Genomic DNA, 122,098 nt, shown 5'->3' on the forward strand with positions numbered 1-122,098 from the left:
TTACAGGGTTGGCTTACAGGGAATTAAAATCAACAAAGGAGGTGGCGCTGCATCAAGGAGAAACAGAATGGCCCCCTCAAAGATAGAACTCAGAACCCTGCGTTTAGCAGGCCGTTGATTGCATGGAGGGAGGGAGGGGGGGAGAAAATGAATACAAAACAAATCTGGTCTATTTCTTGTTTTGATCCACTTCATCTATCTTTATACATCTTGCTGGCAGCAGACGGTGCAGTACGACTGCAAGCCATCGTCGTCTCCTGGCTCCTCCTCAGACGATGGTGCAGTATGACTGCCGGCAGGACTGAATCACCATGAGATGAAACTTAAAAGGGAAATGACCTGGCTGAATCACTCCAATGTCTACCCAGGTGCCTGTGACCAACCTCACCGAGGTCGGCTAAAAGAGCACCCTGGAGTACGGCGATGATGGCTACCAGTCATACTGCACTGTCTGCTGCCAAAAGGCAATGAGCTGCTGCTGTGTAGCAATGCAGTATCACATCTGCCAGCACTCAGGGACATACGGTGACGGTGAGCTGAGCGGGCTCCATGCTTGCCGTGGTATGGCGTCTGCACTGGTAACCCAGGAAAAAAGGCGAGAAACGATTGTCTGTCATTGCTTTCACAGAGGGAGGGAGGGCCGGGGGGGGGCCTGACGATATGTACCCAGAACCACCTGCGACAATGTTTTTGCCCCATCAGGCATTGGGATTTCTACCCAGAATTCAAATGGGCGGCGGAGACTGCGGGAACTGTGGGATAGCTACCCACAGTGCAACGCTCCAGAAGTCGACGGTTGCCTCGGTACTGTGGGCACACTCCGCCGACTACATGCACTTAGAGCATTTGTGTGGGGGGACACGCAGTCGACTGTATAAACACACTTTCCACAAAACCAACTTCTATAAATTCGACCTAATTTCATAGTGTAGACATACCTTTAGTCTTACCCCTAAAGCCCCAGCATCTGGAGTCCCCTAAGAGATGGGCGAATCTCAGCTTTTACTCAAACATAATGACATTTCTAGCCCCCCAGGGGTGCAGAGAAGAGTTCTCGCACCCTGACCCCCAAGTCCTGGTAGGCGCCGAAGCCAGGCGGGAAATAGGCTGACCAGATGTTCTGATTTTATAGGGACAGTTCCGATTTTGGGGGCTTTTTCTTATCGAGGCGCCTATTACCCCTCCCACCCCCATCCCGAGTTTTTACACTGCCTACCCGGTCACCCCAGCGGGAAAGGACTGGGAGCTTAGCATTAAGAAAACCGAACAGCCCCGCAACCCCCCCGCCTGGGATTTTCAATCCGAGCTGGTTTCTGGGAGTCTGTGAACTCTTGGGATGGGTCAGACTGAAGGCTGCGCTAGGGCCTCGACCCGCGGGGTCCCAACCTGCCCCGGGGGGGGGGGGAGGGAGCCGGCCCCCACCCCCTCGGATCCCGCCCAAGCCGGCCCCCACCCCCTCGGATCCCGCCCAGCCTCCCCGCCCCTGAGGAGAGCCGGCCCCCAACCCGGGGTCCCGCCCCCGCCCCGCCGGCCGTGGGGGCGGGGGGGACAGAGGCGCCTGCCCCGCCTCAGCCTCCCGCGGGGCCCAGGCTCCTCTCCCCGCACCGCCAGTAGGTGGCCGGGGCAGGTCACATGACCCCCCCCAGTTGCTACCGCAGAAGCAGAAGCGGGGAGCCTCGGAGAGTCCCAGCCACCGACCGGCCCGGCAGCGGCAGCGGGGGAGGCACCGGCACCCTTGGCTCCGCCGCCGCCGCCGCCGTCGTCTCCAGCGCAGGGCACCGGCCGGGAGGCTCCCGGGGCTGCAGCTCCCCGCGCCCAGGTGAGGCGGGAAGGGGGGCGAGCGAGCCCGAGGCTGCGGGTGAGGGGGCTGGAGGAGGGCGCGCGCGCTCCTCGGCCGTTGGCCCAGCGCGCCAGCCCCCCCCGGCCGTTGGCCCAGCGCCCGGGCGGCACCTGTCCCCCAGCCGGGGGCTCTCGCCAGCCCTGGGCTCTGCAGCGGCGGGGCTGGGGCCGGGGCCGGGGCCGGTCTGCAAAAAGAAGGAAGGAAACGCTGCAGCGCTGGGAGCCTTTGACAGCTGCAGGCGCGGCCCGAGCGAGGCGGGGCGCGTGCAGCCGGAGCTCCCTGCGCTCGGGGTCAGGGCGGGCGAGCCGGGGAGCGGGTGCAGAGGTCTGGGTGTTCGGTCCTGGCCTTGCAGGGTTGTTCCTGGGGCTGCAGCGGGGCACTTGGGTAGAAAGGCCCTTTGGGGCTGCTTCTCCCTTCCCTTCTGGCCGGCCTGAAGCTGTCCGGAGGATAACTTCTGCTGAGAGCCCTGCCCAGTTGTGCTAGGCGCTGTACAAACCCAGCTCGAGGCGGTCCCTGCCCAAGCAGCGCTTGCGATCTAAATAGCTAAGACCAAGCAGGGTGGTGAATGCAGGTACTACTAACTCCTTTTACAAAAGGGGATTTAGGCCAAACAAATAGTGAGTGACCTGCCAGAGGTCAGAGAGCTCCAGATGCTGCTGCCACTCCATCCTTCCTGTCCCACCTAGGATCCCTGGAAAGTACCTTGCATATCATGTGTGCAACTACAAGAAATTATTATCATAACAAATGCTGCAGCATCACATGAGCCTACATTTGTTATAGTTTGCATTTAGTGCAGTTCTTTCTCTTCTCCCTGCTTCGCAGCAAAGATCTGTTAGCAGGTAGGTGTGGAGAGCTCTTGGAATACAAAGAAGTTGTCTTTACAAATTGTGAAGCACTATAATAGAGTAACTCAAGTTACCGTTGCCTGAATAAATAAAGGTAGTATATCTTCTGTTCGCATTGTAGTTGTTCTTAGTTATTTGAAATGTTTTTCTAGCCTTTAGTGCCAATTAATGAGATTATACAGTACATTCAGCGTTCCCAGTCCTGCAGTGTGACGTGTGCAAGACCCCCCCCATCAACTCAATTGTCTGCCCACATCAGACTGTGGGAGTAGGAAGGGATAATCTAGTTAATTGGGGACTAGATATGTGTTTAGAACTGTTACTGTGTTCAATTCCCAGCTCAGTCATAGACTTCTTTTGCACTGGTCATCTATTTTCCCCTCTACTCCAGGTCCTTATTTTTAAAAGAGGGATAACACTTCTGTTCCTCACAGTGGTACTGTGAGGCTGAAGTCCACTGACTGTGGCATGCTCAGTTACTGTGATAATAAATAAATACTTTGATGAATAGACAAAAATTCTGATAGGTCAAATAGTATATCTACACTGGTTAAAAAAAAACAAAACAAAACACGAGGAGTCCTTGTGACACCTTAGAGACTAACAAATGTATTTGGGCATAAGCTTTTGTAGGCTAGAACCCACTTCATCAGATGTCTGAAGTAAAAGATACAGGACCAGGTATAAATACATGAAAGGATGTGGGTTGCTTTACCAAGTGTTAGGTCAGTCTAAGGAGATAAATCAGTTAAGAGCAGGATACCAAGGGAGGGGAAATAACTTTTGAAGTGGTAAGAGAATGGACCATTACAGACAGTTGAGAAGAAGGTGTGAGTAACAGTAGGGAGAAATTAGTATTGGGGAAATTAAGTTTAGGTTTTGTAATGACCCAACCACTCCCAGTTTTTATTCAGGCCTAATCTGATGGTATCTAGTTTGCAAATTAATTCCAGTTCTGCAGCTTCATGTTGGAGTCTGTTTTTGACGTTTTTGTTGAAGAAATTGCCACTTTGAGATCTGTTATTGAGTGACCAGAGAGACTGAAATGTTCTCCTACTGGTTTTTGAATGTTATGATTCCTGATGTCAGATTTGTGTCCATTTATTCTTTTGCGTAGAGACTGTCCGGTTTGGTCAATGTACATGGCAGAGGGGCATTGCTGGCACATGATGGCATATATTACATTGGTAGATGTGCAGGTGAAGGAGCCCCGGATGGTGTGGCTGATGTGGTAAGGTGTCCCTTGAATAGATATGTGGACAGAGTTGGAACTGGGGTTTGTAGCAGGGTTTGGTCCCTGGGTTGGTGTTTTTGTTGTGTGGTGTGTAGTTGCTGGTGAGTATTTGCTTCAGGTTGGGGGGCTGTCTGTCAATTTAAGATTTTTAGTCCACCCAACAGATTTTTTTCCATGTCTGTTAAATGAAGTAGATATAATTAAATTTAGGATGATTTCAGAGTACAGCACAAACCTGACTACTGATATGTATCTTGAGATTTAGAAAAAATGATCAAATAACTAATGAAGATGAATACATCTTTAGGGGGGAAAAGATAATCTTTTATAATTCTCAGAAAATTTAGGAGCAGAAATTTATTAAAACCAATGTACCATATACATTGAAAAGTGTACAAAAGGCCACCCTCACTAGGCAACTTCCTGTGTTAAGAGACTGCCCAAAAGCATTCCTCAAATGAAATAAACGTAATTCTTTAATTTGTCAGGTTTCTCTTCACAGCTAGTGTTGGTCCCTATAAAAGACTGTTTTGTTAGATTATCAAGAAAATGTGATAAATTTAGTAGTCAGGCCCTCTACTGTATATAATTCAGTGGAGCATTAAAAAACCCGAACTTCTAAAAGTTATTTTTTGAAGACTCAGTGCTACAGATTTGAATTATGGTCTGATTGATGTTAATGCAATTCTTAATTTTGGGTCGTGTGCGGGGGGGGAGGAAGGAAGGAAAGAGTGAGAACAGTAGTGCATGTTTAAAAGTCAGATCAAGGATTTCCTTTGATTTTTTTTTTCCCCTCATGAATTGCCATTATATCCTGTTATTGGAAGGCATTGTAACAAGGGATTATGGATAGATCACTAGATATGAATACACTGTAATTTCATGAATGAATTATGTGATTAGTCCTATAGAGACAAAAGGGTCGATTGCACTTTCGGCTAAATCCTACCCACACAATGGCCCTGATAGGTAATTTGTCATCGTTCCCTGGGGATTGGCATATATAACTCCCATTAGAGTTAGTAGAAGAATTTAATATGAATAAATGGGTACAGAACACCATAAACCTCTGTAGTGCTTTGCAAAACATGGGCTAAGGCATGGTCCCTGCTCCAGATAGCTTAGAATCTAATATAAAATGAGATAACAGGGAAGGTAAGAGATCATTATCTTCTTCATCAGTGTACAGCAGGAAGGATTCAGTGAAGAAGTATTATTTAAGAAGGGATTTGAAAGAGAAGGGTGACTATAGCAGAGAACTTTGAGAAGTTTGGGAGAGTGGGCATTGTGAAAGGAGTGGATGATGAGATGGTGAAAAGAAAGTAAGTGTTGAGAGAGCGAGAGAGGAGGAGGGAGATCTGAAGAGAATAGTATTTAGTAAGGATCAGGCCGGGAGACGGTGATGAGGGGGAAGATAGGTTAAAGAAGGAGGTTACAAGGGAAACGAGAAGCAGCAGAGTCAGATTGGTTATCCACATGGAAACTGAAACTGCTCATGTTGAAGGGTAGTGGATTTAGGAGAGGAAGAGAACCAGAGGAGATTTTGGAGCTGGTAGTTGAAGCTGCTCTGAGGGGCTTTAAGCCCTTCCTACTACTGGCCTTGGTTGAGAGAGATGTCAAGAAAGCTGTGGTGACAGCCACTGCTTCTTGTGCAAAAATTAAACCACTTCCTCCTTTGCTTGTGGATGAAAGAGTAGGCTCCACAGTGTCCATTGTGTGCAGGATTCTGCACCAGGGTGAGGTGTACCCGCGACTGTAATTAGTTCACGGCTGCAGTGATGTGCAGGAGACTGAGACATGGAAGCCTTTTGATATTTATGAGAGTTGCAGCATGTGCATTGGGCCTCTTGTGTCTCTCAGCAGTGCTTAATTTGTGCCAGGTCTCTAGGCTTGCCAGTTCATAGTCCCGGCACCTCTGGGCTTGCTGCATTAGTTATGAATGTAAAAAAAATGGCTTGAGCCTCTGCACCTCTCTCATTACAAATCAAGCACTGTGTCGCAGCGGTCTCCTTGCTTGGTGGCTGTCAGGTACAGAAATATGTGCCATCTGTTACATAAATAAGAGATGAAGTGACCACGTGGAGATGTAAGTACCGTATGGTCATAAGGCTTTAAAAGTGCAAAGACTGACATTAAATACAATATTGTAATTTGTTTGTATTTTTCCCTGTGGTCTTTCTTGTCCTCTTCCGAGTCATGGGGTCATATCCTCAGCTGGTGTAAATTGTCATCACTCTACTAACTTCAGTGGAGCCTTGACAGTTTACACCAACTGAGGATCTGACCCAGGATGTAGCCTTTTCTTGCATTATCCCAAGTTTCAGTCACCATCCTTCCTGCAGCACTCTCAGCTCCTCTTGGTGTAGTGGCAGAGAGACAGCAACACTAATTTGGGTTCTTCCCGCCAACTTTCTGCCCAGACATCAAAGGCCCCCTCAAGTGTCAATTTAATACTTTCTTTATAGGACAGAGCAAGAGAAGAATTAGTTCTTTTTCCCTTCTCACCCCAATTAGAAATAATCCAGGCTTTCCCCCAAGCAGTTTATAAGCAGCATTTGCACCCTGGGAGAAGGCCAGACTCAGAGTTAGGGATAAATTATTTAAGAATGGTAAGTTTTTTGGCATACTTGAAAACTGTTGCAGAGCCTTATTCTCCCTTATTGATATCTAAGCCACTATGCTCTTAATACCCAGGATGTAAAGGGTTTCTAGAGATTTCTGACAGGAAGGGAAATCGTAATATCCGGCTTTCAGGCTCAAAGGGTATGTCTACATTGCAATTAAAAACCTGTGGCTGGCCTGTGCCAGGTCACTCAGGCTTGCGGGGCTCAGTCATGTAGATATCTGCAGATGGGAGGGTCCCAGACCTCGGGCTGCAGCCCAAGCTGGAATATCTAAACCACAATTAAACAGTATGTTAGTCCAAGCCCTGTGAGTCTAAGTCGCTGGCACGGGCCAGCCGCGGGTGTCTAAATGCAGTGTCAACGTGCCCTGAAAGTTTTAGTTTGCACATAGAACACTTGAAAAAAACTGATATAGAAGATAAATATGGTGGTATTCTAAAATGGGAAGACTTATAGGGAGAGAAAGTGAGCAGTGCTTTCACATTTGGAATAAAGCTGTTACCTTCTCTATATGTGTCTCTATTAAAGAGAATTGCTAAGAGTGACGGGTCAGTGGTCCCTCACTCCTTGTAAAACAATAATAATTTTAAAATAGAAAAAACCCTTTCTGACGGTTGTTGGAGAGCTGGGCCATGGGGTGGAAGGTACGTCATTTAACGTCTGCTGAGACTACCCAAAGAAGGCCAAATTCTGGACATTTGCCTGTGATTTAATCTTTGAATTCACCGGATCCAGACTGCATTGGCCCCTCTAGTGATACTACTGGGTCGCCATGTAAAAGAGAATTATTCGCTGATGGATTCAAAGCTTATTTTTTACCTTTTGGTGTCAATGGGGTGCACCTTAGTAAAAGAAAGACCCTGTAGACATTATTATGTGGTGTAAAAGGACCCAGGGCACACTTCTTATGGAAAAGTTTACTGACCACACAGAAATGGGTTCCAGTGGTTACAATACAATTTGGATCAATTTGTTAGGCCAAGTCTATGCTGGAAAAGGGTTGCCAGTCTAGATATACTGGTATAGCTATACTGGCAAACTCTCCTGTTGTTGACACAGTTTATACTGGTAAAAAACGTTATTTTGCTGGTATAGTTTATACTGGTTTGGTAAGCAAAATAAGGTATACTGACAAGTATTTTTGTGCCAGTGGAATCTGCATTATACTTGCTCTTTTGCTGCTTTAGAAATGTTGCAAACAAATCACACTTCTAACTGACGTTCCTATACCAGCAAAAGTTTCTAATGTAGACCTAGACTTAGAATTTGAACAAAATAATCCCTCACACTTATCTGGTTTCTTGATTATTTTTAGCGGCTTTCTTTGTTATAAGATAGGCACAGTCTTCTCTCATGTACACGTGCATCTCCTTTTAGTTTCAGAGGCTTTCTCCTCTTTGTCACAGCTATGCTTATAGTGAGCGTATCTCTTATGTCTCTTCTCATACTGTTTTCTCTCCCATGTCTTCTCTGTTGTTTCTGGGGAGAATCAAATCATCCACTGTATAAAATATAATTTTGAGCTTCCTGCATAATGTTGCAGATAATATTTGAAAGAGACAGACCACATTTGTAACTGTGTGTGCATGCAAATCAAGAGTCATGTGCATTTGTGCTACCTTTTCATGCTTGCAATCCCAGCTTTCCTGCATACACCAAAGAGATGGGGAGAGCATTTGTTCACATACTGTTACAAATTTGGGCCAGAATGACCTTAGCACGCCTTATGCTACTATGGAACGTTAGATAGTCATTATCGATGCATTGTTGATGAAACAGTGGAGTTCTTGTTTTGTTGTTTAGAATCTGAGATCATACTTCATTGGATGCTAACCCTGCTCCACCCAGCTGATTGTTCTGAATCCTGCTACACTGGGTCACTGATTCCCCAGTGAAACACTTTTCATAAAACCTCACAGACTAGGTAGGACTTTTGTCAAGGTTAACCGGATAGCTATAAGACAATATGCTTGCACCTGAAGTGCATGATTCATATTGATCTTTTTTTCAACACTGATGTGCTTTTCTTTTTTTTTTGGTAAATTGAAGGAATTAATACAAAGTAAAGTTATTTAAATATTAAATTTTGCTCCCTTCTCTCCTCCCCATTTTCAGCACATCAGGAACGTGTCAGTTTGATGAAATTTGATTTAAAAAAATGTCCAGGAAGAGCACAGACTATGGAGTGCTGCCGGAGTATGAGAAGAGCCAGATCAAAAGGGCTCTGGAGCTGGGAACAGTTATGACAGTGTTCAGTCTCAAGAAGTTTACTCCAGAAAGGAGAACCATCCAAGTCATAATGGAAACCAGGCAGGTGGCTTGGAGCAAGACAGCTGACAAGATTGAAGGTTTCTGTGAGTATTGGCAAGGCATGTCAGAACTTGGAATTTATTACTGATAAATGTAGTTGACAAAGGGTCATTGAAATCAGTATTTAACAGTTCGCTTCTTTTCACCCAAGAGCATAATTAAACTTTAAAAATTGCATTCTGCGAGCCCTGTTCGTTTACTGTAATGTAGACCAAATGTCTCCTACAGTTCACTAGTTAGGCAGCTAGCCCCGCTGAAGGCTAACTTATTGCTACTCAGGCTTTTCTTCCTAGAGGCCTTTTGTCAAAGGCTAAAGATTCAGATCCTGATTTTGCAACCTGACTTTCCATGAGTAAGGGATAACTTGCATAATTAAAAGTAGTAGGATCAGGCTGTAAATACTTACTAAAAAAACAAACACAACCAAATTTAAAACATGCTGGGAAGAAACTTAACACAAGGTCTTGGGCTGAGAATCTTTTTTTTTCCAGTGTGTTCAGTTTGAATGAACTAGGGAGGCTGGGTTGGGAAAGCTGACTTGCAAACTTTGTTGTTGGTTTTTCTTTACCTATAACTCATTAATGTTTTTAAAAATAAATGTTTGCAGATTATTAGTTTATACTAAGAGTCCGTGTCTTAGATTATTTTCAATTCTGAGCCATTTCATTACAAGAGGGGGAAAATATTCTGAGTATCGATGGCAAACTGGGATCATCCATTAATTGCAGTCTCATTGTAAGGGCACAGAGGTCTGAAATGCAACCCTACCTTAAATTTTACTAGATGTGCAAAGGTGTGTTTCCTTGGTACGAAAGCTTTGTTGCCATAGGCTCTGTGTTTAAAAAAAATAAAAATCATTTCTGTATACATGGATCTCTTAGTCTTCAAAATCAAATCACAATTAATTAAAAAATAAAACCAGACAACAAAAATAACACACAAAAATGAAACTATCCAACAAAAACTACATTGGGATCTGAAGGAAAAGGACAAAAGAATCATAGAAATATAGGACTGGAAGAGGCCTTGAGTAGTCATTAAGTCCAATCCCTGTGCTGAGGCAGGACTAAGTATACCTAGACCATCCTTGGCAGATGTTTGTGTAACCTATTCTTATCAACCTCCTTTGGAAACCTATTCCAGAACTTAACTACCCTTTCCTCGGTGGGTGGGATTGAACCGGGGACCTCTGGAGCTTAGTGCATGATCCTCTACCACCTGACCTAAAAGCCCGCTGGCTGAAGCGCAGACTCATTTAACTCTCTCTCTTTCTAAGTGGTCTTGGTGCCACTAGATGGGACAGAACACCACCCCCAGGAGATGTGTAGGTTACATACTTCCCCTAGCTGAGAAAGCACCTCCCGAGCTTCAGAGACTTCTTAGTTGAAGTCCCAGATGAGCCCCTACTTGTAATGCCAACAGACCCCAGTTGTCGGTGGGATTGAACCAGGGACCTCAGGAGCTTAGTGCATGAGCCTCTACCACATGAGCTAAAAGCCAACTGTCTGTTAGCTATGGCTGTAGAGCAGACTCATTTAACTCTCTTTAAGTGGTCTTGGTGCCACTAGATGGGACAGAACACCACACCCAGAAGGTGTGTGGGTTACGTAACCACATCACATTGTTGACTTTTATTCAATTTGTGATCCTCTGTCACTTCCAGATCCTTTTCAGCAGTACTACCACCTAGCCAGTTATTCCCATTTTGTAGCTGTGCATTTGATTTTTCTTTCCGAAGTGAAATACTTGTCTTTATTGAATTTCATCTTACTGATTTCAGACCAGTTCTCTAATTTGCCAAGGTGGTTTTGAATTCTAATTCTGTCCTCCAAAGTAATAGCAGCCCCTCCCAGCTTGGTGTCATCCATGGATTTTATAAGCATGCTCTTTACTCTATTATCCAAGTCATTAAGGAAAATGTTGGCAAGTACCAAACCCAAGACTGACCCCTGTGGGACTCGCTAAATACATCCTCTCAGTTTGACAGCAAACTATTGATAACTACTCTTTGAGTACGGTCTTTCAACCAGTTATCCACCCACTTTATAGTAATTTCATCTAGACCATATTTCCCTAGTTTGTTTATGAGAATGTCATGTGGTATTGTGTCAAAAGCCTTACTAACATCAAACTATATCATGTCTACTACTTCTTCTCATCCACTAAGCCAGTAACCCTATCAAAGATGGAAATTGTGTTGGTTTGGCACAATTTATTCTTGACAATGCCATGCTGGCTACTCCTTATAACCCTGTTGTCCTTTAATAATTTGTTCCAATATCTTTCCAAGTATCTAAGTTAGGGCTGCCTGGTTTATAATACCACGGGTCCTCCTTGTTTCTCTTTTTAAAGATATGTACTGTGTTTGCCCTTCTTCAGTACTCTTGGACTTCACCCGTCTTCCATGAGTTCTGGAAGATAATTGCTAATGGTTCTAAGATTGCATTAGCTGCTTAAACTGTCCTAGGATGAATTTCGTAAGCCCCTGCTGACATGAATACATTTAACTTATCTAAATAGACTTTAACCTGTTCTTTCCCTCTTTTAGCTTGCATTCCTTACTCCTTGTCAATGTTAATTATCTTGAGTATTTGGTCACCATTAACCGTTTTAGTGCAGACTGAAGCAAAATAGACATTGAACCGCAGCCTTCTTGTTGTCGTCATTTTTTAGCTCTCTTTTGCCATGAAGTAGAGGACCAATACTTTCCTTCATATTTCTGTTGCCCCTAATGTAGAAAGTAAATTTGAAGTACTCTAGTAGCTAGGCATTATGGACAACTACTAATTATTTTCTCGTTATGCCCAGGAAGTCCCTTTTGCCCGGATTCTGCAATGGAATCTATCTGGTTAGTCCAGTTGGCTTCAGTGGGACTCTAAACTGGTAGATCTAAATTTGCAGAATTAGGGAGATAATCTGGAATTTACAGGTTTGGGTAATTTTCCCCTGGTCCTCTCCCTTAACCCAGTGGTGTGTGTGTATGTATGTATGTATATATATATAATTATATAATAAGCATATGTGTATGTATGTATTACCATAGGAGATGTCTGATTGCAGAATATCAGGTGCAAATACTTTGTCAATGTGGTGCAAGTTTCTGTAAAAGTGAAATCCACAATTTTTGACCTGAAAGGGATTGAATTAGCCTCTGTTTCTATATAGCATAAAATCTGGTTTAATATCTGAGGCTGATCCCATACTTCAAGGACCTTTTATTTTATCACTGTACGGTTTTTGTCTGCCTATTTCCATTATAATATTGTACTATGTAAGAAAGCAAATTAAAATAGTTAAAAGAACTATAGTGGTGTGTGAGAGAGAGACAGGAATTAGACAGTAATTTTACCAGTATACATTTACTGACAACATTTTCCTTTCTTTTTAGAAAGTTGCATTTAAAATGAAAATGATATATAAATGTGTCAGTCCTGTTCAAGACATTAAAATAATGAATTCTTGTCCATGTTTCCAGTAGAAATAAGTATGTTGACATTTTAAAATGTATATGTATTTAATTTTTTTGTTTTAATTTTCTTCCTGTCCCTGTATACGGAAAAAGTTCTCCTTTCCTCTCTGTGGTAGTGGCAAGCTTGCTTTTCCATGACCCGCCCTTATTCTTTCAATAAAGAAATTGAAGATGAAAGGGATGCTGTTAAGTATTTTAGGTCCAGAATGTGAGGTTTAATTATATTTAATTAAAAAGTAAAATTGAAAACATATTTTCCATGCAAAGTTGGACACTTTAACACTAACAGTATTCTGATAATGGTAAAGAGCCAGAAAGTGAGAGTGATCATAAACAATCAAACTGACAAGTTCAGCTTCATTGTCCAATTTAAGTGTCAAGTATATAGTAGTAAAAAAAAAAATTATAAATTGTAAAATGTAAATTTTAAACTTCCACAGTTTAAAAAAAAATTAAGATATTATGAATAAAACAGATAAGGAAACACTTTTTTAACATCTAAGATTTTGGAGTCTCATTCACCATTCTGTTACTCTAGTTGTACACTAGTATGACAGTAATATTATGGCAGTAAAAATGGCGTATTGTAGTGATCGTCGGAGATGCTTTCTGAAGCTTAATCAATAAATATTTAAACAGTGCTCTGAGATTCTTGGATGAAAGAAACTGTATTGTGGGTGGGGCTGGTAGTGCTACCTATTCAGGTTATTTGATACTCCCCATTACAAGACCCTGTTTTTAGTTGCTTATAACTTTGTCAAACTTTAACTATTTGAGCTGAAATGTTCCATGCTGGATGTCTGCCTCAGGTGGAATTATTATTATTATTGTTTTATTTTAATTTCAGACACAAGAGTGAAGCTAGATATGTTGTTTTACCCTTGTTAAGTTCTGATGACCTTTTATTTGAAAAGCTCTAACGCCCCCATGCTTTGGAGCAGGGACTTGAAATTTAACAGGTGGGCTAAAGATGTGTCTGGGATGTGCCTTTTGCATCCCTGTGAAAATCCACTTAAGTTTGGCCAAGGCCTTTGAAAAATGACAGTTTGCACATGCTCAGCAGACATGACTTAGACTTTAGCAGCTAAATTCCACAAAGATTCTGTCCTCAGTGAGCATGCTCCAGCACAGGGCTGAGCAGGACTTTACTTGCAATTGCAGTTCTGGACTGCAGTGGACCATCCTGGGTCTGGGCATCTGAACTGAGATCAGGGAGCCTATATGTCCTGTGCTCTCAATGACCTGCCTACTGGGCCCAGGCAGCATAGAGGGGAAAACTGCTTGCTTCAGATGCAGAGGGGACAAGTGCTAGACCTGTGCGAGGGGAAGGTGGCAGGGGAAATGTATTGGGACAGGGAGCCTGGGAGTGGGGCAGAAATTGGTACTGGAGGCTGATAGTGGGTAGGGAAGAGGGAAACTGGGATTGGGAGGGTAGGGTAGATTGGGATTGACTGGGTAAAGAGACTGGAACTGGGAGCCAAGAAGCAAAACGGGTGAGTGTGCTGGGAGCCAGAGAGTGGGCGGATGAAAGCCCGGGACAAATAGTATGTGATAATGCAATTAAAGACTGTATCATGATGCATACACAGAAGGGGGCATTTCCTAACTTTTGAGTGATTGACTTTGCAACCTTCTTTTAATGTAGCTTTGGTGGTTTGTGTAATAATAATCCTTGTTATTTATGTAGTTCTTTACATTCATAAAAATGTGCCAAAGCAATTTGCAAAGGTAGATGAGCAACGTTATCTCCATTTTACACTTGGGAAAACCAAGGCCCAGAGAAGCCTAGCAACTTGTTTATGGATATGCAGTGATTCAGTAGCAGAGCTGGGAATATAATCCATGTGTCTTGATTCTTAGTCCTGTGATTCTCTCCCTGTAAGTGCAAGTATTAATGTAATTCGACTTCACAGTTATGTAATTACCCTTTTTAACGATGGAATTTTGCGAATATGAAGTGTCCCTAGGCATGAAAATCAAAAGATTCCATTGTAAAATACTATTTTGCAGGATCTTTTCTTTAGGACATGCTGTAACTCATGTTAATGACAAATCACAGCTGATCTGCTTGAAAGTAAAGTTACTGTAACTTTGACTGATTGACAGTGTTTCTGCTTAAGAGGAAGAAAACCTGTTTTAAATTAAAGCTTGTTTTTGCCTTTTTTCACAAATATGAACCCAGACTTCCACTTTGTTGAGGCAGTAGAGGTAGTTTATGAATCTAAAGTTTATGTAGCACAGTGGTTAAATGTCAGTGGAACTCAAAAGAATTAAAAAAAATCTCCATCCAAAAGAATTATAACTCTTATTTCTACAGAGCTATAACATAGAGATATCAAGCTTATCGTAGTTTTAAAAAAATGAAAATCCCTGTCAAACTGTGTAAAATATAAGAGAGAAAATATTCAGCTACAAATTATGGTAACATTGTAAAAACCACATCTGGAATGTTTTAATGGTCAAGAAAATGAGTCCTTACTCAGTTTTCTATTACACAGTTAAAAAAAAAAAAAAATGAAGTTGCACTAATAAAAGGGTTTTTTGAATATAGTTTAATAATTTTCAATATATCAGGCAACATGGCACGGTATGGTGAAACCTGGAGCTTCTGAAAGATAATCCTGGTAATAAAATATACACTGAAGACAGCAAATATGTAAGTGATTTTATTATTTAAATAGCACACACAGAAAAAGTTTTCTTACTGTTAAAAATGTAGAAAATTTGCAAACAAAATCTTCATTTAACATTAGTTAAGTTTGCTCTCATCCATAAATTAAACCATAATATATTAGGAAATACAAAGTTAAGGATTAAAAGGTTGTGAATTCAAGCACTCTCAAATTGGTACCAGAATTAATGTTCTCATGCAGTCTTAATTTGGCCCCCTGATTCTTTCAGCGTACAAGATGGATCTGCTCTGGGGATGAATCAGGGTTGTGTAATGAAGGAATCTGTTGTCTGTAGAATCCCTGCTTCTTCATGTCTGCATGTTGTTAAAGGCTGTATCATAATGCATGCTCACGGGGGGACCAAATTAAGGTTGCATGGGCAGTGTTCATTTTGGCTTTTCCTGTCCTGAGAGTTCTTGACTTTGTAATCTTTTACAGTAGAACCTCAGAGTTACAAACACTTTAGGAATGGAGGCTGCTCATAACTATGAAATGTTTGTAACTCTGAACAAAATGTTATGGCTGTTCTTTCAAAAGTTTACAACTGAACATAGACTTAATACAGCTTTGAAACTTTACCATGCAGAAGAAAAATGCTGATTTCCGTGTATTTTTTTTAGTAGTTTGTTTAACACAGTACTGTACTATATTTGCTTTTTTTTTTTGGTCTTTGCTGCTGTCTGGTAGTATACTTCTGATTCCAGATGAGGGGTGCGGTTGACTGATCAGTTCGTAACTCTGGTGTTCATAACTCTGAGGTTCTTTTTTAATCCTTAACTTTGTATTTTCTAACTTTTCATAGCTTTGCTCATTGATGAGAGCAAACATAATTAATGTTAAATGAAGTTTTTTGTTTGTGAATACCAGTATAATTCCCTGTATATACATTCTGTTATATAAGAGGGTCTTTTTCTGATTTAGTTTGTCATTTTGGAAGTGGTTAAAGTTAAGATTAATAAAAAAGCCACTTTTTTATTCTGAAATAAGTGTGTCCATGCAGAAGGGATATATGGGTATAATTACAGCTGTTTATTTCTAAGGTATAACTCGAAGAATCTCCTGTATAGATGATTCCTGAGTCGCAGGGCATGACAGTACTTGTATGGTTGAAATCCTGTTTCCTCTTGGAGAGAGTTGTGATTGTGGTCATTTCTGTATAATAGCCTGTCTGTCTTTAATGGGATGGTGGAATTTCTAAAACTGCACTTCATTTCCAGCCCAATGCAAGCGATTGTTGCTGGACAAAGAATTTTGGATGGAGATACTTCCCTGATTCCAGAAGAGGTGATCCGTTAAAGCCTAGAGACCTGGGCCTTACAGGTGATAGCAAATGAGGATGCCCAGGGGCTAGCCAATCTCCATTTTCACAGTCCTCAACTCCACTATGGTATTTTATGTTCTGTTTTAAACTTGAAACTCCCCTCTGCCAGCTTGACTGGACGAGCATTTCATTATAGAGAGTATCAACAATTTAAACATCACTGTGTACAAAGGAGATTTTTTTGACAAAAGTAGTCTTGTGTGAAACCGTTTTGTGTTTCTTTCACTCAGTTACATATTACTCATGTTCTCTTGGAAGGAAGTGCTGTGTCAATGAAATATCACTGGGCCAGATTTACAGCTGAAATAAATCAAGTAAATCCCTTGACTTCAACAGAGCTACACTGATTTAGAGCTGCTAAGAATCTGGCCCCTATGTGTTTGGCCTATGCATTACTCCAATGGAAATGAGACTGCTGCTTCTAATATCTTTGGGACTAAGAATACTTATTTATTTAGGGAGGAGGGGTCTGACTTTACAATCCAGCCTGAATAAGGGATAGCAGGTTGCAATCTTGTTCCTGCTTCCCCTGGCTCTGTGGGGGAGGAAGAGGAAGTAATGTGCCCCAGCACTTCTGGCACAACTTACTTCCCACTCTGCCCGTCAGCAATAATATTGCTAAGTGCCTTGTTGACAGAAGAACCAGACGTCAGCCCCTGATGTGTTTGTTATCAATCTCCTTTGTGACCTGGAGAATGTCTAGCTTTAGTGCTGTGGCATCTGAGGTGAATCTAAGGAAATCTAAGTTGGGCAAGAGGATTAAAATAGATTTTACTAGGTGCACTAGAAATTCCAAAGCCTTTAGGAAATGCACTGTGGCTGGCGTGTACAGATTCCTAGCTCTGCTGAAATTGAGATACCAGATCAGTTGCTTTCCTTTGTGGCTGCATCTTCTGTTGCAAAGGAGTAAGACTTGCCTTCTAGTTGGAGGGTGAGAGGTTGCCAATAAGTAATCAAGCATCTGCATGTCCCAGGCTGCTTGACTAGATTTAATGTGTCCCTTAAAGGTTCTTGGTGCCAGTATTCTTTTTCTTTCCACTCCCAATATTTTACTACTGCAGAATAGCCTATGTAGCCCTCCTGCTAGCTATGCTGTGTAAAAATCAAATGTAGCCTGTTGTGCAGTTTAAAAGCCAGACAGACTGAAGAAAATAACATACCTTTGTGAGAGAGCTTTTCCCAGCAGGTGCTGGGCACAGAGGATTTTGTGAACTTATTAAAATTAAAACCAACAACATGTGTATCCTTATGTGGCAATGCAAAGTATTATGCAAATAGCTGTCTGTGAAAAAACAGATCTGAGCTTGCACTGGCCATGTTCACTCATGCGTGAGGTGTTTTTGGCCATCTTGATATTTTTCTGCACAAAAAGACATTTTTTATGTTTGTGCAGCACTGAATTCCCCAAGATACAAAACAGTGAGATAAATTCAACTGCAGAAATTGGCTGCAAATAATGGGCTTCTTCCCAAACCCCCAGTTATTATATACTGTTTCTTATAGCACCTCAGATAGTCCTCCTGACACCTTAGAAACTGTCATACATATAAGATATTTTAGAGGGGCGAAGGTATTGGTGATCAGCTACCAAACCTCTAAGTCACTAGCTCAAAACCATCCTATATTAGCAGTAACCAAAAATTATTTAACCTCAGATGGCTGAAACTTTGCCCGTAAACTGGTTCCATTGTGCTTAAATACCACACCCTCCCATTTGTAGTACATGGGATTACCCAGTATTCAGAAACCTTCATTTTATTTTTATTTCAAATTTTTGGTAATGCTGTGCACTTTGGGCTCCATCTTGCGTCCACCAAAGTCAGTGGGAATCTTATCATTGATTTCAATAGGAATATTGGTCCCATATTACTTCAGTGGATTTGCACTGCTGAGCTTTGCAGAAGAAGTGTGCTTTAAGGATAGATTTGAGTGATTACCATGTGGTCATTTTGGTGTAAGAGCACTGGACTGTTCATCAAGAGGCTTGGGTTATATTTCTGTCTCTGCCTCTGTGACTCTTGGCATATTACTTAACCTCTGTGTCTCAGTTTCTCCATCTGTAAAATAGAGATAATGCTACTGTTGTAAAGCATTTTGAGAGTTAAAAAACAAGTGTTATCTTAGGATAGGGCAAGAAATTCTGGATGGAGGTGATAGCATGTGAGAAAGTGCAAAGAAAGATTTTTGTGACAAAGACGCACCGTCCCACTGGAATTTTTACTGGAGGTGCTCACAGGCCCTGAACTTTGACACGCTGCTGGTATCTAACACGTCTTCAAGATAAGGAAGCTGATCTCATAAAGGACAGGTCTACGCTACCGCTTAAGTTGATCTAACTTATGTTACTCAGGGGTGGGAAAAAGACACTTCCTGACTCTGAGCCAGGGATGCCAGAACAGGGTGGGCCAGGGGGCCGTGCCCCTCCAACTTTTTACCAGCCGTAAAGGCGAGCAACAGGGAGAGGTGGTGGAGAGGAGCAAACGGGGGGCAGGGCCTCTGGGGAAGAGGCGGCGCGGGGGAGGGGCCTCGGAGGAAGAGGCAGTGCGGGGGAGGGGCCTCGGAAGAGGTGGCATGAAGGCAGGGGCTCAGGGAGAAGGGGAGGTGTGAGGGCAGATCGTGGGGGAAGGGCCATGGTTCAGGTGCCTGTGGCCCTCCGACTTTCAGGACGCTTCCACTGCTCCTACCTTGAGTGATGCAAGTTACAGCAACCTAAGCGCTGTCCACGCTGGCGCTGTGTCGGCTGGAGATGCTCTTCCACCAACATCGTTTCCACCTCTCACGGAGGTGGAGTATTTATGCTGACAGGAGAGCACTCTCCTGTTGGCATAGAGCGTCTTCACCAGAGGTGTTATAGCGGCGCAGGTGTGCTGATGTAGGACTTAGACCTGCCCAAAGTCTAGATCCTTTAATCACTGTAGCAAAGCTGAAATAATGGTGGTATCATGGTCTAATCCAGAGAGGAAGGCTTGGAGTGTCTGACATTGGGTGCATTAATTTGTTCTTTTAATTTGCAGCAATTGTTTCTGTTTTGCCGATACCATCTTAGAGATGTTGGGGATGCATTTGCAAGGTTCTAACTCATACTGACCTTGGTTAACAGTGCCTTGTTCGTTATGTGGTTTCCTTACAGTTCTGCTGTATATTTTCAGTGCCTAGGTGGTCTTTAATTTAAGACTAAGTATGTGTCTGGCTACTTTTGGACTGTATGAAAGGTTGAAGATCTCTTCCCCCATGAGTTTGCTAGTGAAAGTGTATTTTCTGCTCCAACCTCTTCTGTTAGTGTAATATGAGAACAGTCAGCGAGAGTAGCAGGCAGTTGTTGTTGGTCTTTTCTAGCCAAGCCAGGATTTCCTATAAAAATAATAATTAATAATTAGAATATTTTCATCTAAGCCTATCTAATTTAGTCTCACAAATCTCCTGGTATTATGATGTCCCTTTTACAGATGAGTAAACTGAGACCTAGAGAAGTTATGACTTGCTAGGATCATGCAGCAAGCAGTTGACAAGATCAGGGTTCCAAAAGACCAATCCATAACAACCATTTCATCCTTTAACGACATTGAGCTGCTTCGTGGAAAGCCTCTGAGGGGAAGTTTGTGGTGACTAGGTTCTGCTGGAGTCAGTGGAAGATTTGCAATTTTCTGCAAACTTTTTCCTGGATTCCCACTGCTTAACTTCCAGCTGGATGGTTCACAGCTATGCGAACTTACACTCAGATGAGTTAATGGTGTCGCAGTTGAATGTGAAAAAGGTGTGTGCATGCATGCAAAGATTTTGAAAAGAAGCTTTTTGCTGAAGGTAACAGAGTGGATTATCTTGACATTTCTTTATCTACTGGGCCATTTTGAGAGCATCTCCAATCCTCTGTAAAATGACTTCTGCAATCTTTTTTTAAGAAAAAGGACGCTGACCTAGATTGTCAATATTTTTGATTTCTTCCATTGTGGTAAAATCAAGTTAACTTTCAGATATGTGGGAATGTTTATAAAACTGGGACAGGTCACATCTACTAGTCAGGAAGTGGGGGAAAATTTCCTCTTTTCGCTAGCTCTTGGCAATAAATGCCAGTAGTTTGATTCTACAGTTTGAAATAAACATATTATGGGCTAGCTCTTTCCCAGGTGTATATTTCCCTCTCCCACTTGTCAAATTTAAAAAAGACTTTGATTTTAAAGATATCCAAACTAGAGTGGTAAATTTTATTTTAAAAAAACCAATTAATTGATTTAAAAAGAAATTAAATTAACTACAGGGTTATTTCTTAAAAATAAATAATTTCTTAAAATTAAATTTGAAATTAACCATGTATGTTAAGGCCTACATTTATTATAATCTATTAACATAATTTAAATACAAAAATATTAAACAGTACCTGTTTGCCACCAAGTTAAAAATTTTTTTAAAAAACCCACTGAACTGGCGGAAGTCACTAGCTAAGCACCTAGAAGGGGCTAACCCAGTTTTTGACAACAACAGCCTTTTCTGCAGGTGCAGAGAGAATATTTTTTTCAGTTTATTCATCCAGTTCAGTTCCATTGATTAGTTCATTCAAAGTTAGGAGACCAGCTGGGAGTTGAAAAATAGGGAAAGCTTGTCTTCATTTTCCAATCTCTGAATGAAAATGAGGTGTGAGAGTATGAGACCTACTAGTTTTTAAAATCTTAAAGGACATGGTGACGAGAAACAATCGGTTTAATTAATTAATTACAGGTAATATTTCCTTTGTTTAAGACATTGAAAAACATGTTTTGATAAAGTTTTTTTTTCTTATGTATCCAGCACATTGAAGGGAATTTTATTTAATAATAAAATTAAAATGCTGTTTTTATGCATTTTAAATTAAATTTGGATTTCCATCCAAACAGAGCTTGACTCAAATTGCAAATAAAAAAGAAATAAGAAATGGATTAGTCACCATATCCTGACACAATAAAAAATATAAAAATTAAGAGTATAAAGTTAAGCTATGTAATTGCTTAAATAAATGTGTATAGGTGTAGTATATTCTATTGGTTAGCAAAAAGAAACACCAAATTTACTGTAAAGGCTATATTTAATTGCAAATCAACATGTTTTAAACCAATGACAATCAACCTTTCCTTAGGAAAATAACTAAAAAGTAAAAATGTAAAACACATTTAAAACTGATAAATTAAAATCAAGGTTTCCTTCTTGCTGAATTAAAATCAGTGATTTAAATCACTTTGATTTAAATCAGTCCACCTTGATCCAAATCAGTCCACCCTGATCCAAAACCATTAAGCTTCTGTTTAGAAGCTGGTATGTCAGTAGATACTAACTAGGTAATCATAGCATCCCATCAGACTACTGATATAGTCGTCCGTAGGGCGCATAGTTCTCATCCTCTGAGAACTCTAAACTTCTGTTGGATTGGTTTAGGCAGGGAGTGAGGTAACAGGAAGGCTGGTTAAAATAGTCAAGGCAAGCGGTGACCAAGGCACAGACAAGGATTTTAGCTGGTAGAATGGAGAGGAAAGGATGAAGTTTAAAGGAAGAAGTGACAGGATTTGGTGATGGTCTGGTTGTGGGAGAAGTGGGCAGAGATACATCTGACGTGCAGATTGTGAGCATCACTAGGCTGTAGGGAGGGCGATGGAATTATTGACATTGATGGAGGGGGGACGTTTTGCAAGGAAGCTGAGAAGTTCAGTTTTCAGTTGGAAGTGGGATATACAGAAAAAAATGGTCAGTCATGTGTGGCTGCACAGAAGGTAAAGGTAGATTTTGAGAGTCAGCAGGGTAAAGGTGGGAATTGTAGCCATGAGAATGGACTATGCCACCCAGGGATAAGTTGGAGAGGCAGAAGAGGAGGGAGGTCAAGGACGGAGGTAGGCTGACAGTTTGGGAGGAGAAAAATGCGTGTAGATGTGGTCTCCTCTTCTTATTACTTATAATTGTTAAATTGTCTGTTCTCTGTCTCCCTCTGCACACTTCTGCCACAGTATGGCTGCTAGTCCCACATCGAGCCCCTGTCAGCTCTCTTTGAGTTTGCAACAAACATGGGGTTTTGCTGTTGTGCAAATCCAAGCTCTTCATGAGCTGTCTGTGATCTGCATGAGAACTGGACTGACAGTAAAGCTCACAAAATTTCATTTGGAATGGAGTCTCCAAATCTTCTTCCTCTTTCTCATCATCATTCTCTTTATAGTATTGTAGTAGCTGCTTGGAATCTGAATCGGGGCCCATTGGGCTAGGTACTTTACAAACACTTTCTAGAAAGACGGTTCTTGTCCCAAGAGCTTACAATTGAAGTATAAGATGGGAGACAACAGTTAGATCCAACAAATGGATGTGGGGAGTCAAGACAGCAGTGGGATGGTTATGAAGAGTCATCAACTATGGTTGTAGCATATCAGCTGTCAGACCTTTATCTGATGTGTTTTTTGGTAGGCCTCACATCAGCGGGGAGTTTCAAGGAGAACAATCAGGAGGTTTTTCTAACGGTCTATATTTTTTCTGCAATTGTTGTTTTTCTTAGAAGGTTAAACAGCTGTGTTTGTGAGTGACAGACATGGACACCCAGAGTCTTTGCACAGATAATGGGCTAACCGTTGCTAAACACTGGAATATAAGCTATCCGAATTAAGGCTTTTAATGCTAATGATATGCATCAGAGTAGAGCATAATAACGATTTCTTCTTTCTTAAGCCCAGTGCTAGCTGGATGCAGTGTAAGAATATTGTGCTTGCTGCTGTCTGCTACTTCCTTCATTTCTAGTGGAAAGATGTGAAAAGCTCCATAGTGCAGCATATTTTATTTTAGTATAAACTAAAATAAAATACTTATTATTTAACATAACCTCTCGCTGCCTCAGTTTCTTAATTTGTAAAAAGAACATAATTTTTGTATTCTAGCTAAAAAATAAATCTGGCTATGGAGAACTTTTTCCTCTTAGTTCTCCCCTTTCCAGTATTGGCATGTAAATATGTCTTTATAACATATGGCCTGTGTTTTCTGATTGCAGCTACCCTTCTTGCACATGCAAATATTAAAGATTTGGGGAAGCATTGTGGCCTAGCAGATAGAGAACTGCACTAGGGTCAGAAGATTTGGGGTCTATTTCTGGCTCTGTCACCGGCCTGCTGGGTGACTTCAGCAGGTCACTTCCCCTTTCTATGCCTCAGTTTCCCTGTCTGTAAGAGGGGATAATGATACTGACCTCTTTGTAAAGCGCTTTGTCATCTACTGATGGAAAGCTTTATAAAAGGGCTTGGTATTATTATTTCTGCTTGTAAATTGGGTGGTTAAGTTCCCAACTATCCGATGTACAATCCGATGTACAATCTTGAACCATATGGGTTTTTGTGAGAGACTGCATTGTGGAAAGTGTGGGCTTAAGAGCTTTGTAACAGTCCTGTGAAATATGTGAATAGGCACTATTCTACCCATGCAGTCCAGGAGCCTTGAGAGTCCCCCTGCCTGACAAAGGGAATTCCACTGAATTCGTGTTTAAAACAATCAACCAACCAACCCATCCCCCCCTCCCCCACTTCCTTTCTGGAGGATAGGTGGGATTTTCATGCTCCAGTACTGTATTTACAGTGGATGAATTTAAGACAGAGAATTAATCTGGCAAGTCAGTGGCAGACAGAAATAGAATCTAGGAGTCCTATTTTCTGGGTCTGCTCATGAGATTGCACTGCTTTTGTTCTCATTCTCAGATTGGATTACTCTGTAGATAGGAAACTCTGCCTGTGAAATGTGTCTCTTGCAGTATTTCACCCTTTTAAGAGGATATCTGATTATCAAGGTTTGTCAGAGCTGCACTACACAGAAGCATAGTGTGATTATCTGGATACCAGCTGGCAGACCGGGCAGCCATCAGGATTGGACAAGAGGAGTTTGATGTAGATGTTGATACAGTCATATCTATCATGCCAAAGATATCGCCACTCTGATTACTAAGGTGGTATTTCTTTTAAATTAAATTCTGATCTGTATAACTCTTGAACTGTATACTGTTGTGCAAAGTTTGTGTCTGAAAACAACTGTTAATTTTAGTTTGAGAATCTTAGTTAATGGCCTTCCAATGAAAGAACAATTCAATTGTGCACAACTCCGCAGCCTTCAGAGACAAGGGTAAACATTTTTTAAAACACCTGTGAGTGCTATTTTAAAAGTGATTTAGGTGCTTAAATCTCATTGAAAGTCACTGGGATTTTGCCTCCTCAGCATGTGAGTTGCTTTTGAAAATGTAACTTAGGCACCTAAGTCACTTAGTTGCTTTTGAAAGTTTTACTCAAGATCATCTTGCTGAAGGGAACATGCTGTGTTGTGGAAAACCCTCGTCTCTTTCCCCTTCATGTGAACTGATCTAAAAACCAAAAATAAATATTCACGCCACCTACACCTTATGGGAAAAGTGGTGAATATTTTGCATATTTTCCTATTGAGAAGTGAAGGTTTTTACTGTGTGTAAAACAATAGGAGTGCTTCTGTTGGCTGAATTTTAGGGTTGATTATGTCAATTTCTAGGAGTAAGTTTTATTTTCTTGGTTGTCAGAGCCTTGTCACTCTTCCTTTTACCTGTCTGAATTTCCTTAATTAGCAGTGTACGTATACATGTAAAGTTTTACCACACCAATCTCTTTAAAATTGCATTCCATCACTTCCTTTTTCTTGCATATCGTAAATGCCAGCTATCTGTTTTATTAGCTCATCTTAAAAATGTAATTTACTTTTTGATTTGTATGAAGTTACTTTTCAAAGAGACATTAAAATTCACCATTTTTTTTTTCCCTTTTGAAGCTGATCTATTTCAGTTCTTACCCAAGGGACTTTCAAGTACTTTGATGTTAGTGTATATGTGTTTTTTTTTTTTTCTGCTGGGTATTTAGAGCTTGGTTTCTGTGGTAAAATGAACAGATGAACATGTGTAGCTTTTAACTGCTATGTGATCACTTCTTCCCTTCAGCAGCTCATGCACTTTGTGTTTACATGCTAATTTACAAAGGCCAGACTTCCTGTTACGGCCAATCAGTGAAACAGGGACAGCGTTAAATGAACTTCATAGCACTTCTGCACCATAAATGTCCATAAATGCGCCAAGCATCCACAGCTCCCATTGACTTCAGTCAGTATTTTATTCTTCAAAGCCCAGGACTCCATTTCCATTAAATGTACATTTTATTTATTTTTATTTCACTTCTTGGGATTTAATCCTCCTCTCCCCCCACCTAACGGCCGACTTTTTTTGTGTGCAAGTAAATCAGGGGTGGGCAAACTTTTTGGCCCAAGGGCCACATTTGAGTATGGAAATTGTATGGTGGGCCATGAACGCTCATGAAATGGGAGATTGAGGTGTGGGAGGGGGTAAGGGCTCCAGCTGGGGTTGCGGGCTCTGGGGTGGGGTGGGGGATGAGGCGTTGAGGTTGCAGTAGGGTGCTCCGGGCTGGGACTGAGGGGTTCGGAGGGCAGGAGGGGATCAGGGCTGGGGCAGGGGGTTGGGGCATGGTAGGGGTGAAGGCTCCGGGTGGCGCTTACCTCAGGCAGCTCCCAGAAGCGGTGACATGTCTCCCCTCCAGCTCCTACGTGGAGGCGTGGCCAGGCAGCTCTGCGCGCTGCCCCGTCTGCAGGTGCTGCCCCTGGAGCTCCCATTCACCGTAGTTCCTGGCCAATGGGAACTGCAGGGCAGTGCTTGAGGTGGGTGCAGGTGCGGAGCCTCCTAGCTGCCCCTATGCGTAGGAGCTGGAGGGGGGGACATGCTGCTGTTTCCAGGAGCTGCGTGGAGCGGGGCAAGCCCCTGACCCCGTTCCCTGGCTGGAACACCGGAGCGGGGCAAGCCCAGGCCCCAGATCCCGCTCCCCAGCGGGAGCTCGAGGGCTGGATGTGGCCCCCCAGGCTGTAGTTTGCCTACCCCGATGTAAATGTTACAAAGTGGGATAGAAATAGTTACATGATTAGGGTGACTTTGCCTTACAATTTCAAGCCCTAGCCTTTTCACATTGACTGCTGCCTAATCTAAAAGATCCCAAACTAGAGAGAACTGTAAAAAGTTCCGTGAAGTTTTGTGAGCTGCCTAGTGAGAAGTCTTCTATTTAAAATGTAGTTATAGTCAGGAAAATGGTACTTGTGTGGCCTGAATTTGTTAAACTGTGGGTGTTAGCTGTGCACCTCCCACTAGTTCAGTCTGTCACATGGCTAAATTCCCTGTCGTTTGGAACTTTAGCACTGTGTGTCTTCTGCGTTGTATCAAATCCTTAGGCTTTTTAACTGTGTTTCAAATAGTTTTGTGGTTTATAATCTTTGCTCAGTCCACTACAGTATAGTACTTCTCATTAAATTTTACTATCCTTGGATCAGGGCTTAATTTCTCAGAGTATTTCCTGGAGTGCCAGGGTTCGGGGCTTATGCCCCATGAGGGGCACTGGGGCTCAGGACTTGTGTCCCATGGTGAGGGGGGCGAGGCTTGGGGCTTCTGCCCCACGGGTTTGAAAATATTTACCAGAGCTCTTCCCTGGACAGCTTCGGCTGAACTGAAGCGCTGCCTTGAGTCAAGTTGTTTTCCAAACTGTATGTACACCAAGGTGTGTGAGTTTTCTGGGGTGTGTACTGTCTGTAGATGGCCAGGCCATCTTACTCTCTGATGGAAAAACATTGCTTTGCACTCACAGCCCCACACCATATTCATGTTTTGACTAAAACAACAGGTGTACAGTGGCACACCTTGTCAGTGGCAATTTGATAGTTAATTCTTGGGTTATGTGGAAGTGAGAATGGAGCCATTGTCTCTGCTAACCACAGCAAGGTGCATTTGCAAAGTGAAACTAAAAAAGCTTTTTTACATTCGCTGGGTGCTCATTTGCACACTTTCCTACACTGCAGAGTTCTGTGTGTCTGTCGGATCAAGTCAGGTTTCTGCCCCTCCAAAGAAGAAACCTTCTCATTTTGCAAATGGCTGATTATATTTTCGGAAATCCATTTTTCAAATGCTTGAGCAAAATTTTGGCTACAGGCAAAATCATCCTCTGTTCCTGTGTTTTAAGTATGTATGTGTACTCCTATCTATACTTACGTATATATTTCTCTCTGACCATACCACTAAAGTTTTCGAAGCTTCTTATCTTTTCACATCTTATAATCTGTCACCGTCTTCTCTCTCGTCTTCCTGAGACCCTACTTATTCCATCAGGTCCATTCAAAGCACTGCTCCTAAATTACGCTTCCTGACATGTTGTTCTGACCATGTTGCCCACTCTTTGAGTCCCTTCACGGACTCCCCCTTCTCCAGCACATCAAAAACTGACTTTTGGGTCTGATCCTTAACCTGTTGATGTCCTTAGAAAGACTCTGATGGACTTCACTAGGGTTTGGATAAGGTTCCTGGTCCTTACCTGTAAGGCAGTTCATAGCTCAATTTTTCCCTCCCTACTTACTTGTCCTTATGTATTATCACTTCAGCCCGGCCCCAGTAATGAAGTCAGCCTCCATTGTCTGTTTGTCCATGTCTTACACAGGCATCTTTATACGTTCTTTTATGCCTACATCTCATGCACACAAGACCCTCTGTGGAGTTGTCCATCAAACCACTACTCTTCCTTCCTTCAAATCCTTTCTCAAGACCCTCTTCAAGATCCTTACAGACCAGTCAGTTTAACTTCTGACCCTGGAAGAAAATGGAGCAAATAATTAAGCAATCCATTTGCAAACACCTAGAAGATAATAATGTGATAAGTAACAGTCAGGAACAGATCGTGTCAAGCCAACCTGATAGCTTTCTTTGACAGGTTAACAAGCCTTGTGGATGGGGGGGAAGCAGTACACATGGTATATCTTTCAGAGTAGCAGCTGTGTTAGTCTGTATTTGCAAAAAGAAAAGGAGTACTTGTGGCATCTTAGAGACTAAGAAATTTATTTGAGCATAAGCTTTCGTGAGCTACAGCTCACTTCATCGGATGCATTCAGACTAACAAATTTATTTGAGCACAAGCTTTCGTGTAGCTCACGAAAGCTTATGCTCAAATAAATTTGTTAGTCTCTAAGGTGCCAAAAGTACTCATTTTCTTTTTTTGGTATATTTTGACTTTAGTGAAGCTTTCGATACAGTCTCACATGACCTTCTCATAAACAAACTAGGGAAATACAACCTAGATGAGCTACTATGAGGTGGGTGCAAAACCGTTCCCAGAGAGTAGTTATCAATGATTCACAGCCATGCTGGAAGGTGCGTAACGAGTGGGTCCTGCAGGCATCTGTTCTGGGTCTGGTTCTGTTCAATATCTTCATCAGTGATTTAGATAGTGACCTAGAGAGTACACTTATAAAGTTTGCGGACGATACCAAGCTGGGAGGGATTGCAAGTGCTTTGGAGGATAGGATTAAAATTAAAAATGATCTGGACAAACTGGAGAAATGGTCTGAAGTAAATAGAATGAAATTCAATAAGGACAAATGCAAAGTACTCCACTTAGGAAGGAACAATGAGTTGCACACATATAAAATGGGAAATGACTGCTTAGCAAGGAGAACTGCGGAAAGGGATCTTGGGGTCATAGTGGACCATAAGCTAAATATGAGTCACCAGTGTAACACTGTTGCAAAAAAAGCGAACATGATTCTGGGATGTATTAGGAGGAGTATTGTAAGCAAGACACGAGAAGTTACAGTTGGTAACAGCTAGGTAGATGGCTTGTAGGGATTTCTGAGGTTTATTTTATTTATAGGTTACAATGAATAAATATATATCGGATTTGGAACCATCTAGCTGGGGTGAAGCTGGCCTATGCATATGCATTTTCTTAGAGAAACTTTCTGTTTCCAATTGTTTGTTACATCCAGAGGGTTAATTTTGTCATTTATTCTGAGTTTGTACAGCACAATGCATAAGTGTCCCAGTCCTGATTAGTCCTTGCCTCTAGGCACTACTGTATTAAAAATAATAGTAGTCAGATTGTTCAAAATAGGCATTATTTAAATAAGTATTTCTCTTGGTAACTTATTTGAATAGAGAAAAATAAAGATTTCTTGGGTCAAAAGTTGTCGGGCAAAAAACTTGAGCCCTGCTGCAATGGGAGCTCCTGGAGGTATGGTGCATATAATCCATGCAACATCTGTGTTATAATACTATTTATCTACTTCCCAATCCATAGAAATTAAGACTTGCCTAAGGCCATTCATCTCATTGGCAGAGCTGGAAATGGAGTTTGAGCCACATGCTTAGGCCACTATACTATGCACATGCACAGGCCACTATACCACGAGTCCACTTGAATAAGTTGTCAAAATCGAGAAGATGACTGACTAGCCTCCCAAGGAAATCCTTTTAAACTCCACAGAAATAGCCACATAATGGAATGGATGAAATGTAAACTAGAAGCCTGACATTTTGAAACCGGTTTAGCGGGTTTTGGCTGTCCAAACTGGCATGAGATTTACTAGAATAAATGTGAGGTTTTTCTCTTTCTCACGTTGCTGGGTTTGAGTCTGTTGCTTTATTTGATTTGTTTTATGGTTCTATATTTCCTTGGGATGTGTGCCAGTTGTGTTGTTCTGAGTACTCTTTTATGGACTAACAGGGAGTTTCAGAGTAACAGCCGTGTTAGTCTGTATTCGCAAAAAGAAAAGGAGTACTTGTGGCACTTAGAGACTAACCAATTTATTTGAGCATAAGCTTTCGTGAGCTACTGCTCACTTCCTCGGGAGTTGAAACTCTAAGTACTACTTTTCGGGCCCTGTGTGATTTCCATTGTCTGGTGGGAGCACGATCAGGCCATTGGTGTCAAAATTTACCCTTGGACATACTGATGTAATGGGAGTCCTTGTGCATATCAGGGGGTGGAACTTGGCTTTATATTTTGAGCACACAATTGGGAAGATGAAAGGGTCTAATGCTTCAAGACAGCAAGAGAGTGTCGAATGATAGAATTTCTGGTGCATTCTACGAGTATTGCTGGGGCAGGAGTTATTTTCTGTTTGTATTTCCCGATAAAAGACCATTCTGTTCAACTGCCAGTGCATTATAGATGTTTGATTATAAGATCTTGTCAGTATAGCAAACTTATCAGACTGAATTTGCGACATTTTTAATAAAATCTTTCTCCAGGGTATGGATTTCCCTGGCTATACCCTTTTCTCATTCAGTCAGGGGCAGCCAGATTGGATAGTGGAGTTGTAGAGTTTGATCCTACGGTGAGCTCTATGCCTGTGAAGTCAGCGGAGCTCTGCACAACAGCAGGGACATGTCTGTTGTGGCTCTTCCTCTCTCTCTCTCTGAGGGTCTAGCCCACGATTTTCACCATGACAGTGCCCTAGAGAGAGCACTTGTTCCCAGTGTGTTGTCCCCCCTCACAATACACAATATAGGCCGTATGGAGAGGCCCTAGAGTACTTAATACAAAAGGATAGCCCTTCTATAGGGTGGCTTAGTTTTAGTCATATAAAATTCAACACACAATTATGTATCTTTATATAAAATTCAACAAAGGTGGTTAAAAAACAGCCTTATAGAATGGTTATCCTTTTCTATTCTAGAGTTTATTTAGGATAGTTTCTACAGCAACCTATTGATTTCATCCCTATAAAGTTCTATAGAATGTTTTTTCTAAGGGAAATAAAGTATAATAATTTCAGGAACATAAAAGATACTGAATTTGAACTCTTGAAAGGGAAGTTGACCTATGTCACACTCATTTTTTCTGTTCTCCCTCCCTCGTAACCTCCTTCCCTCATGGTTGAGCTTAGTCACATAGGTCCAGTTTTTTAAAGGTATTTAGGTGTTTTTGTGTTCACTTGGTGCCTAAATCCCTTTTGAAAATGAGATCTAGACACCTAAATCTGTTAGGCATTGCAACACTGAGCAGAACAATGCCTAAATATCTTTTAAAAATCTGATCCTAACCATTCAGCTACCTGTTCTAACTGGGTAATAAGTTTACTACCTTATTTGTCCTCCAATTAAATGAATTCTAAAGCACATCTGAGCAGAGCCTGGGGCGCAGTGTGGCTCTTCTCATCCACACACAAAACTTGTTCCACTTTAACTATGCCGATATAGTTAAAACTGTATAACCCCTGCTAGTATAAAAGTGCTTATAACTGGTATAGCTTATTCCTGTAAGGAAAGGGGAATGAGCTGTACCTTATATCAGTATAACTGCGTCCATGCTAGGGGTTGTACCAGTATAACTATATTGATTAAAAAAAAAAAATCACATCCCTAACCAAAATAACACATACACACCAGAGAGGGTGAGAGCACGAGAGTGAGGTATCAGGGTTATAATGCAGAGAAAAGAAGGTGTGTGTGTGTGTGTGTGTGTGTGTCTGTGTGCGTGTCTGTGTGCGTGCGCGCAATAGAGGGAAGAAATTAAGCAAGCTTGACTCTTTCTATGTTAGAGGTCAGTATGGAGAAATAGTAACTCAAAATGGAAACAACAATTAGGATTGGGAAATCTTAGTTTTTATCTCTGGGTTTTGTGTATGGTGTTCAGTAGAGTTACAGTGAAGTCAAATTTCAGAGTAGCAGCTGTGTTAGTCTGTATTCGCAAAAAGAAAAGGAGTATTTGTGGCACCTTAGAGACCAACAAAGTGAGCTGTAGCTCACGAAAGCTTATGCTCAAATAAATTTGTTAGTCTCTAAGGTGCCACAAGTCCTCCTTTTCTTTTAGTGAAGTCAAAGTTTCCCCAAGCCAATGGCTCATTGGGCTGACCTGGTTAAAGCATGTCAGTTTCATAGCTCACAGTACACAAGGGAGGGATGAGGCCAGTATCATGTCAGACTGCCTTTGACTGCCCTAACCCCATGGATCAGGTACCCATTTTCCATGTGTGAACTGAAGGTGGCCTTTCATTTTGAGATCCATCAAGACAAAACCCATAACCTTCAAGACTGGAGGTCTGGAGTGGTGGCTGAGTGGTTAAGGCACTCAAGTAGAGTTACAGGGAATCTGATAATGTTTCCCTGTTGGTTTACTTTGAATTGAAATCTGCTATCTGCACCCTGATGTGTCTTTGTCAAACTCCTTTTGACATGCTTGAGAAGTAACACCAACATTTTCAAATGTGGACGCTGTGACACTACCGTAACCTGTCACAGACACCTTAAGATAGGCTGAGATCCATTTTAGGTACCTAAGTAAGAATTTCAGAGGGGCTGAACATTCAGTGGGAGCTCTTCGTTGCTCAACATCTCTGATATTCAGGCTACATATTTCAATACCTAAATGTATATTTAGGAGCCTACTCTATGCAGCCACATTTGAAAAATTTGGATGGAGATTTTTTCCACACTATTCTTACTGGGAGTTGTTGGGTGGAGTCTGGGAGAAGGAGTGGTCACTTTATCTTGCAAATAAATATCTGGGGGACATAAAGCTCCTTGGGGCAGGGACTGTCTCTTTGTTCCATGTTTCTACAGAACCTGGTCAAAGGCTGCAGCTTATAAGGGCTACCTCAATACAAAATAATAATAATTTTCTTCCCCTTTCCTAGCAGTAATGTCATCTCTGGGATAAACAACTCCAAATGGAGAAGTAAGTTTGGCCTGGGATAGTCTCACTCACAATAAGAACTTCCCAGGTGTATGACTATTCTACCATCCAGGCTTTGCTGATCAACCCTCTCCACCACCTCACACCAAACTACATCACATAAAAATTAATCATCCCACAGAGCTTTAGAAACAGGTGGTCAGCCCTTCCCCTCTTTATTTCACTACATTTGATATGTTGTGATCTAGTAGCAAGGAGATGCTCTTTTAAAATACGTTGTCTGTATCCCTGAATTGTAAACACACACAAACAGAAACCCCCAGTCAATTTCCTCTGACACTGTATAGTTTGATAAACACATTTCAAGAGCAGCTGTGCAACTTTATTTATTTATTTATTTATTTATGGTTCAGTCCTCATCCTGTAAGCAGTAACTCTTGACTTGTCAAAAGTAGGAAGAGCCGTGTGTACTTCTGTCCAGTCTACGGGCAGAACGAAACCACTTCCTCAGTTTTCTAATAAATATCTTATCGTAAGAGTGCACATATTCTATTTCAGTGCTGCCTCACAAATATTATGCAGACCCAGGCCTCCGACTATGATAAGCAGAGGACTGACTCTAGGCCACATATCAGCACAGTGTTCTCCTTTCATGATTTTTTTAAAAGTGTAGCTATGCTCTATGGGAAGGCATAGGTCACTCAGCAGTGCTAAAAGCTGTATTAAAAGACAGAGACCTGTTCGGATCTGAGCAGAGGAAGGTTCATAGATAGCTTAATGGTTACATTGAGGCTTAGCCAAAAAAAGTTCTAAAACATAAGTGTAAAGTGTAGATTGCCCCACAAAAACTGCTCAAGTGCTGTAGACCAGAAAAGGTTTGAGTTGGTTTCGTGGTGGAAATAAAGTAACATCAGTTGGTGATGGTGGTGTGTTGTCTCTTTAGAGTACCCTCAAACAGTTTGCCAGTCAAAAAGGGAACTCCAGCGTCAAAGTAAATGACACCTGCAAAAGTGTGTGGACAACTCTTCCTTGCAAGCCTATTGATTTTATACATAACTTGGTCAGTGGAGAGAGTGTCACAGTCCCAGGAATGTTGTCACTGCATTATTTTAAGTTTCTACAAAAAAGCTACCCTCTTCTTCCTCTCCCACTCTCCTCTGTCCCAGCCTTGAGGGCAGAAACACATTTAAGCAGTCACCACCGTAGCAAGTCCCAATACAATAATAATAATAAATAAATGTTTTGACATGTTTGTCTTCCTGCATTGGTCTCTGCTGGAATTATGTAAGCACAGTTTGTACTGACACATGTTATTTTCTTTCAGTGGATCTGAGGGAAATAAAGGAAATTCGCCCTGGGAAAAATGCAAAGGATTTTGAGCGCGGGAAAGCAACACAGCATAAAGAGCATTGCTTCACTATTTTTTACGGTACCCAGTTTGTTCTCAACACCTTAAGCTTAGCAGGTACTTTTTTTTTGTCTGTCTTCTTTAAACCTCAAATAGTAAACCCTTTAGACTAGAGACCTATAGCATTGACAGAGCAGTAATGCAAAGATTAGGCTGTTTTTCTTTTTCCCTGGCCTTCCTAAAACATACCAAACATTTAAAATTGAGGAGAGTGTGAGAGAGCACCCTTTCCCACTTACTGCTTTTAATGCCCTTGAATTGTGGCATTTGTAATTTTTGTGTAAAATAATGTAATTTTTATGTAAAAATAATTTATCAGGTGAGATTTTTTTCCATGTGCTGTTTAAAAGAATCATTTTCATGGCTTATGAGTGGGTCATTTTAGGTGTCTGAATTGTTGCAAGCAGTCTTGTACCCTCCTTGACACCAGCTCTGTATGTTTTAGGAAGATGAAATGACTATCACTCACTGCAAGGCACAAGTATAAGTGAGGTATAAGCAGCAAATATATAGTAAATCCCTATGTGTGTGTTTCTGTTGATTCATTTCAGATTAACAGCCGTGTTAGTCTGTATTCGCAAAAAGAAAAGGAGTACTTGTGGCACCTTAGAGACTAACCAATTTATTTGAGCATGAGCTGTAGCTCACGAAAGCTCATGCTCAAATAAATTGGTTAGTCTCTAAGATGCCACAAGTACTCCTTTTCTTTTTCTGTTGATTCAGTTCTTTATACCCTGCAGCTCCCTGATGTCCCTTTAGAAGGAACATTATAGAGAGGCTTTTTTATGAAGTACTTATCTTTTATTCATTCACTCATGTTTAGCAGTGTAGATCCTTTCCGGTTAAATATCTCAGGTGAGATTTTTTTTTTTAACACTGGAGACCTGTGTGAAATCCTGGCCCTATTGAAGGCAATGGAGATTTTGCCATTGGCTTTACTGCGGCCAGAGTCTTGCCCCTGAGTCTGAAACCTGCCTGGGGTCACAAATAAAAGTGAATTTAGGATCCATAGCCTACTTCTTAGTGACCACATCAGAAAAAACTACCACACAACTGGCAGGGTCTGTTTACTTAGGCCATGTTTATACTGCAAAATTAAGTCAACCTAACTTATGTTGGCATATGGCTGTGGCAGTAATTACATTGCTTGTGTGTGTCTACACTTTGCTTCTTGTGTCAGCAGTGTGCTTCCTTACCAGGAGCACTTGTATCAATTGTACTGTCAGTGTGGGACGGCTTGTGAAAGCCAGCAACAGTCGATGTAAACAATGCAGTGTGTACGCTGACGTTGTGTTGACCTAACTATATGACTGTGACTTTACACTCCTAATGGAGGTGGAGTTATTAAGTCGGCATAGCAGGGCAGTTACATCAGTGGGAGCGAAATTTAAGTGTAGACACTTCCATGGTTATGTCAACCTAAGATGGCTTGCCTCGACCTAACTAGGTAGTGTTGACCAGACCCTACAAGAGGGCAAGGACTGGAATAGGAGGTGAATTGCATGCTCAAGTGCACCGTAAGGGCTGTGCATGTCTATATGAGGAGAAGGGATGTTAATCAAATTGAAAGACAGGGAATCGAAAACTAATACAAGGAAATGCTTTTTATGTGCAACACAATATTATGCTATGAATCTCTTTGTCACAAGATATCATTGGACACACAAGCTTAGAAAGATTCAAAAATGGATTGGATATTTTTATGGAAAATGAGATCATCGAATTACATTAAAAAGGGTGTTTTTAAAAAGAGCAAAAACTAGAGTTTTGGATGTGATATAAACCCTTATACTTCAGGGCATAAGACAGTTCCTAATCAATGGAGATTAGGAAGAAATTTCTCTTTAAGACGGGGATAACTACCTACTGAAGGGGTCTTGAATCTTCTTTGTTATAGGAATATATGGACTGCTGGTTTCATTGCTTATGGGAATTCCCTTGGTCCTATGCTAGATCAGCATTGTCAGTTTCATGAGCATTAAATTCATTTGCAAAATTGTAATAAAAACTGAAGTAATTTTTAAGATGTTCCTAGTAGAGTAGAGAAGTGATCAGTGTGTTGTAAGTGTTATAATCCTAACAGTCATAGAGATTTTTTTTAAATGTGGAAGTGATGCTCTCCCTAGTTGAGGTACTTTCCCATGTGTGTAAGTAAACCCTATATTTATGCTTGTAAAATAATGTACAGTTAATTGCACAGAGGATTGGTGTACTAAATGTGGGTTTGCATGTGAAGGAGCATGCTCAAATTTTGTGTGTTGAAAATTAATGGCTGCTTGTGAAAATTCGGCTCTACATACCAGATTTGAATTTAGATTAAGCCCATAATATCCCTGAAATTTCAGAATGTGCAGCATCATTTTAAATATAATTGTGCACTGAGCACTATTGGGCTGTATTTTCCCCTTGTTTTTTTTCTCAGAATCTAGTCTCTGCAAGTAGTTTGAGAACAATCAGTACCAGGAGGTCTGTTGCCATAACACAGATTCTTAGAACAACATGACTGATATTTTCAATATCAGGAAAATCCTTTTCTTTGTTAAAGCACTTTGTCTTGGTTTCTGAGAACAATACAAGGTAACTGTTACTTAACGGGGAATGGCAGCTTTCTTTACACACAGAATAACTTTGGGACAGTTAGACTAGCAGTGGGTGGTGTCTGTCCTTTCCAGAAACGTAACTAATTGAAAAAGATTTCCACAGGGATCTGAAGCTGGGCTCTGCTTCAGTTTTGGAGAATACAGCATTGTTTGAAAGTATAATTTTAAAAACAATGTGTATCTTTTGAGAGACTGTTTTTGTTTTAAAGGATATTGCAGAAATTGCTCAAGTTGGAGATATTGGCAGGAAATAATTCTTCGGGAGGACTGTTTTGGTGGAGGGAAGCTTTGATGAATTTCTGAACTGGAATGCTATAATGCAGGGCTGTCCAAATTCTGCCCAACTGAGGGCTGCAAAGGCTGCACCTAATCTGCAGCATGAAAGGGAAATTGCAGCCCACCTGCACCTTTAATAATACAAATTTGTGTCCCTCAGGGCCTGTAGCTCCCAGAATGCAACGCATGAACTTTGATCTGACTAGTAGGTACTCAGATCAAGTTGGATCATCACCAGCAAGCCCTTCTGGTTTGCATCTGGTACTAGAAGTGTAGATGCAAACTCATTTTGGAACAAAATAAAATTTCTAGCCATTTTCCTTCTGAAAATAGACTTGAAAATGTAAAGCTAAGGATGAACGGAACAAGCATCTGAGCTCTAATTCTGCTGCAGGAGTCTGAGGGAACTTAAAGACTCTTCTCCCAAATACACCTTTTGTGCTCCCACAAACCATAGTCTGGCATAGACTGTGCATAGTGGTGTGATTATGGCAGTCAGGATGAAGGATTTGTTTTGCAGGCCACTCAGAAATGTTAAGGGTTAGAATTAGAGCATTGCATGCTGGAATCTGTAGTATCCACAGATCACATGTTAATTTTAAAGGAGAGGGTGGCTCTGGGCTACATTCAGCCCACGGCATGTACTTTGGCTACCTTAAGAACAGAAGATGGAAAAAGCAAAAATTCTGCTGTTGTCACAGTGAGAGTTGTAGGTTGGCAGTAATTCTGCTGCAGCTTTGGAACGTCTTATGTTCTGATTAACAAAGTTTTAAAAGGAGATGTTTTTGATAGGTCTAGCAGGGTTTTTTTTTTAATCCTTAAAAACTAACATAGATTCTTTCACTGGGATGTGTCGGATTGACAGCGTAAAGCTCTATAGTGAGATTATCACAGAGAATGGGTAGCCAACCCACGTTATACACTAGGGTTTATCTAAACATCACAGATTATGTCTTTGTTATGTATTAATGTTTCTCACAGTGTATTAATCTTTGCAGCTGATTCCAAAGATGATGCTGATAAATGGCTGTGTGGCTTGAATATCTTGCATCAAGAGGTTATGAATGCTTCCACACCTGCAATCACAGAGAGGTACATGGAATTTTCCCCCTTTGTTTATGAGAGACTCTTCAACAGCTTGACACTTCTTTGCAATTTGATAGTGAAAAACTGAAAAGACATTTTCAAGGATGAAACCAGTGTGGTCTGTAAGTTACATTAAGAGCAATACTCTACAGACAACATGCTATGCTTAGAAAGTGTGGTCCAAATTCAGGTCTTGTAAAAGCATATGCCACTTGATAGTCTTCTGTGGAGTTATGGCTACTTACACTGTGATGGATTTGGCTCTCTGGTTGGTTGGTTTGTTATATAAATTCGCCTGGTTCCAGGTTTGGATGCCAAAGAAAGTCTTTAAGAAGTTCATGGGAATGTCTGGTCTATGTGTGTGGGCATCTCCATTTCAGGTGACTCAGAGTTTCTCAGGATCTCACAACTAGACCCTCTCCCCCTTCCCACCACCCAGCCATGGGCAGAGAATCCCCCTCTTCTCAACAGGCCCTGAGCCCCCTCCCAGACTTGATCTTTTCTCACCCCATTCACCTTTCGTTCACAGTGGGGAAAAGTCATGGCCTGTCTTTCTTCATTGGTTGTTTGTCCAAATTACAGCTCAGGTGTTGATGCCCTGCCCATCTAAATCCAATTTCAACTGGGAAAAAGTATTCCTTGCTTCCTGTCTTTAACTTTTGTGTGGTATTGCTCTGTACTGTTATACAGTTGCTGTGCATCACTCTCGAGGTGGCTGCATTTCAGCAACAACAAAGTGATTCCTGTATAGACAGAGTATATGAGTTTTTTAGTGAAATGCTATGATTATCCTTTGGGGTGAAACCTGTCTATATGAACAGATCTTCCCGGTCAGTATTGCCAATATCATTAAAGGGATGCTGGTCCTAAAATTGACACTTCTGTCTGATTTATGGTTTTTTAACCTAAGATAGGTAAAAGATTACTACAGCTGAAAGAGATTAAGCGGATTTTCTTTTTCATTTTTACTTCATGCATTTGATGATATTTGGGACCACATCCCCAGCTAGAGCCAATCAGTGTAGCTCCATTAAAGTTATGCCAGTTTATACCAGCTGCAGATCTGGCTCTTTTGTGCCCAGTTATTTTCACTGTTTCCCATTTGTATGGTTAGTCGTTACCCTTGTTTACATGGGCTTGTCACACACAACAAGAGGACAAAAACATTTTGTTTAGAAATAGGAAAATATTATTGTAAAGCCACAAAAATGAACCAGGGCAGATGCAGCATCTGAAAATGCTTGTGACTCGTTTTTCAGAATGTGCTAGATTTCCAGTTTAAATATCTCTGCTTACTTTCATCACTGAAATTGCAATATTGAACAGGCTCTGTTTGTTTTTAATTCTTAAAATAACTTTTCTGTTTTGTTTTGTTTTTTAAGCTGGCTGAGAAAGCAGATCTACTCTGTTGACCAGACTAGAAGGAACAGGTATGAATCTCACCCTTTTTAGGTTTTGCTTAGTTTCGTGGTCAGTTTTTCTACATGAAGTATAGGAGTGGAATTTAAAGTAACAGACATCACTTTGTATAAGAAAGATGTGACGTACGTAACATGTGAGAGTCCAGGACGCTGCACCTGCTCTTTCGTTAGGAATTTGTGTTCTGTTTTGTTATGGAGACATCAAGCATATGAAATTCACTGATGTGTATGACAGAGAAGGAAATGACCACCACTGTATCATTTTGCTTTCTGCCCTTCCTTCATGGCTGGAACTAGGATACATGTAGTTTTAGGCAGGGAGAGGGGATTCTTTCCCCCTCCCACTTTCAGCTCCCCACTCCCAGCAGCACCTAGCTGCTTCCTTTGTAGAGGCTGTTGCCCCTTTGCCAATAAAGTGGGAACCCAGAGGCTGGGACTCTGCTCTTCTGCCTTGGCTAGGCCCCCAGCACTGCCTGAGAGGGTGAAGAGAGTGAGGTGGGTCACAGAGGGAGTTGGACTAACAGCAACAGCCACAACAGTCCTTTTTCCCCACAGTGAGTCAGAGCCTTGAGGAGGGGGAGCATGATGGGGTGAAAGGACAGGGGAATTCTTGGAAGGTGAGGTAGGGACAAGGAGATCCCTGGGGGACAGTGTGAGTAGGGACAGAGAAACCAACGGAGGGGGGTCATCATGGAGATCTTGGGAGTGGGGTAGGTTAGGCAAGGGGAACACAAGATAGTCCTTGAACATAGAGGTGGGAGGAAGCCAGCAGTGGTCTTTCAGAATTAGAATGAGGACTCTGGCACTGTTCCAGAGAGTTTGTAGAGTTATCACTTGCAAGGACTTGCTTTGGAAAATATAACTTGGTGAAACTGGCCTGGTCGTTTGCGATTGTTACTCTGTTATGTGTTGGTGAGGAGACCTAGGCTTAGGAGTTACCTCAGGATTCATGCTTCTCAGCTGAGGAAGCCGCAGCATATTGTAATTATGGAGGTGGCATATTTGGGTTCTTGTGGGAAATGGAAGCTGCTCACTGCAGTTCCATGCAAAAAATGGTGTAGATTTTAGTCTTCAAAATTTCCTTTTATGGTGAGTGAGAGTGAGAGAGAATCCTTGCTCTGCTAGCTGAGGTGCTGGATAGCCTGTTGCAGTGCAGAGGATGCTCTCTTGCAAATTCAGCTGCAAATTTCTCTTTAGAATTTTTGTAAGTTGTACGATGCCTTGAGAAGGAAATTAACTCCTTGGTGGGTGGCACTTTAATGCAGCTTAGCTACCCCCTTTTCCCAGCAGCATTAATGTTTGTACTTCTAGTTCAGTGCAGAAAATAACATTCGTTTCCTCTCATTTAGCCTTTTCCTAAGAGTAAAATAAAACATGTTCTCATTGTGTGGATGAAAACATGTTATTTCAGGAAATAACACCATTCTTCAAGCAATCTGTGGTACTGAGAAGATGATAGCTATACAAAGAGAGATGGAAGGGCATGAACGGAATTGGGTTCCCAAGCATAGGGGCTCAGAGAGATTTTAGATATCAGAGACAGACTCGCTTAATCAGGAGGGGAAGGACAAAGTGTGCCAGCTGCACCATTCTTTATTGGATGCCAGATCACGTCACTGCTCCTGCTCTGCTGCTGCTGTGTTTCAATAAGAAAGCACCACAATAGGGGAGAACCATGAAACAAAGGAAAGCCATAGGGCAGAGAAGCTTCAGCTGATACTACATCTAGTTAAGGTTATGTTAGTTTCCATAGTTGTTTTACTACCAGAAGGTAACATAACTTATCCCCCTTTGATATGTGCTGAATTGTGAGGTGATGGTGTTTCCACTTTACCCAGAGAGAACTCCCACCTTTAGAAAACTCCAGGAAACAGATGAATGCTGCAATTAACTTTTTTTTTTTTTTTTTTAAATTTTTAGTCAGCTAATTATAAAGCTGACACTTCCTGGCTGGCCCCAGCAGTGAAGCTTTGCTGCCAGATGCAGTAATGAAGTCAGCCCTAGGTTTAGGCCTTTGCTTGCCTGTCCAGAAAGAGCTGTTGAGTGGCAGTGTGATCAGCCCCGGGGGTGCAGTGGGAGAAATGCATGTTCTCATGGTCTGACAACAGGACCGGGAGCCAGGACCTTCCTGAGTTCTAATCTTGGCTCCAACACTGACTCCCTCTTTGGCTATTGACTGATCTCTCAGTTTCCACGTCTCTCAACTGCACTGCCTCACTTTCCGTATCTGCAAAGTGGGGATGATGACACCTCACAGGGCAGCTGTGGGGATGAATATTTGTAAAACACTTTTTGAAGAGCAAAAGGGTTTCTTATAAGTGTTAATTGTTGGGTTTTTTGCTCTCAGGTGAGCATTTCTGGCCAGTGCTTGGAGCAGCATTGTCATCTAAAGGGTCACAACAAAGGCCTAGAACTTGAAGCCTTGGTTCCCATCCCTGCTCTGCCAGAGACACCCTGTGTGACTACTTAGTTGTGGCGTGCCTCAGTTTCCCCATCTGTAAAATGGGGATGATAGCACTGCTCTGGGGATATGTAAATTAAAGATTGTGAGGCACTCTGATACTGTGGTAACTGGTGCCATAAAAGTATCTAAGATTCACTGAAACCAAAGCTGAGGTTGATGAGGGAGGTGGGAGGTCTGAAGCCCCATTCACTCCTCAGTTGCTGTGGGAGGGGTCACTGTACAGAGGGAGCTGCTCCACAGTTCGCTCAGCCCCCTTGCATCTGGACTCCCCCGCACCCAGAACACCCCCACTGAGCCCTCTGCACCCGAGCCCCAACCCTGCTGAGCCTTACCTCCGCATCAGGACCCTCAACCCTGCACCCAAACCACCCCCCACTGAGCCCCCTACACTCGGAGCTGCACCTCCCACACCTGGATCACCGCAACGAGCAACCCGCACCTGGACCCCACCCCACTGAGCCCCAGCCAGCGGCATCTGGATCCTCATACCTCCAGCACCCGGAGCCCCTGACACCCAGAGCCCCCCTTAGTCCCAACCACCATCGCTTGGACCCCCCCTGCAGAGTCCCATTACCCCCCTGCACCCCCCACTGAGCCCCCCCCCCACACAACCAGGCCCCCCACTGAGCCGCCTGCACCTAGATTGCCCCACACAGAACCCTATTACCCCACAGCTGGATCCCCGCACTAAGCCTCTCCACACTTCGATCTTGCCAGGCTGAGCCTGTCTGCCCCACACATGGATTGTTCCTCTTGCTTGCTGTCTTGGTGCACCTGACACAGGGGGGGCAGGACTCCGGTGCATTTCTGGGGCAGACCTGGCCTTTGTGCTGTGTCCGCATCGGGTGCGGCCTCACTGCCAAGTCCGTGTCCCAGGGTGGGAGGATGGGAGCTGCAGGGTTTTTATTTTTTTGGTGTAGAATTATTATTTTTTTTGGCACAGAATTCCCTTGGGAGTATTGTAGCTCTTCTCTAAATCCTCTCCAATGTATCCAATTGTGAATTATAGACACTAGAGTTGGACAATGGGTGTGGTGATGCTGTGTCTTCAAAGGAACCCATTCCTGGAGTTATTCACATGCAAATTTTGCTTGAGTAAGGAGTATAGGAGCATGCCCCAGGGTTGCATGAGGAGTCTTTCACCAATAAAAACCAACTGTAATACCTTAATGTAAAGCGGTTGGAACTGAGGTCTGACGTTATCAAATGCTGTTCTAGATTTCACATTCCTAAAAATGTGTGTAAAAGTGTTGTTCCTGCATGATTGCAGAATACCTGTTTTGCACATGGAGAAGGACAACTGTTGGAGATGTGCCAGCTATCCATTTGTGTCTGTATTTGTCTGTGCATAAACAGGTTCAGGCTGAATTTTATGGGCCCCAGAACTGATATGCTATTTTTTATCACAAAACCAGGGACTGATTTAAGGGCAATTGAATTTTTTATCTTCAACTTTTACAACATTTGCTACCTACTTATCTTTAAAAAGGAAATTTACTGTTTTTATAACAAGGTCAGTATAGTTTAGTCCAGGAGTGGGCAAACTTTTTGGCCCGAGGGCCACATCTTGGTATAAAAATTGTATATTAGGCCATGAATGCTCACAAAATTGGGGTTGGGGTGCAGGAGGGGGTGAGGGCTCTGGCTGGGGTGCAGCGCCGGGGCAGGGTCAGAAATGAGGAGTACAGGGTGCAGGAGGGGACTCCTGGCAGAGGGGTGGGGTGCAGGGTAGTGGGCAGGGCTCCGGCTGGGGGTGCGGCTGGGGATGAGGGGTTTAGAGTGTAAGAGGGTGCTCTGGGATGGGACTGAGGGGTTCGGAGGGTGGGTGGGGGATCAGGGCTGGGGCGGCGGTTGGGGCATGGGGGGGGGTGAGGGCTCCGACTGGGGGTGCAGGCTCTGGGGTGGGGCTGGGAATGAGGGGTTTGGGGTGTGGGAGGGTGCTCTGGGATGGGACCGAGGGGTTCGGAGGGCGGGAGGAGGATCAGGGCTAGGGCAGGGGGTTGGGGCACAGGGGGGTGGCTCAGGGGTACAGGCTCAGGGCAGCACTTACCTCAAGTGGCTCCTGGGAGCAGCGGCATGTTCCCCCCTCTGGCTCCTATGCAGAGGCACGGCCAGGGGGCTCTGCTGTGCGCTGCCCTGTCTGCAGTTCCCGGCCAATGGGAGCTGCGGGGGCAGCGTACAGAGCCCCCTGGCTGCCGCTACGCATAGAAGCTGGAGTGGGGACATGCTGCGGCTTCTGGGAGCTGTGCAGAGCGCCCCCAACCCTGCTCCCTGGCTAGAGTCCCGGAGTGGGGCAAGCTCCAGACCCCAGTAGGAGCTCAAGGACGCAAGTAAAGCGGCCGGGCTGTAGTTTGCCCACCCCTGGTTTAGTCCAACGCCTAAAGAAGTCAGTAGACTTCTGTTGCACTTGGATTGATCTATGGACAGAGAATGTTTTAAAAATGTATCAATAATTCAACTTTCGTGTTGATGAAAATGATATACCACTGGATAGTTGTAGGTTGCATGCATACTAATAGAATGCTGTTTTTGCCCTCTTGTTTTTCAGTATCAGCCTTAGAGAACTGAAGACCATACTTCCCTTAGTAAACTTCAAAGTAGGCAGCGTGAAATACTTGAAGGATAAATTTGCGGTAATTATCCAAAGCACCTGATGTCCAATATTTGGTGAAAATATGTATTGACGCTTACACACAGCATCTTGCCTGTGGCTTTTGCTTCTTATCATGTGAATTAATCTGATTTGTATTGGTTAATTTCAGAGTTTAGGTTTGAATTTCATGCAGAAGAGTTTTTTAATGATCTTTATTATTGGTATTAATATTGCAGTATTGTCCAAAGTCAAAATCAGGCTCATGGCCTTCTTATCGGCACTGTGCAAATATATAGGAAAATCTGGTCACTGCCTGTTTTAAGGGTAGAATTTGCATTATGAATGAAGTGATACTTTTAGTTTCTCTTCAATGTGAACTACTGTTAATAACTTTTGAGGCCTACTTTGCATCCCTGCAGGAACATTAAAGATCCCCTTATTTTTCCTGCTTTGTACCTCTCTATGCTCCAAGTCCCAAATTATAGTTACTGGTACTCTGGATAATGAGCACTGAATGAGTCGTTCTTGAGAATCTGCCAGCAGTCTTCTTAAGTGAGCAACTGGCTAACTGCCTGCTGGTACTCTGAGCCTGGGTAGTGGACAGAGATGAGGGACAGGAACAGTGTATTACAAATTAAGATTCTGTTTGTTCAATTAGCATATTAATGTTTCTCTTAAGAAATCAATTAGCCATCATGTCAAAACAATTAAAGTAAAAGTATGGCAGCCATATGTGCCTTGGAAGACTATGGCACCTGGAAAGGGTATGTCAAATTTGTTGCTATACAGATATAACCTAGGATATTCCAAATATGCTGTTTAATACTTCCTCCTCACAGGAAATAGGAGCTCCCAAGGAAGAACTTAGCTTCGAACAATTTCACGTGTTCTACAAGAAAATTATGTTTGAACAGCAGAAATCGGTAAGTTCATTTATAGATAGATACTATTATCCTGTTTGGTTTGAATAAAAGGTGAATTCTGATTTCTCCTCCCTTCCCTCACCATCACCACCATAGAAAAGCCCTCACTTACCGTATTGTATTTGATGTGTCTGTGACAACCAATGCCAGTAACTGGATTTATAAAATAAATAGATAAGAAGTTTGTGTTGCTTCTTGGGTGTTTAAAAGGTGAAATTGTGCACACATGTAATGGGATTTTGTTTGTCATGTGAGTCTTTCTGTCCGATTTGTAGGATATCCTTAGTCAGGTGCAATTAATAAATGTTAAGTGAAATACAGGTTTCATTTTTGCATGACTTCCCAGTTTAATTTATCCCATATGCCAAAGGATACTCTTTTAATTATGGCGGTGACATGTCATGATCACCAAATAATGACCACTGCCATTCTCACTTGTGTCTGGAGATGATACGTGAATATATTCGGTGTACTGCATGACATGCTTGTGACAGTCACCGGGATGTGTCAATGCCATGGGATTATGCTAGGGATTTATTTGGCTAACTATTTTATCACTACTTCCAAATGTTCATTCCATCCAGATTCATGAAGTCAATGGGAGCTGTAAGTGTTTAGTATCTCTGAAAATCAGGGCTCTTATTTAGGTGCCTCACTTTAAGCACCCAAGTTTGAAAATGTTGGCATAAATATCTGAATGCTAGTTTCTGTACCCTGTTAACTGTGCCTGCAAATATGTAGGACATTGTTAAAACTGAAGCCTTCTTTCCTCAGTTGTACATGGGCATGGTTTATTAGTAATTCTCTTTTTCAGCTTTGCAGATTAAGCATAATCATTGTAATCTAGATCTGTACAATGCTATTAAAAAGAACCATACGCTTGAAGTAAGACGACTTTGTTTTGCTAACCTTATTGATATGTCTCTTTTCATGATACTTCACTTAAACACCTTAAACAGAAAGAAGTTACTTAAAGAGGAGAGTGTAGCACAGTATAGTGAGGTTATCTGATGTACTGGTTATCTGATTGTCCACACCCTTGGTGCATCATTTCAAGGAGACTCCTCATCTTGCTTAACTACTGTTTACAGCTAAGTTTCCCAAGCTCTGTACTCTGCTGGTCCAACCTGGAGGCCATTTAGTTTAGACTTTGTAGCCAGGTGACTAAATATGATACAAGATACACGTTTCCAGTTTTTCCAGACTATCTAGCAGGAAACTTGACTGCTTGTGTTTATTATGTGCATTAGCAAAACTAAGTTTGGCTGTGAATTGTGTGCTTTTACATGGAGAAGGCCTGAAGTGTAATCACGACACATGACAGCCTGTTGTTTCTCACCTTTCATTTTAACTCAAAATTTATTGTGCTACCATAGCTTGTATAAAATGCAAGTAGACATTTCTGTTCCTGCTAAGAGTTACAGATATTTCTGATTATTGTGTGTCTCTCTTTTTCCCCCCCTCTTCTTAAGATTCTTGATGAATTCAAAAAGGATTCTTCCGTGTTCATTCTTGGGTGAGATTTCCTGTTACTATAATTTCGTGCATGTGTGCGTTGGTTATAACACTGCAGGACTTTGCATACCCAAAGTTTTCATGGAATCTCAAAGTCCATTCATATTTTTAAGTGATGTCATTGTTCTTTATTATGATATTTTCATTAGTGACCAGAGGTGGCATATCTTGTTGCTCTGGTACTCGTTAAGATGAATGAAAATTTTTCATATACTGTTTTATATGAATTTTAACATCTCACATTTTAAGGCACTCTTCCTAAAATTCTGACTTCAGTGGAAGATTTCCTGAGTAAGGACAGAGTAAAAGTGGCATAAGGAAGCTGTTGATAATAGCCAACACCTTGCCCACAGATGGATTTCAGTCGGAGCTGCTCATGCTTAGCATAGGACAGAAGTTGTTTCTGTCTTCTGATGGAGAAGTTTTAATTTTTAACTGAAGAGGTGTGTGGTGCATGGACTTGACAGAAGCAGGGCAGAATTCTAATCCCAAATGATGTACTGTCATTGCATCTCAGTTTCCCTGTCTGTAAAATGGGTATAATATTTATTTAGGGGAGTTGAAAATTAACTGTTTATACAGCACGTTGAAGAAATGAGATGCTGCAGCATAAAAGAGACAAGCATTGCTGCTATTATGCTTTTCTGAAACTAGTTTATCATAACTTTGAATATTACATCTACAATTTTGTTTAAAACATTTGAGAAGTTCTGTTAGAAATGGTTTTCTTTAGCCTCCTGGGTAGAATTTATAGAACTTATTGGGACTGCTGGCATCAGGTTTTGGTTCTCCACATCAGCTCATCCAATAAGTATCCAGAAGAAATGGCTTGTGGGATTATGGCTATGCAAATAATTTACAATAATAATAATTTTATAGTGCCATAATTAGGCTGCACAACATCCTAATGAGATAAGTCAGTGTTGTTCCCACTTTACAAAAGGATAAACAGATAGAAGTTAAGTAACTTGCTCAGGGTCACAGAGTGAGTCATTATGAAAGCTGGGAAGGGAACCCAGAAGCTCTGATTCAAAGTCTTCTGATCCAGATGCTAGACAGTTGCTTGTGGGGCCTGATCCAAAGCCCATTAAAGATAATGGAAAGACCCCCTTCAACTTCAGTGGACTTTGGATAGGGTTGTAAATTCATGATATAATATATTGAGTTCTCTACTATGGCTCTGACTTAAATGATATTTGATCTACCCCCCCCCCTTTTTTTAATGAAACATTTTTTCTAAAATTTTTCCCTTTCCTCTGGTCTAGAAATACTGACCGTCCAGATGCTTCCGCAGTTCATTTGCATGACTTCCAGAGATTTTTGCTACACGAGCAGCAGGTGAGAAGGTTATGAAACTCGGAATTCTTCCTCACCAAGGCTCAGAGCGTTATGTATTTTTCAAAGAGTCACAGTCTGACATACAGGATGACTGATGATAATTGGCATTGAACCTTGTGGGCTAAAACTGAGCATTGGTCTTAATGATTAAGATGTGATCTTTCATTGAGCTAATGTTTTTCAACTGCACAAAGAACAAAAAGGTGTGCAAATGGATTTTTCTGGCCTTTGCTAAGCTGCTAAATAAACTGAGGTGGTTATTGACAGACATCATGTACATGTCAAGGATGATACCCTGGCCTCATTGTGGGTGGCACCATGTAAACATTTGGACTGAAATCCTGGCTCTGGCCCCATTGTGGCTGACACAGTGTACATGTTTGGGATGGTGTGCCGTCCCCACTGGAATCAAAGAGAGTTTTGCCATTGACTTGAAAAGGGTCAGAATTTCACTCCTGATGGGTGCTCTCTTCGAAGAAGTTGCTGTGTACTTGCAGGCAGTTGTGTTCAGTGATCGGGGAAGGGGCTTGTCTTCATCTGTAACAGCTCTGATCCTGATTCACAGACAGCATGGTTTAGTTGGACTGATAAAATAATTAATGAATTAAAAAAATTGTCAGGCAAAAGATTCACTAAAGGAACAAAGCAGTTCATTTTTGAAGCTGCCTGCTGTTTACAGTGTGCATATTCTACGTCTTTGGAAAGTTTGGAGGTCTTCTGTACGTTTAAGCTTTATGATGTTCCACAGCCACTACTGAACTCCAGGTTTGCAAATTTGTTTGAACGGTCAAATCAAACACTGAAGTTCATTGTTCCCATGCATTCCCTGTATGGGAATACCTAATATCTTTTCCCCTACAAAATGATGTTGAAAGAGCATAAAGGTTGCAAAGTCAAGCACTCAAAAGTTAGGAGAGACCAGAATGAAGATCTTTTCTGTCTTCAGTAGGGCCAGGATTTCATCCATATATAGAGTCCTCACCTGTGGCAGCCTAGCATTTAGACAGAGGGCATCTTAGATCCCTAAAACATCACATAGGCTTTTCTTCGGCTAGGAAAGACATTATCTTTTATTTTTAAACTATCATTTATTATTTGTATTTCTGTAACGCCTACGAGCTGAGTCACTGACCAGAGCTTATTGTGCTAGGCCTGGACAAACATTTAACAAAAAGACATTCCTGAATATCCTTTGGGGGAAAAAGCGTGAGCCTAAATTACAGTAGAAAAATTCAGTGAACTCAAACAGCTAGAGAGGTTTGTAAAAGCTCCAAATATTCTGGTTTCACCCGGTATGTGATCTTAAACACTGATTTTAAAAGCAACTGTAGCCTGAACCACTGATAGTCTTTCTTACTGGCTGGGTTCATCAAAAGATGCAGTTCTGTTAACTGTAGGCAGTTAAGAACGCTGTTTAGTAAATCACTGCTATAGGTGTCTGTCTGTCTCTTTCGTATTATATAATATATAATTTCATTCACAAAATCTTATTACCTTTTTTGGTAATAAAATAAAACAACTTAAATGATAAACTTTTCTTAATTTAAAGGAGTCTTGGGCACAGGATCTCAGTAAAGTCCGAGAACGAATGACAAAGTTTATAGATGACACTATGAGAGAAACTACTGAGCCTTTCCTCTTTGTAGATGAGGTGAGATAAAATATTTTCTCTTATTCTATATACATTTAACTTTCTCTTCTAGTTCTTTGAAATTTAGTTTGCTGGGCAAATCCCCCTCTATTAGCAAGAGAGCAGTTTCTCTAAGCTCCATTGTTAGTGTTATATTCTTTTCTTTTTTCTGTTGAATGCATTTAAATCCATTCTCTTTTTTTATGTTTTAGTTTCTCACTTACCTTTTCTCAAAAGAAAACAGTATTTGGGATGATAAATATGATGCAGTAGATGCTCAGGATATGAATAACCCTTTGTCCCACTACTGGATTTCTTCCTCTCACAACACGTAAGTTTCCAAAATCTTTATCGTCTCTGATCAGACAGACCTGGTGTATGTTAAGAGAAGCAAATATTAGTTTAAGTTTTATGCCAGGGGTGCTCAAACTGGATCTGTGAAGGCTTCCTGAGAAATTGCATCTGATAAGATTCACTCAGTTATAGTGTCAGAAAACACAACCCCTTCCCTCCATCTCCTGCCCCCAACAGAAGAGCACAAGAAACTTTGTTAAAAGAATGTAGTCCAGAAGCTGAGCTCAGACTGCCACAGTGAGCTTCCTGAAACTCCTTGATGCCAGAAGATGGGGATTGAATGACTGCGGGTGCAAAATTTCATGCTAATGAAGGAGTCTCCACTCCTGACACCTACAGCCCTGTTCAGTTAGTCTCATTGTGCCTGGGCATTACAATGCCTAAAGAGTCAAATCCTGCTGGCCACATGTAGCGGGATGTTTGCCTGAGACTGACTGCAGAATTTGGTTCAAAGTCCTCTGTCAGAGAGTCTCCATGGCACACCTTATTTACCACTTCATTTCACTGTGATGGGTTGTATTTACAGAGAGATACCGATACTCTGAGCATCACCTGTATTACAGCATTTTAATCTGTTGGGCATACATCTGTGATTATAAACATCTAGAGAAGGGTTATGATAGTATTTTGAGTTTATATGTTATCTACAGTTACAAAAGAAGCCTGTGACAGGATCTGGACTAGAACCCTGGTGTCCTGGTTCCCAGGCTGCTTCTAAAACCAAGATAATATGTAATATAACTTTAACATGGTTGGATCATCTTGAGGAAACTGTCGTCCTCCTTTATGTGACCTGAAATGTAGCTGAACTGTGGTGGTTGTGCTGAGCAAGATGGGGGAAGAGCAGGCTGCTGGTGGGGGTGGGAACTCTGGGCCAGACCACAGCTCTGTGACAGTTTACACTGCAGAAGAGGGTGGCTCAGGGAAGAGAAAGCATGTGGCTAGTGGATCTTGAAACAACATGTTTCCACTGGTCAGGAACTAGCCCTTTTTATGGGAGACAAGGATTCTAGCAGAGAGGGACCATATGTGCCTCTATACCTAGGCATGTGGGAGCAGGATTAAAAGTAACAATCTTCATTTGGATCTTCCTTATTGTTTGTTACAGTGGTGCCTAAGGACCAAGGACGAAGAATGGGGCCCTGTTGTGTTAGGTGCTGTAGAGAGTATTAGATGGTCTCTGTCCCAGACAGCTTACAATCTGAATAGACAAGACACACACAGCATAAGGGAAGGGGTATAACACAAGTAGAGTGAGCAGTTTGATGGCAGCAAAAGGCATGTTTGTGCCATATTAATTTTTTGGGGTGGGTTTACTTAGGGATCAGCTAGATGGAAAGAGAGGAAAACTGGGGTGAGGAGGTACAGGTCAGGGGAGAAGAGGGTAAGGGGAGCAGGTGTGGAGTGAAACTGAGGTGAAGAGACTGCGAAGGAGTGGTAGGGAGAGAGGGGGACGGTTGGAGCAAACAGCCAATCGGCACAAGGCAGAGAAAGTTTGGTCAAAACCGTAGAAATTCTCTGAATTGTTGTAAGGCTCTCAGTACTTGTCCTCTGTGAACTGTGACATGCAAACTGCTAGGCCAGATACAAATCTATGTGTTGGTTAATTTTCATACTTAAACAGTACTGGATGCAACAGCAACATAACAAACTAGAACGTTCATTCACTGGAATGGGGAATTTTATCATCTAACATTGTTTTAAAAAAAGAAAAAGTGGAGAAAATATCCCAAGGAATTTAAATAACATGTACAATTAAAAAAAAAAAAAGGCTCGTGAAGTGTATAGGGACCTTTCCCTTTCACTAGACAGGTATGCTGTTTGACCTGGCCTCGACTTGGTGGAGTTTGGATATATTGTAGAGATATGTTCTACTCTACAAAAAGCTGGCAAGGGGCAATGAATGAACTCTTGGAAATTCTTGCTAACTGATCCATGCCAAGGTGCTTTAGCATCTGATTCAGAGGAGTCCACTCGCTTCATAGAGAGTCAAAAATTCAAGTATTCCAAGCCTCCACAATAGAAAAAGATTTAACATTCAGAAACTCGGCAACAGAATATATGGGACCCTTTTTGGAATTGTTGCCTTCCTTCTGATGGTGTCTCTTTACTGTTCAGATACCTCACAGGAGACCAGCTTCGAAGTGAATCTTCCACAGAAGCTTATATCAGGTGCCTTCGAATGGGATGTCGATGTATTGAGCGTGAGTAACAAGCTTGTGGAGTGGTTTGTGACAGGAATGCTTTTGTTCTCCACCTTTGCATAGCTTCCTGTGGTTGCTAAGCACAGCAAAACCAAAACTTGTTGTTTTTTAACACAAAATTATTCCTCTCTTTTTGTTTAAATGATGTGCTAACTATTAGAACCAACATTCTTCAGAATTCCATCATTTTCCTGCTCTCTTGCTCTTCTTTTATTCCTTTGAAGCACTAAAATTCAAGCAGCTCTTTTAAAACCTATTCAAATGTGTACACCAGAGATGAAGCTACCAGAATGACCAAATTAATTGGTTAAGCCCCAGCATGCCCTTCTCCAGTACATCTGTGATAGAGGTTTGCAGCTAATTGTTTTAATTACCTTCATGCATATTTTCTTAATTTAGACAAAGCCACAATCCCTCTAGATTTTTATGTTTTGGTGTCACAAAATTTGTATCTGCTCAACTAACTTTTTATAAAAGTTAATTTCACCATGCTCTGTTTTCCACTAACTGCAAGAAAAGAGCTTCTTTAGTTCTGCTCTTGTGCATCTTACAGAAGGGTTTGGCCAGAACCTCATGATATTTCACCACTTCAGTCTGGCCACTGACTCTTTGTTGCACTTATTGCTATTGCTTCTCAGTCCTAATTACAGGAGTCCCCGGTCTGCAGTTGTTTACTCTGATATTTAAGAGTTATCTTGAGTAAGGACTTCAGGACTGGGATCAAGAAGACTTCACAGGACAAACGTTCAGAATCTCTCTCGGAGCAGCATATTTGCCACTTTAAACTCTGGTGAACACTAATAAACCCAGAATTCAGCTGCGTAAACTCCTACTTTTCTGTTCCTAGCTGTGTGCGCTTTTAGAACCTCCATACTGTATTTTTTTTATCACCATTACTTCATGCAAACTTAATCTCCTCTGTGGGGGATATAAATCTACTTAGGAAATCATTTTAATATAACATAAAAGTATATGACTCATTGTAGGAAACACAGTGGAGCACTGAATGTGTGTTGTGTTCTGTATATTGGAGTTATTTAGATGCCCTCTTCTTTCTTCCATTGTCTGCTGTAGTGGATTGCTGGGATGGTCCTGATGGGAAGCCGATCATTTATCATGGATGGACACGGACAACAAAAATCAAATTCGATGATGTGGTGCAGGCAATCAAGGATCATGCATTTGTCACATCTGAGTGGGTTTTTGTTAATTTATAAACCTGGTTTAGAGGATTTTAGAACTTTCCTCAGGAGAAAAGGAACCTTTCATGTTTGGTTAATTGAAAAGGCCAAGGTGCCTGTCTTTTCCCCATCTCCCTGCTTGAGATCATCTCTATAAAGATGAGTTTGCGGCTGTAAAACTTTAATAAGTGTGATTTTTAAAAATACTAGAAGTGGAAGGCAGAGCATTAGTGAGAGGGAAGCTCACAGCCCCAAACTTACCTTCGTAGATGAGGTTGCAGCTGAGGAGATGGGGAATCCCTGCTCATGCTTCCTGCAGTGATAACATGGGCTGCAGCAGTGTCTCAGCTCTCTCCTCTTCAGGCCCTTCATTAAAACACCTTTAATAGGAAAAGTGTTACCTGTTGGCAGGGAAGGGATAGGAAGGAGATGGGGCTGCAGAATCCTTTACTCCTTACCGTGTAAGGTAACTGGCTGGCCATAGAGGAGAGAACATATTTCACCCTCTTGTGGGTGGGACAGGCTAGGAGACCTAGGAGATGACGTACTTCCCAAAGCTCCCACTGGGGTTGTTGCCGTCTACATGAGTCTGAGCCTGTACTCAGTAGCCGCAATCCGGCACATCATTATTTTGTTTGGAAACACTTCATGGATGGGATTTTGGGAGCTCGATAATGAAGAAAAGGCATGTCTTAATATTCAGGGTGTTCCAAGCCTCTTTTCTGTGGTTGGCTTACTAAGCTGCATGGGTATCCTCACCACGATTAGACATTCAGCTAACCATGTACAGTGCACATAGAGGTCCCCGTGCTTCAGATGTGTCAAACCATCAGCATGGTGAACGTATCAAGGAATGCAGTGACACTTCCTTACACTGCTCATGTTTGGTGGTGGTGGTGTGACCCAGTGATTGTACGTCTGTGGACTTGCCCCAGAGCCACTCAGTCCTCAGTTTGCTTTGGATATTTTTTTCCCCCTTCCCTGGCTTTTTTAGACGCAGAAATTGAATGCGGCCTCTGCCTTTCTGTTCCTTTCTACCAAGGTTCCCAGTGATCCTGTCGATTGAAGAGCACTGCAGTGTGGAACAGCAGCGCCACATGGCCAAAGTATTCAAGGAGGTGTTTGGGAATCAACTCCTAATGAAGCCAATCGAAGTCAGTGCAGATCAGCTGCCGTCGCCAACCCAGCTGAAAGAAAAATTCGTCATCAAGGCATGTGTCCTTTACTAAGAGTCTCCAGTGTGTTCTGGTAGTTAGAACTGGAGAGTGGGAGCCAGGACTCCTGGCTCAGCTGCTTAGACACTGCATGGCCTTGGACAAGTCTCTTAACAGATTCATGTCTCTAATTGCTTGCATAATATTGGTTTAATTATAAAGCATTTGGGGCTCCTTTGGAATTGAAGAGGGTACATGCTGCAAGTGCACATGACTATAATTTGGCAACATTTTATTGAGTTTTGTTACAATACATACTAGATTGCTTGCTATTGGCTTTCTTTGCAATTAATGTTGCTGGTTCAAGTGCCCGAAGAAATGTCTTTTCTAAAGGTCTCCCAGCAAACCTTTCAGCCTCTAAAATGTCACCACTGAATCTCAGTTCACTGCTACAGATGCTCATCATAGACCTTTTGCACAATAACATCGTGCTTAAAAATGGTAAAAGTGTGCTCTTGAATGGAAAATCACATTAATATTATTAATTTGTAATTATAAAACTCCTTTCATTCTAATGGATCACAAAGCACTTTACAGACTGAGTTTTCAAAAGATGCCACTTACCGTAAATTGCAAAGGCAAATGAACACTCCAGCACACAAAAAGAGTAAAGATGTGATGATTTACATATGCAATTTAGGTAGCAACTTTGAAAAATGGAGGTTTCCCTTAAAGATAGGGATCAGTTACTCTTAGAATCACTCAGTCTACCCAGTGGAACTCAGCAGACATTTTGATCCAACAGTACCACACAGCAGTGTTTAGGCAGATAAGTGAAGAACAACTTCTCCAGTTAAAACTGCAGTGGAGTTTTCAGAAAATTAGAAAGCTGGAATTTGGCAAGAACACTGTGGCAAACTCACCATGTTTTTACATACAAGAGAATAATATTGACAACTCTGGTTGATCAAGGCTTCAGCCTTACAGCTCCTATTAGAAAACAACAACATAGATTCTAAACGTATAGACAAAAGACACATTCAGTGCAAGTACATGGAAATGCATGTAAATGGCAGCAGGGAATTCCACTATGAGTCACAAAGGAGCACAAAGTAGAGCATTCTGATCTATAAGTTTAGATCTTATCTGTGAGTTCTTACCCTTTGTGACCATATAAAGCATGGAAGAGAAATTGCTTGCATGTAGCCATAATAATCTACATCTATAGCACCATTGTCCCTACAGATTCCAAAGTGGTTTGCAAACTACAGTGAAACCTGCTCAAGAGAAAAGGTTTATCAGGCAACACCTCATTGTCCTGAGAGTGCCTCAAAAAATCTCCTAACATGGGCTACTAGTTTGCAGTGAGCTTTGGCCCATGACTCAGATTTCTCTTTCGTGTATTTTGTCTGTGAACATTCATGTAAATTCTCACTCTGAAGAAAAATGCTAGTGAGATCTTCAGTGTTCATTTTTAAGGGCTTATCTAAAGGACCGACCCAGGGAAACTCATGGAACTCAGTTTATCTCAGAAGGACTAACCAGATGTGTGAGAATTTGAACCTGTGTTTATCCATATTTTAGGTATTTGAAATGTAATGATTTGCCATTTGAGCTGTTGCTATTGGATGTGTAGAAAAGAGGCGTGGCCCATGACTCAGGACTAGTCTGCACAGTGAATTAGTCTATACTAATAGTGTGTCATGCAGTAACTGGCCTGTGTGGACCCTGCTGGTGTGTGTTAAATATTCCATAGTGCACGTTAAAGTAGTTCCATTTCAAACAGTACTATGTTAATGTGCGTGCCAGCCGGATTCCCGTGGGCCAGTTAGTGTGCAACATGCTAGTGCACACTAGAATTTACACCTCTCCAGTGCAGACTAACGCACTGTATAGACAAGCCTGGAGACTTCTGCTTAGCTTTTTGCTGCTGTTCTTTCAGACTGGATCTGGATACTAGAATATTTGAAAGCAAGTGGATTTAATGCAAACACTGTTAATCTATTTTAAAGAATAAATATTTGGCAAAATTTAATTACAAAAATGAACGGCATTGTCCTGAAATAAGAAACTGAGGGAAGAACTATAGCTTGGCGAATAACAGGTTTTTCAGATCACTGGCAGTTCTGGGGGGGGGGGAAATGTGGGTTAAACTGAAAATAATTCTTTTGTGAAGGCAAATATTTTTCCCCAGCAAATTGAAAAGTTGAAAATAATAATTTTGTGTCAAATGAAACATTCCATTTCAGCAAAATTGAAATGTTTCATTTTGATTTCAATCATTTTTAAATTATTTTGATTTTTTAAAAATAAAATTAAAGGAAATTTTGAAATTAAATAATTTTGAACTAGAAAATTGAAACTTTTTGTCTCTAAACAAATGTCAAAATGAAACATTTTGATTTTTTTCTGAGATTTTTTTTTTCCCAACTGAAACAATTTGGCAAACTCAACACAAATTCATGCAACATTTCAGTGTAATCAAATCTACATTTTTTTGATGAGAAAATAGTCGAAAAATTTTGCCCAGCTCTAGTAAGAATCCTTCCTGTCTACTTTGCTGTGCATCATATGCTCTGTCTAGTTCCTCTTTCAGAAACTCCTGTCATAAAATATTGCATCTACTGCCATTTCATCTGTTTAACCTTCTTGGAGTATCCGTCACATTGGTTAGATCTTCACTTCGTTTTCTGTTTGTGCGGTCCTGTTCTGTCCCTTTACAATATATCTCCGTGTCACACTGGGATGCTCTAAATCTTTGCTGTATCTTTTTTCATTATAGCTGAGGACTTTGTTCCATATATCATAGTTGAGATTACACACAAGCTGAAAACTCTCTTCTCCAGGGTACTGGCATATGCTTTGCATGTACTTTCCATCAGCCAAAACTTGGTCCCCTGAACAAAATAAAAAGCTTCATGTCTATATTTGTGCAACAAGAATCCTCCTCCTCCCCCATCTGTGAGCACCCATGTAGTCCCTTTGCTCCCAGTAGGTGGGATTTTGTAATTACAGACCCACTAGCTGTGCCCTTGAAGTGCCCACATCATGCCTGAGTCCCCACCTTCATCCTCCCAGTATTCTCCCCCCATCACCCTCACCACTGCTCTAGAGAGATCTGCCATGGAACACTTTTCTCTGTGGCATGCATGTGGCCTTTTACCCCTTGCACAGTAGAATTGTAGTGGTGCTAAAGAGGCTAGGGCTTTATATCCCTATGTGGAGAAGCAAGCAGGATTTGGTCACACTGAGAAATAATCACCCCTGTTTCCTTCTTTAATCCTTTTCCTGTTTCCTCCTTAATTTCTCTCCTTTTACTCATGTTCTTTTTCTCTTCACCTTGAGGTCTGACAACTACTCCTCTTTTATCTTCATTCCTTCCTTGCCACATAAAGGTCATTTAACTTTCTGTCTTCTCTAATGAATTGTGGACTCTTATCAGAGTAACTGATCCTCTGTCTCCCTCATTTGAAACTTGCTATCAGGAAGTTAGAGGAGCACTTGGCTCATCTATATGGTGAGCTACTCCCAGGGTGTAAATCTATAGCACATCAGCATGCTGAACCTTAATGACCCTGTGTGGACATTGCTACAGTGCAGTGCAAGCCCTCGTGTTTGGTTCTCATTGCATTGTAGCAATGTCCAGTGTGTGACAGGCTGGTGCACTGTCGATTCGCACCCTGGCTTGGTGCACACTAACTCACCATGCAGACAAACCCTCAGGTTAAATTTGCAGTCAGTGGGGAAAACTAATGTTTAAGCTTGCATGTAGCCTCCACTCTCAACGTCCAAACAAAGGAGAGACGCTCGAGAGGAGGGATGTGTCAGATAATATTACCAAGATGTGCCAAGGTGATCTGGCCAGGCTTACATATGATTTTTATTTATATTTTTTAGCATAAAAAATTGGGACCAAAGGGAGACATAGATACGAACCCAGAAGACAAGAAAGAGGAGAAAAACCAACAAGGGGAACTCTACATGTGGGATACGATAGAACAGGTATTATTTCCTAGATATTTGCTGCAGTTTGTTGCAAGGTTTTTTAATTTCTTTAGCATTTGAGATTTAAATGAGCATTCTCAACAGCAGTAGGGAAAAATATTTGCTCTTAGCTGACCCAATGTGAGTATGGAAAAGAGACACTGCGTAAGATGTTACATTGTTAAATTACTATTTATTATTACAGCTTCTTGGTGGTGGTTAGGAGTTTCTATTTTTATCTCTTTAATTTTATGGATAGAGTTGTCGTCTTGTGTTAACAGTTCTAACACTTGTCTTTGTGTTCTAGACATGGACTCGGCACTATTGTGCTATAGCAGATGAAAAGCTCTCGTTCAGTGATGATATAGAACAGAACACTGATGACGATTCATCAAAGGTGATTACTGAGCTTTTTGTTGTTCGTTAAGTTTATTCCTGTTACTCTAACCCCTTGGTAAAAACTAGCTAAATGTATTTTAGTGTCCTCATTAGGCTGGAGAAATTAAAAATCATCTAGTTTGTTATCCCAAACTTCCAGAAATGAACACATTTCCATCTTCCTCACTTCTGCTTTAAGCCAAATAGAGAATTCTACCACTATGGGTTTCTGAATAAAAAAGGAGAGGTGCACTGAAGTTCTTTTCTGCTTATATGGAATAAGTTTAAAGGGAATTGCAGTGCAGAATGATGTGGCGTTACTCACTTCATAGTATTAAATACAACTCCTGTCTGGTTTGAATACTTAATTATATACCAGGGGTGGCCAAACTGTGGCTCGTGGGCCACATGCGGCTCTTTTACCATTAAAGTGTGCCTCATGGAGCCTCCCCCCCCCCCCCCCCCATTCTCCACCTACCAGACTGGGACTGGGGGTGGGGTGGGAAGGGAAGCTTGGGACCTCTGCCTTGCAGTGTGGAGGGGAGTGTAGGGCCTTCTGCCCTGCGCAGAGGGGGGGGCTGAAGCCTGGAGTCCTGGCAGGCACCTCCCATGGAGCTGAAGCCCTGAGCCCCGGCAGGTGCACCCTCGCTCTCAAACTTCTGAAGATTGTCATATGGGGCTCAGAGGGTCAGTAAATTTGCCTACTCCTGGTATATAGGAAGAATTACACTGTCTAAGGGAGTGTCATTCTTCCTTATCTCTTGGCCAATGGGAATTATGTGCTCACATCAAGAGAATAATAAAATATTCTTTTCTCCCTTTAATATAAAACCAAAGGGAGATGAGTTTTACATGAAGCTTTTTAACATGTAAGGTCAAATTCATCCTCTTAAACTGCCCCTGCAGCGTTTACAGATGCATTTGTTTGCACTCACAAATCATTTGCAAGTACAATTGTTCAGTGGAGGGTCTGTGCCAGATAATTGGGTGCACCTGTAGATGTCACTTATTGAAAATTTGGGTCTTTATTAAGCACTTTGATAACCCAGTTTTCAATAAAACAAAATATCTTTAGTGCATGGTTAATGTTCAGTGTAGACGAGCATACAAGACAGTGAAATGGCTTGTGGGCAGTTAAGTGCTGAAACAGGTGTGTTTAACAACAATCAAATGCTTTATTGTGAGTATATTCGTCTGACAGGATATTATTCCTATTCTAGGACTAAACAAAAGATGATTAATTAAATAATGATACATAACACAACACACCTTTTTTTTTCTTTTTACTGTTTGTTTTGGAAGCATTAACAAGTTTAGAAATCTTTATTATGTAAATATCAGACACAAAACAATAATCATTACAACAGTGTGCTTTTGTTTAAAGAGGCATTACACAGGAATATAGTAATCAGATCTCTCCAGCAGGGTGTTACCATATTTCAGAATAAGCATCATTATAACACCTATAACATGTAAAAAGAAAGGGAGTACTTGTGGCACCTTAGAGACTAACAAATTTATTTGAGCATAAGCTTTCGTGAGCTACAGCTCACTTCATCGGATGCATTGTAGTTTCTAGTGATTTTATTAAACTGAGTGAAATGTCTGATTATGCGTATTTAACAGACCAGGCAAGACTACCAACTGTTAATATTCAAAACAATTAGACAAGTGTACTGGTTTGTTTGAAGGTGAATCTACTTTGCCTGAGTATTGAATAAAAGATAACCAAATATCTAAGTATTTTGTTTATTTTCCTGGGTTCACAATCCGTCTGTTAATTTTCCCATAGCAAAAACCTCTCATTTGTTTTAACCATTCCTCTATGGTAGGACTGTCTGTCTTATCCAGTGAGAGATTACCGATAGCTGTGCAACTACTAACAAAAGAGAGGTTAATTTTTCATTTCCTTTTGTGTGACCATTTCCACTAGAAATCCCCAGAAGAATTTCCAAAGGATCATTTGGGAATAAATATCTAATAGTTTGTGATATCTGGTTATGGATTGCATCCCAATACTCTCTAGTGACTGGCAATGTTTCCTCTAATTTTCCCATGCATGTGCGGAATGAATTTTGTTATGGACGTGATGTGTGGCAGGGGTGGGGCCAAGGGGTTCGGAATGTGGGAGAGGAGTCATGGCTGGGGCAGAGGTTTTGGATGCGGGGGGGAGGGTGGCTCTGGCTGGAGGTGTGGGCTCTGGGGTGAGGCCACAGATGATGGGTTCAGGGTGCTGGAGGGGGCACAGGGCTGGGGCAGAGGGTTGGAGTGCAGGGGGGCGAGGGCTCAAGCTGGGGGTACGGGCTCCGGGCTGGGACCGGGGATGAGGGGTTTGGAGTGCAGGCGCCTCTCCTCGCAGCAGCATCTGGGGTGGTGCGGAGAGGTGCCTCTCCCTGCTGCGGCAGCTCCAGGGCTGCGGCTGGGGGAGAAGGGTCTTTCCATGCCTCTCCCTGCCATGGCAGGTCTGGGGCTGGGATTGCGGGAGATGGGCCTCTCCCCGCCGCAGCCGTGAGTACCTGTGTGGCCCTTGATAGGCTGCTGCATGGCTGCGCAGCTTAGAGGGAACTTAGGTGACCAGAGAGATCCACCATATATGCATAAAACCTCCTTCTTCAGCATAACTTCTCCAACATGTACTCCTGTTCAACATATATTAACCTGATTGGTGCGAGGTACCATTGAAACAGTATCTTAAAGAAATTTTCTTTTATTGGTTGCTCTGAGGTTGCGGGCCCTCATTTCCAGATCAATCCCCATTCCTCTGGGATAATTTGTCAATCATGGTCCTTTTCCCAGTGTATCACATACAGACATTTTTTGTTTAGGAAAATTGTCTGCAAAGATTGATATAAATTAATTATAATGAAAAGGAGTACTTGTGGCACCTTAGAGACTGAGCAATTTATTTGAGCATAAGTTTTCGTGAGCTACAGCTCACTTCATCGGAGCTGTAGCTCACGAAAACTTATGCTCAAATAAATTGGATAGTCTCTAAGGTGCCGCAAGTACTCCTTTTCTTTTTGCGAATACAGACTAACACAGCTGCTAATCTGAAACCCATTAATTATAATGTTTTTGTTTCCTAATTGACCAGATGCTATCGCTTCTACTAAAGTTATCTTTCTGTATAGACAGTTTGCTAGAAAGTTGAGAAACATAATGCCTAACTTGAAAGTACTGGTACAATGGGAGAGTGGGCCATTTAAAATGACCTTTGATCTCTAAATAAGTTAGAAAAGTTTCTTTACTAGGTAGTTGGCTTCCACTGCTGTGTGTATTCCACTGCTCTCCCAATCTTTAAAGCTCTCTGGCTTGACAGCACACCTCTGTAAATAGCACTTGTCATCCAAAGGTCTTTAAGAGATGACCAGTTATTATCCCCATTTTACAGACGTTAAAGCTGAGGCACGGGACTCAGTAAGAGCTGGAATTTCAGTGATGCCTCAACCTGGCTTCCACCTGTCAACATGGAAGTTTGCATGTGCCCTCTTTCATCACTAACATCTGTATGCACAGTTCTGCCACATGCAAGCCAGATCACCTGTTCATGCAGGTTTTAATGGTGGGAGGGCCATATATGATTATTCAGGGCTGTGATTAGCTAAAATCCTCTTGTCAAAAAACCCTAAAATAGAAGATGCTCTGATCTATAAGAGTATTTTCTTTAAATTTCTGGCCACAGATCATAACTACTTGCACAAGTCTAGGAAGGTGAAAATCTTTTGAGCTTAAGTAACCTGAAAAGTGATCTGAATTACCTGAATGCACGTTACAACCATAATAAACCTCTCCATGCTGAGGAATGGGGAATGTGAAAATCCTGACACAGAACTTTTTGAGGAATATTAAGAAAAGATGCACAATAGCCATAACCTCCCACAGCACATGCCTAATAGTTTGTTTTTCATTTGCTAGCAAACCATACTTCAGATTTTAGACAAATATTCCTTTTTTTTAAGGGTATTGAAAGTTCAAGGAAGCTAGAAAATTGACCTACCATTGTAGAAGTCCTTTTAACTGAGACAGAACCCTTTACTGTCATGGTAAAATACAAGTTAAAAATGGGAACTCTTCTCTTGTGATCTAGGAGGTGAAACATACTGAGCTGCACTGCAGCGAGAAATGGTTCCATGGGAAAATGAAAGAGGGGAGAACAACTGCTGAGAGGCTGATCCAGGAATATTGTGCTGAAATGGGTGGCAAGGATGGAACATTCCTAGTTAGGGAAAGCGAAACTTTCCCTAATGATTACACCCTGTCATTCTGGTATGGCTGTTTTTTTGATCCTGGTGTTGTTTATTCTACTATATTGTGTAAGAATATATTTTTTAGAAAATATGATTTTACAGCTGCTATGGGAGGAAGTAGGAGTGAGGGATTTAGTGCAGTTGTGGAAAGATCACACTTTTTTAATTAAGGTTGTGACGGGGCAAGGCCAGATGGCTATGGAAGAGTAGTGGGAGATAGATATATTAGCTCCAGGCTAAACAAATCCCTGGTACCAGGATAAGTGAAATGGCAGCTGCTCCGGGGCCAATTAAGAACTTTCCAGAAGGAAGGGAGAATGCTAGGTTGATTGGGACACCTGAAGCCAATCAGGGGCTGGCTGAAACTAGTTAAAAGCCTCCCAGCCAGTCAGGTGGGTGTGCATGTCAGGAGCTGTGGGAGGAAGTTGCACTGTTGGAGAGGCTGAGTAGTACACACCATATCAGGCACAAAGAAGGAGGCCCTGAGGTAAGGGTGAAGTGGAGCTTGAGGAAGTGAGGGCTGCTGTGGGGGAAGTAGCCCAGGGAATTGTACATGTCATGTTTCTAAAAGGTCAGCTATCATAGCTGATACTATTAGGGTCCCTGGGCTGGAGCTCGGAGTAGAGGGTGGGCCTGGGCTCCCCTCCACCTTTGCCCCCTGATTAATCACTGAGACTGGGAGACAACAGAGGCTGTGCAAGGAAGGATAACTTCTCCTCACCTCCCTCACTGGCTTATGATGAAAATGGCTCAGTAGACTGTGACCCTTGTCTCTAGAGAGAGAAGGGTTACGTGGAGGGTCACAGTGAGCCTCTGAGGCTAGCGAAATCCGCCAGGGAAACGCGGGACCCATGGAGGCAAGGACAGAGCTTTGTCACAAGGTGCAATTTAGTCTAACGTTCCTAGGCATGATTGGGCTCCATTTGGGGTTATGTTCATTGATTGGAATAGATAATAGAGGTCTAGTTGGTCTAATCTTCCACTCCTCTAAAGCTATAGGAGCATGAAGGGTTTGTTACAATATTTCTTCGATATGTGGGCCACAATTGTATTTAATTTGCACTGGTGTAAATCATCGGTTTCCAAGCTGAGCAGATAGTTTCCCAAGTTCATTTCCCTTGGCAGAGTTTGATCTTGTTGATAAAAGAGGATGTCCCTATAGGGGAAAAAATAAAAGATTTTGCCTAATTTTTCCCAGTCTGGAGTTATAAATAACAGTATATCAGATAGATCTACTGGTGAGAGAGCCTTCTGCGCTAATTCTACAGTGATGCATATTGCTACATCTGAAACTCTGTAGGTTGAAAAGAACAACTCCCAACAATCTTATTATTTGTTAAAGAAAGAACATGATTTGCTGTGACTTTATAAATTCACAAACTAGAATTAACCAGGAACAGATTAGATAACATCCTAAATGTCCATCTTTATTAACTGTTATTTTTCCTCCCTCTTCATTTTTTAAGGAGGTCAGGTAGGGTCCAGCATTGCCGTATCCGTTCTAATAGTGAAGGAGATACCATGAAATATTACCTGACCGACAACCTCACCTTTGATAGTATTTATGATCTCGTTCAACACTACAAGGAAGCCCACTTGCGATGTGCTGAGTTTGAGCTGCGTCTGACTGATGCTGTGCCTAACCCCAAACCTCATGAAACTAAAGAGTATGTACAGATGAAGGGAAGTGCTTGGGTTGTGTTAAAGGGTGCAACTTTTTGTTGTCATTTATGGCCATGGATTTCATGCATTCGGTAGCAGCTGTCATGGGAACAAACTTCATTGATTTCTAAGAACCTTGAAAGATTCAGCTTCTACTCTTGGCTTCATGGGGGGCTAATGGTAAAGCAGGTGCTCACTGGTAACTATACTCAGTTCAGAGAAACAGTGAAAGCTGCAATTCACCCAGAGGGTACCAAGTCCTCCCTCTCCCTGCTCTCTTTCTTTGCTCGATAATTTAAAGAACTCAGCAAGTAGGGTTAGGTGTTGAGTTGTTGCCTGTGGTCTTGCAACGAATTTGGGGAATTCAGAAGTTACTGTTCATGCACCATGTGCACTTTTGGTCCATTGTTTGGTCTACAGATCGAAAAAGAAAGATTATTTTGTGTTCAAAACTTATGTCCATGACTTTCGACAGTTTTCATGGTCTGGGCCCTGGTTCTGTACGGCCCTATACATCCTGAGATACCTTTTGAAGTCAATGTGAGTTGAGGATGCCTGCTGGGACTCAGCTGATTTTGTTTTTACACCACTGGGTGGAGATCCGCAACTAATGTAAATTGTTCTAGCTCCACTGAAATCAATGTAGCGAGAACATTTTACATCAGCTGTAGCTCTCCCCCTTGGTGCTCATTAAGAGCCAGATTCTACCATTGTTACTCACCTTGAGTACTTGTGAGAGACAGAATCTGGTCCTAAGGAAGTATCCAATGTCTGCTGTTTTTCCCTAGCTCGTATCTGGACTCTTCCTTAAAATCTTCCACGTCAAAACTCTGGCCCCTTTCTGGCATTTGGTTATGAACAGATAAAGCAGCATCTGCCACTGTTCTATGGAGACAAGTTGATTTATGTTATATTACTATAAGCAGACAAGGTGTTCTGATGTTTTCCTGATGGTTTTACCCAAAATAAGCTGATGCGTTACAGTATTTTGCTTTAAGATGCTGTCATATGTGCCATGAGGAGGAAAATCGAATGTATAATTTATCTTGTAATGTTTCAGGCTATAATTCTAGTAACACCGCCAGTTATTCTTACTGAGTGACACTTTGACCAGCTTTGTAATCACTTGTCCATTTTCTTTCCCTCTACTGTAGCTGGTACTACCGTAACCTGAGTCGAGGAGAAGCAGAAGACATGTTGATGCGAATTCCTCGAGATGGAGCGTTTCTGATTAGAAAGAGAGATGAGCCCGATTCATTTGCCATGACATTCAGGTAAGAAAAGACACATGTGACTGCGCAAGGGATAGCTCAGTGGTTTAAGCATTAGCCTGCTAAACCCAGGGTTGTGAGTTCAATCCTTGAGGGGGCCATTTAGGGATCTGGGGCAAAAATTGGGGATTGGCCCTGCTTTGAGCAGGGGGTTGGACTAGATGATCTCCTGAGGTCCCTTCCAACCCTGGTATTCTATGACTCTAACATATAGGGCCATTCATGCTCTCTGGTTTTGAACATTTAAAATCTTCCTGTTGTATCTTTTGCATGTATAAAATCTGAGTTTGCTCTTGCAGCTTAGGTAGCTAGCCACACAGTTTCTTGATGTGCACACATAAGTGGATGCATGGGCAAAATATATGTGCACGTATGGATGGAGTGGATAATTTTGAGTGTGGCTAAAAACTTGGCCCAGGATATCTCATACTGTAGTGTGTGTGTGGACCTTTCTTGGCTTCTGTGAAGCTGTATGCCAGTGCAGTTCTCTGTGCCGGATCAGCCCTACAGATCCCAGGTCTCTGACCAGAGGAAACCTAGTTAAGTTGCATAATAATTTGAGGTTCATTCATTCAGCATCTGTTACATTATGCAGCACACTAAAAATGAAGGTTGCCATTTGTCTGCTGTTAAGTATCCTTGCTAATAGCAACTGCTTTATAACAACAGTTTCTCTTATTGAAACTGTGTGTTTATAAGAACTGTAATGTACTCTATTGCAATTTTGAATCATATTAAGTTTCTTCAATCGTGTCTGTTAATGCAGTATAGAATATTGTCTTGGAGAGCAGATACATGCTGTCTTTTATTTATGTACTTTACATTGAAGATTTGCAGACTTCTCAAGTCTGCAATGAGCTCTAGTTTCATCTTTCTCCTATTGGGAAGATAGGGTATTAAAGTCCATTATGGATTCTATACAGTAGTGTCCTTATGAAAACAATTCATAGCCAGAAAAGTTTGTAGGTCTGGAAATTTTGTAGGTATCTTCCATGAATAGAAAAGTGGTTGGGTGTTGGTTTTTACAGTGATTACCAAAAATTCAAAAAATTTTCAAGTGGATAGGAATTTTTCCTTTAAAAGTCAATTTTAGTGGCTATCAGAAGCATTATGGGGATAAAGTAGCCACTGTTTCTGGGGAGACTGCTTCTCGTCACTTAATAGTGATTGACAGTGACAGGCTTCCAAAGAGAATCTTAGTCCAGATAAATTCTTTTTGGCTAGATGACTGGTGAAGCTGAGAGGAGTCTGGAGTGTGAGGGTTAGTGGGCAAACGAAAACAGGAAAAAAATGAGGATATTTCCAATGCTCCACATATTGGAGATGGGAAAGACAATTCCTGAATCCGTTCTATTTGTGAATTGAATGGGGGAACCTGAAATTAATTTGGATAAATGAGGCTTTGGAAAGTGCAGAACTTTTTAATACATTTAACATGTGTCAAGGGATAATGGTAACAGTTCATGGTAAGTGAGGTTTTACTGTGTTAGGCCCCAGTGACTTTTAAAGTATCACAGCACCTGTACTAATTCCACAGAGCTGAGGGGAAAGTGAAGCACTTCAGAATTCAACAAGAAGGCCGCCTCTTTGTGCTGGGCACCTCTGCGTATTTTGAAAGCTTAGTTGAACTGGTGACCTACTACGAAAAGCACACGCTGTATAGGAAAATGAAACTGCGTTACCCTGTGACTGAGGAACTGCTAGAGCGCTACAGCACGGCAAGTGATTACCTTTGTAATGAAGTGATTCAGTGAAAGATAAACACCCTCCTCCTCCGTAGTAGGAGGTGAAGGAGGATAAAATTCCAACCCTCCCTCCCCCCTCCCAGGGGAAAAAAAGTAACCGCGTACATCAAAGCAGCTTTTTGCAGCTTAGTTTTTTGTCTGTTAAAGAAAAGCTAGGAGACCTGCAGTGATTATGAACCAAATCCATAGCACCACCTGCTAGTTTTTTCAGTTCCACATAATCTCCCTCAGCCTCTCCAAGTTCTTCACGAGCATTTAATGAATTAAGTGATACTTCTGTGAGGTGGTGTGGTTCTACTACTGTTTGATCAAAGATAGGCATAGCCAGGTTAAATGACTTTCCCAAGGCTACATGATGAGCTAGTGATAGAAATGGGCCTCTAATAGAAGTCGAGACTCCCAGCTCTGGTCAGCCCCACAGTTTCTGAATTGCTGAAGTGATACTGTAGATACGTGTGTACAGCACATAAGAATCCCCCACTCTGTAGAACAGTCCTGTTGTAGATTTAAAATATATTTTCTTAACTGTTTTTTCCTCTCCATTTTTAGGAGAAAGATATTAATGCGCTCTATGATGTCAAGATGTATGTGGAGCCTAATGAAATAACCCCATCAGTGGTATGTTTACGTTCAAGTGGTTTTTCAAACTAAACCTTCCTGTAGAGGCTGAAAAGATGTCAGAACATTTGTGTTGATTTTTCCGTTAATTTCAATCACACTTTTCAATATTTGTATCTGGCTTGTGGGGGAAGGTAAAACTCAAGAGGGGTATAATTTTTCCCTACACATTTTCTATATGCAAAGCTAGTATTTACTCATGCAGACAAGAAATTGAGCAGCTGGCTTCTCAGTGTGCATAGGTGATTCTGATTTTCACATGAATGCTTGTGTGGATGTGCCTGGAAATTTGAAGCTACATATATGCACCGAGTAAAAATGATTACTTGTGCAGGGTTTTGCATGCAAATGAAGGTGGACAGTCTTGCACACTTCTTATACAGTATTGAACTTTTAAAATTTCTTTTATTATGGATGTTTTTAAATGTTAAACAAAAATGGCATGGTAAATACATATTTAGCTGTAATTCTCGCAAAAGCCATCTTGGCTGTAAATGCACATTCAGCTGTAATTCTTTCCCTTCGTGACTAATGATTGTGCATTACTGTGGAAGAATTCAGGTAGAAGTAAATTTCAAGATAAGGAAATTGCTTGTCCTGATAGAAACTTGGGTTTCCTAGAGGAAATGTATTCTGTAGTATTGTTGATGAGGTTTTGAAGGGGATGATAGGACTGATGCCTACCCTGAAGAGGGAGAGACCGCATCCCAAGCCTTGAGGCTCAGATTGTATCTGGGTATATGTGAGCAGGGATGATAGCTCACGGTTCTCTGTGAATAACCATGCATCCACAAAAGAAGTACTCTTTTGGGTGGTGTTTGAAGAATACTGGTTAAACAGTGCCACTTCCTTACACCAGCAGATGTCACTCTGGAACCTTAGAGTTAAGCTTACCCAGTCTAATAAAGAAAGATCTTTTTTCTTTTGAGATGGATTTATTGATCCTTTTATTTTGTTTCTTTTACAGCCTCAGAGAACAGTGAAAGCCATATATGACTATAAAGCTAAGAGAAGTGATGAACTGAGCTTCTGCAGAGGGGCCCTAATTCATAACGTCACAAAGGAATCAGGAGGCTGGTAAGGAGAGTGATTCCTTGTAGAAGAGCCGCCACGGAGTGTATGTAATGGGGAAATGAATTCAGCTTTGTGCAGGGGTTCTTAAAATCTCTGCTTCTGACCCAGCCACTGTTCCTTATACATCCCAGAAGTTGATAAAGAAAGAAAATCCCCTTTTATTTTTCTCACCTTCCCACCTTGACACACATTGTTCCTGCCTGGCTTTTTGACAAGTACTGTAAAGTGTTTGGTAACTGTCAAAGAGCTTTTGAGAGGAGTGACCATGTGGATAGCACTCTGCTGCTGTGTGACATCCAGGTTTGAGTCCTAGCCAGTCCTTTGCTGTCTGGGATGGAAGGGGCAGGGGTCACTGTCTTTATCAGGAGGGAGTGACTTGCATCGCTTGGTAACTGCATTGTGGACAAGCCAATAATGAGGTTGATGGGATCTGAAAGTAGTCCTATCCGTCTCTCCTAGGTAGTGGCATTGCTAGCCCTAGAAGGAAATGGGTATCATTGCAGAGAAATGGGCAGGGGAAAAATCTTCCACTGGGAATAGTAAAACTTCTGCTATGAAGGAAATCAGTGCTGCTCTCTGGAACAGCTGGCAGTAGTGGTTCCAAGTATGGCATGGCTTGAGTTTTTGCTGCTACACACATTCTTTTGATGATCACCCTTTATTGCAGCCTCAGCGTTCCCTTCGTTGCTTTCTCCCACTCTCATATCTGTACCTTCCCCCCCATACCAACAACCTATGCTTGGTACAGCCTCCCTATCTCAGGGTGTCAGGCCTGCTTCCTTTCCCCATTCATATCCCTCCCAAAAACCCACTTCTTGCAGGAGACCCTCCAAAGGCTAATCCTGGGTCAATGCAGCATCCCTCTCCATGCTTTGCACAACACCCCTTGAAAACCAAAATGGATTTAGGTTATCTCCATCCTCTGAGTATCTGCCCACAAGTTTTCATTCCTACCTGGCTTATAAATTGATTGGAATGCTTAGGAATCTAATGTCCTCTAGTTGTTTCCACAAAGCAGTCAACCACATAATAGTGTTTAGTGGTGGAGGGGAAGCTCCTTAAGTCATTAACTGCAGTTTGCAATAGCTGCAATCCCTTTGAAATCACCTACCACAGTTAATGATCTCTTTGTTAGAGCTTTTAGCTGCTTCATCACTTTTATTTTGGCAATAGCCAACTAGCAAGCTGGTCTTGGGTATTAATGACCAATTTCTTGAAGATTATTGCTTAATTAATGGTCTGTGTTTGAAGGTCTTCAGTTGTCTCTTTTTTTAATTTTTTAATTTCAGGTGGCAAGGAGACTATGGAGAAAAAGTCCAACACTATTTTCCATCTAATTACGTTGAAGACATGTCAACTGATAACTTAGCAGACCTTGAAAGCCAGGTGAGGAGTTCAGGGTTTGGTTCATGTCTTCCATTAGCACGATGCTGCCCTCTGCACACTGAGTTGGTTTCTCTCATTCATGGGAATATAACTATATGTTGTGCATGATGCAGCCTTAGCATAGAGTAGAAAAGTACACATAGTGTTTGCCATCCTTGGGGCTGTGCAGACACAATTGTCTTCTGTCCTTGATGCCACTAGTTGTGTTTGGCAGGTTATTCCTTATGGAACTGCATTTGGGGAGAGGTATTGACGGGGTGTGTTATAAGCAATTCCCTGCAGGCTAAAGATTAGCATACAGTAACTCCTCACTTAACAGTCTAGTTATGTTCTTGAAAAATGTGACTTTAAGCGAAACGATGTTAAGCGAATCCAATTTCCCCATAAGAATTAATATAAATGGGGGAGTTAGGTTCCAGGGAAATTTTTTTCACCAGACAAAAGACATTATATACATATACAGTATAAGTTTTAAACAATTTTAAACAAACAATTAATTTAATACTGTACTCAGCAATGATGATTGTGAAGCTTGGTTGAGGTGGTGGAGTCAGAGGGTGAAAGAGGGTGGATCGTCCGGCTGCTCCTCTTGCTATTCTTTCCAATGTGCTGGGCTACTCAACCCCCCAGCTCTGCCACAGGCCCACCTCCACTCCACACCCCTGGCCTCTTCCTGCCTCTGCTCCACTGACCTCCCCAGAGCATGCCGTGTCCTCACTCCTCTCCCTCCCCCTCCCCCAGCCTCCTGAATGCCACAAAACAGCTGATCTTGGAGTTGCTGATCCATGGGGCTGCCGGTGGGTGGGAGGTGCTGGGTGTGGGTGTGGAAGGAAGCTGATAGGGGGGCTGCCGGCCCACCCTGGTTCCAAGCCCCCACGGCCAAACAACGTTATAAATAAACATTGTTCTACTTTAAATAAGTATGTTCTCTAATAGATCAACAGCGTAACAACAAAACAACGCTACCCAGGACAACGTTAAGTAAGGAGTTTCTGTACATGGTCAGATTTTCAGATAGATGTGTGGAACAATTATGTGCCCCACATATGCACTTAATTTGCCAACATAGTTATTGCAATGGTTTTTGCAAATGGGAAAACGGAATGCACAAATGCATATAATTAGCTGTTTTCACACCCTGTTACCCAGTAGGTAACTGAGCCAATTGTGCCAGCCAAAAGCATGTGAAAATGTGTTCCAGAGTCTTTGACAAAGAGCAATTTAATCTAACAAATGAAAGCAAAAGTCTAAGTAGGCAGTTATTAAATTGCATGAATCCTTTTGGTTTTTTAAAATAAAATGTTCGATGAACCCTCAGATCAGTGATGCCTTGGGTGTGTGTGGGGAAATTTATATGAACACTTTGGTCTTTCTGGTATTGTAAAGGAAAGCTTTAAAAATGAGTAATTATGCTAGGACAGTAGCTTTGTAATGTAATAGTCAAAATACAGTGAACCGGTTGAATTGAAGACCCACAGATGAACCAGGGTTATTCCCAGCCTCACTAGTCATCTTTCATCCATAATGAGAGATCCTCTCACTAAAAGTGAACTTTTTAAACAGAGCCCTTGACAGTTTCTCCATGACACTGTGGGCAGTTATAGGCGGTTAACTTTGTGTTTAATTTTTGTTATGCATCCTGTGACTACTGATTAAAAAGGGAAAAGATTAAGAGAATCAAATTAAACCCATTGTTTCTTCACAGATTATTGAGGACAACCCCTTAGGATCTCTGTGTCGTGGCATACTGGTCCTCAATGCATACAATGTCGGTACGTAGCCTCTGAAGCTTGTAGCGGGATTCCTAGGTTTTCCTCCTTTATTTGGGCGGTTTTCCTCCTTTATTTGGGCTGTTTCCCCTAGAGAAGGAAAGATGATGCTATCTATTCAGCCTGACAAGAGATTTTATTATAGTGGAAATCTGTATGGTTGGCTGCTGCATTGAACCAGCCATTCATACAGCATGCAGTTAAGACTAAAACAGTTGATACATTTTTGTATGTCTTTCGTTACTGTGCTGTCCAATAGTGAAAATGCCGCAAGGGAAGCATGGCAAGGCTTTTGTCTTCGTACTGGAACCCAAGAATCCAGAAGACCCTCCGGTTGAATTTGCAACAGATACGGTGGAAGAGCTGTTTGAATGGTTCCAAGGCATCAGGGAAATCACACGGAAAACTGCAGAAGAGGTACCAGTAGTAAAGAAAATTTTTGTTTTATTTTGCAATGGATAGTTATAAAATTAGGAAATAATGAGTCTTCGGCCATTTGAGAACCACTTAAGCTCCCCAAACCTCACTAAAGCCTGAACCGCTGAAGTCTCTTGCATATTTATTTTACAGGACTTGGTTCTGCAGTTTGACTTCAGTGCGACTATTTACATGCTTAAAGTAAAACACCTCACTAATCTGGGTCTTGTTTTCTAAATTTTCAGGCACCTCAGGACAGTTAGCAGAACGTCAGCCATCAAAGAGAATTTTAACACTTTCAGCAGAGTTCTCCCTCAAGTTGATGACTTGAGTGCTTTATGCCTTGTGGTGTTGCCTGCATCTATGCAAAGTAAATAGGATATACTAAAAAATGATAATGGTAGTGTTTCACGTCCACTTAGCACAGGTGTAAGTTATGGCATGCCTCGTGCAAGGCAGTGGAGAACCAAGCTTGAAAAGTATTATAGTAAATCCCCGAATGTATGTGCTATCTGAGCTCCTTTGCCTAAACTCCTCTTCATAATCCTGCTTCCTACCTCTGCTGTCTAGTGTATACATTTGTAAAACACTTTCTTACTTGTGCCAATAACTTTATTATATACGGCTAGTAATAATTTGCAGTTTGGAATTCCTCACTTTATCTTCACCTGGGTGTTTTCCAGGTCTCTGAAGATTTCTCCCCACTTCAGCTTCTCAACTCAGGGCTTTATCCACTTTGTCATCCTTTTTTTATATCGGCACTAACCGTGTCCTAGGAATGGTCTATTATTGTTGGTATTCATTCCTGGGTAGCTATCCTTAGAAGTGTACTTTTAAGAACGAGTTTACAGCACCTGGAAATGCTCCTTTGCTCGTGAAAACATTGCTTTTAAGTGAAAGCTGTATGTCTATTAGGATGTTACACTGTGGTGGGTCACTGTGTATTACAAAGAGGTAATAGCTTATATCTGCACTTCTCCAAGGCTATGTCAGTTCATAATACTAAATTCCTCTTTGCTTTTCTTAGACCACAGCACACAGTCTCTGGTCTGGTGACTGCTTCTGGAAAAACGTCTCTCTGCAGCTCCTGTTTTCCTCCCTCCTCCTGCTGTTGTGAGAATTTCTTTTGGAGACTTCCTATTTCCTACTGCTTTGTAGCCTTTTGTACTGAAGCTAGTAACTATTCAGTATGTGACTCCATTTATACTTCCTATCCTGCAATCACTTCTTGAATCTTTTTTGTAATTTTGATCACCTCCTGCCAAATTCTACCTTCACTTGATGCAGGGCTCTCATTGACTTCAGTGGCTTCTAATCTGCACCAGGAATGGCCATGAATAGCTGCTGCCTGCCAAAGTGAGGAGTAGCCTGGTTCCCCAACTCCCATTTGAATGGGTTGCAGGTATCCTCATTCAGCTCCCACAACACCAAGATTTAAACCATCTAGTATTGGAGTAGATTATGGACTTTTCCATAATGATGCCTGTTTGATCGTAAATTATTTTTTCATACCTGGAAACGCTGGCTTGCTTTGCAAAAAGTGAACTGCTGGAGCAGCGCGCTTTGCATTTGGAGACAGCTGGAATTCAGTCTTGGAGGCACAAGAGATACTTAATCCTGATCGAGATCATAAATAAATGGAGAGAAACTTCATTATGCTTTGCATTTTTTTGTCTGTGCATTTATATGAGGGTGTTGAGTCAAGAATTTAGCTAGATTTATATGGATGTACATAAAAACAGTAATTTAGCTGCCAAGCTTCTTTATATGATTCCGATTCAGGAAAGTGCTTAGGCCTAGATTTTTAAAGGTATTGAGGCGGTTGCTGCACTCAATTTGCAATGTCTAAGTCTCATTTTGAAAATTAATTTAGATACTTAGGAACCTGAGTGCCTAAATCCCTTTTGAAAACGAGACTTAAACTGCTAAACCCATTAGGTATTGCAACACTGAGTGCAGCAACACTTAAATGCCTTTAAAAATCTGGGCCTTAAGCACATGCTTAACTGCTTTCTTGAATTGGGGATAAAAATGTATGTAGGACCTCTGGTGTTAGGTTTTAACCAATAAAGACGACCTCCCCCCATTAAAAATATGAAATAGGTGTTTTTATCCAGCAAACACTGAATAAACACTGTAAATGGTTATTTGCCTCTAAGGGCCTGTCCAAACAGAGCAGTAATGTGGAGTACAGGAGTGTGATTCCTAAAGCACAATAGGATGTTGTACATTAATTGGTCCATGTAGACCCTGCTGGTGTGCACTAAAGGCTCCCTAGTGTGCTTTTATATAGTGCTGTTTGAAAAAGCACTATGTTAAAGTGCCTTAGGGAACATTACAAAGAGATTACTTGTTACAGTATATACTACTGTAATGAGTAATGGATATAACATAATATCCATTACTCATTATAGTATACAAGTGAGAGACCCGAAAACCCCGAGTTATTGGAAACCTACATAAAACTAAAAAATTATTAAAAACAAACACCCAAAATTGTATTAATAAACCCTGAAAAACAGAAGCCCTAAATATATGTCACATCCAAGTACGTTTATGAAGTGTTAAATATGAAATCAGGGAGCTGGGAATATTTTAACATAATCATCCTTTCTTTAGAATATGTCCTAGTTTATTGTGCCATGATGTTCTACATATGTGCAATCTAAAAATATTTTTTTAATCTTAAACAGGAGACTAGGAGGAAATACTGGGAAAAGAATCAATTAATTGCCATTGAATTATCTGACTTGGTAATCTACTGCAAACCTACAAGCAAATCCAAGGACAATTTAGGTGATTTATTTTTAATAATAAATTTCGCCTTGCCTGCTTGCATGCTAATCCTGTTCAAAGAAACATTATTTGAAATTTCAGAATTGAAAATAAAATACCTCCTTTCTGCACTGGGAATGCTCAGAGAGCTCATGCAGCAGGATTTTCAGTGGCAAATTGGAATTGTACACTGGAGAGAGCTTTATAGTATTCAAATGATAAAGTGTCAGGTAAAATCTAGTGAGTTATTAGAATTGTTTTGAGCATACATCTCAACCTGTCGAGGCTCAAGTCTGGGACAAAATGTGGAACAAACTCAATCTAAAATAGACTTGCTCTACATTATGTAATATTTTGCTGTAACGGTCTGATTGTCACTTACAATAAGACCCCTTGAAGCTACTGGAGTGACATGAAGATGTCTTAATGTAAATGAGAATGTGGGGCAATAACAGTAAAAATTTCTGGATTGACACTGAAATTGATTACTTGCTGGGTTTTTGCCATTGCAACCAGATCCATGGAATACCCAACAAATATCCCCTTCCTGCTTAAGATTCTTTGTGAATGCTTGCAGTAAGCCATAAAGGTAGATTTGAGGTGTTGTTAACCATGGCTTGCCCTCCATTCCTCCACTTACATACAGGAAAGGATGTGCTGCAGTGCTCAAATGAGCATTATTAGCAGTGACGGGATGAGAACAACACTGTAGCCTTCACCCAGTCCCACCACAATGAGCAGTTAGAGAACTTGTCAGGCAGACAGGTTATTTTAATTTTCAGACTTGATGTTCAACCAACTTGCGGTGTGTGCATTAACAAGAAGTCAATTATTGTGTTAAAGGATGAGGTAAAGCAAGGCTCCAGTGGAAATGGAGAATAAATGGTGGTTTCTTTCTCCTTTTTTTGCCTTTTTCTCCTCCCCTCCTCCTGTGTAGAAAATCCTGATTTCAGAGAAGTCCGTTCTTTTGTGGAAAACAAAGCTGAAAGTGTTGTCAGGCAGAAGCCTGGTGAGCTGTTGAAATACAACCAAAAGGGACTGACGCGGGTCTACCCTAAAGGACAGAGGGTTGACTCATCTAACTATGACCCATTTCGCCTCTGGTTTTGTGGCGCCCAGATGGTGTCTCTTAATTTCCAGACCCCAGGTAACATTCTCATAAAGAGGAGCTTTAATTTGTTTTTCATTCTTTCAATTGACCATTAAGAAGTTCCCCCTCTAGTTTCTCCACCACTCTGGACATTGTGGTTGATATCTTACTAAAGAAGGAAGATAGATGGAAGAAGGAATGTGAGTGCTTGAGAGGATTGAAACTATATGAGTTGTTTGCTTGTGACTCTGTGGATTGGCTACTCGGGCAGATCCCAGAAAATTCATCTCCATACACCCTGCAGAGTTCACTTGTGGGACCTGATCCAACTCCTTTGAAATAGTGGAGTCTTTCTCTTAACTTTAATGGGTGTTGGACTGGCATGTACGACCACAAGTGTAAATCAGCATAGCTCCACTGATTTCGATAGTGACACCGATTAACAGCAGCTGAGGATCAGGCCGTCTTACTTCCGTAGGCGCCGACTTCTACTTGCGCCGGTTGGTGCTCGACCCCCCCCTTTTCCCCCAGCCCGGCCCCACCCCCTCTCATCCCTGCCCCGCTCTCTCCCTGCCCCTATTCCAATTTCTGCCCCAAATCCCCGTCTCAGCCCTGCCTCCTCCCCTGAGCGCACCACGTTCCCGCTCCTCCCCCCTCCCTCCCAGAGCTTGCTACACTGCCAACAGCTGTTTGGCAGCAGCAAACGCTGGGAGGTAGGCAGAGGAGCGGGGATGCGGCACGCTCAGGGGAGAAGGTGGAGGAGGAGGTGAGAGGTAGGGTGGGGAGAGGAGCTTGGCTGCCGGTGGGTGCACAGTAGCTACTAATTTTTCCCCATGGGTGCTCCAGCTCCGGAGCACCCACGGAGTCGGCGCCTATGCTTACTTCACATTGTACTGTGTTGTGTTAACTGAGTAACTCAATTTAATGATCAAGAGATACTAGAAGAGCTGGTTGGAGAAACTTTGGTGTCAGAATACACAGTGCCATTAAAATTGATACACTTCATGAAATTGTGTCAGGTGCACAAGAATTTCATTTCCTGTTTTAACATTTTTGGATATGAATTGTATAGATTTTTTTTTCATTTTGAGATCACTTTCATTTTGTTTCTTAATTTTGTATGATCATAAAACTATTTTTAAAAGACCAGAATCTAAACGAAATATTTCAGTTTTGTCAAAATGAAATGTTTTGATTGACCTGGAAAAAAATTCCAGAATTTTCTTTCATGGGGAATTTTGAAATGTTCCATTTTTGTTCCTTTCAAAACCTCCAGATGTTTTCTGAAAGTAGCTTTTTCCCTTTGCACAGCTCTAGCGATATCAGCTTGTATTTGTTACTATATTGATATTTTGACCAGTTCACTGGCAAGGGAAAATGTGTTTGAATTGGAAATTCACAACATTTCTGGTTTGACAGAATTTTCTCTTGGCTTTGATATGAAGTTCAGTGTGAATGCAAGTGTCTCTTTCAGATTTGTAATCAGTGGACCAATGACAATCAATTCTAATTACTGAAATGAAACATTAGTCATCACCTAGTCTTTGTGAAAGTGGCAACGAGTGGGAATGGTACTAAGGAGCCATCAAATTGATACTTTGTCATCCTTTTGGATTTAATAAAATGGGGAACTCTACTGTCATGGCTATTTCATTCTTTCCCTAGATAAATACATGCAAATAAACCATGCCTTGTTTTCACTTAATGGACGGACTGGATACATTCTGCAGCCAGAAAGCATGCGAAATGAGGACTATGACCCATTGCCAAGTGAATCAAAGAGGAAACTGCAGATGCTTTTGACAGTGAGGGTAAATATTTTCTTTTGTAAATATATTCTTACAAGTAGTAAAGGTCTATATGACTCACTACAAATAAAACTATTATATTTTCAGAGCAAGAGCTGTGACAATTGCCAAAACATACTTTATTTAAATTTCAGTGTTTTAGAAATAAAACTAATTCTGCTACTTTCCCTGAAATAAAATAAGTTTCTCTCTATCAAGTCAATGAATATAGAATATAGAACAGAAAAAAATGGAATGCATATGGTGACTATTCAAAATCAAATCAAATCAACTTACATTGAACCCCACCTTAGTTCTCATTAAAAAGATCCGATTAGAGACTGGTTAGCAACAGAGTTATTAGTTCAGCAGGTTTCCAATTTGACAGAAATAGGTTTTTATAATGAAAAAAAGAAACTAAGTCAGAAAAAAAGTTAGCTTTAACACAATAGGGGAAAATGCAGCTATTTTGGTTCACTTCATCCTTTCAGAATCTCATTTTTCATTAAGAAAAAGAGTTTATTGTTTGAAAATTACACTACAGTGGGTCCTGGCACCATCTGTAAGTTGAACTTGTTTGTGTTCTCAGCTGCTATTCAGTAAGAGAGACGTCTTCCAAAATAGCATATGTTTTATGAGAAATGATGGTAAGGAACAAACACACTGTAACCACTTCTCACTGCAGTTTGGATGCAGACACGGGCTATAAAAGTAAAGCAAAAGAACAAGTGCTTTTTAAAAAAATGTAAGAAGTGCTAAAAGAGTACAGAACCTCACTATTATCTCGTCATCTTGAGAGTGGAACTGTGGCATTTGAAGTGAGGCATCTTCTGTATGTTCTGTGAAAGTGTGGTATACAGAGCTGGATTTTCAGACACAGTTCTCCATTTTTGCAGACACATTTTTGTACCCATACTTATTTATGCTCATGATTTAGGTCACTTAGATGTTTGTCAAGTGCATTCATTGACATGCATTTACAAGTGCATTCATTGACCAGCATGTGGAAGTGACCAGAACTGTGGTCACAAATAATTGCTCGTGCCGGATTACACCTCAGATTATTTGTGCTTGCAAGAATGGAGGTCCACTTAAAATTGGACTGAAAATTTGATTCAGACTCTTGAATGCATATGAGCAAGAGAGAAAGAAAGAAAGAAAAAGAGAAAGGGGTTGTGTGTGTATCTATATATTGCATCCAAAAAAATCGACCTTGAAAGATGTTCAGATTGCAAAGATAAGCACACACAAATCAGGAAATGCCAGAATTATGTTTGCCTGTGCAACTCTGATTTAGCCCCCTTGTGTATACATTGAGGTACAGTCTTTAATTATATAGCCACATACTATTTTTTCCACAGAATCTCACCTCATTCGGTGAATGGGTAGTTATTCAGTATTAATTTTTCCCTCCTCTTTCAGTATGTGGGTCCAGGTCTTATTACCACATACCATACAAACCCTATACTGAATACAGAATTAATTTCTTTATGGATGTTTCTGAGGTGCTCTCACCATAGTATCTGAGTGCTCCACAAAGATAAATGAATGAATCTGCTCAACTCCCCTGTGAAATTAGGTAGGGGAACTGAGGCACAGAGAGATTAAGGCCAAAATTGTCAAAAGGGTCCACTGAATTGGGTTTCAATCTTGGGACACCTGGGGCCTGATTTTTCAGAATATTTAGAATTTTTATAGCACTTCATATTCCCAGAGCACAGCTCCAGTCAAATTCAGTTGCAGTCATGAGCACTCAGCACTTTTGCAAATCAAACCCCAAGAGTCTCGTGTTGAGCATGCAGAAAATGAACACCCGATTAGTGGCCAACTGTGATTGTATTTGATTTGCTTAGCATCGCGTAGGCACTCAATGGCACAGACAGGTATAGAATCCAATTACCTAGGGTAACACTGAATTTCCTTAACCATGAAGCTATCCTTTCTCTTCCTGCAATCCCCCCTTCATTTCTTCTAATGACTGTAATAAATGAGGTAGGAGAGCTACTGACAGCCACCTCCTTTGCTACAGAACCCTGATTCATTCCCAGAACATTGTCTACCCTCTGCACTCCCTTTCCTCTTATCCATTTTTCACTCCTCTGCATTTGAGTCAGGCACCTTCCTCCTTCTACACCATGATGCCTGCAGGGAAGTGTTGAGAGCACAGGAGGTACAGCCTCCCTGCTCTCAGTTTCTGTGTCTGCTGCCACAGTGGGCCCTTAGCAGCTGGGAAGAGCAGTTGCAAGCAAAGTCCTGCTCAGCCTCCCTGCAACCCTTCACTCACTGTAGGGAAGGCACATGCACAGTCTAGTTGGCACATAAGAGCTGTGAGGGGATGGAGCATGCCCAGTACAGATGGAATCACTGGAGAATTTAGCTGCTAAATTCTAACAAGTCTGTTCTGAGCATGTGATTTTTTTTTTGGAGGCTTATAACTTGGCCATATTTGCATGTATCTTCACAAGGATGTCAATGGGCACCTCCCTGACAGCAGGGAAACCCCTTGCCAAATTTCAAGTCCCTGCTCTAGAGTGTGGAGGTGCTAGAGCTTCTTAATGAAATGGTTATAAGAGGTTTTTTTTGTTTGTTTCTCTCCCCTCCCACCACAGACCAAATATCCTATTTTTCTCTAATCTCATTTCGGAAATGGCTGAATCATTTTAGCTGAAAATTAAAAATAAACAAACAAGCCACTCCTTCCCATCAGCCTGAGGCAGATACTCAGCATGGAAAATTTTAGCTTGAATCGTTTAAGCTTGGAGTTATGCAAAGTTATAAGCAACTGAAAACAGGATTTTACATTGGAAAGTGTAGGGCAATCTTAACTATAAGTGTAGTTACCTGTGCCAGTGATACTTGTGTGTGTTTGCAAATATATATATTTCTACACACACCCATCTACACACGTCCAGGAGAGAAAGTGCATATATGCGTGCTCTCTTGAGGACGATTTGATAAGAAAAATAGTTGCCTTTTTCAGTGGCACTGTTTAATAGTTCTGTAGACCACTAGCAGTGGTAAATTGCAGTGCCAAGTTTTTTTCAAATACTGGTATAACCTATTGTCCGTTTATAGGTTTTAGGTGCTCGCCATCTGCCTAAACCCGGCAGAAGCATTGCCTGTCCATTTGTAGAGGTGGAGATTTGTGGGGCCGAATGTGATAATAGCAAGTTCAAGACAACAGTTGTGAGTGAGTATCTGCACAACTTTCTGGGTGGGAGTGGAGTTATATTTGCAGTGCACTAAATAAAATTGGTAGAGGACATCCATCATGCATGCTATCTATAATTAAGGTTAAAATTTTGTCATGGTTATTTTTAGTAAAAGTCACGGACAGGCTGCGGGTAATAAACAAAAATTTACAGAAGCTTGTGACTTGTCCGACTTTTACTAAAAATAATGGGTAGAGGGTTCACAGGTGGACGATTGAGCGGGAGGGAGGGCGGGAGCCCTGCTGTGGGGCAGGGTGACCAGCACCTGCTGCGTGCAGTGCCTCGGAGCTGCGGGGTCTCCCCACAACCCCAGGGCTGAAGTGGAAAATGTCACGGAGGTCTCTGAAAGTCACAGAATTCGTGACTTCCATGAAATAATCTTTTCCTTATCTATAATTTACAAATATCATAGACCAGAAGGATAAGGTGACTTTATTGCTCTTAACTGATGATCATGTATTAGTACTCTAGTGCTTGCCTCAGAACCAATTAATTTTAGAACCTTCACTTTGTGTCAAATTCAGGCAGAGAAACATGCAAGTGTTAAACTGTGTTAGGTTCATAATGTGCATTTCTGTTAAGTTTCTGGCTATGTGTAATTTCCATATTTTTAAATTGCTGAGTAAGTTGAAAGTGTCTCTGAAGATGCTAGATGCAGTGTTCAGAGCTCTGTGTAGCTTGAAAGCTTGTCTCTGTCACTAACAGAAGTTGGTCCAATAAAAGATATTACTTCACCCACCTTGTCTTTCTGAAGATGCTAGTCAGTTTCTGAAGGTGCACTCCAAACAGAAAGATTCTATTATATTTAGTTTTGAGTTCAAAGATTAGATCATTTCTTTGGCGATATCTTGGACAAGAAGGGTGGTAATACAGCTATGGAGCATGCAAAGTATTATCGTCTTGATCCAGAGCCCAATAAAGTCAAGGAAATACCCCCATTGATCTCATGGAGCTGTGTGTGCAAATGAGGTTCATTTACTAAATGTATCTGTGTGGGCCAGAGTTACACTAAAAGCCAAACTGGGGTAAGGATTTTAAATGTGAGGGTCCTACTCCACGATTTTTCTTACTTTAAGTCATGTGATTGGCTGTCTATTTTAGTGCCTGATTTTGGCATTTCTAGATGCACTGCTGTTTCTCTGTGACAGATGAGGCCGTGCAAAATTCTGGGTGTGGAATGAGTGCAGAATGTTCAGTAGAGAGCTGCACCAGTAGGGGAAACTGCAGTGTTTCCCAGAGAAGAGTATTTTGACCTTTATATTTTATATTTGTATCAACCTTCAGAGCCAGATTTTCAGCCTCCAGCACACATGCAGATGACCCCACAAAACTCCACCAATGAGTATGCAAACTGGATAGGTGCATATCTGTCTACTTAGTATGTTTCATGCTAGTGTTTGTTTTTAAGCTCAGACCTGGGGCTTGTTTTTCATTAATGCGTGGGAAGCAATTCACCTTTTAAAAATAGATGTCCAGGCAGGTTTGTTTATATAAATATATTAAATATGAAGAAATGTATTTAAATTTAGATTTTTTTAAAATAGATCTTTCCTCCCCCGAAGAACTTCTTGAGTGGGCATACAAAAACAGCTGGGATAAGGAATTTCAGACTTCATATATAATCCCAGCATCTGCCCTTGGATATACACTTGTATGTGCATAAAGGGAAGTGATTGCATCATATCAAAAATTTTTTCTTTTCATTTCAGATGACAATGGCCTTAACCCAGTTTGGGTACCCTGTCCAGAGCAAGTGAAATTTGAAATTTATGATCCTAACCTAGCGTTTCTGCGCTTCGTTGTTTACGAGGAGGATATGTTCAGTGACCCCAACTTCTTAGCACATGCCACTTTTCCCATCAAAGGAATCAAATCAGGTAAAGATCAGTAGGGTGTCATAAAGTGTTAAGCAAGAAACATGGTCTTTAGAACTGGTAGTACTGCGCATTTGCTCTCAAAACTTAGGTAGTAAAGGGCCCATCCAGCTGAAACACACCTTGGGAGATAGCTACTCTAAACTGAAAATACCACACCCTCGCTCTGAACAAAGATGTCCGACGTGTTGAAAATAATCTTTTAAATGAATCGCCCACCACCAAATCGTTTTTCATTCTTTCTGCAAGAGGAAAGAGTTACATAGAACAAATTGTATCAGCAACGAGAAAGTGGGTATGGAACAACCTGCTACTGCAGTATGATCAGTTTCACAGTGGGAAGTAAAGGCAGCTCCTGCATTCTTGGTCCCACTAGTTTGAGACTGATAGATTTAAATCTGACCCTCTGGATTAGGAGAGAGCAAATGCCAAAAAAGGATCGATGTTCTCCACCCTGTTCAACACCCAGTTATAGGTTTATTTTGGAGAGGTAACAGTATCAGCGGTGCCGTGTTTGTGCCTACCTTCTAATGATTTGATTATGGAATGATTACTGTGATTTAATTCATTTTGCCACAGTCTCCGTTTCATTAATGTGATTGTGTGCCCAGAATGAGTTCTGGAGAGATCACTGCTTAAGATCCTTCTGCTACCTTGGATTCTACCTTTGCTTTTTTAGCTGATCCAAATGTGGGCATCCCTTGAGTTAACTTCTGATTTCTCCAGACCTGGTTTGATTTGCAGGGCTGTGGGAAAACTTCGTCACCCCATCTCTGCCTGCTGCTTCCTTGTAAACTTCAAAGCTCTGCCTGCTCCAAGGAATGGAGCAGGTGAGCAGAATGGAAGGATCTACCCAGTCCCATACATGCTTGCCCCCAACTGCAAGCAACCCTTCCTCCTTACTTTAATTACCTCTGTGTACCTTCTCCCCAGGTTTTAGGTCAGTACCGCTCAAAAATGGTTACAGTGAAGATACAGAGCTGGCTTCCCTTCTGGTTTTCTGTGAAATGCAGCAAGTTCTGGTAAGTGCAAAGCCACTTCCTGTGTGTTACATTTTCCTCATCACTTCCGCTACGCCCAGAGCATGGGTCAGTGAGTCCTTTGTGGTAACTAAGAGGTGACAGTTCAGCTCATATATTTCTGCCTGATATTGTGTGACCCTTAAGTCTTTCACACTGGTTCCTGAACGTTCATTAACCAGAATTCAGTTGCTCACTATCTGGGTGGAGAGATGTCTTACTCTTTTAAAGAATGTTCTGCTCACACAGCAGCATTGCCGCTGGCCTCCTTGATTTGAATGAAACTGGCTAGAATTTAATTCTCTGGCAGTAGGAAAGAGCTCTTCTCAAGCTTGTATGCCCTTCTTGGAGGTGAGACTCACTAATATTGAAGCCTCACTTGGCAGTAGATACTCAGGACAGAATATATTCCTTCTCCAGTCTTCAGAATCAATCTATGGGAAAAATAGAAGGCTTTGCCAAAGAGCAAAAGTAAAAACAATAATTGCCAATATTTCATAAAAACCAGAGACCCAGCACTGGATCCCATTGCAGATAAACCTGCCTCATTTAAGCCTTCACAGAACATCTGTTTGAACCACTAAAATTTTGTGTGCACATAATCCTCTTCTTGGAAAAAAATTACAAATCCCTAGGAATGGAATCAGCCAGGCAGGTGGGTGAGCCACAAGCACTTAATTACTATTGATACCCAAAGTTATTGCATACAGTACTTTAAACCAGACCCATCTTGTCTAGTTAGTGCTCTTTCCACTTTCCAAATTTTCAAGTCACAATTCTCCAGGCTTGATAGACGCTCTATGAAACAAGTGAGATGCTAGGGAGTCAAGGTGATCTCCCACATACTGCAAATTTCAGAGGAAAAAATAATCTGTTTCTGCTTTACATTGATGTAAGCCCACTGGAGTTGATGGAGTGACTCCAAACACAAGCTGCTGTAACTGACACCAGAATCTGGCCACTGCATTTCTTACAGCAGAAAACTATGTGCTTCTCATCAGTAAGTCACTGGGTTTCTGGAGGGATTTAGTCCTGCAGCTACATAGACACTGAACTGGAAGGTATTGCATTTACAGTCATGCTCAGTTTCACAGGAGAAGCAGCAGATTTGGAGGAGTTGGGAAACACTCTTTTCCAAGTTGTGTAGAAAGTCTCACGAGACCCCCTATGCAATGACTGTATGCAATCCTGTCAGCTTCTTGGCAGCCATTGTAGCTTTCCATTACCCACTGGAGAAGGGAGAGAAAAGAGGAGTTGCAAGGAGGGGGGGTCTGAGGGAAAAGAAGAGGTCAGGAGGTCAGGATCATGAGGGGGAAGGAAGGGTCCCAAGGAAGAAAAGGGGTCAAAGGTGAGGGATCGGAAGGGGGGAGAGGGTCATAATATGAGACTTGTGTATATAAATAAAATAAATAAAATGTATATCCTTTAAAAAAGAGTTTTTAAACACGTAAGGTCTCAAATCCCATGGGGATGAGCCTGGCATAGAAGGCTAGATAGAACTTTGTGTTGCCATCTCCTACAAATCCCTCCACCGATAGTGACTCTGCTTTACAAAGTGATATCCATGTTCAATATGTAAATATGCTGAGAATCCCTGGTGTCTGGGATTTTCTTCAAAAAATCCAACTCATTATTTGCCTGGGGCAGTGGTGTCTTTTAAAGTGTTGTTCATAGCAGCCGTGCACCTCCCAACCGTCTCAGCAACAAGTCCTTTGACTATAGCACATCTCCCAGCCTCAGTCCCCTTTCTTCCAGCTTGGTAAACCAAAATTGAGATGCAGCGCAAATGTATATTTACAGTGGTGAAACCTCAGGATGCTGATGCAGTGGTGGGAGAAATTTTAAAGATTTTTTTTTTTTGGACAGTCTACAGTGAACAAAGACTTGCCATGGTCATAAAACTTTTAGAACCTTTGACAAACCAACCTAGAAGCATCATAAAAACGATCAAGGTATTTTCCATCTGTTACGCTGCTTTAAAAAAAAATCCTCCACAAAACGTTATAATTTAATAACAGATCTGTTTATACAGAAACCCCACCTGCATACACTTGGAGAGAAAATCTAAAATTATGAAAGGGCTTGCAGATGGTTTTGAAATTTGTTGAGACATAGAGATGCAAAAATGTTGTAACAGTGTATAAATTATCATGTCAGCCCTTATCCTGTTCCTATTGAAATTAACTGGAGTCTTTCCATATAGTCTAGAAATGTAAGTGTATTAAGAAAGTTTTTAAATTTAGAAGCATGTCTTATTTGCTTGCAAATTTGATTTACTTGCTGTCAAAAGTATGACTGTTTTTGAAGCATTTTCAGATTATAATCAGTTTAGCTGGCATTTGTGTTTTTAACAGAAATTCCCAAAGTGTCCACTTCAATCTTACTTTTCAAATCCAGCGTTGGTGGATACAGCCATTTGTGAGAATAAATGAGGGCATGTAGCTGTCTAAGTGATCAGCAATTGGCCATTTGCATGTCCTCATTTATGACTGAAGGAGGCGAGGTTGGTCCCCTTTAAAAATGAGACCCTTTATTTCATATTTTTAAAATGCATACTTTGTAGGGTAGAGCAGAGAGGCTGTGCTGCAGCTCCTTGACGTCCCCAGAGAGGGAGCTGCAGCACGGTTTCAGCTGTAGTGCAGGGGGATGGTGTGCGTGTGTGTATGTGTATCCTTGATTTTACAGTTTATTAACCTGGTAAGCATGTTGTGAAGCTCATCCATTGTCTTAGGCATCTGGGGAGCCAGTGGACTGAGGGGTGAAAGGAGCTTGATTATTAGTATGTCTGCTGTGACAGTGCCTTCTGTTTACTGGTCGCATGTTTCTTTGTTGGTGTGGGATGTTTTGATATTGGTGCGGAACTTAAGACCCCAGTCCTGCCAAGATTTACACAGATTGGCACTACACAGATGAGATTACCCGTGTGCATAATGTTTTAAAATAGTCCATAAATAGCTCCCGGTGTCAAAGGGGTATTGTGGTTTACGAACTGTTTGTTTGTGAGAGAGCCCTTTTTCTAGAAGATGACATGCAAGTACAAATGCAAATTAAAGGCCTAATCCTGCAAACATTAAGGGTAAGTTTGCACTGCAGCTGGGACCCCTCAGCCTGGTGGACAGACCCGCTCAAGCATAGTTCAAGCTAGCGTGCTAAACATAGCAATGTGGACTTAGTGGCTTGAGTGGCAGCTTGAAGTCTCCAGCCCACCTGACCCCCTGGGTCTGAACTTGGGTGGCTAGCCTGAGTCTCTGCCAGAGCTGCAACCTCTGACATTATTTTTAGTGTACTAGCTTGAGTTCCACTAGCCAAGTGTATCTGCTGGGATTGGGAGGGTCATTCCTGGCTGCAGTTTAGACATATCCTAAGGGGCAGATGCTTCGCTGGTGTAAACTGTCATAGCTCTATTGACTTCACTGCAGCTATGACAGTTTACACCAGTGAAGGATCTGCCCCCTTAGCCATAGTACTAAAGGCCATGAATGGTCCCATTTAATGCTTGGTGTTTCAAGAATCTGACCTTTCGTTTGCAGTTTAATAAGAAACTCCATTGGAAGCAATGAGACTTAGTAATAAGCCCAATCCTTGGTAGTTTTTGCATACTGGGCTCTATCAGATATAACCTTCAAAAATTAAAATGTCTTTCCAGTGTTTCAAGACTATTAGAAGATAAAGTAACTGCAATCGTAACACACAGCCTCCTCCCCTTCTTTCCTCAGCATACCTGTATATGTCATCAAATGCTTTCTCTGTAATCCATTTATTTCTCACTGATCACCATGGTGTGTGAACACCTTACCTTTTTTAAAAGCTTATTTTTATGAGCATCTTCTTTTTTTCAGTGTTTTCTCAGTTATTTATTTTGTTTCCACATGTGTCTTACAAAAAATAATTTACAAACTACTACTTAGAAAAATCAGGGAAGAATAGCTTGTGTAAGATGCTGAATTGGTTTCTGATGTTCTTTTTCTCTTGAAGGAAAGCGAAGAGGCGCTTTATTCATCATGTCGGCAGCTTCGGAAGCGCCAAGCAGAACTGAACAACCAGCTCTTCCTGTATGACACCCATCAGAACTTAAGGAACCCTAACAGAGATGCCTTACTAAAAGAATTCAGTGTGAATGAGAACCAATTACAAATGTACCAAGAGACATGCAGCAGGAGGTAGGTTGATCCTCCTTATTCTGCCCAGGGCCCCCCAAAAGGGTCCTCATATCTAAGGGAGCCTGTATGGCACAAAGGCTTCAGCTTTATTAAGATAAGATAATTTCTGGCCCACTTGGCTTGGACTAGAAGTCACGCTTCACTCTTGTAAAGGGAGTTTGAGCGTCCACTGAACCAGACTCCAGCAGCCCATGCTGATGAGTCTCTTGGTCCCAGTGACTCACTGAATGCCACAATCTTTGGAGCTTAGACCCTTTCCTACCATCCAGCTCAAACAACCAAATAAATTACCCACCATAAAGACTGCATTGTGACATAAACATACTGGAACATGTGGGACCAGAACATAGTTCCGGTTTGACTCAAACACCAATGAAAACACAATGGTTAGTCTTAGCGACAACATGGACTTGCCAGTTATTCCCAGACTCTATCCTAAGGAAAAAAGACCCCTTGCCCTAAGCCTTGCCCCAGCTCATGGGTGGGTACAGGGAGAACAGGACCTTCCTATAGCAGGAGGAGATCCTGAATGGATCTTTGCTCCTCCCCCAGCCTAAAGCGGGGAGGGGGGTCAAATCCTTTCCTCCCAGCCAATCAGAGGCCAGTCTTTCAGGTCTCTTTAGAACCAGAGAAGTGACCAATGCCACAGCTCAATGCAGAGCCAGAGTTATGATTGGTCAGTAGGAGCAAGGTGCTGCTGGCATTCATCCAAGGAAAACCCAGCTGGCAACTATCCTGTCACCCTGTGAGTCTGTGGTAGAGCTGAAGGTGGGGAGCTGAGCTGAGTTAATATTATGGGCTAGTGGTAGGCGCAAAGGACTGGGAATTGAGATTCATGAGTTCTATTCATAAGTCCACATAATTTCTGTGTTCTGGTGCGTCTCTGTGTTCAGTGGGGATGATATTTACTCACTTCCTTGGGGTGTGGTGTGTTTTTGAGATCCCTGGATGGAAGGTGCTGTAAGTATATGTTGTGATAATTATAAGCACACCTCAAGAGACACTTACCTTGTAGTAAACTGTGTGGAAATTGGAATATTTGGGGACCAAATATTTAAAGATGGGAAAATGGATATTCCTAGAAGGACCAGCATTTCAGCATGCAAATAGAGAGTTATGAAAGGAGTTCTTGTGTGCATTTTTGTGGGAATGTCCATGACATTGTTCTTTGAATTTTTTGGCTCTTTTTAAAAAATATATATACAAAGCTTTGAATATATGAAGTGCCATATATATACTGTTACTGTGTTCACATTTTAATTTAAAGAAAAGAAACGGAAGTACACAGAGTTGCTGAGTTGACCTTTGTATTTTTTCTTAGAATACCTAGCAGAATTGTTGACTTGAATTTTCTTTTTCCTGAAGATTAAAGGAGAAGAAAGTCAGTAACAGCAAATTCTACTCCTAGAGAAGCTATTCCTTTTGGTGCACCTTTTAGAAAGCCACTCAGGAAGAGACATTAATTTACCCTGATCGTCATACTCAATGAAGGTCTCATCAGGCTGAATTTACTAAGAAGAAAGATGGGTTTCCTTAATTTTTCTTGTCGGAGGAACTGTTTTCATTGTTGTTTAATTTATCTTCTGTACAAAGCATACACACAGTGCAGGCTAGATTTTCTGCATATTCAAGTCATTATTTGCATCCAGTATCACAAACCTTAGAGTAAGAAGGAAACTAAGGGTCAGCTTTTCACAACTACAGGGTGTGCAGACAACTTGCATGCATTTGTGCAGGGCTAACTTACCCTTACAAATACCCAAAGTACAAGTACAAATCATCTACAGTATTTGTGTGTACAGGACACAAGTCAGGCATTCACAACCATTTGCACACACACAACATTAATAATCTGACTCCTTATGATTGACAGATAATGGGTTTAATTTATTAAATGCTGTAAAAGCACTTTTACAATATGATTGTGACATCAGATACAGCAGATTGTATCCCCCACACATAAAATATTCTGGGCAATGGATGGTTATACTGTATTTTCTTCTGATAGATGTTTCTTGTTACATTTTTTAATGCCAGTGAATGAGTTAATTTTCTAAAACTAAATGTACTCCAAGATTGTAGATGAGTTATTTGTTGGATTCTGTGAAAAGCTTTAAAAAAAAAAAAGAGAAATACGACATTGTTTTGTGTCACGTAAATCAGCTCCGTCAAGGCAGTGCAAGAAAATATTTTTTATACATAAGGTAGGAGCGAGAAAGGAAAGGTATTTTAAACTCCAGTTGGATAATTTACTTTGGTGTAACATCGTTTCTCACATCCTTCCAGCTGCTAATCTGCATACAAATGAATTGTTTGAAAACTGTCCATCTGTAGTCTTGCAGACCTTCTTACAAGATAATGTCAATCAGTGCTCTTTGGTTTTTTTAATGTTGTCTGTTTACCCAAAATATATTTAATCCATAACATAACTGTGCAGAAATACAGATAGATACATTATCCTTATGGCTTCAGTCACTAGTAGGAACATACAAGTTATAGATGGAAAAAACCTATTAGATCAGCAAGTTTGTTTCTCTCCAAGAGCATAGAATCATAGACTATCAGGGTTGGAAGGGATCTCAGGAGGTCATCTAGTCCAACCCCCTACTCAAAGCAGGACCAGTCCCCAACTAAATCATCCCAGCCAGGGCTTTGTCAAGCCTGCCCTTAAAAACTTGTAAGGAAGGAGATTCCACCACCGCCCTAGGTAACGCATTCCAGTGTTTCACCACCCTCCTAGTGAAACAGTTTTTCCTAATATCCAACCTAAACTCCCGCACTGCAACTTGAGACCATTACTTCTCGTTCTGTCATCTGCTGCCACTGAGAACAGTCTAGATCCATCCTCTTTGGAACCCCCTTTCAGGTAGCTGAAAGCAGCTATCAAATCCCCCCTCATTCTTCTCTTCCGCAGACTAAACAATCCCAGTTCCCTCAGCCTCTCCTCATAAGTCATGTGTTCCAGTCTCCTAATCATTTTTGTTGCCCTCTGCTGGACATTTTCCATTTTTTCCACGTCCTTCTTGTAGTGTGGGGCCCAAAACTGGACACAGTACTCCAGATGAGGCCACACCAATGTCGAATAGAGAGGAACAATCACGTCCCTCGATCTGCTGGCAATGCCCCTATTTATACAGCCCAAAATGCCATTGGCCTTCTTGGCAACAAGGGCACACTGTTGACTCATATCCAACTTCTTGTTCACTGTAACCCCTAGGTCCTTTTCTGCAGAACTGCTGCCCAGCCATTTGGTCCCTAGTCTGCAGCGGTCCATGGGATTCTTCCGTCCTAAGTGCAGGACTCCGCACTTGTTCTTGTTGAACCACGTCAGATTTCTTTTGGCCCAATCCTCTAATTTGTCTAGGTCCCTCTGTATCCTAGCCCTACCCTCCAGCGTATCTACATCTCCTCCCAGTTTAGTGTCATCTGCAAACTTGCTGAGGGTGCAATTCACACCATCCTCCAGATCATTTATGAAGATATTGAACAAAACTGGCCCGAGGACCGACCATTGGGGCACTCCACTTGATACCGGCTGCCAACTAGACATGGAGCCATTGATCACCACCTGTTGAGTCCGACGATCCAGCCAACTTTCCATCTACCTTATAGTCCAAACATCCAGCCCATACTACTTTAACTTGCTGGCAAGAATACTGTGGGAGACCGTGTCAAAAGCTTTGCTAAAGTCAAGGAACAACATGTCCACTGTTTTCCTCTCATCCACAGAGCCAGTTATCTCGTCATAGAAATCAATTAGGTTAGTCAGGCATGACTTGCCCTTGGTGAATCCATGCTGACTGTTCCTGATCACTTTCCTCTCCTCTAAGTGCTTCAGAATTGATTCCTTGAGGACCTGCTCCATGATTTTGCCAGGGACTGAGGTGAGGCGAACTGAGGTGAGGCTGACTGGCCTGTAGTTCCCAGGATCCTCCTTCTTCCCTTTTTTAAAGATGGGCACTACATTAGCCTTTTTCTAGTCATCTGGGACTTCCCCCGATCACCATGAGTTTTCAAAGATAATGGCCAATGGCTCTGCAATCATATCCGCCAACTCCTTTAGCACTCTCGGATGCAGCGCATCCGGCCCCATGGACTTGTGCGCGTCCAGCTTTTCTAAATAGTCCCGAACCACTTCTTTCTCCACAGAGGGCTGGTCACCTCCTCCCCATGCTGTGCTGCCCAGTGCAGCAGTCTGGGAGCTGACCTTGTTCGTGAAGACAGAGGCAAAAAAAGCATTGAGTACATTAGCTTTTTCCACATCCTCTGTCACTAAGTTGCCTCCCTCATTCAGTAAGGGGCCCACACTTTCCTTGACTTTCTTCTTGTTGCTAACATACCTGAAGAAACCCTTCTTTTTACTCTTAACATCTCTTGCTAGCTGCAACTCCAGGTGTGAGTTGGCCTTCCTGATTTCACTCCTGCATGCCCGAGCAATATTTTTATACTCTTCCCTGGTTATTTGTCCAATCTTCCACTTCTTGTAAGCTTCTTTTTTGTGTTTTAAGATCAGCAAGGATTTCACTGATAAGCCAAGCTGGTCGCCTGCCATATTTACTATTCTTTCTACACATCGGGATGGTTTGTCCCTGTAACCTCAATAAGGATTCTTTAAAATACAGCCAGCTCTCCTGGACTCCTTTCCCCCTCATGTTATTCTCCCAGGGTATCCTGCCCATCAGTTCCCTGAGGGAGTCAAAGTCTGCTTTTCTGAAGTCCAGGGTGCATATTTTGCTCCTCTCCTTTCTTCCCTGTGTCAGGATCCTGAACTCGACCATCTCATGGTCACTGCCTCCCAGGTTCCCATCCACTTTTGCTTCCCCTACTAATTCTTCCCGGTTTGTGAGCAGCAGGTCAAGAAGAGCTCTGCCCCTAGTTGGTTCCTCCAACACTCGCACCAGGATATTGTCCCCTACACTTTCCAAAAACTTCCTGGATTGTCTGTGCATCGCTGTATTGCTCTCCCAGCAGATATCAGGGTGATTGAAGTCTCCCATGAGAACCAGGGCCTGTGATCTAGTAACTTCCGTGAGTTGCCGGAAGAAAGCCTCGTCTACCTCATCCCCCTGGTCCGGTGGTCTATAGCAGACTCCCACCACGACATCACCCTTGTTGCTCACACTTCTAAACTTAATCCAGAGACTCTCAGGTTTTTCTGCAGTGTCATACTTGAGCTCTGATTAGTCATACTGCCCCCTTACATACAATGCAACTCTCCCACCTTTTCTGCCCCGCCTGTCCTTCCTGAACAGTTTATATCCATCCATGACAGTACTCCAATCATGTGAGTTATCTAACCAAGTCTCTGTTGTTCCAATCACATCATAATTCCTTGAATGTGCCAGGACTTCCAGTTCTCCCTGCTTGTTTCCCAGGCTTCTTGCATTTGTGTATAGGCACTTGAGATAACTCGCTGATCGTCCCTCTTTCTCAGTATGAGGCAGGATGATGTATCAGATACCAAACATCTTAATATTTGTATGCATTGATTCTTCATGTTAGCAGCACATTACTCATTAATAAGAAGTGACTAGTCATAGTATCCATATGTGGGTGGAGTTTTGCAATCTGTATGTTTGAATGTACATTTCAGGTAAGTGCAGAAGAGCTTCTTTTCTTCTGTCTAAGTAATTGCCCAAGGCTTAAAGTGACACACAGGTAATGCTGGATCTCTCACCACTGAAAGCCTGTTTGCGTTTGGAATTCATTGCACAGTGAACTGCTTCAGCGATTTTCAGTTTCCCTTGCTCCCCATGCCACCACTTCTGCTGATCTGCTGTCTCAAGATTCATTTAATTGATTCCACTGTGCATTCACAGCTGATATTTCAAGGAGCACCCTTGAGGTTTCAGTTATTCCAGAAAGACAGTTTTGTCTCATTTAACTTCATATGAAAGTGCTATAGCAGAGAGTCAGGAAATACTAGGGTTGGATTTTGAATTTCCCTCTGCATACAAACTCCCTGAAGATGCACGCTTCTCTTGTACATTTTTTGGAAATTAAATACCAGGTACCAAATCCAAAAGAGAGGAGTGGAGTAGCACGTTAAAGTACGTTTACTCTTCTCCTTCCTGATAAGTCGAAAAACTATTCTGTCCCCAAATGAAGTTGGGATGCAGAGCTTGGGACTTAAAGGAAAACAACTTTTTGCATGTAGGTTCAGATTTCTTCCCCATCCGGCTTCCTGCCAAATCACCACCACAGACCATATTGCCTAGGGGCTGCCCTGGGGGAGTTTGCTATGCTGCCAGGCAGCCAATTAACAGGCAGGACGGGAAAGTGAAAATTCCAGAAATCCTTGCATGCCAGACCACTGGGTGCCGAAAAAGTTCGTTCTTACAGGAAATCCACCTTTCTTTAAAAAAAAAAAAAAAAAAAAGACACTTTGAACAGCTCCTCGAGCCATATGTAAGATTAACACCCTGACAATGCTGTGTTCTCATTTCTCAGTGAAGTAATTTGGATATAGTGTTATGACTGCTAGAGCCCCGAGGTGAGAGATTCTTCTTGGACAAGATCCCAATAATTTTCTGCCAAAAATTCAAAACTAAACAAAAACATCAGCTGTGGCTTCTGGACATAAATTGTCCACATGGCATAATTGTCCTGGCTTCTCTCATTGTTATAAGCATTGCTGCCACAGAGCAGCATATGTATGATGAATCATATTGCCCTCTACTACTGCTGTGTAAATGTTTATGAATTAGCACATTGCACCACACTTCGAAGTGTCCCATGCAGATTCTCTGCATATGTGCTATGTTAAACTGGTTGTGAGAAGAGCCCTTAAATGTATTTTTAAGTTCAACTCATTTTACAGTGAGCTACTTTTCCAGAATCACTCTTCCCAAATATTGTACTATACCTGGAAGGAAAAGAGTTGAATTACCAATTTTGCAGGCATTCAAAGCCTTGTCAAAATTGAGCAATAGTTCTTTCTATCCTAATTTCCTGTGTTCTATGTTAGAACACATTTACCCAAAAGCCTCTGGATACTTGCCAGGGTAAACTCCATGTCAATTCATGGCTTTGAGGCTGTTATGATTCTGTTGATATTGATGTATGTCAGATGTTATTCACCCTAGAGGTGAAGTCTTACCAAGACAAAACTGAAGGCTGTATCTAGTTGGAAGGACAGTAATCCTGATGTTCACCAGACATTAAATTAGGGAACAAATTTCTGCACATGCAATTTCCTTAATTACACAGGCAAATGCCCTTTGCATGAGCGCACAGTTACCTGCTCATGTGTAAATGTTATGTCACTTGGGGTCCTTCAATCAAGGCTGGAAGTCTTTCTAACAGATCAGTTCTAGTTCAGCTACATGTTACTTTGTGTGATGCAGGTGAAATGTGTAGCCGGGGTCACGCAGGAGGTCAAACTAGATGATCTTAATGGCTTCTGCTGGCCTTTAAATCTATGAATAGGTGTATGTGCCAAATTAGAGGCCAAGTTGAGGCTGGCTGAAAATTTGCATCTGTGGCTTGTTACATACATTCTGAATGTTTTCCTCAGACACATCTGGAAATTTCTCCATTTTGGCCATGATTCTATTTTTTTAATGTTGCAGTTTCTTTTAACTAACATTCCAAATGAATGGAAGATGAATTCAGAGGTTCAGAAAAGATCATTATTGAATACTCTGGAACCAGTCAAGAGGCAGTGGTCTGACTGACTGTAGTATGAGTTGAGGGGAAATTTTTATTGACCTCAGCTGATTGAGTTAGGATGTAGGTATTTCAATATGTGATCTCACTGGTTGACGTAGTTCCAGGCCAGAATATTGTTTACCTCCTCAGAAATAGTAGAAATTTACTGATTCTCATCCCATGACTATTTTAGCCAATCAGCAGCCAAGATTTTCTTCTCCTATGTAACAGCAGTGTTTATGGGCATGTCTACAAAGCATCTGGGCCTGAGCCTTCCAGCCCAGGTCCACAGACTCATGTTGGTGGGGCTCGCACTAGCTCTGTACAAATAGCTGTGTAGATGCTGCGGCTTGGGCTGGAGCTTGGAGCAACCGTGGCTTGGGCTGGGAAGCTTGCTTTCAGATTCAGTGTACACTTAGTCCTTGGAATCAAACAAACCTTCCAGAGCTACTAAAGATAAAGATTTCTGACATGCTTAGAGTAATGTTCCTTGAGGATCATTACATATTGTTAGATGAAACAATCCAGTATATTGTTGAAAATTTGGGGACTTTTTCAGTAATTAGAAAATAATGAACATTTTTGAAGGAAAATGCATTGTTTTTTGTTTTTTTTTTAGGAGCAGAGGCTGTAAAAACCCAGTCAGTTCTCTGGGAGCTGGGGTGGAGATAATTGAAATTTTAATTTATTTTTTTAAAATAAATAAGTATATATGTGCATATGTAAGTGTGTGCGTGTTCACTGGTATCTGTTACTTTTGTGACAGGTTAAAGAGCTGCCATAAATTCTCAATGAATCTCTAGTGTGTTAGTTTCTTATTTACAAATATCAGCCTCGCTACTTCATCTCTTTAAAGATGTTTTGAGAAGGAAGGGAGGGACACATGTCAAGTGTTGACGTAGGTTGAGCACTAGAAATTTTAATGGCATCTGTTCTAAAATCTCAATAGATACGTTTTCAATTTGTAGTTGTACTTCCGATAATTCACATTCAGGAACACCGTGTACTAAATTTTGGAAACCTTGTGGCATAGCCTGCGAGTTAAAGTAATACCTTAATGATCTTTACCCAGTTGCACAAGGAAAAAAAAAATGTGGAGCTGGCTTAGATAAAGGATCATTATAAAACACTGGAAATGGAACATCTGCAGCTGATTTTTGGGGATGTTTAAAAGTATTTTTCTTAATAAGCTGCAGGTTTCCTGTTTTGATTTTGAAAAGTGAAAGAGGCAAGGTGTCCCTCACTCCTTTCTATCACCAGTCCTTTGTTCTATTTACTAGGAAGAGCTGGAAGACAGAAGAATTATTGACTATACCAAATGCTGATCTAGTATGGGCTAGCGAATACAGTGCTTTTCATCCATAGATCTCAAAGTGCTGTACAAAGGGAGATCAGCATCATTATCCCCATATTACTCACATACAGCTAACTGGTTGTGGGAGTGGGTGAGCAGGCTATTTTGGGGGGCTGGGAAGAAGGTGTGTTCCTCCCTGTGCGTACTGTCTCAGGAAAAGGGTCTGGAGCTAAAGGATCTGCCATTTCATGGATCCACATGTCCTTCCACCTGCAGGGAGCAGGAGGGAGTAGTGGCTATGGACCAGGTCCGTGGACGAGCAGAGAATGATTTCTCCTGCATCCTGCTTGCTTCTGTGCAGTTCTCCTGTGTCCAGCTGAGCTCCATAGGCAGGTCAGGCACTGGGGAGAGGCTCCTGGAGCAAATCATGTGCTTTTGGGGTTATTTTGCTTTGGTTTGTGTGCATTTTGTCTCACTGCATGAAAAGACTACCTTCCTCAGTTTTGCTTGTCCTGGATGAAGAGTCTGGACCTGATCCCAGAGCCCTTACTCTTGCAGATAATCTAGTTTAAGTGATCCAGGCCTGCTCTTATAAGTAATGGCTAAAAGCAATCCAGTGCTCTACATAATCTTTATCCATACAGCCATCCAGGCCTTTTCAGCCATCAGAAATATTGTCACTGGTTAATCTTTCCACTCAAGATGTTGGCACATCTCCCTGAGGTTCCCAGCAAAGCTGTTGTTGAGGCATTATAAACACACAGGTTTTCATTGTCTGGCTCTGAGCCAAGGTCCTCAAACACAGGGCACGACTTATTTGCTGCACTGGCCTCAGTGCTGCCTTCTATTATGGGCCCAAGACGAATCTCCCTTGATCTTCCACTAAGAATGAATCCCTTATCTGGCATTGCCTGGCGCTAGTTAAATTGAAAGTGGCAGTGAAGAGCAAACCAGTACAGCATATTTAGGCACAATAGCCTTTGTGACAATGCAGGAAGAACTCCCCTCAGTGCCTACTCTTCATTTGGCATAGTAACCACTGGTACCAATTCCAGACATATCCTCTGCTGCCAGTGTCTGTCTTGGCACAGCAAGTCCTTACAGATGCCTGTCAAGGTAAAAGTAAGAAGAGAGAATCAATAAGAGGGGCATAAGAAAAAGAAGAAGTGCCATCTTTCTCCTTTATACTCTGACCCATGAAGGTCATGGATTAGGAGATGTATAGAACCCTGCTGCATCTCAGCTAGGAAATCAGTACCCCCTGGTTTAAACACCCATTCCATGGGAGCTATTGCAGCCCAGTGGCCTGGCTTAGGCAGGTGCCCCCTAGTGGAGTTAAGCAAAGCAGCAACTTCAAGTTCGATGCACACTTTCACCACATGCTGCTCCTTGGATGCCCAGTTTGGAAGAGCAGTGCTACAGCTCATATTTAGCTAAGAACTCCTCAGCCACCATCCCCCAGGTGGAGTACTGGCTCTTGAAGAAGGTAGGTTATGGACTATACGTGTTGTTCAAGAGTTGCCTCTGTGTAGTCACGCCAGCCATCCACCTTCCCCTCAGAGTCGGAGTTCTATATAAGCTCAGGACTGCAGGCTAGGCAGAAAGAACTAAGGCTGTCAGGCGATGACAGAACTTAAATTGCTGGGGAATTTCTTTTAAACAACAGAACTAGGGTAGCTCCAACGTCAAAACGAGACTATTTAAAATTTAGATAAAAAACCAAGTGTGAATTTGACTTGTCAACATAAAGGGCAGGAACAAAATTGTTGTTCCCAAAATTATGGATGTTAAAACATGTCAGTATTTCCCCTGTGTAGTAAACTGAAAAAAAGTCTACTTAAAAGTGCTGCTGTGAGTGGAATTCCAAGTTTCATAATATAAAATGTTCATAGCTCCTCATATAAAAACATGAAGTCCTTTTGGGGTGATACTACATGTTAAGGAAATGATTGTAATAGTATTTTTAGAAGCTTGAATAACAATGGAACACAAAAATAATTGTTAGCCAAGGGCAGTTGATGGAATGGTGTTTAACTGCTTGATAATACTGAGGCCCTCAGCTACTTAACACTTGAACCAACTCCTTCATTTTAAATAAGCATTTTTTATAGTTGGAAAAATCTAGAAACGTGAGCTTCTTCAAGCACTTTGTAATAGTAATTGCTACAGATTAGAAGAATATAGAACACTGTATAGAAGTGTGTTCCAGAATAAGACATTACACATCTAATACCTTTAACCCATAAAAGCACCCCCAAAACTTCTAGTTCAGTTTTTAATTTTTTTTCCCTTGTAAGCATACTGCTTGGTCAATAGCAAATCCACCCACTGTGAGTCAAATTCTTCTATAACGTAATCCTACTTAATTCAATACCAGAGATGAATTTGGCCTCTGAATGAAAAGATGGCTACACCAATGTTAGTTTGCAAATCATCAAACCTTCTATTAGATCTATTAGAGTTGCAGAACCTGAAGACTAGTTGTAAGGGTTAGACCTAACAGATTTCCTAGATAAATCGGATTTACTACATGCTTGCTTTCTGTTTAACACCAGTGTGCTAGATCATTATGAGATGACCAAAAGTAACTCACGTGGTACAAATTCTCAAGCAAGATCTTGACACCAACTGGTGGTTTATATTCCCAAGCATGTTTGCAGACAATCCACCAATAATCAGAGTAGCCAATGATCCTGTCACACTACCTAATTCACTGTTCCTGTGACAGTAAGAGGTATTAGGGTCATAGATCTTATCTAGTATCACAAAATTGACTAATGTGCAGGGATTAACCACTCGAGCATATTTCGACCTTTCTGATATTAATCCTAATGGAAAAATTCCTTGTGTGAATTGGAATTAGAGTGAATTTACCACCTCTGTACATGAGGAAGCTTTAGGTATATCCCTCTATCTTAGATCACAGCTCATTTTTGGTCAGGTCTGAGTGCACCGAAGGCTAGGAGTGAACCATAGAATACCAGAGTTGGAAGGGACCTCAGGAGGTCATCTAGTCCAACCCCCTGCTCAAAGCAGGACCAATCCCCAATTTTTGCCCCAGATCCCTAAATGGCCCCCTCAAGGATTGAACTCACAACCCTGGGTTTAGCAGGCCAATGCTTAAACCACTGAGCTATCCCTCCCCCCAAGGGACAATGTATGAACTTTTCAGAATACAATTCCTTTGGACAGGGGTACAGGAATCTTCTCAGCAAGGACCATGGATATAATTCTCTCAATGTGAAAAAGGCCAAATGAAGACAATTGGTTATACACCTTGCAGCATGCCTCTATAACTGAAAACAAAATGCCATTTGCAATCATATTCAACTTCACACCCCGTGTATAACTCTCTGCTAAATGAAAGTGCAGTTCCATTTTGAGAAGAGACTGTACACAAAAAATGTCACATTTGTAATCAGTGGTTCCATTCTGTTCGTGTATTCACCAATCACACCTATTTACTCTAGTGACACCAATGAATTGTTCCAGTCCTTTGCTCCAACCACTCAAAGCATGTGAGCTGGATTCTGTTCTTCTTATGCATCACCCACCAAATCAGCATCACCCAGTTCCAATCAGTTATACCTGTGCAAGCTGCTGAAAGCACTAATGGCATAACTGGAATACAACGGGATTGTAGATGTCTCTGGGGGCCCAATTTGGCCTGCAGAACCTTTATTTCTTGTGATGATAGGCAAGAAGGAAAGAAGCTTAACATTCAGTGTGAAGGATGAGAATGTAAGGGGCTCAGTTAAAAAGAAAACCTCTCATTTGATATGGAAGTCACAGAGTCATGTGGAAACCTGCAATGCCATTATTTCAATGTATGGCCGCACTTTAATGTACAGTGGATTATATTATAAATATAGACACATAATTTTGTTTAAAAAAACATAGCAATACTGTTAATCCATTGAAACAGAATAGTCCCTTCAGCAGACATAAAACAAACATATTGACTACCAATGCTAAAATATTCTGGTATGTATTATTACATTGTTCTGGAACGCCAAAACTTTTGAAACTGGCGAAGTTATTTTCATCACTGAATGTATGCACTTTTTCAGAGAACAGTGAGATCTAATTTTATTTTAAGTTTCAAGTACTTTGCATATTTTATCACCCTATAAAAAGAGCCCAAGCTCAATGTTCAACATCTATCAAACAGAGAGTGTTACTGCTGCTGGAAGCCATGAGAGCACCACTGTGGCCAACAGCAAGATCAACCCTCCATCCCTAATCAGATGTTTTATAGTATAGAGTCTGAGTTTTCTTCCATGTCCCTGGGATTTAAACCACTCAACTACTTCGGTCAGACTAAACTGCTCAGGTTTGTACCCTAGTTCTTTCCTGGCCTTTTCCATGCTGAAATAATGTGTGATGCCAGTTTTGTAAACCTCAGTGCGAGTGAGGAGAGGCTGAAAATTATAAATTCGTCCTACAAGAAAATGGACCGTTTCAGTTAGGAATGCAGAAAAATATACAACGGAGAGAGAAAGACGAACAGTTGGGAATTGGTAACCCAAGCCTTCAACTAAAGGTCGGAAAAATTCAAAGTTGTTTATTGGCTTGCCATCTGAAATGAAGTAAGCTTGGCCTGCAGCTATGTGCTGTTTAGTGGCTTTGAGTGCCTCTGAAGCAAGGATATGAGCCTGAACTAGGTTATCTACATGGACAAATTCCACTAAACTCAGAGGGTCTCCATATACAAATTTAAACAATCCCCTTTCAATGTAGCTAACTATTCTTGGAAGATGCCTTTGCTCTCCAGGCCCATAGATGCCTGCTGGTCGGAGAGCACAGGTCCTTAACACACCTTTTCCTTCTTCAAGCTCAGTGTCATTTGCCTGCAGCACTTTCATCTCAGCTAAAGACTTGGTCCGGGAGTAGTGATCAGGATGAAGGTGAAGTGGTAGATAAGGCAGAGATTCATCCCCGTTTTCTATAACTTGGCCCCCAAAGACTACATTGTATGTACTTGTATAAACCAGACTTGACACTCCTGTTTTCCTGCAAGCCTGGATGATATTTTCTGTTCCTCTCACATTAACGTCTTCTATAAGTTTTCGGTTCAGCTGCTCCCTGCCAGACATTCCATAGGAAGCAATATGGAATACACAGATTACATCTCTGAGAGCTTTTTCCACTTCAGAGAGACAGCAGACATCCCCCTGTATGAACTTCACTCCCTCTGGCACAGCTTGGATTGGCTTCAGGACATCAAAGAGAATCACGTCAACTCCCTTTTCGTATAGGGCACAACCTAAACTAAAACATGACCGAGACCATATGTTACTAAGATACATAGCGTAATGATGAATGAAACATTTCACCCATGAGTAGAAGAAACTTGTAAACTATTTCAGTGCTGAATTCTTGCTGGTCAGAGTTGTCTGAGGGTTGGTCTACACTGAATACTTACATTGGCACAGCTATATCTCTCAGGGTGCGTGAAAAATCCACACCCCTGCAGACATAGTTATGCTGACCTCACCTCTCGTGTAGACAGTGCTAGATTGATGGAAGAATTCTTCTGTCAACGTAGCTACTGCCTCTTGGGAAAGTGGATTAACTACAACAATGGGCGAACCCCTCCTGTCGCTATAGTGAGTGTCTACATGGAAGCGCTTTAGCTGCACTGGTTTAAGTGTAGACATATTCCAAGAATCAGTGCTACCTATTCAGGTGTGAGTAAGGCACAGCAGCTTCATAGCCAACAGTATACAAGGGAGTGACGGCCAGCATCACGTCTGACCACCTTTGACTGCCCAAACCTGGTAAATCAGGTACTCGTTTTGCAGCTGGTGAACTAGAGGTAGCCTTTCAATATAAGAGCAAATGAGCTCAAGCCCACGATCTTTAGCATTGTCTCTGAGGCACTGGAATCACTAAGAGACAAGAAACACAGAGCCCTGTGATGCTATTTTTACAGACTCACTTCACTAAAAAGATCTGCACTGTAAAGTGTTTGCTACTATATTTAATGTAAAATAAAGTTAATATTTTATGCACTAACCGGAAACCAAAGTAACCACCTCCTCCTGTAATAAGGACTGTTTCCTTGGTCACATTTTCTGTGTGCATCCTTTTTCCTTTGGCACTACTTTATTTGAGCAAATTGACCTGCAAATTTAAAAAAATGCATGACAAAACTGCATAATTAAAATAATTTTCACTGCATTTTAACATCTCCCCATATTTAGCAATTCTAAGTTATATATTTGTGCTTTAATTTTAGGAGACTGACTACATCATTTGCTAAGTAATGCAGGAATAGATCCCGTCCCTTTATTCTTCTAAAGGCATATACAAACAAATAACAAAAAGACCACATTGTGAATATGACAGTTACTAATATATGAACTACTAATAGCCAAATAAGCAAGAGGGTTCTCAGTTTCCATTAAATTAGGCCATATTCTGATGTTACACAGGTGTGTATTGAATAATTCAATTAAACTCACTACAAAACTACCCGGTACTATAGAAATGCCACTAATTTATACACTGAATACATTTGCATAACAATTCCATATCAAATATCCATATACCTGAAGCTTTATTAGTGTACTGTGATAATACATCAAGTACTCATATATACATAGTTGTATGTGTATATCTTTATGCAGAAATGGCACCAACTGTGGTCTACCCTTAATATATATACTCATTCCCTACCTAAACCATCATACCTGTCGAAGTATTATGTGTATATTTCACCTGTATACTTACTTGTAAATATCCCTAAAATACTCAAAGAGTGGGAAAACAAAGGGCCTGCATCAGACAGTATACTTCCTTGGCCCCAAACCTGCACAGCATAGGTTTATACACATTCCCTCTCAAGTCCAGAGGCCTATTGATGCCCCTAAACCTACACAAATGCCTAAGTCTATATAAGCAGCAGAGAGTCCTGTGGCACGTCATAGACTAACAGACGTATTGGAGCATAAGCTTTCATGGGTGAATACCCACTTCGTCGGATCATATAAGTCTATATAAGATTGGCAGGCTTTTTTATTTTCTGGGACACCACCTTAACAACATGTGTATCCAGATACACATGCTACCTATGAAGCCAGCCAATGCAATGCACTCAGTGGAATAGGGGAGGAGAGCTATGGATGACAGAGGGCTTGTCTACACTTAATGGAGGCCATCGATGCATGGGAGGTCGATTTAGTGGGGCGAGTGAAGATCTGCTAAGTCAGCTGCTGATTGCTCTCCGGTCCACTCCACCGGACCCAGAAGAGTGGACAGGAGAGCATCTCCCATCCACCCGGGAGTGTGGACCCTGCAATCAGTAGATCTAAGCGAGGTCGATACACTCTTCACATAACTCATATTGCGTAGCTTAGACCGACTTTTCCTTTTGCCTTGGTCTCCCCTCGCTCTTTTTGTCGGTCAAACGTTTGTCAGTCCGGGGTGTGCAGAGACCAGCCCCCTGAGCGACAGACGGGCCGGTGCCGACAGCGCTGGGTGGGCAGGAGACGCGCTCCCGCGGGCAGAGCTAACGCTGCTCCTTGCGGCGCTTTCTCTGAGCCGGCAGGAGCGGCTCGCTGCCGGGGAGACCGGACAGGGGCAGGGCCGCAGCCTGGCTCCGCTGACCCGCTGGGGGGCGGAAAGACAGGGGGAGGAGAAACGCTCTGCTACTGGACTCACGCCTGCCGGGGCCTGAGACCCGCCCTACCGGCTAGGCCCGCTCCGCCAGCGACAGGCCCTGACGGCTTCCCCGCGGCGGGGAGTCGGCAGTAGGCCGGGGCAGACCCGCTCTCACAGCCAGGCCCCGCCGCCTGCCGAGGGAGCGGCCTCACAGTGACAGGGAGGCGCGCCCTGAGCCCCGGGCTGCCAGTGCCCCCCGCCCCGGCTGGGGGAGCGCGGTTTGCAAAGCGCCCTGAGCCCGCCCCCCATCGGTAGCAGGGCGCACAAGTCACAGCGATGTGGGACGGACGGACGGACACACACAGAGCTCCCACCCCCCTGGGGCTCACCACAGGCGGGGCGGGGCCTGCGGACCCCTTGCCACCAGCTGGCACCGCCCGGGGACGCTAATGGTGCCCCCCCCCCTTACCTCCCAGCAGCTCCAGGCTCTCTCCCTCTCAGCTCCGCCCTGGCCCGCGGGGTGAGCCGCTTCCGGAGGCTGCCTGAGGAGAGCCCGCGCTGCTCCCATCACCGCCCCATCCCCATCCACCCGCGCGCAGAGCAATCGCGCGGGTCCGGGGCACCGTCGCCGGCGGAGCAGAGCATAGCATGGCATGGCCTGTACTGAACTGAATGGGCTTCCGTAGGGCGGGTCCTTCTGGGAGTCCGTACAACACGATGGCGGCGCTTTCGTGATCACAAGCAGGTTTTGCGCAGCGAGGGGGCGGCCCCTTGAAACGCCGCTGCCGGTTCCGTACAACAAGATGGCGGTTCCCAACATGCCTTGAGCGGGAATTGTGGGGCCATGGCGGGGAATCTGAAGGCGAGCGAGCTGCGCTCTGTGCTGCGGAGGCTGGACTCGGCCAACCGGGCTCTGGGTAAGGGAGGCCGCCCCAGTTGGTCGTCGCGAGCTGCTGGCCACCCCAGCCCTGCTTTCGTTTCATCAGCCCCCGCCCCGCCCCATGGCTGAGTCCTGGATTCCGGCTGCCCGGTGCCAACGCTGGAGACCCGGGCCTTTGGGCCTCAGGTTTCCAAGCCCTGGTTTGAGCGTCCACACGCACTGCATTGTAACCCTGACTGGCTCTGGCCCTGGGTCTCTCAGCCGTGCTAACGGCTCCACACGGCACTAGGGGCCCGTCTGGCTGGGGTATGTATGTGGCATGAGCTCTGCCCGTGATGCAAAATAACAGGGCTTGGACCGGAGTCACCCCCCCCCCCCCCAGTGCAGACCTAGGAACCCCGGGCCTGAGTGCTCACTGACCCTCATCGGACTGACTTGTGCGTGGATGGAAGAGGGCCCAAACCTGAGCAGTGTAGACCTACCCAGTGCAGCTCTGGTTTTGTATTAGAAAATCTGGGTCTGCAGTGCTGGCTGGTGGTGGTCAGAGCCTGCCTCTTTCCTCCCTATAGTGACCCCCTCAGGGCCTACTACTGAACCATGCAGAAGTCTGTCTTTTGAGTAAGGGCATATCACATTTTCATGATGCTCAAACTCTGCTGTGGTGCTCAACCTGACTCCTCTGTACCCCAGTCCGGTATTGCTGTAACTCGGATGCTGTCTCTAGGCTTGGGAAGTGTCTTTTGGGAGCAGTCCAAATGCAGTTGCAATTTATAGTTCATGCAATTGAATAGGTATAGGAGATGGCCATGCTGACTAATTAAGTCTGCATGGGAAACCTGGAATCACCAGTGTTGCAAAGCCAAATCCTGCATCAGCGCTGGTATGAACAATGGTTTTAAGCACCTGTGTTAGAAACTAGCAGAGGTGGGATAGCCTTGGTTTTAAGGCACTACATTTGGACTCAGGAAATCTAGGTTTATGCCTGTAGTTTGAAGTGACTAATGATTTTGGGTGCCCAATCTGAGGCCTCTTTAAAGAAGTCTGATTTTCAGAAGGTGGGTGCTCAGCAGAAAATCAGGCACCTCAAAATGTTTCAAATTGGGCACCCAAAGTCTGAAGAATTTAGGCTTACCCCAACTCTGCCACAGCCTGCCTGTTTCAGAGTAGCAGCCATGTTAGTCTGGTTCACAAAAAGAAAAGGAGTACTTGTGGCACCTTAGAGACTAACAAATTTATTTGAGCATAAGCTTTCGTGAGCTACAGCTTACTTCATCGGGTGCATTCAGTGGAAAATACAGCCTGCCTGTGTGACCTTGATATTTCTGTAACTCGGTTCCCAATCTATAAAATAAGTAATAATACTTCCTCCCACCTTTTGTCTATTTAGATTGTAAGCTCCTTGAGGTGGGGATTGTCTCTTGCTATGTGTATGTATAGTGACTCGCACAATGGAGCCTTGCAAATGCTTGGGGTCTTTAGGTACTACTGTAAAACAAAAAAATAAATAATAGCATAACCATGAAGTCTGTCCTAAATGCCAATTCCACAATGAGCAATTTAAATCAGGTGGTGCTTTAGAATTCAAAATCTATCATCTTTGCTGTTTGTGTGGCCAGAATCTGTACCTCTTTTGTTCATTAGTCCTTACAAGTGTAATACTTGCAGTACCCCCTTTGAATTGCCAAAAGGTCTGAGATGTTTGAGATTGTAATATTTACAGGTGTCTGGCTGGAATCTGTCTGTTCTTCTATTTTAGTCAGTCAGGGCCCTTGGAATCACTTTCTGTATCTAGAGCAAGATGCCAGATTCTGATCTTAGTTACATTGTTGTAAATCTGGAAGAAGTTTGCCATGTTCTGAGTTGTCTGCCCTGGGAAGTTACATTGCAGTAGGAATGCAACCATGAGGAGCTGGGGTAAGTAACACATGGCTTTGTCATGTGAGCCCTTGCCTACACAGAGGCTATGTTAAATGCAACAGTCTTATCCTTTACCTGAATACATACAGTCGCGTTCCACCATGATGTAACTTTTCAGTGTAAACAAGCCCTTTATGTCTTGTACAGTGCTAATATGGGTTTGTTACTAAGCAAACAATGCATAATGGCAACAGAGTTCAGTAGAATCACTACAGCGTTACATTAGTGTACTTTATGTCAGAATCTGGTCCAAGGAGTCTAAAACTTAACCGGTAACAGCAACAACAATTAAAAAAAATGTAAAATTGCATTACTGATGCTTTTCTTTATTTCAGAGACATGTATTCAGTCACTTGGAGAATGTCAGAAAACACTCCAAAAATCAATTCAGTGTCAGAACTACTTAAATCACGTAAGCATGATTATAGTTTCTAGTTTTCAAAAATCTTAAGAGGAAAGTAGGAAAAATGTGCTACTTTTTGTTTTGTTTTTGTTTTTTGTTTTAAATTCATGACTGGTAAGAGTAAAACCAAGATCTATGGAAAGTTTAAAAATCCATTCATTGTTCAGAGGGTACCTTATTTATTAACCTTTTTAATAACATTCACATCTTATCAACAGTGTGTTCCAAGGTAAAATTTATGCATAACATCTGAAACTATAAGGCATTATGTATTTATTTTAGCCTTCTGATTCAAAATTTCTTTTGGCTTTTAACTATATACGTATATAATGGGCGTACTCTTGTGAACATTTATTCGTTTGTATGGTTAATTATTTGTAGGATTGGTCTCTAATATGTAAACATTTGAAAAGTAAGATACTGAGCCCTGAATTTGGATTGAGATCTGCTAGCATTGTCCCATAGTGGATTCTGATGCGATATTGGTACTTTGTACTGTTAAAACAGATTGCACTTCCATCTGAATATGTTCAGACACAGTTATAGCGTGGAATGGAGCAATATTATCCTAACTACTGCCCTGATCCTGGACAATGCTCTGTGTGAGCAGTGCCATGCTCTTGCATGGAGTTCTATTGATCTCAGCAGTACTCTGCGTAGGCTTACAGATCTATCTATGCAGAGCAATTTGTAGGATCAGGATCTCTCTCTTTTGTAAGTAATGGTTTTATGTACTTTCATTCCTTTCTTGCCTTCAGCATATTAACTGTGTTATATGGAGTGTTAAGAAGTTAGTTCAGATCTTTTGGTACCTACTGGCAGATATTAACTCCTTAAACCATACAGCATCTATGTGAGAAAGGTGGGCAAATATTATTCTCATTTTATGGTGGTAGAGCTGGGTTTAGAACTCAAGTGTGTATGGGGAGGAAAGGATTTTTGGACCCTTCCCCATGAACAGTCAACTAGTCCATACTGCCTCACATTTTAATAAAATAAAACCGCTGGCTTTCTTAAGACTATAAGGGTGCTTACTAAAGTCAAGTATATCATATAATCTTACAAATAGACTTCTCATTCTAGTTTCCTTGTTCTTATACAGTGGAACACATGCCTTTGAAATCTTACACAAGTTTTAATTCCAGTTGGCTGAGGTGGGGTGAGGTTTACTGCTTCAAACATAAGCCTTGTCAACATTTCAAATTCTACTACTTTTTAAAGTACTCAACATATCAGAGACCTGTGTTCCCTCTAAGCTACGTGGCTGCTCAGGAGTGATTCAAGTGCCACACACTTGATTAGCAGAGCTGCGCACATCCGGCAGCGTTTGTTCAGGTGCCCCTCCCGCCCTGGTGCTTTGCAGCCACATTGCTCCTGCAGCTGCTCCTTGGACCCTCCTACTGGCTGTGCAGAGCGGGAGGGGAGGGGGGTTCTGATATCAGGGCATCCCCCTCCTCCTGCCCCATACCTCATCCCCACAGAGCAGGGGAGAGGGGACAGGGCTCAGGATTTGGAGCAGGAGAGAGCTGCTGAGGTCTGAACGAGCCTCCGGGCAGTGAGGGAGTTCCTTAGAGACAGCGCATGGTCTCTCAAACTTCCCCACCAACCAGCTCTCACTCTGTGTGTGTGTGTGTGTGTGTGTGTGTTTGTCTCTCTTTCCGCCTCCCTCCCCCCCTGCCCATGTACCCCATCTCTGCAGAGCGGGGAAGGGGGGACAGGGCTCAGTCAGGAGCTGGAGAGGTTTCAGTGAGTGCCTTAAAGAGCGCACGGCATCTCTCGGAAACTTCCCCAGCAGCCAGCGTGCACACAGTCGTTCTCTCTCACCTCCCAACATATACTTGTGTTGTTGTTGTTGTTACTTTTTGGTACTTCCTGCAATGCACATATATTCTCTGTAATTTTATTCTTTCAAAATGTGTTATTTTAGTTTTTGACCTATGCATTTCATAATTTTTATTTCTCTCACACTTAAATTTAATTCTTTGAGGAGTGAGTTCTAAAATGCTTAACCTGTCCTGGCTGGAGTAATTATCCCTATGGTAACTTTTAAAAAAATATATAGATTATAGCTAGGTTTTTTGTTTCTACTGGTGGCGCGCATCTGCACGTTTATTCCACACATGATGGAAAAAATTAGAGGGAACATTGTCAGAGACCCAAACATATTATAACATGGCTTGTTTTGCCTGTGTGAAGAGGATCAAGCTATTATAACCCTTTTAAGGAATTGCTCTCTAACCTGGAATCCTTAAATGGCAAAATGTCTTGTGTAAATGGTGTCTTATTTGTCATGGCTTTAAATGAACCTAAACTTCTGTGCAGTGATGCATAGGGATTTTTAAATCAGCAGTTAAATGGAGCAAAGTAAGCAGCTGTAGTGAACCACATAAATTAGAAAGAATGAGCAGTCAGCTCATTAATACCCCAATTTTTAGTATGCTGATTCTCTGCTATTTAAAATGCTTAATTAGTAAAACGATTTTGCCATCAAATCACAAGGCATGCCAACCATCCTATATTGGAGCCCAAGACAATAAGTTCCTATGAGAATCCACCTTACTGGTTTTACTTTTATTGGGAGAATAAACTTTAATTATGCTATTTTATATGATATAAACTGATTAATTTTGTTTTCTTTTTCCTTGGCTATTCAATTGGAGGAAAGAGGGAAACAAAACTTATAATTACAAATGTGTTAAATCCATGAGAGCCCAAAACATCCTAATGGACTTGCAAAATGTGTAAAACAGTTTGGTTTAAATTATACAAAATCAGGTGGAAATAATTGAGTATATTGTGGGAGGTGAGAGAGATTTGTAATGTCTGAAATAAAAATAAATCTTGACGCTTCTTAAAAAGGAAGATTTTTAGAGGGCAAGGATAGTCCTATGGGTAAAACAGTTGGGCAACATGGGTTCTGCTGCTGACTCTGCTGTAGACTTTCTATGTGACCTTGAGCAAACCATTTTCCTCACTTATAAAGTGAGGGTGATATTGCACTTATCTGCTGCTATGAAGCTAAATTCATTAATGTCAACAAATCTCTTTGCGTTCCTCAGATGGATGATGCTTTATAAATTACTCCTGGGGGAATTCTGCGCCAAAAAATTAAATTCTGCACACAATATTTTAAAATTCTCCATATTTTATTTGTCAAAATAATACAATATAATCACAGCAGTTTCAATTATTTTTGTAATATATTTCAAAATACCTGTCAGCAAGTATGTCTGTAACAATACAGACAACAAAAAAGATTCAGGAAATGTTTTTTAACAAATAGATTCCTTACTAGGTATATTAATACAGAACTCTGAGTAATTTGTTTAAACTACAGTTCAGAACTGTATTTCTCGTACCCCACAGAAGCAGTGCAAAAGCTTGGGAGAGTCAGGGATAAAGGAGGAGCTGAGGGAGAGGGAAGTAATTGCTGGGAAGGAGCCTGGGTGTGAACTTGGAGAGTTGTTGGGTACAGGTGGGAAAAGTATGGAACAGGTTTTTTGGGGGGGCAGGAAGGGATTGTTAGGGAGCATCCCCCATGTAGACCCTGGCTGACCTCTAGCCTCTCCCATTCAGTCAGGCACCTCTGCTCCTGTGCCCATGTGTCTCTGCACCCCCATCCAGGTGTCCCTCCACCCTCACTCAGATGCCCCCTCCCTCTGTCCCCATGTGTCTGTGTGTCCCTATCCCCATGTGTCCCTGTGCCCCCTCAGCCAGCCCTCTCCACTCATCTTCATGTGTCCCTTCATGGCCTGTCCCCATGTGTCTGTGCCCCCACTCAGCCTTCCTCCCTGTAGCTCTGCACTCCCTCCCTCTCTGCCAATATGTCCCTGCAACCCCTCAGCTAGCCCCCTCCTCTCATCTCCATGTGCACCTCCCTCCACCTGTGGCCCTGTGCTTCCACTCCCATTCAGCCCCTGCCTAAGTCTGTCCTCCCACACTAGCCCTCATGAGCCCCTGTCTGACCCCTCAGCAGCCTAACGCTGTCTGTCTCCCCATATCTCTTGTCGCCTGACCTGGTCCGACAAGCACTAAAAAGAAGGCAGGCTCTTTTTCTTTCCTGTCATAGCTGGGTCTGGCCAGGAGTGGCCGTTGTGTTCTAGGCATCACAGCAATCTCTGGTGGGCAAAAGGAAGAACTGTAGTAACTTTTCAGCAGAAGCTATTTTCTGCCCAAAAAACCCAAAGAAAAATATACACAGCTCGTGAAATATGCACACACACGGTGGTGCAGAATTTGCCCAGGAATAATAAATATAATGGTACTGCTCCCAGACAGCAGGGACCTGGGGCTGGAAGCCATCACAGCCTGGCCTCATCCCCTCGGCACCAATGGGGCTCTGACTGGGGAGCTCTGCCTGTAGTAGGGGAGCCAGACTGCAGGTACTTGGCTCTGGGAATATACCTTCAGAACTTCAGTCGTTTGTGTGTGGGTTTTTGTTATTTTAACCGTGTCCATCTGCCACTACCCATGTCTGTCCTTTGCATCATAGCATCAGCCCTCCTATCTGCATTCCTTGTTACCATGTCCCTCTACAGTTTCCACCACCTCTACCTACTCTGCTTCCCCTCTCTACCCTATCTATCGCACCTCTCACCAGCACAAATCTAGATCCCACATCCGCATCCTCCGCCTTACCTCTGGTGACCCTTGCCTCAGTCCTGGTCTTCCCTTCATCCCAACACTCTTTGCCTCCCACGCATAAGCTGCTTATCTTCACTTTCATGACTCTTTGTGGCCTAACTCCACACTACCTATTGTGACATTCTCTACCTTGGGGGAGCGTCCTGTAACTCCCATATTCCTCCTTTATATGTAATTATGATCTTATCTTACATGGCATTCTTTATATGCATCGGGGAAAGGTTATGAACTGCCCAAATATCTAAATATGTATAGCATTAGTGCATATGAAGTTATGAGATTGTGTTGTATGGTTGTCGGTAATACATGCAAGGAAAGTAATCAACGCCCAGGCGGGTGTCAAACATCAACAGCCGTCGTCCAGCAAGGGAGTTACAATTCAGTGACTCACCTGCATCAGGCCACACACCAGGGGAATTGTTTAACCTTGCCAGGGGACTCAGGAATGCCCACCAGACATGCCTGGACTTGTGTTCTCCAAGCACATGGACTAAGGGTATAAAACAGAACATAGTGGCCACATGCTTGGCCTTGCTCCTTCCATCACCTACGCTGCAAGTAGCAAGGACACTGAGAAGACTGAAGACTCCAACAGAGGGGACTGACCCAGATTTCAAGGGTGAAACCTGCGTAATATGAACTGTAATATCCAGTGGGGTGAGAGAAACTGCTTAATCAAGGTGTTGCCCAGTTTAATAGGGTTGAGAGTTTAGACTGTGCTTATATTTTATTTATTATTATTATTTATTTTATTTTATTTATTTTTATTTATTTAAATTATTATTTATTTTATTTATTTTATTTTAGTAACTAACTCTTAAACAAATTGACTCCAAAAGATAGATTTTAACTGTTTATCCCTAGCAGTGAGTTTGCCTGAAGCGTTTGGTAGTCTGCTCAGGTTTGCGAAGGCTAGTGTATATCCACTTTCCATTGATGAAGTGGTGAACCAATTAATAAATTTGCACTGCAAGACCATATATTCCTGAGGTACAAGGCTGGGAGCTGGGGGGATTTGGCTGGAGCCTTTCTCTGTGTGATTCAAGAGTGGCTCGGGGAGCATTCATGCAATCTAGCCGGGTGTTGGGTCTCCTTATGGGGTTGTGCTGAGTGATAGCAGTGCCTGGAGGGGTTTGGTGCTGGTCACTAGGAAGGCATTGTGAGAGACAGCCCAGGCTGGTGAGTTAAAGGGGCACAGTGGTCCCACAGTCCCAGGCTGTACCCCGGGGATCCCGGCACACCTGTCCTCTCTCATTCACTATCAAATCGCCTCCCATCAGCGAGGGATGCCAGCCTCCATTGCCCATATGTTAGATTTTCAAACAGGAACCTTTGTGCTTTCTCTCATCCTGTCTCAGACACGTGGGAGGAGTTCCCCATAAATACTGACAATGTTTCCTCCTTCAAATCTCTCCTTCAAACTCTCCTGTGCCACGATGACTACAAATACTTGACAGTGGTTAGGTTACTGATGCCACTACTGGTCATGCTGACTAGTATTGTCTCATTGTTTTTTTGCACTTCCCTGTCTGTATCCTGTTGTCTGTTTATATTATACTTAATCTCTACCCCAGAGAGTTTAGAATCTATTTTTGTTCTGCTTGTGCAGCACCTCGCCCAATAGGATCCTGTTGCATCACTGAGGCTACGGCGTACTACGGTAGTAATACTTATTAATAAACAGGAATCAGTTATGTGGCTTACAGATTTTTGATATGTAAGCAAGTCTGACACTGAAAATTGAGACCATGCCTTTACCTAAGGGTCTTTATTGTTTATAACATGGTATTGCTCTAGGAAAGTCTACATTTAGACATGCAGAAAACCTCACACATAATGCACTTATCTCGGCGTAGAAACAATCCAGCAGGAATAAGTCCTTCCATTATTGAAACTATTTGTTCCACAGCAGGAAAAGAAAAAAAGATTTAAAAGTTAATGGCATTTGCTGTTTCCCTGGCACTAATTCAAATAGCTTGATATTTGCTTATCTTAACAGTTCTCTCATCACTCTTTCTCTGACCTACCTTCCTGTACAGAATGTGTGTGTATTATTTAATGCAAACGATACTTCAAGCACTGACTGGAAGAAAGTGGGATCTGATAATTAGAGCAGAGGATTCCCAGTCAAAATGGCAAATACCGTCATCAATTTTGAAATTCCTTTCTCTTCTTACTGTGAAAGAACTTATCTCTGAGACAAGTCATCCAAACTTTATTTGCCTCAATTTACCTATGGGTAAAATGGATGCTGGAGTAATCTCTTTTTTACAGGAATCTTGTGAGGCTGTAAGCTGTTTGTGAAGCATTTTGAGATCCTTGGATGAAAGGTGGTGTGTAATAGTTTGCATTATGGTGGTTAGAATTACATAGTACCAGAGAGGTGTATAGGAGTCCCTATATATTTCTTCCAGTGTATATTAAACATGACATATTGCAGCAGTGCCAATCCAGTCCTAGGCTTCTAATGTTCTCATCAAGTTTTTGGATGAATATCCTTTTGTGTATGGCCAGAAGTCAAGTCCAAAAGAGACTCCATACTACGACCTAGTCAACCACACATCTGGGCTTTACTTTTCAGCAGCAAAGTGGTGGGTTTAATATTTAGGTAGTTGCCTCTGTGACTACTGTATTTTTCACTCTGACCTGGCAGATGGTGCTGTTGTACCACACACCTGATTTAACACCTTTCAGAGATGTTTTGCATAACTATCATAATTATATCATCGGTACCATAGCGTCAGTACTTGCATTTTAACTGCTGACTAGGGGCAGCACATTCATAGCGTACCAGCAAGCTACAGGAAAAGAGAGGCTAGCTATTTTGTTCTGGATATGCAGGTCCAGAATCAGTACAATTTAAGTCGGATAGTTGCTCTTGGCTGTGTTGGGATGTACAGGAGGCTTTCAATGTGTAATATGATGTATACAGCTAGAAGATCAGTGTTTTGGGGTCTTCTGTAAAAAAGACTAATATTTTATATATACTAATAATATTCACTAATATTTTTAGCACATGAACTTGATCCAAAGGATTCAGGCTTGATAAGAAAGATTGTATATTTTTTATTCTGATAGGTTTCAGAGTAGCAGCCGTGTTAGTCTGTATTCACAAAAAGAAAAGGAGTACTTGTGGCACCTTAGAGACTAACCAATTTATTTGAGTATAAGCTTTCGTGAGCTACAGCTCACTTCATCGGATGCATTCCGTGGAAAATACAGTGGGGAGATTTATATACACAGAGAAAATGAAACAATGGGTGTTACCATACACACTGTAAGGAGAGTGATCACTTAAGATGAGCTAATACCGGGGGGGGGGGGGGGGGGGAGACTGTTGTAGTGATAATCAACGTGGGCCATTTCCAGCAGTTGACAAGAATGTCTGAGGAGTGGTGGTGGTGGGGGGGGGGGGGGGGGGGAATAAACATGGGGAAATAGTTTTACTTTGTGTAATGACCCATCCACTCCCAGTCTCCATTCAAGCCTAAGTTAATTGTATCCAGTTTGCAAATTAATTCCAATTCAGCAGTCTCTCGTTGGAGTCTGTTTTTAAAGTTTTTTTGTTGAAGAACTGTCACTTTTAGGTCTGTAATCGAGTGACCAGAGAGATTGAAGTGTTCTCAGACTGGTTTTTGAATGTGTTAATTCTTGATGTCTGATTTGTGTCCATTTATTTTTACGTAGAGACTATCCAGTTTGACCAATGTACATGGCAGAGGGGCATTGCTGGCACATGATGGCATATATCACATTGGTGGATGTGCAGGTGAACGAGCCTCTGATAGTGTGGCTGATGTTATTAGGCCCTGTGATGGTGCCAGCTGTGCCCACATAGCTATTCAGGGGACAACGGGCTTTGTTGCAAGGATAGGTTCCTGGGTTAGTGGTTCTCTTGTGTGGTATGTGATTGCTGGTGAGTATTTGCTTCAGGTTGGGGGGCTGTCTGTAGGCAAGGACTAGCCTGTCTCCCAAGATCTGAGAGAGTGATGGGTTGTCCTTCAGGATAGGTTGTAGATCCTTGATGATGTGTTGGAGAGGTTTTAGTTGGGGACTGAAGGTGATGGCTTGTGGCATTCTGTTATTGACTTTGTTGGGCCTGTCCTGTAGTAGGTGACTTCTGGGTACTCTTCTGGCTCTGTCAATCCGTTTCTTCACTTCAACAGGTGGGTATAGTAATTGTAAGAATGCTTGATAGAGATCTTGTAGGTGTTTGCCTCTGTCTGAGGGATTGGAGCAAATGCGGTTATATCGTAGAGCTTGGCTGTAGACAATGGATTGTGTGGTGTGATCTGGGTGAAAGCTGGAGGCAAGTAGGTAGGAATAGTGGTCAGTAGGTTTCCGGTATAGGGTGGTGTTTATGTGACCATCGCTTATTAGCACCATAGTGTCCAGGAAGTGGATCTCTTGTGTGGACTGGCCCAGGCTGAGGTTGATGGTGGGATGGAAATTGTTGAAATCATGGTGGAATTCCTCAAGGGCTTCTTTTCCATGGGTCCAGATGATGAAGATGTCATCAGGATAGCGCAAGTAGAGTAGGGGCATTAGGGGATGAGAGCTGAGGAAGCGTTGTTCTAAGTCAGCCATAAAAATGTTGGCATACTGTGGGGCCAGGCGGGTACTCATAGCAGTGCCGCTGATTTGAAGGGATACATTGTCCCCAAATGTGAAATAGTTATGGGTGAGGACAAAGCCACAAAGTTCAGCCACCAGGTTTGCCGTGACATTATTGGGGATAGTGTTCCTGACGGCTTGTAGTCCATCTTTGTGTGGAATGTTGGTGTAGAGGGCTTCTACATCCACAGTGGCCAGGATGGTGTTTTCAGGAAGATCACTGATGGATTGTAGTTTCCTCAGGAAGTCAGAGGTGTCTCGAAGATAGCTGGGAGTGCAGGTAGCTTAGGGTCTGAGGAGGGAGTCTACATAGCCAGACAATCCTGCTGTTAGGGTGCCAATGCCTGAGATGATGGGGCGCACAGGACTTCCAGGTTCTTTAGTCACTTGAAACTAGACTCCCAATTATTTAAATAAGACTTTATAATTCTGAGATAATATATATTAAGTTTAATGATAAATTGAGATCCCATTATGGTTGATGTTCATCCAAGTGCACTGATCTACAAAACAGATAACAAGGAAGGTTCATCACATGCTAGTAATTCATACAGCTGTCTGTGAATCCATACGTTTTCATTGATGTGTGACGACCTCACTTTCTCATCTTTTGAGAGCTGTGTCAAATCAACCATGAATCCTCAGCTCTAATTATTGAAGGTGAGAGGTGCGCTTCCTTTGATCATTTGGAAGAAATTAAAATCTCTCAGCTGCATAAACTTCAGGTTACATGTAAGGTACAACATATGCAACTATCTTTAGGCAAAATTTCTCTTTGATCTGTACATCATACTGCATTAACTGTGCACCAACAATGACTTTGTAGGTACAAGCAGCAGTGATGTAGGAGGTATTTCAGCAATAACAAGTGTGACCTAACTAAAAGCATGAATATTCCTGGTTATGTTTTTGAAGCTCTCTCCTCCACAACTTCTGGATTCTCTTTCCCTCCCTCCCCCCTCCCCAATAAACATGTATGGAAGCTTTGTGCATTGTATTGAAAAAGAGTACTCAAATGGCACATGCTTATGACTTCTGATTTTTCAGAGAAATCCATCAATAGTTTGCTATTAAACTGGGAGAAGGTATCTAGCATGATCACATGGGTCTGCGATGGGGCTGTTAATATTCAGTATTTTTACTCGTGATTTGGATAATGGAGTGGAGAGTCCGCTTATAAAACTTGTGTATGACACTAAACTGGGAGGGGTTACAAGCCCTTTGGAAGGCAAGATTAGAATTCAAAAGGACCATGACCTTGGATACTTGGTCTGAAATTGACAAGATGAAATTCAATAAGGACAAATGCAAAGTACTACACTTTAAGAAGGAAAAATTAAATTGAATATGCGCCAACAGTGTGGTGCAGTTGCAAAACAGGCTTGTACTTCGCGGTGTACTAACAGCAGTGTCCTATCTAAGGCATAGGAGGTAATTGTTCCTCTTTACTTGGCACTGGTGAGGTCTTTGCTGGAGTGATTGTGTCCAGTTTTGGGCACCAAACTCTAAGAAGAATGTGGACAAACGAGAAAGTCTAGAGAACAACAAAAATGACAAAAGGCTTAGAAAACCTGATCTAAGAGGAAAAGTTCAAACAAACCCCAACAAAACAAACTGAGCATGTTTAGTCCTGAGACTCAAAGATTGAGTCGGGACCAGTTAAGTCTTCAGCTATGTGGAGGGCTGTTATACAAAGGACGGCGATCAATTCTGCATATCCACTGAAGATAGGGCAAGAAGTAATCAGTTTAATCTCCAGCAAAGGAGATATAGGTAGTTAAATACTGAAATAAGCTTCCAAGGGAGGTTGTTGAAGCCCCTCTTTGGAGGTTTTTCAGAACTGGGTTAGGCAAACAACTGTCAGGGATGGTCTAGTTTACTTGGTCCTACCTCAGCACAGGGGTCTGAACTAGATGACCTTTGGAGGTCCCTTCCAGTCTTTCATTTCTAAGATTGTATATCCAAAATGACTGTATTTTATAATAACTTCAGGATTGTGACACAGACCAACCAACTGTAATGTGTCCAATGGGATGTCTGGTCTATGTGAATAGAGCATGCTGAAAGGACATCCACGGTATTTTTCATACTTTAAAAGTTTCCAATCAAGATAAAGTGGAGCAAATCTGAGCCCTCATCCTTGGAAAAGCCATTCCACTGGTACTTCAAGACCCAAGTTTCAGTATGTATCTTTCCCTTCATCCTTACTAACTGCTTCAAAGTCCCATGTTGTTGTCCAGCAGACAATATTACCTATCTTTTTCCAGTTTCACGAAGCAGTGTTTCTACAATTGTCAGTGTCCTGATCTGACAAGAATCCCTAGCATCCCTGTGCTGGTGACATAAGTAGACCTTACAATTAGTAATGGAAGATAAAGCTAGTCTGGTGGGGGAAGTAAGAAAGGTATTCTGGGTTCTTTTATAATAGCCCTTATTCTTCTTAAGTTTTATATCCTTTAGGATGTAACAGGAGCATACTTTCACTTTCTCAGTCAAATTCATTAGTATTTATATAAAATATTCATGAAGCTTTACAGTGATGTAATAATGTCTCATCCTGAAGAGTTGATAGTGTTACGGGATGTTGATGTCATAGAACAGTGGTGGTGGGCTTATTGTCATAGCCATTGGTAAATGTGGAAGAGTGGTAACCTAGAATTGGGAAAGATCTAACCAATGGTTTTCAATGCAAAAAACAATGTAAGTAGTCTTGGGGACAGAGCAAATCCAGAAACGAGAGGCATTCAAACTGTCCCACTTGCCATGCCCCTCATGTTTGTGATACAGTGGCTGCGATTTAGACAATGGGCTCCTCATTTTCAAGTATTAACAATGTAAAACAAGCAAACATGCAAAGTTCTTAGCCTGCATATGCATTCCACCCACTGCTAAAAAACTTAGTATGTATTATTCAAGACATGGTTTGGTAACAGAGAGGGGGAAGGAGGGAAGATTGAAAGTGAAAGCAAAAAGAAAACACTTTTTTTAAATAGATGCAAACTTTGCCGGGGGGGGGAGTGTATACTTTTAAAAGATGGTATTTAAAACGTAAAATCAAAGGGCCAGTGTTGTTGAAAACTACTGAATGGTTGGACTCATTATTGTAATTCAAGGAGATGACCCTGCTACTGAAGCTTTTAACTCTGGTAGGTTTTGGTACTATTTATTTTAAAACTTCATTCATGCGGAAACAGTGGCAAGAGTCCTTGCTTTAAATGCATTTAATCTAAAATGATTTGCATATGAAATGTTTAACCACCCTCTGATATTTGCAATAGCACCACTATCTTCCACTTTGATATTCTACTTCTGTGTCCAATGAAGTTTGACTATGGAGCTCTGAGAATCTCTTGTAAGGAAATTTGTCCAAAAGCACTGATTTATCATGTTCGTTCCAAATCATGCAAAATCAAGTGGCTTTGCTTTGTTTGGAGTTTGTTCAAAACCAAAAACTGCAAAAGAGTTTGAGAATCCACTCTAAAGGAAACCAGGAAAAAAACACCTATGAATTTCTTGGAGGCAGCTGCTTTCTCACTCATCTATAGGTAGTTGCAGGTGCTGTAGAGTCAGTTTGAGACAAGTTTGAAATATACCATATAAAGCACTGAATAATGGCAAGGTTACGTGGTTACAAACATTTCTTCCTTTTGTCAAGCTATTTACTTTCCATTTGAAACTCTTATCTGTACAGTTTGCTTTGCTTTGTC

General features: G+C 42.0%; 2 protein-coding genes across 13 annotated transcripts; one reads left to right on the top strand and one right to left on the bottom strand.

The window, feature by feature from the left end:
* The first annotated feature begins 1,510 nt into the window (after positions 1-1,510).
* On the top strand, positions 1,511-91,522 carry PLCG2 (phospholipase C gamma 2). Of its 10 annotated transcripts, XM_043526497.1 has the most exons (34): positions 1,614-1,819; positions 3,806-3,919; positions 8,662-8,900; positions 34,094-34,234; positions 38,052-38,145; positions 39,522-39,569; positions 44,573-44,657; positions 45,457-45,540; positions 47,013-47,056; positions 48,321-48,393; positions 49,943-50,044; positions 50,236-50,354; positions 52,496-52,581; positions 53,656-53,776; positions 54,805-54,973; positions 58,814-58,918; positions 59,208-59,297; positions 63,366-63,544; positions 64,992-65,192; positions 66,342-66,461; positions 67,996-68,176; positions 68,753-68,821; positions 69,789-69,898; positions 71,185-71,281; positions 72,987-73,053; positions 73,310-73,467; positions 76,161-76,263; positions 77,180-77,389; positions 78,998-79,143; positions 82,195-82,309; positions 84,041-84,208; positions 85,139-85,227; positions 89,200-89,384; positions 90,750-91,522. In XM_043526497.1, exons 3-34 carry the CDS (start codon positions 8,705-8,707, stop codon positions 90,790-90,792), a joined length of 3,798 nt encoding a protein of 1,265 aa, XP_043382432.1. In that variant the 5' UTR covers positions 1,614-1,819; positions 3,806-3,919; positions 8,662-8,704; the 3' UTR covers positions 90,793-91,522. The 10 variants fall into 10 exon arrangements, 9 of the variants coding, with proteins under 9 accessions (XP_037733541.1, XP_037733542.1, XP_043382434.1 ...); XM_037877613.2 differs by lacking the exon at positions 3,806-3,919 and having other exon boundaries at positions 1,511-1,819; positions 90,706-91,522; XM_037877614.2 differs by lacking the exon at positions 3,806-3,919 and having other exon boundaries at positions 1,511-1,819.
* A 10,609-nt stretch (positions 91,523-102,131) lies between these two features.
* Positions 102,132-106,714, bottom strand: SDR42E1 (short chain dehydrogenase/reductase family 42E, member 1). 3 transcript variants are annotated; one of them, XM_037877530.2, is made up of 3 exons: positions 106,603-106,714; positions 104,348-104,454; positions 102,132-103,599 (listed from the first exon to the last, which is right to left on the bottom strand). In XM_037877530.2, the coding sequence occupies exons 2-3, from the start codon at positions 104,413-104,415 to the stop codon at positions 102,492-102,494; spliced, it is 1,176 nt and encodes a 391-aa protein (XP_037733458.1). In that variant the 5' UTR covers positions 104,416-104,454; positions 106,603-106,714; the 3' UTR covers positions 102,132-102,491. The 3 variants fall into 3 exon arrangements, with proteins under 3 accessions (XP_037733458.1, XP_037733457.1, XP_007059330.2); XM_037877529.2 differs by lacking the exon at positions 106,603-106,714 and adding an exon at positions 106,403-106,545; XM_007059268.4 differs by lacking the exon at positions 106,603-106,714 and adding an exon at positions 105,482-106,254.
* Between the last annotated feature and the right edge of the window lie 15,384 nt (positions 106,715-122,098).

Source organism: Chelonia mydas, chromosome 12 (assembly GCF_015237465.2).
Source record: "Chelonia mydas isolate rCheMyd1 chromosome 12, rCheMyd1.pri.v2, whole genome shotgun sequence".
Taxonomy (NCBI): domain Eukaryota; kingdom Metazoa; phylum Chordata; order Testudines; family Cheloniidae; genus Chelonia; species Chelonia mydas.

What these genes read in the sequence shown, in the direction of transcription:
- PLCG2 (XM_037877613.2), top strand. Translation starts at nt 8,705, where the DNA reads ATGTCCAGGAAGAGCACAGACTATGGAGTGCTGCCGGAGTATGAGAAG. An exon ending in CTGATGACGATTCATCAAAG is followed by an intron (nt 59,298 to 63,365) that starts GTGATTACTGAG and finishes CTTGTGATCTAG; the next exon opens with GAGGTGAAACATACTGAGCT. An exon ending in ACAAAGGAATCAGGAGGCTG is followed by an intron (nt 69,899 to 71,184) that starts GTAAGGAGAGTG and finishes TTTTAATTTCAG; the next exon opens with GTGGCAAGGAGACTATGGAG.
- SDR42E1 (XM_037877530.2), bottom strand. Translation starts at nt 104,415, where the DNA reads ATGCACACAGAAAATGTGACCAAGGAAACAGTCCTTATTACAGGAGGA. An exon ending in GGTGGTTACTTTGGTTTCCG is followed by an intron (nt 103,600 to 104,347) that starts GTTAGTGCATAA and finishes GTCATGTTTTAG; the next exon opens with TTTAGGTTGTGCCCTATACG.